This window comes from Borostomias antarcticus, assembly GCF_949987555.1.
Source record: "Borostomias antarcticus genome assembly, chromosome: 26".
Lineage (NCBI taxonomy): Eukaryota > Metazoa > Chordata > Actinopteri > Stomiiformes > Stomiidae > Borostomias > Borostomias antarcticus.
Window position 1 is genome coordinate 6,787,459 of NC_140259.1, and position 115,000 is coordinate 6,902,458.

General features: G+C 48.0%; 7 protein-coding genes across 9 annotated transcripts in view; 2 read left to right on the forward strand and 5 right to left on the reverse strand.

Moving 5' to 3' along the window:
• The window catches only part of hcn2b (hyperpolarization activated cyclic nucleotide-gated potassium channel 2b), a gene marked incomplete at both ends in the record, with an annotated part of 109,455 nt that extends 108,157 nt beyond the window's left edge, over positions 1-1,298 (reverse strand). The window contains one exon of the mRNA XM_084459026.1: positions 520-1,298. Coding sequence (XP_084315152.1) covers positions 520-1,298 — 779 coding nt within the window. The remainder of the gene's footprint in view (positions 1-519) is intronic.
• Positions 1,299-4,664: 3,366 nt separating this feature from the next.
• bsg (basigin) lies at positions 4,665-19,894 on the reverse strand. Its single transcript, XM_084459033.1, has 9 exons — positions 19,694-19,894; positions 14,827-15,177; positions 12,525-12,693; positions 9,567-9,655; positions 9,295-9,431; positions 8,872-9,148; positions 6,197-6,221; positions 6,020-6,088; positions 4,665-5,889 (listed from the first exon to the last, which is right to left on the reverse strand). The coding sequence occupies exons 1-8, from the start codon at positions 19,755-19,757 to the stop codon at positions 6,028-6,030; spliced, it is 1,173 nt and encodes a 390-aa protein (XP_084315159.1). The 5' UTR covers positions 19,758-19,894; the 3' UTR covers positions 4,665-5,889; positions 6,020-6,027.
• Positions 19,895-21,878: 1,984 nt separating this feature from the next.
• Positions 21,879-32,777, reverse strand: LOC311326177 (E3 ubiquitin-protein ligase RNF126-like). 2 transcript variants are annotated; one of them, XM_084459038.1, is made up of 9 exons: positions 32,692-32,777; positions 30,607-30,665; positions 29,709-29,769; positions 27,220-27,458; positions 26,726-26,794; positions 26,537-26,606; positions 25,638-25,731; positions 24,446-24,555; positions 21,879-23,718 (listed from the first exon to the last, which is right to left on the reverse strand). In XM_084459038.1, exons 1-9 carry the CDS (start codon positions 32,767-32,769, stop codon positions 23,542-23,544), a joined length of 957 nt encoding a protein of 318 aa, XP_084315164.1. In that variant the 5' UTR covers positions 32,770-32,777; the 3' UTR covers positions 21,879-23,541. The 2 variants fall into 2 exon arrangements, with proteins under 2 accessions (XP_084315164.1, XP_084315163.1); XM_084459037.1 differs by having other exon boundaries at positions 24,446-24,561.
• Positions 32,778-47,343: 14,566 nt separating this feature from the next.
• Positions 47,344-55,735, reverse strand: fstl3 (follistatin-like 3 (secreted glycoprotein); the record flags this gene model as incomplete). The annotated part of the gene is made up of 5 exons (XM_084459097.1): positions 47,344-47,396; positions 48,066-48,293; positions 50,535-50,750; positions 54,691-54,876; positions 55,660-55,735. The coding sequence occupies 5 exons, from the start codon at positions 55,733-55,735 to the stop codon at positions 47,344-47,346; spliced, it is 759 nt and encodes a 252-aa protein (XP_084315223.1).
• Positions 55,736-60,591: 4,856 nt separating this feature from the next.
• Positions 60,592-81,084, forward strand: LOC311326227 (serine/threonine-protein kinase STK11-like; the record flags this gene model as incomplete). The annotated part of the gene is made up of 9 exons (XM_084459098.1): positions 60,592-60,818; positions 62,025-62,108; positions 66,907-66,996; positions 67,627-67,759; positions 68,841-68,977; positions 69,326-69,453; positions 70,654-70,711; positions 75,920-76,095; positions 80,858-81,084. 9 exons carry the CDS (start codon positions 60,592-60,594, stop codon positions 81,082-81,084), a joined length of 1,260 nt encoding a protein of 419 aa, XP_084315224.1.
• A 9,049-nt stretch (positions 81,085-90,133) lies between these two features.
• On the reverse strand, positions 90,134-108,420 carry cbarpb (CACN subunit beta associated regulatory protein b; the record flags this gene model as incomplete). Its single annotated transcript, XM_084459099.1, has 12 exons — positions 90,134-90,382; positions 90,581-91,351; positions 91,421-91,471; positions 91,523-91,907; positions 94,666-94,852; positions 97,993-98,221; positions 98,674-98,823; positions 98,994-99,183; positions 101,295-101,460; positions 102,081-102,142; positions 106,758-106,906; positions 108,373-108,420. 12 exons carry the CDS (start codon positions 108,418-108,420, stop codon positions 90,134-90,136), a joined length of 2,637 nt encoding a protein of 878 aa, XP_084315225.1.
• A 4,953-nt stretch (positions 108,421-113,373) lies between these two features.
• Positions 113,374-115,000, forward strand: part of atp5f1d (ATP synthase F1 subunit delta) — a 4,721-nt gene continuing 3,094 nt past the window's right edge. For both annotated transcript variants that reach the window (XM_084459040.1, XM_084459039.1), the window contains exon 1: positions 113,374-113,593. In XM_084459040.1, coding sequence (XP_084315166.1) covers positions 113,477-113,593 — 117 coding nt within the window. In that variant the 5' untranslated portion in view covers positions 113,374-113,476. The remainder of the gene's footprint in view (positions 113,594-115,000) is intronic.

The following is a 115,000-nucleotide window of genomic DNA, read 5'->3' on the forward strand; positions in this document are numbered from 1 at the left end:
TTGGCCAATTTAACTCGAATAACTGAGCAATCACCGCCAACGAGTCAGTTGGGTAACTTTATGCACGACGCATCAAGGCAGAGATCCGGTGTCCCACTCATGCTTTGCGATTAAACATCGTCATGGCATCACAGAGCTTTCTCATCCAAAACCAACTTTGCAACGACCGGACATTTACAGTCAAATCCAATTAAGACATTTAGCCTAGAGTCAAATGCGTAATAGCGTAGAGCACTTGGTGAAGCTTTTTGTAGTTCTCACTCTAAACTTAACTTTGGTTAAGAGCCTGCATGCCTAGAGCTCAAAGTGGAATAATATATTGGCTGAAGGCAGTAGAATAACCTGACATTAACAGATAGCCTAATTGTGACTTTCATTCAGAAACACCTTAAGACAAACTGATGAATAACTCGCAGTTTGGTGTCTGGGTTGAGGTGGAACATCAAACACACACACACGGTACCCCCGCACGCGCCATGCCGCGGGGGTGACCTATAGCCTAGCCTACTTGACCCGTACCTGAAGTCGCTGTACGGATGAATAATCCAATTACCGGCCGATTTCACGCGCTCCTGTTCCTTTTCCACCGCTTTCTGACTCCCGAACATACGCAGGGAGAATTTATTAACTCCGGGCTGAAGCATGGAGCTGAACTGCCGTTGCATGTAGGTCCGGTTGTCCATTCCCCCCCCATCATCCGACACTATCTGTCCATCTTCCGATTTGAACGGGATAGAATTCCCGGACTGGTTCTGTCCAGGCCCGGGAGAAAACATCTGTTTGATGCTGGAGGCGTTCGAGAAAGAAACCTTAGGGTCGTTTTTCTCCGAGGCCGCCGTTGTGGCCCCTGCGCCTTCGGTCCCGGGGGCCTGCGCCACAGACCCAACCGAGGTGACGGAACCGTCCATGCTGGCGACTGAGGACTCGCGGACAGGTGGTCCCTTCCCGTTCTCGGCTCCAACTGTCCCACCTGTGCGCTTCTCCTGCCTAGTGATAGAAGACAGGCTCTCTGGGGTGTCGGGGTACCTTCTGCAATCTCCGTTGTTGTTGCATGTCATCCCGGTAGTCCCGTCACCTGTCGCGCCGGTGGTCAACTCGGTTACCGGTGTGGCTGAGCTCCCCCCGCCCCTGTAGCTCATGCCGCCGCGCCCGGGAGCATTTCCCTGGCACAGCGGGGTGCCGGCGGTAACGCGTGCTGGAGGGAAAGACGCGGACTCCTCGAACCACAGCTCATTGTTGTTGGAGTTCTTGCGCAAGGCTGCTGGCGCGGCGCCCCCTCCCGGCGTGCAACTCTTCATCTTGAAACACCCGTCGCTCACAACCGAGCCGGCTTGGCAGCAGTGCAGTCGAGGCTGCTGGAATTCCGACTCCCCTTCTCCGTCCTCCGCCTCGTCTGTGACGGACAGCATTGCCCGGACCGTGGCGCGGCAGGGAGGGGAAGTGAAGGCAGCCCCAGCCCCTGCCCCTGCCCCAGCCCCAGCCCCAGCCCCAGCCCCAGCCCCAGCCCCAGCCCCAGCCCCAGCCCCCTGGCTACTTCAGGACGAGGCTGTACCAGCGGCGTTGCCATGGCTGCAATCTGGCTGCTCCTTGTCTTTCGTCACACAGACACGAGGGGGGGGGGGGGGGGGGGGGGGTCTGACTATAGCCTAACCTCGCCTGATCAAAAGGCTACCGTGGCCTCCACGCATACGGAATCTATAGCCCTCATAACATAAAAAAGGAACGACTCTAAAGTAGGCTATAGCCTAGGTCTTCCGTGGTTTACCTATTTATCTTTATCTACAGAGCAGCCCTAGTCTGCCTATCTCAATAGGCTATGAGGACATCTTAAACCATATTGATTGAATTAGTCTAGTCGAACTCGAGGTCACTGGAGGGCAGGATGCATTTGCTTTTCTCTTTTGTTGTTGCTTTTACGCACGGATTATTGCGCACGGTCTATGAAAGCCTACGCGTTTTCTCCATGATTCTGAAATCACCAGCACACCAGTAGGCTATACTAGTGGACCACAACAATAATATTCATCCCGCGGGATAATCAGTCTGGGCATGATGCTGATCCATATTCCATACTACCTTCAGACCTGTCTTCGACGAGGCTCAGGGTGAGACAGTAGGCCTCCCTCTGGTGAATGGCGCCCTCTGGTGTCCTAACACGGATTTGGTCATGGTCGATGGTAACAGGAGCTCTGAACAACCTCTGAATCCCAAAGCTGCTTCTGAAGCCTTCTCGTCCCACTGTGCATCACGCCTTGTCCCAAACTAGCCCTGTACACTCTTCCACCAGCCCTCCACACTCCCCCAAACCCCCCCCCACACTCTCCCAGCTCTCTACACTATATCCTCCACACTTCCACCAGAACCTCCACACTATCCCTAGACCCTAAACACTACCCCCAGTCCTCCACACTGCCACAGCTGCCCCACACTACCCTCACACTATTACATGGTGGGTCCACGAGTTTCCCAAACACAGCCATTCACCTCCAATCATTTTTTGGACTAGGATTAGCATGGGCCATATTAGAACCCATGTTATTTTGGAGCAGATCCAAATCATAGGCAGATCCACAAATTAAAACAAAACTCAGCAACCCATTCACTTTCCCTTTTGGATTTAGGCTCAGGTCTTTGTCAATGTGGCTTCCGTTGCAGAATCACAGTGCCTTCTGGGAAAGCACAGAGATCCTTGATGAAAAACTGCTCCAGAGAGCTCTGGACCTCAGAGTGGGGAAAAGGTTTACCTTCCAACAGGACAACAACCCTAAGCACACAGCCAAGATGATTGATTGATTGATTTTATTTATTTTTAAGACAGGATAGATAAGATAACAACGGAGTGGCTTCGGGACAAGTCTGTGAATGTCCTTGAGTGGCCCAGACAGAACCCAGACTTGAACCCGATTGAACATCTCTGGAGATCTGAAAATGGCTGCGCACCGACGCTCCTCATCCAACCTGATGGAGCTTGAGAGGGTCTACAAAGAAGAATGGGAGAAACTGCCCAAAAATATGTGTGCCAAGCTGGTAGCATCATACTGAAGAGTTGTGGGTGGCTGTAATTGCTGCCAAAGGTGCTTCAACAAAGTATTGAGTAAAAGGTGTGAGTACATATGCACATGTGATATTTGAGTGTTTTATTTTTAATACATTTGAAAAAAATAAAAAACGTTTTCACTTTGTCATTATGGGTATTGCATGTAGAATTTTGAGAAAAAATAAATTTAATCAATTTTGGAATAAAATAACATAACAAAATGTGGAAAAAGTGAAGGCATATGAATACTTTCCGGATGCACTGTAGGCATAATGAATTTGGCACGGACGATTCAAAAAATTTAATAGTGACAATTATGATGACGAATGCTGTTTTCATGACAAATGCAGGGCTCTCTCTCTCTGTCCAATGATCAAGGGACGTTGACTTGACCTAATACTTATAGGTGTACATATATCTGTTATCTTTACCAATATTATACTGTACTTGACCACATGGATGCAGTGTGTGACAGTGGTGAGCAGAATGTAAAGGACAACCAAAGAAAGAGATTCACCCCAAGCAGAAGAATAGCCAGACTGCAAAGGACACTGTAGTAAGTCTAGTGTAGTGTTGATGCGGAAATAGTGATTGTGTAGTAGACTAGATGTTGAATATTATTCCATTTAATGTTTCATTGTATTTTCTTGTTAGTGAATAGTTTTTTGAATAGTTAGTAAATTATGTTTAGAGTTTAATGTGTTGATCTATTGTTGTTTTATTGTACCCTACGCCTACTAAATGCACTCTGATATCCTAGGGAAACACCTTGGTGCTTTCTTCTTTTCTGTTGCAGCCAGCACACTGTTCTTTGCCGCTTGCTGGGGAGGCAGCATCAAGTCTGGGGAGTCAAACAACTGAACAAGACACTGTTGTGGGGCAACAACTGGACAGCCTGGAGGCTGTGGTGGAGAGGATGAGGGACAAACTGAAGTCTATCCTAGAGGGACTGTTGCGACAACAGGACTGAAAAGGGCCAAGTGTCGTGGAGGTGTGTGTGTACATGTACAGTCTATAACTAGATATATCTATACAGCCTGGATGTATGTATATGTGTACTCCTAGACATATATTTAGACTGGATGTATGCATGTATATATTTTTTATTCTATACCGTCACATGCTGTACATATGGATGTATATAGTCCCTGTTCTTGCTCTTTATGCTACTACTCTATCTAGTTTTTTTTCCCCAACCTTGCTCTAATTCCACTGCTGAAACGTCCAATTCCCTCCTAGGTGGATCAATAATCAATCGCTGATTATTTTATCCACTTACATTCAGCACATGCTGATCTAACAGGTGTCAGAGCATCACTCCTCCTGCAACACTGGCATCACACCCAGGTCCTCATGATCACCTACCAGTACGCCACCGAAAAGCTACCAGTTACGCCACCGAAAAGCTTACTCTTCGATCATGCAAGTTTGCTTGTTACACATGGCAAATAAACTTTCTATTCTACTCTTGCTCGTATGACAAAATATATAATTATAAACGGCAATAAATTGAACTTGATGTGTTGGGCTGGTCTGGCAACAGGCCTGCCATGACACTACAACTCAGTAAGGAATGTTAAATAAAACCTACATTCAAAGTCCATCACCCACAAAGACAGTACACCTCTTAAAATCAAAATGTTTATTAAGATTGTGTAAGTGAGTACAGATGACGGTGTACAATCTACTTGGTTACTTGCTAGGCAAAATAATTTACACACTTCTAAGGTTTAATATATTCTTAACATACGTCTGAAACGGCACACATCCAGTCACGACACTAATCGGGTTGATGTGACATTATGGCTTCTGAGTTGATTACAAAGTGGAAAAAAATTAGACGCATGGTTGGCTAATTCTCAAAATCACATCTTAATTCTCTATATAGGCACTGAAGAAAACCCACCTCAACAAATTACCCTCAAGTTTTCTGGTTACAAGGTCAGTGCTGAATGGATGTCGGTCATATTCAATCATCAGAAGTAACATGTCACAGGTCTCCTATACTTGGTCCTAACACATGGAGTATTACTATGGATGTGACTATGGCAACAGAAGCGGAGGCAACTCAAAACTACACTTTAAAAACATCTTAAATCAATAAAATTAACTATAATAGAACGTCTTGAAATTAAACTTCCTTCCAAATTGAAACAGTGCATCGTTACACACAGCAGAAGCGGAGGACGCTGCACCTCGGTGTCCTCGCTGTGGTTATCAAGCGTTAAAACGGCAAGAAAGGCAGGGGAGGGAGAGAGAGAAGGTGGGAGGAGGAGGTGGATGGGTGTTAAGGCGATATTATTATAGAAGTCTGCGGGGGGAGGTGTCTGTGCGTGTGTCTGGGTGAGGACTAGTACTACTCCACAACCTGGGAATCCTGGGAATTGTAGGACTCATCAGCTGCTGGATAGAGGCTATGCAGACGGGAATACATACACCAAGCATTGTGAGGGGCAGGGAGGAGGAGGAGGAGGAGGAAGAGGAGGGGGGGGGGGTTGGTACAACAGCACAGAAGAACCACCAAGAGAGCATTCCCACAGTAACGACAGTTTCACTACAGACAAACACTTCTAGAACGGCAGGAAAAGTCATGCAATTGCCGACCTATGGCCTCGAGATTAAAAATGTTCCCTGGCTGCACAATATGGAGGCAGAGGAAGAGAGAGAGAGAGAGAGAGAGAGAGAGAGAGAGAGAGAGATAGAAGAAAGCGAGAGGAGACCAGTCCATTCAACATATTAACACTCAAGGAAAAAAAAAAGTTATTTAGGATTTTCGGTGCACTAGATTATGTGCCACACAGCAACTCATTGCTCATCTTCATCCTTCATCCAGGCAGTAGTGAGCAGGATCCCTGAAAGGGAGAGAGAGGGAGGGAGAGGGGGAGATGGAGGGAACAATAGATTAAGATCACTTCAGGAACAGTAAGAGTAAGACTAAATACTTTGATTTTGTGCTCAGAACAAACCAGCTCTCCTACTCACCTCTCCTCCTAGTTGGAGTTCCTTTGCCTGACGGTCTTGTCCTTGTGGTCGGTGGCAGAATTGCTCTTCCTGTGGGTGGGGGCGGTGACAGGAAGCGGTTACAACCAGACTACTGTACCATGCAGAAACAGATGCGTCATGTTGGCGTTGTCACACCAGACAGGGAGCTGTACTTACAGAGGAGCAGCGCCTGAGTCATCATCTATGGCCGGCAGCAGGGAGGAGGAGGAGGAGGAGGGGGTGGGGAGAACAGAAAGACACAGTCAAACAGATGTACGGGTGACCAGACACCAGAGTTCTAGGAGTCCAGAGAGACAGGTGGGTATGACACAGGCATGCTCTCCCGAGACTACAGGGGGGCAGGTGATAATGTTCCTAATACCAATCTGACATGTTATCCCCCCCCCCCACCATTTTTTTTTATTTTTTAAATGAAAGTCAACGACAACTCTGAAAACAAGCATGCCCATGCCTATCTGCGCTACGTGAGTTCTAACATCACCCCACGTACTAAGACGTCCTGATAGCTGACACTGCACAGAAGGTGACTTTTGACCAGACCTGGGTCAATTACATAGATTAAATACTTGAAACTATTTGAAAGTGACTGAGGCACATTTGCTCAATTTGCCTCGCAGTTGTTACGTTGATGGGACGGATCCATCGTTTCATTGAACTGGGCAAGTTAAACCAAGTGCGCCCCCAGCATTTGACTGTATTTGCCAATGGTAATAGACCCAGATCTACAACAGGAAGGACAGTGAGACGGATAGATAATGCAGGTCAGACGGGGCTGTAATGTCTCCGCGGGAGAGCTGGCTGAGGGTTCCTCTGGTTACGACAGAGGAGAGAGAGACGCACGAGACCTCCCTCGCCCCCAGGACGCGGATGAGACAACGAGAACCGACGCGGAGACCCGACAGCACCAGTCATGCATGGAGAACACGATGCAGCAGACATGCAAGGCTGAGTCACCACACACCCGGGCCTCTCCGCCTCCATCACTGCAAACCATCACACCACATCCACCGGTCAGGGGCCGCGCCGTGGACGGTCTGACTCTTTCACTGGCCGAGCAGCAGAGCACCACTGCTGGCCTGAGCCGATGGCCGCAGCTTTGCCCTGGTGTCTCAGCCATAGTTACACTGTAGAGTATGGAGGGGGGCTGCTTGGGCCAGTGAAAGAGTTTCACTTTCATGGATCAGATTAATTCCTTTATTTTGAAGTGGCGACTATGAAAGCAGTGCATTCCCACTCCCAGAACTGCTCTGCCTGGGCTCGGCTCAACCACTTCAGTCTCATGCAGTTTGGGTCACTTACCAAAACGCAAAAGCAGCAGAGAACGGAGAAAATAAAAGTAGAAATCATAAAAAAGAATGTTCGAACATAACTACTGTCACAAAGGTGGGCCTAAATGAAGAGTGAAAACTTAACTCATTATTAACTGTAAATCATAATGGTTAACCCGAGACAGACCTCTCACTGCTAGGATACATTGCTAACTAACTAGACTGGGCTACTTGTCAACCTCTAAACCAGGGGTACTCAAATACAAATTCTAAAGGTCCACAATTAATACAACCCCGCCCCCTCACCAACACCAGTTCACACACCCAACAAAGGGGAATCAAACCATTTCAAGCCGTCTCCTCTCCTATCCTGTCTCCTCTCCTCTTGTCTCCTCTCCTCCCTCCTGTCTCCTCTCGTCTCATTCCTCTCCTTCTGTCTCCTCTCCTCACGTCTCCATAGCATTTCAACAGAAAGGTTGCTCAGCAACTTCCAACGCGACCCAACTATACTACTTTGACCGTGCCATTTGAAAAGTTCCCTTGCGCTTCAGTTCACACGCCTCGTTTTTACCCGCCGCCATTTCAAAGACGTCTGACTGTCGTCAACGCCAAGCTAGCCTACTCGATTCTTGATTGGCCAATGACGAGTGCACAGGGAAGGGGGCTATGCCCGAGAGAACATTAGCTATGCTACGACGATGAAAAATAAAATAAAATTATTGGGGGGGTGAATTATAAAAATGACGTTTATTTTTACTACTATTTTACGACTTGCCCGACCAGGCAAGTGAGTTGCTTGATTTACTTGCCCGATGCGGCGTTTTACTTGCCCCGGGCAGGCGGGCAATCCTTATTGTTGGACCCTGACGATAGAAAGGGATTTCGGCAAACTTCGGCATGAAACTCCATCCATGTTTCACTTTTAATAGCTGAGCTTTCAGTCTTCTAGACCTTCATCAGAGCGTACATGTATGCCCTTCACCCTCCTGCATAACGGCCAACTTTGGACATGCCGTTTTAACTACACTAGAAATAACAGAGGCTAAAACTAACATCAGGCTAGCTACTAGCTAAGTGCAGACTGAACTAACGTTAGCTGCTCTGTCAACTCACATGACCCCAGTGTTGCCAGATTGGAACCATCCAATGTCATCAAAGGTAGCCAACATGGATGGAAAACCTCTCAATCTGGCAACACTGCCAACGCCAACCCCTCAAAGCATAGTTGCTCTGCTTGCAATGGAGAATTTAAAAGTAATACTATGAAAAATATCATTTACTCAGAGTCCGACACTGGAGACAGTTGTGGTTCGGCCTGGATACGGACCGGAGTCCGGACTTTGAGGATGGATGCTCTAAACCCTCACAGCTAGTAATGTCTGATTTGTGTACTGCGATGAGTTATGCAGATTCAGGTATCTAAGAAGGTAGGTAGGTACTAACTGAGGGCTGTATGTAGTAAGTTAGACCTCATCAGGCCGTCTTGTAAAGGTAGGTACTACCTGGGGGGGGGGGGGGGTAGTAGTAAGTGGATAATTAGGAAGGTAGTTAAACAGTACATACCGTCGGTGACCTCATCGGGCTTTCTTCTCTTCTCGTAGATGAAGATGATGGTGACCAGGACGATGACCTCGACCACAATGCCCAGGAAGGGCCAGAGGGCGGCCAGGCGTGAACGCACACGCAGGTGGATCTTGGCGGTGTCGGAGTTCAGCTCGTTAGTGCCCATGCACACGTAGTCCCCCATGTCCTGCTCCATGTCCAGGTCAAGGATGGACAGGATCGTCTTGTTGGGGGTGCTCTTGATCTCGTACTTGGGACCGGTGACGTTGGTGATGACCTGAGCAGAGGAAAGCAGGGGACACACACACACACACACACACACACACAGTTATATCTAAACGCACACACACAGTCTGCATTTCTCATTCATCCTGAGTGATTTACTGGTATCACCAGTGTAGATGGAGCCGAGGTGAGACGTACATATCTGTTGCCGTCCTGCACTTTGAACCACTTCCAGGAAGTGGGCAGTGGGTATCCATGGCCGTCACACACCAACACACCCTTGTCGTTCTCATTGCCGTGCTCAGAGGGCTTTTTGGCCTTAACATGTGGAGCGGCTGCAGATAGAACACACAGATGCACACGCGCGCACACACACACACACGATCATACACACACACGATCATCAAGCAGTGGAAAATAAGAAAAGTACTCCATATAACGAACAGCCACGTGGCAAGCGGGTTACTTACTCTTGACTTCGATGGTCCCCTCGGCCTGCGGCTCGGTGAGGAACACGCACACGTACTTCCCTCCGAGGTCGGCGTCGATCTTAGGCAGGCTGGAGAGGGAGGACGACGACGACAAACAACAACAACAACACAGCGATGTCTGAGTTGAGGAGAAAACATTTACAGCACTGGCTCCTCCAACCCCAACAACGGTTTCCAACTTGTTCCAGGACAATTGACCGGCAGTGCCACTTGTCCACGCCATGTCAGGTCATTGGTTTTATATTTTGTGGAGTCTTCGTGGGAGATTAGCAGGGCTGTCCCCTGAAAGTCGACGAATCGACTTAAGGGTCGCCGACTGACGGTTCTTGAAGTTGAGCAGCCGTTTTTTGCTCCACTGTCAAGTTACGCTGGTGGGCTCAGACAATTCACTTGCCTTGTGATTTAAAAAGGACAGGCCAATCACTAGTTTTAGACCTAGGCTGTTACTGTAGCTGTTAGTTGTGCAGTAAAAGGAGACTTAAGACTGATATAGTGGAGGGAGGAAGGCAGGGAATCCTCCCCTCCGCTGTGCGCCTAGCCTACTGTGCGCCAGCAATCACCTGCATTTCCCAAACGGAATATCACAACACAAAACTGCTGTCCTAGATCCATCTTGTATCTTGCAAGATATCCGATGGAAAAATATATATTTTTCCCATAGACAGATTGAGCCGCGAAAATGCTTCAGTGACGGCCCATTCGCGCACGCTTTCAAATGCGCAGTTGAGGAGACTTAAGCTGAATCCCAATCCGAGTGCGCAAACCACCCTTGCGGCGCCTCGCACTTGCGGCCTGAGCACTTAATTGGCGTCAGCTGGAAGGGCCAGAGGGTGCAGGGCCGTGATTTAAATGGGACAGCACTTCCAGCGGCGTGCCAACGATTCCCAAGCCAGTTTAGCTCAATGCCCCTCCCACTTCATTTTCATTGGCTGCCGCGTCCCTCCGATGCAGAGGCTGCTCTGACGTGCTCCTCAGCTCTCCGCTTGGCTCTGCAAATTGACAGACTGACGTCTGTTTTAATTTAATAATAATTAAAAAATGATGTTGGGTGGGATATGTTTGCAGCATGTGGATTTCAAGATAAATATTGTGTTATCGGCAAATGTCATCATTTGTGTGTGATGCACTCGGATCATGACTCGGATGCACTCAAGCACCGTCACGAGACGCGGTGGACTGTGGGAATTTTCTGCGAAATTGCGGACTTTCGGTAAGTGCGGTTAAAGTGCACAAAATGGCGGCGTGGCGCACTTGTGGACCTAGCGATTCCGTTTTGGGACTACCCTGAGCCCTTGTGAACGCGCATGTAAGGCCACAAGGCCGCGAGTGCTCTGCACTTTCGCCCAAGTGCGCGATTTGGGATTCAGTTTATATCTTCAAATCGCCCAACCCTAATGTACGCTATGGGAAACACTGCATAAAACATGGGGGTAGATGGACACTGTGGACTAGATGCTTCAGCAAGTCTTTTGTGCTGCATGCGAGTTTGATTCAGTTTGACAGCTGTCCCGACTCCCGCGGTCTCCCTCAGCCTAACGTTAGAAATATGGGGGGGAAAAGTTGGAACGAATCGTCGAATCTCTGGTTTGAATAGGTGAATCTGATTCGACTCATGAAATAGAGTCGGGACAGCCCTAGAAATTAGCGTGAATCCTGGCTTCGGCAGCCGGTTGGCGGATGCTGAGGGTCTTAGAAATAATCCAGGCCGCTGTCCCCCCTGTAACTAACGCTGCCACTTCCACGGGTTACAATCACACTTCTGATGGAAGCAACACGGCACTCCCTCCTTGCTAGGGAATTAAGGTCAGAGAGAGAGAGAGAGAGGGAGAGGGAAAGAGAGAGGGAGAGAGAGAGAGAGGGAAAGAGAGAGAGAGAGGGAGAGAGAGAGAGAGAGAGAGAGAGGGAAAGAGAGAGGGGAAAGAGAGAGAGAGAGAGAGGGAAAGAGAGAGGGAGAGGGAAAGAGAGAGAGAGAGAGAGAGAGGGAAAGAGAGAGAGAGAGAGGGAGAGGGAAAGAGAGAGAGAGAGAGAAGGGGGGAAGAGAGAGAAGGGGGGAAGAAAGAGAGAGGGAAAGAGGGAAAGAGAGAGAGAGGGAGAGAGGGAAAGAGAGAGAGAGAGAGGGAAAGAGAGAGAGAGAGAGGGAGAGAGAGAGAGGGAAAGAGAGAGAGGGAGAGGGAAAGAGAGAGAGAGAGGGAAAGAGAGAGGGAAAGAGAGAGAGGGAAAGAGAGAGAGAGAGAGAGAGAAGGGGGAAAGAAAGAGAGAGAGGGGGGAAACAAAGAGAAAGAGAGCACTACTGTATGTATCACTGCTGCCAAGGCTACAGGCAGAGAAGCACGACTGCACAGTCCTTCTGCCCACTAATGAACAGGACTGCAGGTCTGGGCGGCCTGGGGCTCGGGAGGGCTAATGGAGGGGGGGGGGGGGGGGGGGGTCTGTAGCAGAGGGCTCGCAGCTCCCATGTGACAGAGGGAGGACGGCTGAATGATTGCGAGTGAGAGACCTGAGAGAAAGAGAGAGGGGATCAGAGCTACTGGGCTGCTCCAGTGTCAGGCCACCAGTCCAACATGAACAAGCCCGCTGATACCGACATCTACCGCTCCGCTTACAACGGTGCTTTTCATCACTTCTGGGGGGAAGTCGAAAACAATTAGAAATCCGTTTTGGTTCTTCCCTTTTCTTTTCATCACAGGACTAGAGAGACCGTCGGGGTGTGTCTGTCACTAGTCTCACTAGGATAGACTCTGGGACTCCTTTTCAATTGCCCTACTACTCCTCAAAGGCAGGGAGGTTTCTTATATCAAGAATTGAAAATAAGACGCCCTTTTGCTCATTCTTATACCAAGATAAAAGGTTTGAAAGCAGAAACGTCGTGCTTCACTGAGCGACTAGAAGGTCTTTCAGAGTCTCGGCGGGGGTGGGGGCTGGTGGTTAGGCTCTTACCTCCACTCTGTGAACGGATCGCCGCTGGTCTTCCTGGAGTCCGGGATCTCCTTGTCGTTCCTCTTCCAGAAGCTGCCCTTGACGGAGGAGGAGGGGGTGGTCAGGTTGCAGGTGAGCACGGCCGACGTCTCGTTGGACACCACGGTGGGGTCGGTCACGATGACGGCCGCTGCGGACACACGAGGACATGTCGGGAGCGGCTCTCGGGTATGAGGGTCCGAAAGGCTTCGCCCAAATCCCCATCCTTACATTACATCAGAATACTATCATTGTCGTCTGCAAGTCCATACTTGTGTGTCTAGTGCTAGTGCAGTAGCAAGGGTTATCTAAGAGGAAGGATTTGGTGTGTGAGTATACAGGTCTAGAACATGGATTGTCACCCACGCTACAGGGAGAGTACGGGGTTCAGAGGTCATCACATACTGAGACCAGACCGGTCAGGGCTCAACATGACCTTTCAACTCCATACTGACAACACTTCATCTTAACTCGACCACTTCAACTCTCTAGCCAAGGACTACAGCAGCACAGGAGGCACAAAGGCTTGGAGAGACAGGACCGCGCTCTGTCGCAGAGAAGGAGGAGCACAAGGAGAGACTGGGAGATGATTCTAGGAGGAGGAGAGGAGAGAGACTGGGAGGTGACTCTAGGAGGAGAGGAGAGAGACTGGGAGGTGACTCTAGGAGGAGAGAGACCAGGAGGTGACTCTAGGAGGAGGAGAGAGACCAGGAGGTGACTCTAGGAGGAGGAGAGAGACCAGGAGGTGACTCTAGGAGGAGGAGAGGAGAGAGACTGGGAGGTGATTCTAGGAGGAGAGGAGAGAGACTGGGAGGTGATTCTAGGAGGAGAGGAGAGAGACTGGGAGGTGACTCTAGGAGGAGAGGAGAGAGACCGGGAGGTGACTCTAGGAGGAGGAGAGAGACCAGGAGGTGACTCTAGGAGGAGGAGGAGAGGAGAGAGACTGGGAGGTGATTCTAGGAGGAGAGGAGAGAGACTGGGAGGTGATTCTAGGAGGAGAGGAGAGAGACTGGGAGGTGATTCTAGGAGGAGAGGAGAGAGACTGGGAGGTGATTCTAGGAGGAGAGGAGAGAGACTGGGAGGTGACTCTAGGAGGAGAGGAGAGAGACTGGGAGGTGACTCTAGGAGGAGAGGAGAGAGACCGGGAGGTGACTCTAGGAGGAGAGGAGAGAGACCGGGAGGTGACTCTAGGAGGAGGAGAGGAGAGAGACTGGGAGGTGACTCTAGGAGGAGGAGAGGAGAGAGACCGGGAGGTGATTCTAGGAGGAGAGGAGAGAGACTGGGAGGTGACTCTAGGAGGAGGAGAGGAGAGAGACTGGGAGATGACTCTAGGAGGAGGAGAGGAGAGAGACCGGGAGGTGATTCGGAGGAGGAGAGAGAGAGACCGGGAGATGACTCTAGGAGGAGGAGAGAGAGAGACCTAGGAGGCCAGAGAGATACAATAGCCTATCAGCAGGCAGCTCATGCCACACTCAGGAACCAATAAGTGCAGCTGGTTTGGTTCAGGTGGGTGGTTGACCGATCATATTTTTATTTTAATTAACCAGGCCAGATATTAAAATAATATCTTATTGGCAATAGCAGTCCGAAATATAGATTTTAATAATAAAACATGATTTAGAATGCAGTTCTCGGTACGGAACAGACTAGAGGTGGTCTGGACTAACATGTTAGTTAGTAGCCTATATCCATTAGCAACGGTACTGCAGCAGGCATTGTTCTATTCATACCAGAATCTGACCCCTTTTATTGCCGTTATACTGTTTATTGCCGTTATACCGTTAATGGTAACAATGACATGAGTCAAATTGGTAAACTGTTAATGGTAACAATGTCATGAGATCAAATAATGAACATGTAGATGCAGATTTCAAACCTAATGGCCATTATTATCACATATTTCCTGTGTGATGATACAGGTTCAGAACTATATATACTGTAGCTCCTGATTTGAAGCATAAGGCCCATTCCCAGACCTGGCCGGGTTCCCTGGTCAAAAAAGGCATCAGATTGAGGCTAGCGCTACGGTAGCTCAGCTGGATAGGGCGTTACTAAGGAGAGGCAGCACCTCGGGGAAGTGGGTAGTAGGCTCTCCGCTATTGGTCACGGGGGGGGGGGGGTGTCTTGAGGAGTGGGAAGGGGACGGGGGTCGTCTTGGGTACAAGCAGGGCGGAGGTCAGGGGTCAGCTGAGGGATGACCGACGAGAGCTGGACCACTCCCCGTCTTCTCTACTGGGGGGGGGGGGGGGGGGGCTCCACCCCTGCCGCCACCTCCTCCACTCACGTTCGAGCACCAGAACGTTGGCCTGCGAGCGGATCCACTTGATCCTGGGGGGCTTCCTCAGCTCGTTGCGATCGGGGTCGTTAGAGGCGCGGCACTCGTAGGTGCCGGAGTCGTTGTGGGTGAGACGCTCGAGGACGAGCGTGCTGGTGGCGTGGTCGACGTACGTGGCGTTGATGCGGACGCGGTCGGCCCGCGCCCCATCGAACAGCTGGGTCACCGTCTCGTCGGGCTCCTCCCCCTCTACGAACCACCACTGCACCTCGGGGAGGGGGTGACCTATGACCTCACAGTGCAGCTCCACCCAGCCTTCCAGCAGCTTCATCTGGGACAGGGGTGACTTGATGAAGCCCGCTGGGGAAGCGCGAGCACCAGTACGGAGGCGGAGTACAGCCCGGCCCAGCCCAGCCAATCAGGCAGGCAGACAGGCCCGGGGTGACGGGGGGGTCATGGATTGGTATTGATTTGTTTGGGGGGGGAGGGGGTGTTGGTGGGCAGCACATCAGTCAAATTGATGAGGTGGTGACAAAGTGTGATGGAAAAGCAAGCCGGCAGAAGAGAAACAAGAAACAAAAGAGGTTAACAGATGAATGAGAGAAGAGCGAGAGAGAGAGAAGACATGGGCTGGAGCGTCATATTATTATTATTATTTACCATTTACCTTTTTTGGACAGATTAATCACACTCCAGCCCATTGAAACAAGACACATTGACATACATGCATCCCCTGGGGGGATTGGAAGCAAAAACCGACCCATATGAAGAATACATGCATCAAACATAAAGCAGCTGAAAATCTGAAGCACTCAATGCAGCTCAACAGAAATCAAGACAATAGGATGAAAACGAGTGCAAATATGAAAACAATCAGGCACTAAACAGATTAATGACTGGGATGAATTAATTCGGTAGGGTAGCGCCGCACAGGGACCACAGCGCGTCTCGCCTGCCAGGCCGTGGAGCTTAACCTTAAGTTCTCACCAGTGTGTGTGTGTGTGTGTGTGTGTGTGTGTGGTGTTGATGAGAGCCACTGAGGCGTGACGATGTGGGTCGGTTCTAGGTTTTACAGCACGGGAGGGGCGCTCTGGAGCAACACTGTTGAGGCCAGCCAACCAGGCGCTGCTGCTACACTCACCCCACAGGGAACCAGCTCCTTCACCTCCACAAGCAACCTTCAAACACAACCCTGAGAACAAAACCTGGATGGGAGGAGCAGCCCTGACCGGTAAGAAGAGAGAACCCAGGATGACGGGTCAAGATCAAGGAGCAGAACTCGGAGGGGGGCTTATAGAACACAATAAGCAGGTTTGTTGTTTTAGCTGAACAGGAGCCTCTCCCTCTGACCCGGATCAACAGAAATCCTGTTTAAACACACGAGGAAGATGAGAGGAGAGAGGAGGAGGGGGGAGGAGGAGGAGGCCGTTTTCTTCAAACGTTTAAACGTCTCACGTGGAGTCAGTTGCAAAACGTAGCCTACCCAGCTGCGGTTCCGGAGAAGATCCATGACGGAACTCCGCAAATGCACGTGTAGTTTGCTTTCAAATTAAAGTGAAATAAAATTTGCCGTTTTGGAACCAAACACTTAATTTCTGTTTCCCTGGCACAAAAGGGGGAATAAAAATAAAATAAAACAAACATCGGCCGGCCCGTGGCACAAAAGGGATAAAAATAAAATAAACATCGGCCATCGGCCGGATTGTTAGTTTAAACATCGGCATCAGCCCAGAATTTTGCAATCGATGCATCCCTAATAGATACTAGCGTAGGGCCGTGAACACTTCCAACATCACAGCCCTTGCGTCGGAGACCAATAGGCTAACTGGGTTGGTTGGTTCATGCTCTAGGCTAAAAGGTAACCAATAGTCTAGAATGGTGGGAAATTAAATTCATAAGCTGGGAATAGCTTGTGGGCAGGGAAGCCTGGTTTCTGAGACCCCAACCTAACCCTTCCTTACACAAACATATTTCTCTTCATGTCTCCCTCCATCCATGGGTTCTATATTCCAGAGGTTCTCGAATTTAAGAGGCTCTAGAACAGGTCAGGCTGGAGTACCCCTATGGCCTGACATGGAGGACAAACTCCACAACACAGGGCCAGGCTCATAAATCTATCTATCCATCGGTCTGTCGCCAGGCTCATAAATAAATATGTCCATCTAAAAACACTGCTCTGAATACAGCCTGTTGCGATGCTACTATCGTTTTATTGGGCCGTATGATTCTCTCCAATTTCAGCCATTTTCACAATTCACTTCATACTTTTTCTTTGATAATGATAACTTTCTGTGAAATAGTTTCATCTTATGTGACAGTGACACAGTGCAAACCTCTCTGTTCACCACTCAATTTAAGAGTAGAGATCTACGCTGGTACAAGTGTGGCCTAGGCGGGTCTAGAAGTGTAGAATACGCACGGTCGGGAGCAAGGCAGCGGAGAGCAATAACGCCGCCCGAGAATGGGCACATGATCAGAAAGGGACATTCCAGCAGCCTAAACCCTGAACACACATACTGTACCAACCAAGGAATCACCACACACCGCTATTACCAGCCATAAACATTTATCTGATGCGTCACCACACTTCATTTGACTCTAATGGGACATTGTGAACAGGGCCCGTCTCGTGTGAGGACAGGTGCAGCCATCTGCTGCTGCCTGCTACAAAATAATTTGCAAAAACACCTCAGAACTGGCTTTTCCTGCCCTCGTTCTACCAGAGGACTCTCGACCTCCTACACAACCCACTCACTGTATAGTGACCACTGCGGTGGCCCAGAGAGAGAGAGAGGGAGGGAGAGGGGGAGGGAGGGAGAGGGGGAGGGAGGGAGGGAGAGAGAGAGAGAAGCTGGAGCTCAATCTAATTTTACTCCTGATGTGAAACGGACATAGTGATCAAGGCCGGTTCTGTAAAGAGAGGTGCCCGTGCAGCCTGCCTGTCAGAGTACCATCTTCAGAGGCATTCCCATGGCACACCGGGCCGCCCCGGGTGAAGGGCAAATACAAAGTCCATGTTTTCCTCAGCAGTCTGACCTTGCTGGTGCTTATGAGAAAATGGTGGCACAATCATAATCATTACCCACAAATCACTGAATCATTTATGTAACTTTTGATTAATATGAAAACCAGATACTGGTCACGTGACTCAATCAAGACTACCACAGCAGGAGGACAAGAAGCAATTCAATTCTCCCTATGGCATGTTGTATTGTGTATTGGAGGACACTCACTGCTGCATTGTTCCTCAGCCCCACCCTGTAAAGAATATAAATATACAGAACAGGAGGCAGTGATGGCCCAGGGTAACAATGAGTGAATATGTGGAGGTGGAGCTGAATAAGGCCCTTTAGAACACATTAGAACACAGTTGCGTAACGTGTGGACGTGTGGACCGCCATGGCTGCAGGCTTACAAAGTCACAGCTCCCATTCTTAGACAACGCAGTGGTTGTGATGGACGGTTATAATAAGATTACCTTAATCTCGTACGCCTGCACTCTCCACTAAAACACAACAAGCCACGTCCTGTGTAACCAGCTCTCAACGACTCAAAGCAAACTATTATAGTATAATACCTGTTGAACAAAATGCAATTGTTTTAAGGCCAGCTTGGCGTTGCTATAGTTGAGGCAGCTATGTAACAGTCTGTGTGCTGCTGCTTGGGAATTGTATGAGGTTACACAAGGCACTTTCCAATAGCAAGCATCATTGGCATGCACCATTTCTTTATTTCATTATCTGCCCACCACAAGTATTGTGGAATGAAGATCTGACAGTGATTCGGTTCTTCGGTTAGGAGCGGTTTCAGTTCCTTAGGCTGGAGATCAAGCTGGCCATGGTTGCCAACAGACGTGTCATCAGGGAGCAACATGGAGGCCGGTTTATTCAGCAGCTGGGTCAGTATTCAAATACTGTAACTCAAACTGGTCTACACCGGTCTGAACACAGCAGGAAGCTAAGCAACCTACTAAGTTAAGATTACAGCTACCTTACTAAATTGTGCAATCTACTAAATAATAGACTGGAATGTCTGGTGTTGGTAAACCTGATTAACACAGAGATTAATTTCTTAATCTAGGAGACTGGCCTGCCAGGCAAACACTGCTCCACATTCCTGTACATTACCACAGGATACCACAGATACTAGAGGTCCATGTGGTCTCAATAGGCTCAACCTTCAACGAACGCACAATTAAATACGTTTACTAGCACAGTAAATATGGCTTAAATACGTTTACTACCACAGTAAATATGGCTTAAATACGTTTACTACCACAGTAAATATGGCTTAAATACGTTTACTACCACAGTAAGTATGTCTATGTTCGTTTGATATTAAAGGAGGTTACCTTTTTTAAAAGGTATGGTTGAATACTTAACTGTACTCTTAACAGTAGCCATTTGTATGGTTGAATGCTTAACTGTACTCTAACAGTAGCCATTCATCGTGAATTTGCTGACACTGTCATTATTATCTGTCAAATTCACATGATGAATCGTACTTATCAGTAAATCATCATTATCGTTCGTTAACTAACACAGCTGCACGATTTGTCGACCGTAGATCGTGATAGTAGATCAAACAACCTTGATGGTTAAAACCTATTCCTCTACATCCATGGTCATGGAGCTCGAACAGCTAATTTAATTTTTTAATTTTCCGATAAAAGGGCACGTCTGCTCAGCCCAACGGCAGCTTGTGTTTAGATGTGTTCTCTGAGCACGTCAACCTGATGAATTATATCATAAGAAAACATTTTAGACCAACATTACATCGAACCACACTAACCCGGGTTAACATGGTCCGAGAGAAAAGACCGTGGTGGATCATGTAAACGGTGCTAGCGGGCTAGCTAGTTAGCTTGAATCCTTACCTGTTGAGGCGTTGGCACGGCACAAGCACAGCAAAAGGGCACTTAAACCCCACAGGAGCTTCATGTTAACGTTTTAGTCTTGGTCTTCAAATGTACACTTGGGTTTTTAAACTATATATTTTGTTTTTTCTCGAATAAATAGCAGTTGGTGGCCGAGCTCCCAGACCGGAGTTGGCCGTCTGTCCTCTACTTGCTCCTCACGCGCTCACGTCCTGTACAGCACGCACGCACGCAACTGACGTCGTGGGGCGTGACGACGTGCTGTAACATGACAACACCAAAAGTGAATTCTATATTATTAATATTATTCTTCTCCTTGCTAAATTTCATATTCACAAATGTAAGTTCACTGGAAGAACTCCACTTTTTCTTGTGTTTATAAAAGAAGTGTCCTTGTACTTTGATTCGATTGAATTCTCCATGAACAAAAAGGCTTCCAAGTCCTTGTATCTCCGTAATGCTTTTGAGGTCTTTATGTAATGAGCTTTTCCCCTGGTGTATTGTGTTTTGTTCATGTGTATGTATGTATGTATATAGATATATATATATATTGTTATATTTTGTATACATTGCTTTGTATATTTCTGCATCTTTGAATTAAAAAAAAACAAAAAAAACATGACATAACACCATGGATGTATGTACACACATCACCACCCGCAGCACGTAGACACATGGAATAAATGTGCAATAGTAGTCTACAATTGTCTTTGTGTTCATATTTTGCGGGACAATGTTCCATTTTGCTGTGAATAGGCTGTTTAAGAAATCATATCAGGTTGATCTCAGGACAGACAAAAAAAATGAAACAGAAGGAAAAAACACGTAACCCAATGTGCACTAGCTAATTTATCGCAGCCTATATTCCATGTGGCATAAATACAGAAGTTCATAAACACTGTGTAGATTTCCATAAGAAATTGGTTTAATTAAAGTATCCGGTGGTGCATATATGTGATTATTAAACAATTAATGACATCCACAAAACGGTAAACCTAAGCAGAAGCAAAGACAAAATCGGAGTGCTGTAGGCTGGAGAACATCTTGGGGTTCAAGATGAAAAATGAAAATATGAACTGTTGTCAGTGTCAGCAGCAGTGCATGGGAGGGACAGAGGCTCCTACGGGATGTGATCAAACGTTTAATCAACAACTGAACTGTGCCTTCTAGCTCACCTCAACAACACAGGACAAAGGGAAAGTTATACACCTTCCTTGGGAAAAACAGCTGGTCTCCAGGGTTGCTGCTTGTTCTCGACGTCTCGGGACTAGAACCCCTGTTCTATAATACTGTACCTGGTTGTGCAGCCATCTCCTGGGGGTGCTGTGGTCTCCCCAGACCAGTGAGAGATGGGCTCACTGGGATCTCACTTCCTTCCTGAAGTCAAGGAGAGCTCTCCCATTATTTAGGACATCGGAGTTGTTTTACAACAGGATGGGGAAACCTTTTACACAATCATGCCGTGAACTGTGTTCAGTATAGTCTCAACTCTCTGACCAACAACCAAGAGGGAGCTAAACGAATCCCCAAGATTCAAACACTGAACCCTGAGCTATGCGAATAGGATTCAACCCAAATGATACCTCCTTGGTTCAGCAAAACAATTCTCTGCCCCAGGGCCGGCCCTAGCATTTCAGCAGCTCTAGGCGAGATTATGGAACACCTTCAGTGTCGTTTTGCTGACGGGGGGGGGGGGGGGTGCTGCTGCGCGATTTGTTGACGGGGGGTGCTGCTGCGCGATTTGTTGACGGGGGGACGGGGGGTGCTGCTGCGCGATTTGTTGACGGAGGAGGGGGGTGCTACTGCGCGATTTGTTGACGGGGGGGGGGGGGGGGGGGGGTGGTGTTGCTGCGCGATTTGTTGACGGGGGGGGGGGGGGGGGGGGGGGGTGCTGCTGCGCGATTTGTTAACGGGGGAGGCACCCGGCGCTGGGCGGAGGCGCCGCACCGCATTGCGAAGCGTAATAGAGACAGTAGGGATTACGGAATGAAAAATGAAATTATTTTAATAAAAATAAAAAATATTTTTTTTTTTTTTTTTTTTGGTGCTCCTTGGCCAGGCGCCCCTTGGACATTTGGCGCCCTAGGCGACCGCCTATTTCGCCTATGCCTCGGGCCGGCCCTGCTCTGCCCTACCGTCTCTGGAATCTATCCGTGCATAAACACACATTTAAAGACACCGACCCTTACATGATACTTGAGTTCTGTTGTAATAAGACTGTGCAACTATTTGTCAGTCAATACTAGGTGAAGTAAGTCTTTAGATGACTTTGTTAATCTGGATCAGTGACCCGTTATCACCAGAGTGGTTCTTTCACCCGACTACTGAGTGGTGGCACCCGCACTTCTTTATTCTCTCACCTGTCCTCTGTTCTGCAATTCAACATTTCACTTCAAATGTCTTGTTGGGCAGTTTACAAAAGCATCTCATTAACTTTGGAACAGGTTACAAAAACGACTGATGCAGGGAAACTTAATTATGTATGAAGATATTTGGAAGTCTGAGTTAAGACTGGTTCTGGGAGCAGGTCTGGCAGGCTGGTGTAGGTCTCCCTATGGCAGCCAGACTGGTGTAGGTCTCCCTTTGGCAAACAGACCGGTGTAGGTTTCCCTCAGGCAGTAAGTCAGTCAGTGTGGGCCAACCATGCCAGTGCGGTCAGTCTCTTCAAGCCAGGTGCAAACTGGACGTGTCACATCCATGTCAGTACGAATCGGTGGTCAGTTGATTACAATTCATAGGAAGGTATATTGTATGGAAGGTTGCTTTTTTCTCATTTGTAAGGGATGAAATGTTACAAATTTGCCATCCATTTTCAAACACTGAGGAAATAGATATTATGAAAGAATATTAAAGGGGTAGTTCGTCATTTTGAAAATAGACTCTTATTGGCGACTTAACCATTAAGTTATTGATCAATGGAGGTTGCATCCACTCCCAAACTCAGTGCACCCAAAGCAAATAAAATAAGATGACAGTCTATTGGGGTTCAATGGAGTGCTTATACCAGAAGAAGTCAAACTATCGTTGAATCTTTTATTTTGGGCGGACCGGTGTTCTCTGTGGAAATAGGGCGGCGGAGGGATACTTTATGTAGTGCCGGCTAGTTGTAGTTGTTGCTAGTAGTCGACCAGCGCTGGCACTACATTCGTAGGTAACGTAAAGTAACGCTAACGTAAGTTGTGTCCATCGATCAACATAATGGCCAAGCCGGCAATATGAATCCATGTCCAACATTTTGAACTAACCCTTTAAACTAAGATGCACATCCTAAACTCGGCTTTACTAAGTCGCTCTTAATTCCATTAAGAGTTTGTTAACTGAGCAGATATGAACGCTAGTTTACAAAAATACAGTATGTAACTGTACACATATTTCTCCTCTGTCCCCAATTACTGAGCGAACCAATCACGTCTGGATGAACGACAACTCAAGTCTTGTTGTGAAGAGAACCGGACAGAGGTCTTCTTCAGCCATTCGGACGCCGGATCCGCCGTCCCCTGCCGCCCGGCCCCGACACACCCCTCCCGAAGGCCCTCCCCTCCCGCTCCGCCGCCCCCGCCTCCCGCTGGGCAGCCGGCTGGGTCCCAGCCCCACCCTCGCCCAGGACGGGGGTCCCGGAGGCTGGGTTAGGTCTTTGGAGGAAGGAAACGCGCGGATCTCACGTGACCCGTGCTGCTCTGTCCCGTCGGCCTGCCTGCCCGGCGTGCGGCGGGGGGGTGAGAGGTGCCGGTCCAGGCCCTGCGCTGGCGGCCGGTCAGAGACGGGCCAGCCGGGGGGCGAGGGGTGAGGTGTCGGGGGAGAGGTGGTGGGGGTTATAACGGGGCAGAGGGGGGGGGGGGGGGAGGGTTCTAGGAGTGGTCAGCGGAGCTGTCCTGGCTGGTGGAGCTGGAGGATGGAGGTGTGGATGAAGAGGAGGAGGAGGAGGAGGAGGAGGTGGTGGTGAAGTTCATGCCTGACAGGCCGGGAGGGTTCAAGGCTGTGTTCTGTCCACTCAGGCTCTTCCTGCACACGGGGCATGTGTCATGCTGTAGAGAGAGAGAGGGAGAGGGGGAGAGGAAGAGAGACAGAGGGAGGGGGGAGAGAGAAGTAGAGAGAGAGAGAGAGGAAGAGGGACAGAGAAGGAGAGACAGAAAGAGGGGGAGAGAGGGAGAGAAAGGCGTATATATAGAGAGGTGTAGAGGAAGAGAGAGAGAGAGAGAGAGGTATTGAAAAAGAAAGAAAGAAAGAAAGAAAGAAAGAAAGAAAGAAAGAAAGAAAGAAAGAAAGAAAGAAAGAAAGAGAGAAAGAAAGAAAGAAAGAAAGAAAGAAAGAAAGAAAGAAAGAGAGAAGAAAGAAAGATGAAGAGAGAGAAAAATAGAGGGAGAGGAAACGTTAGAACGGGAGAGACAGGTAGAGAGAAATGTGTAGAGAAAGAGAGAGGAGGTAGAGAGAAAGATGGAGAGAGAGAGAGACAGAGAGGGGCATGTGGCATCAGTACAGTTTTCAGTAATCTCATAATGATGTTATGTAACACTCCCACTCCTCGTGGTCTGGCGGGTGCATGCAGGAGGGGGAGGAGGAGGAGGAGGAGGAGGAGGGGGAGGAGCAGGCCAGAGAGGAGAGGGAGGAGGGGGAGGAGGGGACAGGCCAGGGAGGGGGAGGGGACCGGCCAGGGAGGGGGAAGGGACAAGGCCAGGGAGGGGAAGGGAGCAGGCCAGGAAGGGGGAGAAGGGGACAGGCCAGGGAGGGGGAGGGAGGAGGAGGCGTCCCTACCTGCTCCAGCCAGGGGATGATACAGTCCTTATGGAACAGGTGATTACATGGGAGCTGCCTGACTGTCTCTCCAGTGCTGTAGTCCTCTTTACACACAGGACACTCCAGACCTGAGCCTGACACACACACACACACACACACACACACACACACAAAAACACACACACACACACACACACACACACACACACACACACACACACACAAACACAAACACACACGTTGTACTAAAGAGATAAACATGGTCTGTCTACTGTATCATCTACAGTGAGTGGGCCCTATAATCATGGTTGTCTGTGGGTGTGAACTCCATGTTACCAACATGTCCCAGGTGGGTCATCAGTGGCGTCTGGTGGGTCCTGGCACCCGGTATGCTAGAGCCAGCGAAGCATGCAGGCACAGCGTGGGCGTGAACCGCTTCTATCGCACGCGCTTTTTTTGCACGCCCTGACGGGGGGTTTCTAGGCACCAGAAGGGCCCTTGAGCAGTTACCCCAGCCAAAAAACAAACCACCCTCAAACCCGGAGGCCTTTGGATACGAGCGGAGCCACGTTTTGGCGCTAGAAATCCAGAGCTGCGTTCTAGTGTAACGGGCAGATCCGGAGGCTTTCGAAAAAAAACGATAGGAAAAGGGCTACACTGTAACGCTGTGTTCAATTCACATGATACAAATCAAGCGGGTGATTTACAGAGAGAGAGAGAGAACAGGGAGTTTTAGCTATAGGCTACAGTATAGTACAGTAGGTGTAAGAGCCAGACACGTTGCTGGGATAGCTGTGTGTGATTCACTGTGACAGTATCGGGTGGCCCTGTCACATTACCTGAGGCAGGTACAAAGGCAGCGCGTTCACTGTTGTTGTCAGGTGTTGACCCTGGAAGAGCAAACAGGTTGCCTACGAGACTAGCCTAGACCAGACCAGGCCAGGCCAGGCCAATGTAAATCAATCTCTACAGTTGACCAGGACAGACCAGGCTAGGTCCAACCAATCTAGACCAGGTCTGGCCCAGGCAGTGGGCTGCGCTGGGAGCTGTCCTGTTTGTGTGTGTGTGTGTGTGTGTGTGTGTGTGTGTGTGTAGGTGTGTAGGTGTGTAGGTGTGTGTGTGTAGGTCTGTGTGTGTGTGTGTGTGTGTGTGTGTGTGTGTGTGTGTGTGTGTGTGTGTGTGTGTGTGTGTGGTGTGCAGGGAGACTCACCAACATGCTCCTCAGTGATCTGGATGCAGGGCAGACTCTTGATCTTCTCTCTGTCGGCGGGTGGCGGCCCCGTGTTCTCAAACTGGTTCAGCAGCTACAGCAGAGAGACCAGACAGGGAGGGAGAGAGAGAGAGAGAGAGAGGGAGAGAGACCAGGCGGAGGGTGAGAGAGGGAGGAAGAAAGGGAAGGAGAGAGGGAGAGGGAGAGGGGGAGAGGGAGGGAGACCAGGCGGAGGGAGAGAGAGGGAGGAAGAAAGGGAAGGAGAGGGGGAGAGAGGGAGGAGAGAGAGAGGAGGGAGGGAGGGTGGGAGACGGCTTCAGGCGAGACGGGAAGTTACATACATGATGTACATGACTGCCTGTGTGATGGTTACAGTAGAGACTAGGGATGTGTGAGGAAGGATAGTCGTTTACTCGACTACTCAGCACTGCTTCTGCTAGTCAGGGTGGAAATACTAGTCGGTTGGACTATTTACATAATTAGCGAAGTCTTCTCACACACACCAGTCTTGCCTGGACTAAACCGGTAACAGGAAGCGCAGGAGTAACTACTGAATTGTTTACTAGTAGTCACACCTATCTGTATCACAGTCTGTGTGTGTGTGTGTGTGTGTGTGTGTGTGTGTGTGCAAGTGAGAGAGAGTTGAGAGGAGAGAGAGAGAGCAAGGTCCCTTGTCTACTACAGCATTATTCATTGATTAATTGTCTGCCTATTTAAGTGTGTGTGTGTGTGTGTGTGTGTGTGTGTGTGTGTGTGTGTGTGAGAGAAGGATAGAGAGTGAAGTCCCTTGTCTACTAGCGTAATTAATTGACAGACATAACTACCTGTATCACAATACAGATGTAAGTAAGTAAGTAAGTAAGTAAGTAACTATAGCAGCATTGTGAGACGGATCTGACCTGTGTGATGATGGCGTCTAGTCCGTTGGCCCCCCAGGCGTAGTCCATAGGGTTAGAATGCAGAACACCCCTGGGGAGGGACAACCACACGGTTCTCACTACGGGGCTTCCTCAAAGTGATGAATAACGCTACCGGGGTACTGTCAATGCTCTGGGTGGAAATATTAGCACCGTCTTAACAGCACTTACCACGGTCCCACGCCCATATTAGGCATGGTGGTGGGGGCGATGATTCCATTCACCAGCTGCTGAATGATTCTGCACAGGAAGACATTGGGTGGTTATGTGTGGCGACGCGTTACGTAGGCATAGCGTGAGAATGAAGATATGAAAGCCCTTCTCATGGGTATTGATCTTGGACAACAGGAGAACTCCTAGTTGTAAATATTACATACATATTGACTACATTGTGTAATTCGTCAAGAACAAAATGACTTAAGAACGGTCAATGGAAACCAAAATCATTAACACATTGAGGGCTGGATATGATGATTAAGTGTTCCCTTCATTTTTTTGAATGGTGTACTATGGAGCAGATTGCACAGTAAACCCGTAATTAACAAAAGTGTGTGTTTCTGTCAGACAGTTTGGGTAAAAGCTCCATATCTAGTTATATGAACTACTGCAGCAGTTATGACAGTAACCAGTTGTGAGGGGACTGAGAGAAGGGTCGCAGGTCGTACCCCTCTAACGTGGCCACACCCTCGTGCCTCCCCGCCAGCCTCCGGGAGCCATGGCGACCGCGTGGCTGCCTAGCGCCGTATCGTTGCCTTGACGCCATCTCCCTCTCCCGGCGGTTCTCCGCCTCGCGGTTGTCCTCCGGCGCCAGCCCCGCCCCGAAGTCGAAGGGGTCATCGAACACCCCCAGAGCGAACTGGCCGTACCCCGAGGGGAAGGAGAAGAGGTGCTGGGGGTCCACGGTCTGCGGCACGGGACACAAACACAGAGTCAGAAACACACAGGGGCAAGACCTCAACACAGAGTCAGAAACACACGGGGGCAAGACCTCAACACAAACACAGAGTCAGAAACACACAGGGGCAAGACCTCAACACAAACACAGAGTCAGAAACACACGGGGGCAAGACCTCAACACAAACACAGAGTCAGAAACACACAGGGGCAAGACCTCAACACAAACACAGAGTCAGAAACACACAGGGGCAAGACCTCAACACAAACACAGAGTCAGAAACACACAGGGGTAAGACCTCAACACAAACACAGAGTCAGAAACACACGGGGGCAAGACCTCAACACAAACACAGAGTCAGAAACACACAGGGGCAAGACCTCAACACAAACACAGAGTCAGAAACACACAGGGGCAAGACCTCAACACAAGCAAAGAGTCAGAAACACACAGGGGCAAGACCTCAACACAAACACAGAGTCAGAAACACACAGGGGCAAGACCTCAACACAAACACAGAGTCAGAAACACACAGGGGCAAGACCTCAACACAAACACAGAGTCAGAAACACACAGGGGCAAGAGCTCAACACAAACACAGAGTCAGAAACACACAGGGGCAAGACCTCAACACAAACACAGTCAGAAACACACGGGGGCAAGACCTCAACACAAACACAGAGTCAGAAAAACACAGGGGCAAGACCTCAACACAAACACAGAGTCAGAAACACACAGGGGCAAGACCTCAACACAAACACAGAGTCAGAAACACATGGGGGCAAGACCTCAACACAAACACAGAGTCAGAAACACACAGGGGCAAGACCTCAACACAAACACAGAGTCAGAAACACACGGGGGCAAGACCTCAACACAAACACAGAGTCAGAAACACACAGGGGCAAGACCTCAACACAAACACAGAGTCAGAAACACACAGGGGCAAGACCTCAACACAAACACAGAGTCAGAAACACACAGAGGCAAGACCTCAACACAAACACAGAGTCAGAAACACACAGGGGCAAGACCTCAACACAAACACAGAGTCAGAAACACACAGGGGCAAGACCTCAACACAAACACAGAGTCAGAAAGACACGGGGGCAAGACCTCAACACAAACAGAGTCAGAAACACACAGGGGCAAGACCTCAACACAAACACAGAGTCAGAAACACACAGGGGCAAGACCTCAACACAAACACAGAGTCAGAAACACACGGGGGCAAGACCTCAACACAAACACAGAGTCAGAAACACACGGGGGCAAGACCTCAACACAAACACAGAGTCAGAAACACACGGGGGCAAGACCTCAACACAAACACAGAGTCAGAAACACACGGGGGCAAGACCTCAACACAAACACAGTCAGAAACACACAGGGGCAAGACCTCAACGTCTAGAGGTTCACCCCCAAAATCTAAATGTCAAGGGCCAAACCACCCCCCCCCCCCATCCCCCCAAAAAAGCCTTCAAAATGCTTTGATGAAATTGCATTGTCTATGATTCTTCTTTACTACTGCTGATGAAGTCTGGCTTCAGCAGACACTTACAGTAGAACACACAAACAGGAAGCATAAAAGTAGCACAAGCACATTCTACCCGGTGGGGACTGAACTATAATTGGAGCCAAAGTGGGGCAAATCATTCTTTGAAGCAGCTTCCTGCGCTCTCATGACTAGACAAGTATGATATCTGGTGTGTTTTTTTTTCTACAACCAGTAAATAATCATTCGATCAGTAATTAGTGAAGTCTTTTTTGTACGTTCAGTTGTGGTTACTGCTTATGGTCAACAGACACAGGAGTGAATGTCAAAAGACAGGTCAGATGTCTGTGTTCCAGAATGCTCTGCTGTTTGTTGTGATAACGTTTATCTCCTGCTGCAGGTTTCACCACTAGCAGCCTTCCTTCCAGCACGCCGAGTCAGCTTTTCTCGTGTGTTTCTGGGTGTAGGGCAACACTGACACCGCCTGACGTAACTGTCTAGGACGGATGGAAATATATCCCAGACCAGACCTGGGTCGAAATACTATTTGAAAAAAGTTAAATTACTCATCGGTGCTCTGCTACAATGTAACCGATGGGCTGTTCCCCAAAAAATGGGCTGTCCCCAAACCCGACCCAGCTGCCACTCCGGGCAGACTCGAGCAAAATGCTAAATAATTGAAGGACTCCAAGTCTAGTATTTTGACCGAGATCTGGTCCTGGACATGAGAGGACAGTAGTACGATGGCAGAAAGGCTCACACACCTCAAACGTCTGTTGGTTCTGCTCTGCACTGGTGATGGTGGACGTGGATCCATTCTCAGCACTTTTCATAGAGACAAAACAAACAGAAACTGTTACAGCGTTTTCTCCAGTGTACTGATCTCAGTGGGTCAGCCCTCCTGTTCAGCCTAGGGTCAGAGGGTGAAGGGTCAGAGTTTAACCAATGGAATGAACAGAGTTGACATTGTTCACCGACTAGGTCAATAAAGACCTCACACTTTTATTGGACCTAGTTATAGCAGGAAATGCACACAAAGTGCAAGCTTCACTAGACCAAAAGATTATTACACCATTATAGTAGCCTGGTATGACCATCCCGATCTAGCGAGCTCACTGCTTCGCTCCGCAATATCGGTCTGGCCTTCGCCCCATAGAGAGCGATGACGTGGGCGGGGGTACTTGCCTTGACAGACAAACCCCTTCAGCCAATCAGCGTTCAGCCAACTTTTGCCAAATCCAGTCGGAAGAACGGCAAAAACGTCTTTTCCACCGTGAAACTCCGCTAGTGCATACTCTTGTTGTTGTTTAAGTGTTGTGATTAAGTCTATTTCTGCAATAACTGCACTTATAGCTGCGTGTATTATTCTAACGTTAATGTTACCACCATGGTTACCACTCGTTGCTTCGGGACCCGCCATGTTTGTTTAGCGAGCGGCAGGGACACGAACCAATCAGGGGCTGCTTTCCACTGTGGGGCGGGACAGCAGTTAAAACGCAGTCCCTGATTGGCCCGGTATGGTCTAGATTTTAGCATAATCGCTCTGGAGGAGGCGAAGGACAGACCGTTCTGCGTTAGTGAAGCAGAATGTGAGCTCGCGAGAACGGGATGATCGTACCAGGCTACCATTATAGAACTATGGATCAAGAGTTGAACACTGACCTCCTCTCCTCCAGCAGCTCCTCGATGAAGCCTGACTCACATCTGGGACACGTGTAGTCCTGCGACGGATGGAGAGCACACACGGGTCTAATCAGGTACTAAACACAGCAGTCAGGTTAGCACAGGAACCTCAACATCACAGCACTAACACATGACCAACAGCCACTATGAGAGAAGACAATAAACAGAGAAAAACAGAGACACGTGTGGACAGACATGACTTCAAAAACAAAGGACCATATTCATAATGATAAGCATCTCTTCAAGTCTAGTGTATGGCAGATGGTTTTTATTACAACCCTGTGTGGTATTCTACTGTGGGCAGAGCAGGGCAGGAGAGAGAATGCAACTGCGGCTGGCACTTCCAAGGAGTCTCAGTACTGGTACTGGTAACGTTACTGATGTTACCACTAGCTTAGCTAGCTAACGTTAGCTTGAGACATATTCCTACATCAGCCATGCTCAACCACCGTAGAGCGCCATCTAGTGGGCGGCGGAGGCAGTGGTAGCCTACTGCCAAATGGTTAGAAAAAAAATAAAGTTTGGTAATTTACAACGCTAGTTATTTTCATATCTAAACGTACTCAAGAATTCACATATAATAAAAAATAATAAAAAATAAAATCAAGTTAAAATTCATACTTTCAATGCCCAGTTTGAATATCACCACGCCAATCACATCACAGTGTGCTCAGCTAACGTAGCTTGCTAGAACATTACCTCGGATGCAAACTTTCCTTTCCTCGGATGAGAAAAGTGACGGACCATCATCTTTCTCATATATTTGGGAATGTGGTCCTCATAATGTTGTAAACAACCAAAAGGTTGAGAACCCCTGTCCTACAGGACGGTCTCTATAATCACACACCACGATCAATCATGACAGCCTATTCAAAACTGAGAAACGTACGTTATGGTGCGTTCGTTTGTGGTCGGAGGTGGCAAGTCGCAAGTGGCAAATACCTACCTCCGACCTGTGTGCATTCGAGCTATATACCATTATATCAGTTACCTAGTTATATCTATATACCATTATATCAGTTACCTAGTTATATCTATATACCATTATATCAGTTACCTAGTTATATCTATATACCATTATATCAGTTACCTAGTTATATCTATATACCATTATATCACAGTTACCTAGTTATATCTATATACCATTATATCACAGTTACCTAGTTATATCTATATACCATTATATCACAGTTACCTAGTTATATCTATATACCATTATATCACAGTTACCTAGTTATATCTATATACCATTATATCACAGTTACCTAGTTATATCTATATACCATTATATCACAGTTACCTAGTTATATCTATATACCATTATATCACAGTTACCTAGTTATATCTATATACCATTATATCACAGTTACCTAGTTATATCTAGTGCATTCGAGCAACTGGGGGCTGAGAAACATCCGAATTTGCGACGAGGAAGTGCGAGTTCATGCGGTGTTTTATTTAATCATTCCTAGCAAGTCGCAATTTCCCACCTCCCAGTTATAAACGAACGCACCCTAACTCCTATTGCAAAGCATATAACTGAGCCAGCTAGGGTTAACCTACCATCTGAGGGTCGCAATGATGGGGAGAAAGGGAACCATCCCATGAGAATCTAATCAAGCAATACTGTGGTGTACAACTGAAGATTGGGACAAGAAAACCTAGATATATGATGGCTAAATTAGCAGTATAGCTAGGTGGCTGGTTAGCTTAGTGCTAGGTAGCTTGCTATGCTAACGTTAGCTGTGTCAGAGGCAACCAGCAATCCACAACTCAACTGAGGCTGCTAGCAAGAGAAATAGCAACTAACGTTAGTTGGGAAACACATCTGAGAAACACACAACCATAACATAATCTGGCTGCTCCATTTAAGTCTATTCTAACTTAAATTATCTATACATTATTATCTATACATATATTCTAAGGAAAACCTGGTGCTAACAGTTAGCTAGCTGTTCTGTTGTTATAGTTACACAGCACTCAACGGTCACACCAACAATGTTATGGTTTAAATCCCATCCGTGTGTTTTTGGTGCCGTGGTGCTTCATGTCACGGGTACGTACGGGAAGACGGGGGCTGATCTCGGCGGAGCATCTGTGACAGAAGAACCGGCTGCTGGGCCACGGAGGAGCCTCCGCCATCTTTGCACCCGCTGGAGGAAAGTGACCGGACGGGGTGGGATGAGGGACAAAACGCATTCGTTCGAGAGTTTCTTTTAATATTTTTTATTGGATGTTATTTAAACATTTACATTTACATTACAAAAGCAATTACGTATATAAAGTAGTAACATATCGAAAAATATTCTGTATACTATCATAAAAATATATATGTGACATAATAAACCAAACTATATTAAATGAAAGAAGAGAAGCAAAATAAACAGCAATAAACTGTACCATGGAGACAAATTAATGAAAATAAAATAATCCAGCCAATTTGTTTTTATTAGAAATCATTTTTCCTATATTCGTTCAAAACTATGGCTCGCTCTGTCTCCGCTCTACCGAAGAACTGTCATATTTTTCCAATTTGTCAAGCATAACAGGAACAGCTTTTAACCCACGACCATCAGCCTTATCAACAAAGGTCCCCTCTGACTCTCTCCCCCGCCTCCTACAATTTTTGCACTAAACAAATGTCTGGTTGTCCCTTTGTCCGTGCCTCTGTCGGGTTGTTGACCTGCAGTTCTATGTTGCTACCACAAGAGGCAGTGTTTTTTTGTATATGGCTGTAAGCCAGCGCACCTACCACAAGAGGCAGTGTTTTTTTGTGCGTGGCTATAAGCCAGCGCACCTACCACAAGAGGCAGTGTTTTGTGGCTGTAAGCCAGTGCACCTACCACAAGAGGCAGTGTTTTTTGTGCATGGCTATAAGCCAGCGCACCTAGACAAGAGGCAGTGTTTTTTTGTGCATGGCTGTAAGCCGGCGCACCTAGAATAGCGTTTGTCCGGTTATCCCTCCCTCCCTCCGGTCAATGTTGACCTGCATTTCTCTGTTGCACCACAAGAGGCAGTAGTCCCAGCACACCAAAATAAAGAAGGCTTCAAAATCAACCTCCTGATCTCCACTGCACAAGTAGAGTAGCGGTGAAAGCATAGGACTCCTGCCTGGGAGACTGGGGTTCAAGGCCCCGGTGGGGATGACTTTATGGGACTATACCCCACATGTTCATCTTTTCACTCCAACCTTTACCCCTTGCCTTATAGGTCAGATCCTGTCCCAACCCCAACCCTTATTCTAACCCCAATCCACACTAGGGACTGGAAGAAGGACACCAAAACCAACCCACTGATCTCTGCTGCACAAGTAGAGTAGTGGTGAGAGCATAGGACTCCCACCCAGGGGTTCAAGGCCCCGGTGGGGAAGACTTTATGGGACTATACCCCAAACCTCCCCACGTTCATCCTTTCAGTCCAATCGTTTTATCCCTTACCTTTGTCCAGAAACAGAAGTTGAACCAATTGCAGCAAGATAGCTAACGTTACAGGAATCATCAGTGTAACTGCTTTAGCCACTGACCGCTACCATTCATGTTATGGAAGCTGCTGCTAGTTGCTGTGAGCTCATGAGCTAACTGGCTATCCTGCTCTTATTGTGCTGGATTAGCATTGAATCTTAATTTATCAGACATTATTTCATGTAATTTCAATTCACAGCTATTTCAGTGGCATGACTAGCTTCCGTCCTACCAGTCCTGAACAGAAACAAGCCAGCCACGCACATAAGCCAGGCTGGGCCTGGCCTGGTTGCAGTGTTTTTATCTTGCACTGTCCTGTCCTGTCTTTGCATTTGTCCATTGTTGTGTTGTTGTAAAGCACCATAGTGTCGCAAAAACTCCTATGTATGTATAGTACAAGTGGCAATAAACAATTCTGATTCTGGTTATGCAGTGATAACTGCATATTTTAATTGAAAAAGCATACCAGAAATGAAAGGTAATAGTATGCATGTGCATTAGTAGATGTAAATAAATTAAAAATACAGGAAAGTGATAAATACCACTTTCAAAACTCGCCGGGAATACTCTTGTTGTGCAAGGAGGTTCGAGGAGATTCCAATAGCCTACTAACTTCCATAGATGTAAGAACCGCAATACCGCAATAAATAAGTTTAACTGCTTTATCCAATATCGCCACTTGATGGTGCCTTTGTGTCGCTATTGGAGTTCACAGCACAGAGCAGAACTAGAGTTCAAAGTCATGGTGCTGAGCTGTGTGTGTTTACGGGCAGCTCAGTGAGGGGTCCATCGGTAGAATCATTTGACCATATTCAGAGGACTGTAAGTAGGCTATATGCTATAGTATCATATGATGTTTGTGATTGTACATTTCACAAATCAGAAATCATGTACAGTAGGCTATTGCGCATGTAGGTGCACAGTAGCCTACAGGTTGCATAGCCTACAGGTTGCGTGTTGCCTCCACGTATGAAAGGTGTTATATATACATTTGTGTGTGTGTGTGTGTGTGTGTGTGTGTGTGCGCGTGTGTGCAAACGTTTGATTTGATTTCATTCGATGGTTTCATTTGATTTTGACAGATCACCAGACATCGAGATGTCCCAGAATGCTCTGGACATGCGTCCAGTGGTGATGTCCAAGGACACAGTCCTTCCCGGTGGTCTCTCTGTGAGTTGAGGGGGATCTGGGAGACATGGGGCCACGATGCGAGAGGCTGGATTCACACGACCCAGTGGGACCCCGCGTCTGTTTCTTTATTCTGGAGAGGAGAAGAAGACAAATACCTCTCTTTTGATTTCGCTTCATAGGTAGCTCGCCGCTCCAGAGGGTCGTAACCCGAGCAGATTTATGGCGAGCGGAGTGGCAGGTTTGTCAGATAATCCTCCAGTACTCCGGGCTACGGGGTTCACTGTCCTGCCCTGCTACCTCTGAGACCAGTGCCTGCGGGACTTGGCACCACGTGCGGAGAGTGAAGTAGGAGTTTCCCGCCTGACTAAACCGCAGCCAATCACTGCGCTCCAGCCTGCTGGTCTGATTATGTTATTTCATATCGAATCAGACCCCGCAAACACACACAGCCCTCAGACGTTTTTTATCTGAGAGCCGAGTACAAACGGAGTAAAAACTTACTGTTTTTACTTATTGATATTACTGTATGCCGCCCAGTGTTCCTGTTTTCCCCATCCAAGTTATGTTACAGAGATATGGTCGATGACAGACGGAGCAGAGGAGGAGTAGAAGGAATGTTCCCATCAGACAGACAGACAGAGACCCATTGTGGCCCAGAGCTGCTCCAGACCAGGCTGGTGTTGTGTCTGCTGTTGTGTGGGAGCAGCAGGCCACGCCAGTCCCAGGGCCGGGATTGGAGAAGCCTAATAGAAGAGAGGTTGCTATGTCTGGCCTGTCTGAGGTGAGCTTTTGTTTGCCGGACCGCCGTGCGTCACGGCGGCCGGTCGATGTTCATTGTTGCGCTCGGATCTGGGCGGGACCCTGGGGGCAGGCGGGGGGGGTCAGAGACAGGTCATGTGAGCTGTGGAAAACAACCACGCAAGACTGGGCAGTTGTAGCGAAAACCACCGCGGCTCTGACCGTCTGGTGTGGGGATACTGACCTCGCGCACGCTGACAGAAACACAGAGCTCAGCTTTGTCAGTGTTTCCCTCGGCGATCTCAAATCTGAATCTGGATCAGGAAGATGTGTCCTGAAACCGAGCGGGCCTTAGTTTGGACTCGAGGGGCCGCCCAGACACAGAACAGGTATACTCTGCCACTGCGTGTAGTTCTGTTCTGTGGTTTGTCATGGTGAGTACAATGGTACGGCCGAATTACAGTCAGGCAACACAGGGGTCCCCTCAGGAACTGAATGCCCACGCCCTCCCTCCCTCCACACACACACACACACACACACACACACACACACACACACACATACACACCAGCCTATACCCCGCCCCCCATCCCCCCTGACGACCCAGACACACAGCAATAACAGCGGCCAGCTACTTCCTGGGCCTCTTAGTCATGCGTCACTTGTTCTCTCTCTCCCACCCACCGTGGGCCCTCGCTCCTACACAACACGCTCGCCAGGGTCACGCGTCGCCAGGGCCCCGTTGGTCTCCTGTCTGCGAGGCTCCCGGGAATGAGAAACAGAGCAGAACTGATTCCGGCGCAGATGGAGGCGGTTGACTTGTTAGGGAAAATAAAGAAAATCACTTCAGCGTTGAGGTTTTAAGTGCCGTTTAGATACGCGTTAAGTGCAGCGGGGCCCTCGGCCGAAGCGGCCCCCCGGTTGCATGGGGCCCCCCTGCTCTCTGTCTTTGGACCTCCGGCCTCCCTGGTGTTTTTCCACTTGGCCGGTGACTCAGCGGTGACTCTGTCGACTGTGTGACACACAGCAGCCCCCCCCCCCCCACTGCAAGACTTACAGATGACATCACTCAGCAGCCGGCGCGATGCGGCGCTAGTTGTAGGAACACATGTGGGTAATTAGCAGCAGAGTACAAGCCTCTTCGTCAGACTGTAGATACCCAATCAGTCTCTGCGCATTCTCATCTCCAGAGATCTAGATTTCATCAACATCGCGCGTCGTTCCCCGGCTGGTTGCTTCCCTGTGGTCTGACCTGAGCGTGCATCGGACCGGGGAGTCAACAAACAGCCTTCCTCCTCCCTCGTAACGAGCAAACAGTCTCACACTGCACCAGCGGAGTCCTGGCAACGTGTACGACTCCGGTGGGACTTATTTGCTTATTTGCTTCCCTCTGGAATATGTAGAGAGTGGGTCGTATGCCCACCTCCCTTGTTCTCTGTAAAGCGCATTGTGTTGCCTCTGGGTATGAAATGCGCTATACAAATAAAGCTTTGATTGATTGATTGATTGACTTATTATACCAGATCTGTGTCTGAATCTGGTCCTAATACGATGCCAGGACTGAGTCTGCCGGTCTAGAACCCTACATCACCAGCCGGTTCTCCAGTCTAGAACCCATCATCGCGACTCCTGTTCTCAAGACCCATCACCACTCTGTTCACCAGTTTAGAACGCATCACCAGTCTGTTCTCCAGTCTAGAACCCATAATCAGACTGTTCTCTACTCTAGAACCCATAATCAGACTGTTCTCTAGTCTAGAACCCATCACCAGTCTGTTATCCAGTCTAGAACGTATAATCACTGTTCTCTTGTCTAGAACCCATCACAAATCTGTTTTCTAGAACCTATTACACTGCAAAACACACTAGTTAAAATACAATAAATTATACTGCATTTGAGGAGAAATTACTTAATACTAGTGAAAGTATCTGTCCATGCAGCAAGATAATTTTACTTGAGAAATCTTAAAATAAGCTGGTTCGGGGCGCCCTGGTAGCTCACCGGGTAAGGTGTGCCCCATATGAAGGCTAGTCCTTTGTGCGACGGATTAGGGTTCGATGCTCGGGTCCTGTGCCGCATGTCCTCCTCTCTCTTTCCCACATTTCCTGTCTCTCTCAACTGTCCTGTCCATTAAAGCTGAAAAGCCCTAAAAAATATCTTTAAAAAAAAGAAGCTGGTTCAAGTCTAGGAATAATATAGAAACTAGTAAATAACTTTTGAAACAAGAGACTCAGTCTCATATTTCCGAATCTAGGATTTTAAACGCAGAACAATTTGCAGTGTATAGCCAGTCTGTTCTCCACTCTAATACCCATCATCAATCGTTCCTCATCTAGAACCCATCATCAGCCTGTTCTCCTATCTAGTACCATCATCTGTCCTCAGTCTGGAACCAATCACCTCTCTGTTTACCAGTCTAGAACTCAACACCTCCAACAACAAAACAACAAACATCTTTATTAGTCATGCGAGGCAGCACGGTATAGGTGGTGAAACACACGTACACACACACACACACACACACACACGCACACACACACACACACACACACACACACACACACACACACACACACACACACGCACGAAATGGCTGGACCATCCACCACTGCTCTCTCTCTCTTACACTAGTCATTTAGCTGACACGTTTATCCAAAGCAACTTACAATACAATTACAATTGTATTTAACGTAGTAAAAGCCAATGTACTACTACTTGCCAGAACTCACAAGTGCATCACCTTTCTAAAACAAGTGACTAGAGCATAATCTAGTGCTGAAGGCAAAGTGCTCCTATTGAGAACTCATATTCAGTGTGGTAAACAAATGTGTGTGGTTCTGCAGTCTGGGAAATGGGTTCTACACGGCCTCCTGGGTTCATTGGGGGTATGCGGCTCCCTGGGGGCGAGGCAACGAGTTCTTCAACGCAGAGCTGGCTCTGTGTGTCCTTGTGGTTAAGCTATTACGCTATTTTAAGTTGGCACCGTAGTAGTACACAACAGGAATGGAATATTCTCTAAGCCTGCTGATTCAGATTTTCGCTGAGTGTGAACTGTCAGAGACATTTCATGATAGCCAAGAAAATGAGTAAATACAAGCAGCTTTCCATAAACAGACAGGTATTTGGACCTCTGTTGAGCCAACTCACATTAAAGAGTAAGAGAGTCCTGTCTCTTAGCCATTAGACAAATATATTCCAGGAGCTTGCCCCAGGTTGCCTGTTTCAATATCTGTGTGGTCTGTATGGCTCTAGGTGCTACTAACCCTGCTCTGCCTTCCCTCTGCCTTCCCTCTCCCTAGTGCCTCTCTCTCTCCCTCCTATCTTCTAACCAGGTCCAGTGGATGCCCCACTGTCACCAGCAGACCTCCCAGAGTCCAATAGATACCCCTGTGTCTGCTGTGGATAATGTAGCATGTCCGTAGAATATTCTCTCTCCTATGATGCTTTTAGCCTCCCTCACTCTGAAATGTAATTTAATGCAATGTATTGCTTTATAAATGTTCTTAGCCGGTAGACAAACATACTCCTGGAGCTTGCTCGATCGCCTTGTTGAGAGGGGTCAGGGAAGAATTTTTACAGCTCACTTATCTGGCCCCCGGGTGATTACTGTTTTTTTGCTTCCCTCTGGAATATGTAGAGAGTGGGCCCACCTCCCTTGTTCTCTGTAAAGCGCATTGTGTTGCCTCTGGGTATGAAATGCGCTATACAAATAAAGCTTTGATTGATTGATTAATTGAAGAGAGTCCTGCCTCGTTCCACCAGAAAGTAGGGCGCTATGTATGGCAGTGTTGTGGGATTGGAACGGCACGGCACCGTGCTCACTGTAACCGGACTCCAATATGGAATGTTATGTTATCCTATGTTTTGATTTCTCCACAATACACTCACCCTGTGTGTGTGTGTGTGTGTGTGTGTGTGTGTGTGTGTGTGCGTGTGTGTGTGTGTGTTCTATCCAACCACTCGTCCCGCGCGCTCATTCCCCACACAGCCAATTAATGCTTGTGCAACTTCCTAAATCTGTTTATCTCACATCCTGATGTTCTCTTCGCCCCCTTAGACAGAACAGAGAACGCCACGCCCCCCTCCATCATCTGCCGGGGCCCTGGCGTTTAGAGAGATGGGGAGGTTCCCCTCCAAGTTATGTGATTGATGAGATTATCTACGTTTACTGTTGCGAGCGGGCTACGGGCTAGCCAGACGCACCTGGAAGACTGGAAACGCCGCAGGAGGAGGAGGGACTCATCCGAGGTCGACCCAGAGGCCTCCACACTCAGGACACTGGTCTGGCCTGCCGATGGATCACTGTGGGATATTTCAACAGACTTCCATAGAGAGATCCCATATATCCATTGCTAGCCTGTTGCTCTGGGCTGCTCAGGGTAGCTAGCCTGTTGCTCTGGGCTGCTCAGGGTAGCTGGCCTGTTGCTCTGGGCTGCTCAGGGTAGCTAGCCTGTTGCTCTGGGCTGCTCAGGGTAGCTAGCCTGTTGCTCTGGTCTGCTCAGGGCAGCTAGGGCCTCATATTTACAGTGTGGTGTGTCAGGAGAGATACATCTGCAGCCTGCAGGACTTGAAAGGATCCAGCATCCGGCCCTCGGCCTCCTAAGGTGACAGGCGATGGCGGTTCATCCTCTCAGTGGTGGGTAGAGGGGTGTCGGGTGGGCGTGGGGGCGTCGGCTGGGTGGAGGAGGTCATGTGGTAGGTGGTGTGATGGCTCTGCTATCTGTATTACTTTCAGCTGTGGGCACTGAGAAGGAAATAATGTGATCAGAGATGTGGGTGGTCTCTCCATCTCTGTCTTGCTCTCCCCATCTCTCTCTCTCTTTCTCTCCTTTTCCATTGGCTGCTCACCCCAGGAAGTCTTTCGCAGGGTCACAGACTGACAGTTACTGGAAGCTGTCAGCCCACACAGGAACTGATGCAACATTGTGATGTTATGGACAGAGATGAGGTAGATACTAAGGTTCTCTCGGTCACATTGTAATACCAAGAGGGATGTGTGTGTGTGTGTGTGTGTGTGTGTGTGTGTGTGTGTGTGTGTGTGTGTGTGTGTGTGTGTGTGTGTGCGTGTGTGTGTGTGTGTGTGCATGTGCGTGGGTGTGTGTGTTTATGCAGTGTTTGTTTGTTCTGAGTATGTTTGTGTGTGAAGGGAGTTTGGTGATTTAATGATTACAACAATGTGTTCTTGGAAACCCTGGATGGAGGAATGCCATTTCCGTGGTGACTAAGAGAAGGCATGCTGGAATAATAAAGCAACTATGCAGATGGAACTTCTTGAATGCAAATTACAGAGGGACCTCACATGTTTTGTCGTGTTGATGTGTATATTTAATTAGACATATAACCAAGCGGCAGTATATAATCTAGGTATAGTACTTATCCCGTGATCTGACATTATTAGACTGTCGTTTATTTTAAAGGTTGGTAGCCGAGAGGCCAGAGCCCGGATCCAACAGTGTTCCCCTCAGTGTACAGCTTAGAGATGAGAAACAAACATGCCGTTGTTATCACATTATTACATTATTATAAAATAACATATCAATTAGGGAGTGTTCCAGAACCTGACCTGAACCAGGCCAGAACCAGACCAGAACTGAACCAGAACCAGGATGGAACCAGACCAGAACCAGACCATATCCAGACCAGAACCAGGCTGGAACCAGACCTGGACCAAAACCAGACGAGAACCAGGCCGGAACCAGACCAGATCTGGACCAAAACCAGGCCAGAACCAGATCTGGAACAGTCGTAACCACTCCAAGCTGTGGTCCTGCTTTTTCCTTACTTTTTTGTATTCAAGGTGCATTTGATTCGCTTCAGAGTTTGCCCCTTCTGGGATTTTTCCATTAATTCCGTACTGGGTGGACCGAATCAAGCTCACCCCAGGTATTTGACCCAGCAGCCACCAGACCATCTTGCTGCCGACCAATCTCTGTGCCAGTAGCGTAGCGTGTCATATTCTCTCTGGTACAAATCAACAGAAAAATGGAACATTTTTTAGAGAAGGAAATCTAAGAAGCCCACAGTTGGATGGATCTGCTTTCAGAAAAACAACAGCTTTCCAATGGCATTGTTATTCCCCGCTTTGAGCAAACATCTAATTCCACTCCCAATGTAATAAAAGGCTGGATCAGAGTATAAACATGTGTAAAGTTGAAACAGATGCTGGTGCTGGGTAGGAGTGGCCCAGGAAGAGAGATAGAGAGGAGAGAGAGGAGAGAGAGAAAGGGAAAGAGGGAGAGACAGGGGAAAACAAGGGAGGTATTTCATACGGGGTGGCGTGTCAATCTCCACCATGAGGGGTTTCTCCAGAGGGACAGCAGGGGCAGCCGGCCGCTCCTCACCCACTCAACCTTCACTCTGTCACACGACCAGGAGACGGGACCAGAGACATCTACATACTGTACCTATCTATATAATCTACATACTGTACCTATCTATATAATCTACATACTGTCCCTACCTATATAATCTACACTGTACCTATCTATATAATCTACATACTGTACCTATCTATATAATATACATACTGCACCTATCTATATAATCTACATACTGTACCTATCTATATAATCTACATACTGTACCTATATATAATCTACATACTGTACCTATCTATATAATCTACATACTGTACCTACCTATATCATCTACATACTGTACCTATATATAATCTACATACTGTACCTATCTATACAATCTACATACTATACCTATCTATATAATATACATACTGCACCTATCTATATAATCTACATACTGTACCTATCTATATAATCTACATACTGTACCTACCTATATAATCTACACACTGTACCTATCTATATAATCTACATACTGTACCTATCTATATAATCTACATACTGTACCTACCTATATAATCTACATACTGTACCTATATATAATCTACATACTGTACCTATCTATATAATCTACATACTGTACCTATCTATATCATCTACATACTGTACCTGGCTATATAATCTACATACTGTACCTATCTATATAATATACATACTGTACCTATCTATATAATCTACATACTGTACCTACCTATATAATCTACATACTGTACCTACCTATATAATCTACATACTGTACCTATCTATATAATCTACATACTGTACCTACATATATAATCTACATACTGTACCTATCTATATAATCTACATACTGTACCTACATATATAATCTACATACTGTACCTATCTATATAATCTACATACTGTACCTATCTATATCATCTACATACTGTACCTATCTATATAATCTACATACTGTACCTACATATATAATCTACATACTGTACCTACCTATATAATCTACATACTGTACCTATCTATATAATCTACATACTGTACCTACATATATAATCTACATACTGTACCTATCTATATAATATACATACTGTACCTATCTATATAATCTACATACTGTACCTACCTATATAATATACATACTGTACCTATCTATATAATCTACATGCTGTACCTATCTATATAATCTACATACTGTACCTGCCTATATAATCTACATACTGTACCTATCGATATAATCTACATACTGTACCTGCCTATATAATATACATACTGTACCTATCTATATAATCTACATACTGTACCTATCTATATAATCTACATACTGTACCTACCTATATAATCTACATACTGTACCTATCTATATAATCTACATACTGTACCTATCTATATAATATACATACTGTACTTATCTATATAATCTACATACTGTACCTACCTATATAATCTACATACTGTACTTATCTATATAATCTACATACTGTACCTATCTATATAATATACATACTGTACTTATCTATATAATCTACATACTGTACCTATCTATATCATCTACATACTGTACCTACCTATATAATCTACATACTGTACCTATCTATATAATATACATACTGTACCTACCTATATAATCTACATACTGTACCTATCTATATAATATACATACTGTACCTATCTATATAATCTACATACTATACCTACCTATATAATCTACATACTGTACCTATCTATATAATCTACATACTGTGCCTATCTATATAATCTACATACTGTACCTATCTATATAATCTACATACTGTACCTACCTATATAATCTACATACTGTACCTATCTATATAATCTACATACTGTACCTACCTATATAATCTACATACTGTACCTATCTATATAATCTACATACTGCACCTATCTATATGATCTACATACTATACCTACCTATATAATCTACATACTGTACCTACCTATATAATCTACATACTGTACCTATCTATATCATCTACATACTGTACCTATCTATATAATCTACATACTCTACCTATCTATATAATCTACATACTGTACCTATCTATATCATCTACATACTGTACCTATCTATATAATCTACATACTGTACCTACCTATATAATCTACATACTGTACCTATCTATATCATCTACATACTGTACCTATCTATATAATCTACATACTGTACCTACCTATATCATCTACATACTGTACCTATCTATATAATCTTATATAATGGACGTCAATGCTATTTGGGGTGCTTGGGGTACTCTCAAACTGAAAAAAGGCAACTTAATATATGTACTTAATATATATAATACTAATGTATGATAGAGAAGCTAGTCTGATCTGGTGGTATTGATTATTGTCAAGACAGGACATGAAAGAGACATCATGACAAATATCATAGTTTATTAAGAGATAAAATGGCGGTACAAAAATACAAAAATAAGTCGATACATTTATCATTAAAATTTCACAGTAGGCACACAGGTACTCAAAAGTTTTATTTACAAGAAACTACTTCATTAAATGGTTCATACACTTTATGTTTAGTAAAATGACACAAAAGAATCTAGGAAACCAAACCATTAGAATGATCATGAAACCCTTTCAGGGTCATTCAGTTTGTCTGTCAGTCTGCCAGTCTGTCTGTCTGCCTGCCAGTCTGTCTGTCTGTCTGCCAGTCTGTCTGTCTGTCTGTCTGTCTGCCAGTCTGTCTGTCTGCCAGTCTGTCTGTCTGTCTGCCAGTCTGTCTGTCTGTCTGTCTGTCTGCCAGTCTGTCTGCTGTCTGTGTCCTCAGGTTGAGCCGATCCATCCAGCCACTTTGTCAGGAGGGTTTGGTGAGTTCACTCACGCTAAATCAAGCCCAGATTCCCAGACAGATTAGATTGTGGCTCCAATAAGATAAGTCTAAACGCATTTCTATATTAAGTCTCTTGCTATGAAGATGATGATTAATTTAGGGAATCAATGAACTCGTCTGACTCACGAACGGCCCTGGTAGGAAAACCCCGCGCTCCTGCGTCTGCTGCAACACTGGACATTTTGTTAGGGTTGAATCAGCCACTTTATAAAAATCCTGCCGACAGAACCACACTGTTCGTGTCACAGAACAGCAGGGGGCTCACAAGGTTGATTTGGCTCCAGCATAAACGTGTGTGTGTGTGTGTATGTGTGTGTGAGTTTGTGCGAGCCTGTTTGTGTGTGTTTCTGTGTGTGTGTGTGTGTGTATGTGTGTGTGTGCGTTTGTGCCTGCCTGTTTGTGTGTGTTTCTGTGTGTGTGTGTGTGTGTGTATGTGTGTGTGTGTGTGTGTGTATGTATGTGTGTGTGCGTTTGTGCCTGCCTGTTTGTGTGTGTTTCTGTGTGTGTGTGTGTGTGTTTCTGTGTGTGTGTGTGTGTGTGTGTATGTATGTGTGTGTGCGTTTGTGCCTGCCTGTTTCTGTGTGTTTCTGTGTGTGTGTGTGTGTGTGTGTGTGTATGTGTGTGTGTGCGTTTGCGCCTGCCTGTTTCTGTGTGTTTCTGTGTGTGTGTGTGTGTGTGTGTATGTATGTGTGTGTGTGTGTGTGTGTGTGTGTGTGTGTGTGTGTGCGTTTGTGCCTGCCTGTGTGTGTGTGTTTCTGTGTGTGTGTGTGTGTGTGTGTGTGTGTGTGTGTGTAACAGAGCAGGCAGGAGACATACTGTACAGTATTGTTTTGACTGGAGCTCTCCTTCGCCCCCTCTAAACACAGTTACCGAGTTATAGAAAGCAGTGGCCTGTTCTGCGCGCGGTCTATTGGAACCACATTGCCAGACTCACATTATGGTATCCAGTAACCAAACAAAGCAGTGCTCCTAACCATGACGCTTAAGCCGGGGATAAAGTAGTCCGTTTGTGTGTGTGTGTGTGTGTGTGTGGGGGGGGGGGGGGGGTGGTAAAAAAAAACATTAAACAATCCTAAACAACAATACAAGAATGCCAGTGACCGTTATTAGCATGATACATAAACGATAATAACAGTAAACACAATAAATACTGTTTGGTAACAGCTGATCAATGGATATAAAGGGGTTTGTATGAGGATAAAAACATAAATAAAACATATCTGATACCTTCTCCAATAAATAGTACTGGTATTTTATTTACAATATACACAGAAGTCCCGCCTACCGGAGCCCACTGTATGGTGAGTATCTGTATTTCAGAACATACCATGTTCTCATCTGTAGTACCACAGTCAAACCACGATCTCTAGGCCGCTTCACACACAACAGCTACGGCGAGACGCTAGATTTAGAACGTCTCATTGCGAGTCTTCCCCGTAAGATTCAATGTGTCCAATCTTGAGAAGATTTTGCAAAATTCTCAGTCACAAAACAATCAAATTTCATTCTGAAACGGCTCAGCTGTTGTGTGTGAACCCGGCTTTAACCCACACTCCGCATACACCAACAAATACATATCTTTGGTTTTCTTTGGGAAGATGGCAACGTCTTACAGATTACATTCAGGGGCGTGAATTTGCTGGAGCAACATCTGGACCAAAGTCAGAGCAAAGTTTACCGTAATACTCAGAATACTAGGCCTTGGAAGGCGCAGGATCACCAAATACTGTATACGATTTCATGACTCTCCTGGAGAGGTGATAATCGCATGAAGTTATGTAAACAAACAAACAAAAAATAAGTCATGGTATGGTTGACAGCAAATTCAGGCCCCTAATGTATAGTAGTTCCATGTCTTTGGGCAGGGGAGGGGGGGTAAAGGACTGTACCATATCTTTGGGCAGGGGAGGGAGGGGGTAAAGGACTGTACCATATCTTTGGGCAGGGGAGAGAGGGGGTAAAGGACTGTACCATATCTTTGGGCAGGGGAGGGAGGGGGTAAAGGACTGTACCATATCTTTGAGCAGGGGAGGGAGGGGTAAGTGACTGCATAAAAAAGAGGTCTTCAGCCAGAGTTTGAGGAGAAGAGGAGGAGAAGGAGTCGAGTGAAGGAAGGCGGAATAAGGACGCTTGTTCACCGACCCTTCTGAGGTGAAGGTCCTTTCCTCTCCAGCCTCTCCAGACAGACTGGAAACAGCTGCTTCTCTAGAGGGCGTTCTCCTCACTGCCTTCCGAAGCGTGGGACTTCCTAGGAGGGTCTGAGAGAGAGAAAGAGAGAGAGAGAGAAAGAGAGAGACAATGAGGATGACCGAAAGAGAGAGAGACGGTGGTAGAGCAATTATCAGACTTTCTCAAAAGTGCTAGTTTTGTCAACGTTTTGATCTGAACCATTGTATATGATCATAAGTAACCTTAAAACAGGGCTAAACATGATTTTCCCTTTACTACTCCTTTAACAGAGGATATAAAGAGAAGGAGGGAGAGAGGATATAGATAGAGAACGAGAGAGGGCGTAGAAAAAAAGAGAGAGGACATAGAAAGACAGAGGACAGACATTCAGAGAGAGGACACAGAGAAAGAGAGAGAGAGAGAGGACAGAGAACGAGAGAGGGCGTAGAAAAAAAGAGAGAGGACATAGAAAGACAGAGGACAGACATTCAGAGAGAGGACACAGAGAAAGAGAGAGAGAGAGAGAGGACAGAGAAAGAGAGAGAGAGAGAGGACAGAGAAAGAGAGAGAGAGAGAGGACGGAGAAAGAGAGAGGACAGACATTCAGAGAGAGGACATAGAGAAAGAGAGAGAGAGAGAGAGAGAGAGGACAGAGAAAGAGAGAGAGAGAGAAGACGTAGAAAGAGAGAGAGAGAGAGAGGACAGAGAAAGAGAGAGAGGTCGCAGAAAGAGAAAGGTGGAGAGGTCGCGGGTCTCACTGTTGCAGTGTCCCAGGTGTCGGGCTCCTATGGAGTGTCCCAGGAAGCAGGTGGCCCTGCGGAGGTGACAGGCGCTGGGGTAGGTCACGTTGTCGTTGCCGCAGATCGCCTGCTCCGTTGCCATGGGGATGGGGCAGGGGCTCGTGCGGCACACGACGCAGTGGGCGCTGTTGGTCTGGTCGGTCACACAGGTGTGCGTGCCTGGACACACTACGTTGAGGCACGACTCTGCCGAAGCACGTACACACACACACACACACACACACCGGGGATATTAGTATTGTGTGTCTAGCAGTGTGCTCTGTGTGTGTGTGTGTGTGTGTGTGTGTGTGCACCGCAAAGAACCTTTACCACAACGCATTTTGGACAGATGAGCTCTGTCAGTAGAGAGGTGAAGGATGGAGAATAGGAATGATTATAGCCAACAGTTGGTTTTAGAGCCCTTGAGCGATGAGTCTGTATACCAGGCCATATTTTTAGGCACAGGTTGCGACAAGATTATGCCTAAAACGGGCACTTACATGTGACTGTCTACCCTTAGTCACTTATTTAGAAAGGAGATGCACTTCTGGCGAGTGGTAGTACACTTGACTATCTTCGTTAAATGCAATTATTGTAATTCACTTTGGATTAAAGTGTCTGCTAAATGACTGTAATCTAATGTAATGTAAAAATACAACTTTTTCTGGGTTAAGAACACTTAACAAATACCCCTATTTACTGTATGAATCGAATTAAATGTTCAACGTGAATGTTCAATGGAACATGTAATGAGACGGAGGGTGATGGTATGTGACGCAGGGTGATATTCTGAGATTGAAGTGAGCAGATGGGAGAATATGGGTTCATTTACAGAGTGCAATCCCCTCCCCAATCCAAGATCTTCACCCAAAAACATTGACGACGGGAACACAAGCCTATTAACCCTTTTAACCCTGAAAATAAAGTGACAACATTTCGAATATTAATTGGATTTTCCCTATAATACTAGAAAGTTTCTTTTATGCAGTTTCTCAGCTTTCAGCAAGTGTTGGAGTGAGGAATTTTTGAGATTTGTTAGATATTTCTTTTTATATTATTAAATATTTGTTGGATTTTTTTTAAATGTTGCCGGTGACGTGGTCGTATTAAAACGGTTAATGCATGCGTAATTACCGTAAAAGGCTATTGTAATCAATTTACCTTTCAACGAAACATCCTTGCCTTACAAAAGCCTTATATCCAAAGCATAGCCTATATCAGTCTGCAGTTCTCCGTGCAGACCTCCAAGCGAAAGAAAACAATAGCCTACAACTTTTTCTATCTGTTTAAAAACGTATCTTGTCACGCTATGCTGCGCTGGTGCCTCAGATGGATGGCAGCCAGCCCAAGGCCTATTGTGCTACAAATAGTTTACGTGATGTCGGTTGGATGCAAAATACATCTGGAGGGGAATACAAAGAAGTGAAATGAAGAGTTGGCTTTGTAAAACAACCAATTTGATCTTTATTGATTTGATTGAATTGCCATGGTGCCTACTGTCTCTATATGCCGATTCAATTCAATCCCATGATCTGCTGCTCATCAAGCTCTAATCTGTGTTCATCACTGTCACTGTAATGGCCTGTGACAGTGGGAATTGTAGTTCAGGGCTTGTCACTGAATTTGTCGCAGTTAAGAGGGAACAGTTTGTTTGTGTGTGTGTGAGAAAGAGAGAGAGAGAGAGAAGAGAGAGAGAGAAGAGAGTGTGTGTGTGTATGTGAAAGAGAGAGAGAGAGAGTGTGTGTGTGTGTGTGCATGTGAGTGCATGTGAGAGAGAGAGTGCATGTGTGTGAGAGAGAGACTAAAGTGTGTGTGTGTGTGTATGAGAGTGTGTGTGTGTGTGTGTGAGAGAGAGAAAGAGACTAGAGAGTGTGAGTGTGTGTGCGCGTGTGAGAGAGAGAGAGAAAGAGACTAGAGTGTGAGTGTGTGTGCGCGCATGTGAGAGAGACTAGAGTGTGAGTGTGTGTGCGTGTGTGAGAGAGAGCGACTAGAGAGTGTGTGTGTGTGTGTGTGTGAGAGAGAGAGAGAGAGACTAGAGAGTGTGTATGTGTGTGTGTGTGTGAGAGAGAGAGAGACTAGAGAGTGTGTGTGTGTGTGTGTGTGTGTGAGAGAGAGAGAGACTAGAGAGTGTGTGTGTGTGTGTGTGTGTGTGTGTGTGTGTGTGAGAGAGAGCGACTAGAGAGTGTGAGTGTGTGTGTGTGAGAGAGAGAGTGACTAGAGAGTGTGTGTGTGTGTGTGTGTGTGTGTGTGTGTGTGTGTGTGTGTGTGAGAGAGAGAGAGCGACTAGAGAGTGTGTGTGCGTGTGTGTGAGAGAGAGAGACTAGAGAGTGTGTGTGCGTGTGTGTGTGAGAGAGAGAGCAACTAGAGAGTGTGTGTGTGTGTGTGTGTGTGTGTGTGTGTGTGTGTGTGTGTGTGTGTGTGTGTGTGTGCGCGTGCGTGTGCGCTCACTCTTGCACTCCCCCTGGTACATGACCTCCAGGTCGGGGTGGCCCATGCAGCGCGCCGTCAGCAGGGCGCACTCGTCCCGGTAGGAGTTCCCGTCGCTGCCACACACCGCGTGCTTCCGGCTGACCTGGGAGCAGTCCGGGGAACACACGCACTGAGGCCGGCCCATCTTCGTCTTACACACCTTCCCCGGCCCGCAGTTCACGCCCTCGCACGTTTCTGCAACACACACACACAGTCCCGCGGCGTGAGTATCACTGTTAAAATCGATGTCACTGATTGGCCGCCTGTAAGCTCCAGACGACCTGGAGATATTCTCTATGAAACTAGAGGAGGGGAGCTGTTTGTCGGTTCTCGTTCCGTAGCTGAGAGGGGCCGGTTCTCCTGGCAGGTGTTGACGGGGAACCCGGGGAGTGTTGACGGGGCTGAGGGAGAACGTCTGGCCTGGAGGAATGTGGGGCGGGGCTGTTTTTAGAGCAGCAGGATCGTACCGTACCCACGCCTGCTGCTGGCTACGCTCTCCTGCAGCCCTGCAGACGGGGGGTGGAGGGAGGGGTGGAGGAGGTGGAAGGAGAGGGGGAGGAGGTGGAGGAGGTGGATGGAGAGGTGGAGGAGGTGGATGGAGAGGTGGAGGAGGTGGATGGAGAGGTGGAGGAGAGGTGGAGGAGGTGGATGGAGAGGGGGAGGAGGTGGATGGAGAGGGGGAGGAGGTGGAGGAGGTGGATGGAGAGGTGGAGGAGGTGGATGGAGAGGTGGAGGTGGATGGAGAGGTGGAGGAGGTGGATGGAGAGGGGGAGGAGGTGGATGGAGAGGGGGAGGAGGTGGATGGAGAGGGGGAGGAGGTGGAGGAGGTGGATGGAGAGGTGGAGGAGGTGGATGGAGAGGTGGAGGTGAATGGAGAGGTGGAGGAGGTGGATGGAGAGGGGGAGGAGGTGGATGGAGAGGGGGAGGAGGTGGATGGAGAGGGGGAGGAGGTGGAGGAGGTGGATGGAGAGGTGGAGGAGGTGGATGGAGAGGGGGATGAGGTGGATGGAGAGGGGGAGGAGGTGGAGGAGGTGGATGGAGAGGTGGAGGAGGTGGATGGAGAGGTGGAGGTGGATGGAGAGGTGGAGGAGGTGGATGGAGAGGGGGAGGAGGTGGATGGAGAGGGGGAGGAGGTGGATGGAGAGGGGGAGGAGGTGGATGGAGAGGTGGAGGAGGTGGGCAGGCAGATTGATGTACGAAGGCCCGTCAATGGGGGTTTACAGGATGAGAGTAGTGTATAATGAGGAAACCCAGGCCCTGCCCACATCCTGGTCCACAGGAAGCTGTCGGGTGCTGCAGCGATACCGGGGAGGGGGGGGGGGGGCGTTTTCATTAAACCCGCTGGAACACCCCCCACATCTCATTGCAACCCTCCATCACATCTCTAACAACAGCAAGAACAACAAAAACAACAGCAACACGTCTCACCGCAGCCCTCCGACAATAACAACAACAACAACACACATCTCACTGCAGCCCTACAACAATGACAACAAAAACAACAACATCAGATATCACTGCCGTATTAAACAAAAATAAACAACAACAACAACAACGACCACAACAACAACAACAGCAGCAGATCTCCTCACCGCCCTGGAAAAGCTGCTTTCCTGGACCCGTTATATCCTGATTGGCTGCTGCCCAACGCTGCGCCAGACTGGGCTTTGCTGCCTCTTTCATCCTGTTATTCATATCCTTCTCACACGAGTATCAGATTCTCCCCCTCCCTCGCAGACCCCGCTCTGTCAGACTGTGTTTGGGTCAGGTCTGCTGACGGGCGGCCAGCTAGCGTGCGATTCATTCAGCTACCTGTTGGCAGCGCCACGCCGAGAGCCGTGGCGGGTTATTCGACGTTCTGGAATGCTTTGAAGCGTTCTAGAACCTAGGTAGGGCCCACATGGGGGGATGGACAGAGTGTGAGGTCCAGTCAGTCAAACAGCCCGGCCTGCCAGACATTCCAGAACTCTGTTGACTCTACTGTAACGTACTCAGCCCCCGTTTGGATTCTACAGAAACCGATCCCTCCTTTCTCCTCTCTACCGAGGTCATCTCTGACCTGGGGTGATTGGACAGGTGAAAACGTGCGCCCCTCTAGGCAGCTGTTACCAATCCGGGTCGTGTCAGATCTGCGATTTCTCCGAGGGAGGGAGGAAGGAAGGATTACAGAGGGTTTTCGAATGCGGCCACTAAAACGGAGAACGCGATCACGCAGCCGCGCTCCCGGCGGAACCCGGAGAACCAAACATCCCACATGATGAGGAGCAGACGTCTGTCGGAGCATGTGGCACCAGGCGCTCCTCTGGAAGATGGGAGGCATTCCTCCTCCTGCACTGCTCTGGGGGAGGAGGCCAACGGGCTGGCTTCTCAGCCCCAAGACGGGGCGGGGGGGGGGGGGGGGACATGCAAAGTGAATTATGGGATGGATAAAGGGAGGAAGGAGGAGGAAGACGGGTTGTTGGGTTAGGAGGAGGAGGAAGAAGAGGGGTTGTTGGGTTTTTCAGCCTGTTAGACTGGTGGAGATAAAAGGGTCACTAGCAGAGATGGGCCCTCCACTCAAACGTCGCAGTGGTCATGAGACTAAAACTGACACAAAGCAATTCTTGTTTCCGTTGTTAATTTCAAAGATAATTCGCAAAACTTTCCACTGGCATCCAAATGCTCCTTGTTGGCATTTGATGATATGATAACGATGGAGACATTAAGGGGTTAAATGTGTCGGTCAATCTTGAGGCAATAAAACTACTCCACACAGATGCAAACATGATCCACCAATTACAAGCCCTCTTTCTCCTGCCCATGTGACCTCACCAGGAACACCCTGGAGCCCAGACTTACTGGACAGACACACAAACAAGGAGCTAGATGTACCTAGTACCAAATCATACAGGGTTCTGTGCCTGGTCCTGTGGGAGAGGCACAGAACCCCCTTTGGTTGGGGTTAGACCCTTAGGGTTCTGGGTGGAACCATTTCACCAATAAATGTTGTAGGAACTTTGGTTTCTTAAAGTGTTTTTCAATGGGCTCTGTGACTGAAGGATCTCACAAAGACCCTTTATTTCTAAAAGAGGATAATACCCAGCCTAGTAGTAGATGAAGACAGTAAGGTTCTACTGGTGCCACACTGGCCTCAGAGCTCACCACTCTGACCGCTGATCGCACATACTAACTGTATTTTTAATCAAACGAAAACAAAATATATCCTGGAGTGAACCTGAATACCTCGCCGAGATGCCAACAGTGGAAACACACACACACACACACACTCACACGCCAACAGTGGAAGGAAGCATCTCAGAGAGCAGTTGGAGGGAGATAGATGGAACGTCTGGCCTAGCTCCATGGGTCTCAGTGAGGAGTGCTGGTCTGAGAGACTGCAGGTTGTACAGGACTTACGAGACGCTGTATAAACGCCTGGGTTAGACATGGCAGGGGGATCAACGTTGTCTCAACATGGAGATAGGACAGTGTGTTTACCTTTACAAGGGGTTGTGGGAGTTACAGTATAGTGTTTTTACCTTTAGAAGCGGTTGTGGTAGTTGGACTGTAGTGTATTTTACAAGGGGTTCTGGGAGTTGTAGTGTGTTTATCTTTACAAGGGGTTGTGGTAGTTGTAGAGTGTTTATCTTTACAAGGGGTTGTGGTAGTTGTAGTGTGTTTATCTTTACAAGGGGTTGTGGTAGTTGTAGTGTTTTTACCTTTACAAGAGGTTGTGGTAGTTGTGTATTTTACAAGGGGTTGTGGTAGTTGTAATGTGTTTATATTTACAAGGGGTTGTGGCAGTTGTGTTTTACCTTTTCAAGGGGTTGTGGGAGTTGTAGTGTGTTTACCTTTACAAGGGGCTGTGGTAGTTGTGTATTTTACAAGGGGTTGTGGTAGTTGTAGTGTGTTTACCTTTACAAGGGGTTGTGGGAGTTGTAGTGTGTTTACCTTTACAAGGGGTTGTGGTAGTTGTAGTGTTCACCTTTACAGGGGGTTGTGGTAGTTGTAGTGTTCACCTTTACAGGGGGTTGTGGGAGTTGTAGTGTGTTTACATTAAGAGGCTGTGGTAGTTGTAGTGTTCACCTTTACAAGGGGTTGTGGTAGTTGTAGTGTTCACCATTACAGGGGGTTGTGGGAGTTGTGGTGTGTTTACCTTTGCAGGGCTTGCAGGACACGATTCCCAGGAAACCCAGCAGGCTGACCTCGTTCATGGGCAGGCTGGTGTTGGACCAGGCGGTGTCCAGACGCCCCCCAGAGCAGCACTCCTCCCGGCTCACTCCACGCATCAGCACCATCTCACAGCGCTGGGCCGGGCTCTGCTGCAGCCAGCACATCCCCGCTGCACACACGCACGAAACAAGCACGCACAGATCATATATGTATCTCCACTGTACGTATGGACAAAACAAACACATACTGATATGGATGGATACAACACACACATTCACAGAGCTGCACAGAACACACAACTATAGAGCCTGCAAACAGTCCAATATCACTATTTTCCAGTACAATGAATTGATGAAACAATGAATATACAGTAGGCCTACTGTATCACAATATTGTTATGGCTCAATTGGCCGCTCCTCTGACCCACTACACTCTGACTGTACCAGTCCCACCTCCAGTACGTTCACCCATGGATACTACAGTGATATCTCTATAACATAAGAAATGTCCATCATACATCCACATCTGTTAGCACTTCAGGAGTACGCATGCCCGTCTGTATTCCTTGACTGGTAAAACACATAGGGGCCTAATACATTGGAGAATTACTTTGTAGATTATGCCAGATATATTTTAACACAGAACTAAATCCAAGTTCAAGTTTAGCCTAAGTGTATTTATCATACAAGAACTATAGAGGTAAGTTGCTATGATATTTGCGTTAGACAGTCAGAAAGACACGCATCTGCATTACGGGAATCACTTGGTAAGTTTTCAACCCCGTCTCCAAACGTTTTTAAACTTTTATCTCCAGTTCTACTTATTGATTTTACTTACTAAAACGCAATTGTCTTGGTAGGCTATACTGAGGCAGGTAACACAATCATGGAACATCAATATATATTTAAATATTATTCTTTACGACCATGTTTAAATAGTATTCTTTACTCACCTTTGGCAGGATTTCTTCCCAAAAGTTGACACAGAGTCACAAGTAGTACACCCTTGAAGGCGACCAGAAAGCCCATGTTGATATCTCACAAAAAGGTTATTGTCAAACTTTAATTTAAACGTTTTTCAAATAGATGCGAAAAGCAGGCGCCGTGGAAGGTCTCGATAGTAGTTCTCTGTTGCGTGAATGAATGTGTTGTAGTCTGAGTGATGTGGTCCCGTCTGTATAAATATTTAGCCCAGAGTGAATTATGCTGCTGGGATGGGCGAAGCGCTCAGCCAGTAACAGCGCAGGGACTGACGGGGTTCTGCGTCTGACTCAATTCCCACAGCAGGGAAATAATCCTTCCCCTAGGAGAACACAGAACTCCAGAACACAGAACTCCAGAACACAGAACTCCAGAACAGCGCAATGTGGGTGGGTGGGTGCGCGCGCTGGGTTCTGGAGTTCTGGGTTCTGCAAGGGGAAGGATCATTTCCCGGCAGTGGGAATTGAGTCACCCTGGAATATTGCTTCCCTCTGGAATATGTAGAGAGTGGGTCGTATGCCCACCTCCCTTGTTCTCTGTAAAGCGCATTGTGTTGCCACTGGGTATGAAATGCGCTATACAAATAAAGCTTTGATTGATTGATTGATTGATTGATTGATTGATTGACCTTCTCCAATGCGCCTTGGCGACATGGCCGAGTCGGTTTGTAGACGCGCTGACATGTTGCCCTTAATTTGACTTCTTGATGAATTTATCATCAATTAGCCTATTTATTCCACAAAACGACCTTGATTTGATTTGGTAGGCTAATAATCTCTGCAGCTGTAAACTATCTTACCTCATAGGGGATGCGTAGGCTATAGACATGACTTACCTACATGTAGGCCTAATCCTGAATGTACATTACATTACATTACAGTCATTTAGCAGACGCTTTTATCCAAAGCGACTAACAATAATTGCATTTAAAACAATAATTCACATTCAGAGGGTCTTTCGCTCCCAGTGAATCTAACAGTAGCCTACAGGCTACATACATTGCTGACATCTAGGGCTTGGATCTGGACATCATGGCTCCAAATGGTGGTGGTATATCACTGGCGCCTTTCTGGTGGCTCTTATTAAGTTCTGGTTCAACTCTCGCAGCCTAATTTTTTGAGTTGAAACAGACTGTGAGAGCAGCACTCGTCTTGATGATCTCACGAATGTTTTCCCACAGCCATGCAGGACTCAGTGGTGTGTCTGGGGTATCACTCCACATGTGGGGCCTAGGCTTCCCGCCCAATCAGGGAACACAGCTTCAGGCATCTTGAATCTTCCTCTCCCATCCCAACTTTCTTTCTCTGCGGTAGGCCATCCTTGCAAGACAAAGTTATATAGCCCAAGTTCATCTCCCAACTGTCTCTCTTTCATCTCTTTGATGGCGGGGAGAAATTGAGGTAGCATCTGCTGTTTCTGCACAGTCTCTGAGGTAGTTTTGGTGAATGATGGTGTAGCCTTCTGCTGCTGAATTGACCGGATCCCCAGGGCCCAGAGGAATGCTGGCTGGCTGGCTGGCCCAGAAAAGGGCTCTGTGGCTGGGTGGGCTAACATGCCCCCCCCCTACCCTCAGCCCTGGGTCACTGATGCTAAAACTAATATCAGCCCTGATTCACTGAGGCTAAAGCTAGCCTACCTTCAGCCCAGGGTCACTGTGTGAGGCTACCTTCAGACCTCGGTCACTGTCTGAGGATTCCTTCAGACCTTGGTCACTGTCTGAGGATTCCTTCAGCCTTGGGTCACTGTCTGAGTCTACCTTCAGACCTGGGTCACTGTCTGAGGCTACCTTCAGCCCAGGGTCACTGTCTGAGGCTACCTCAGCACCTTCAGCCCTGGGTCACGGAGCCTACTAGCAGACCTAGGTCACTGAGACTACAGCTTACCAGAGCAGCCCTGGGTCACTGAGGTTAGTTAGCCTACAGCTACAGCAGCCGTGGGTCACTGAGGTTAGTTAGCCTACAGCTACAGCAATCCTGGGTCACTGAGGCTTCAGTTATCACCTGGGTCACTGAGACTACATCAGTCTACACTGAGGTTAGCCTACCTACACCAACTACAGCAGCAGATTGCTAAGACTTTAAGCTGCAATCTTTATAACCTTTATAATATAATCTTTATAATATAATTTATATTCGCGTCATACAAAATGTGTTCACCACACTTGGGCTACATGTTAATAGGCTAACCTCTAACCTTGGGAAATTAATCCCATCCAATACATCGGGGATAAGTCTGTCTGGTCTTGTGTAAGCCATTTATCTGCTTGGTCCAAAAGCAAACCTATTATCATCAGCCAGTGCTGCCCTCCACTGGTGAGTAGGGTCCAACCAACCTTACACACAGCACATAGATTAGAAATCCCTGGCAGTGTGGTATGGACCATGGAATCTTACTCCTGCTAGGCTTAATACACCTTAGGATGAGTGAATATGTATGCCAGCTCGTGATATCTGTTAATGTGAGTGACCTATGTGAACAGTGTTTGCTGTGAGGTAGGCCTAACAAGTTTCCATAAACGCAGAGGTGGTTTAGGGTTAAGGTTAGGTTTAAGGTAAGGGTTATACTCAGGATTAAAGGAGTAGTAAAGGGAAAATGCATGTTTGGCCCTGTTTTAAGGTTACTTATGATCATATACAATGGTTCAGATCAAAACGTTGACAAAACTAGCACTTTTGAGAAAGTCTGATAATTGCTCTACCACCGTTTAGGTCATACAATGGATGGCACCTTGAAAAATCATTCAAAAATATTAAACTCTCGATTTCAAAGACAAGAAGCTCACCGAGGGAGTAATTGGTGTCCGTTGGTGTTCTGGCATCAAATTCGCCACAAAGTATGAATCCTGTAGGGTTTTATTGATCATTTTATGAAATCCATTCACTTGTATTGAAGCGACCGTTGTAGATCAATCCGCAGAGGGGATTCAGGAAGCGGAACTACTTACGGTAGCTATTGTTATTGTTTATGTTGCTAGGCTACCTAGTTTGCGGAAGTACATACGTATGTGCTGCGACTAAATAGTTCTATACTAAATATTTAAAAAAGCCTTTCCAGATGAATTAGAATCTTACTTTATGGTGAATTATATGTCAGAACGCCATATAACACCTTGTGAGTTTCTTGTCTTTGAAATTGAAAGTTTAACATGTTTTTTTGAATTATTTTTCACGGTGCCCACCCACATCCATTGTATGACCAATGGTAGAGCAATTATCAAACTTTCTTAAAAGTGCTAGTTTTGTCAACGTTTTGATCTGAACCATGATCAGTTCAATTTATGTTGAACCATGATCAGTTCAACAACTTATGATCATAAGTAAACTTAAAAGAGCGCTAAACATGCATTTTCCCTTTACTACTCCTTTAAGGTTAGGTTAAGGTTTAAGGCAGCGTGAAGTTTAGGCTGGGTTTATGGTTTGACGGTTTTGGGAACTAGCCACCCGTGCACGTTGCCTAGCCTAGAGTTAGTTCCAATCATGGATGTATTAATAGAACTGTTCCAATCCATGGTTCCAATGGACTCCAATAGTGTCAAACTACACCCATCCGGTCTGTGCGGGACTACAATACCCAGCTGTCAAATCCCATCTCACATATCCACGTGGTGCTGTGCTGTATGTAAACAAGATGGTGGCCTTCCTGACAGCCAGCAGCACCGGCGATGACACCGGCGGGACACCATAGCTAGACTAAAGGTAATGTCTTGTTAGTTAGCCAAATATATATCCAGGTAATAGCATAACTCGAGAAAGCGGTTTGTAAACTTGGAGGTTACTCTACCAGCTAGCTGATCATAGCCAGCTCTGGCTCATTCAATGTGGATTGTTGCAGCATAGAATGAGCTAATTTAGTTAGCTTATGACATGCAATTGCAAATACTACTTGTCCTGTCCAATAAATATCTTGAAATATCGTTAGCTAGCTAGCTTAGCGAATATAGGAGCCCTGTATTAGTATGGATGCACAAGCTGGCTAGACAGCTAGCACTAGCTATCTAGCCTATACATCACTCCTAACTATCTAAGGTTAGCTTGGGTGTATTGTAATGGTGATATTATAGTTGGAAGGTGTATAATTCTTATGATAATGCCCATTATGCATGTTTGTTTACCCTCACAGCAACGCCTATAGGCTGAGTGACAGACAGCCTGATGGTGACAGGCACTGGGCAGATGTGCTGCCTCAGCAATAATCCACCTGACCCCGGCAATATGGAGGATTACACACAGACGAGCTAGAGATCAAAGAGGACAGACAGCTGTGCCTAAAACCATACAGTACCTGCCGTACCCTTGAAATCACACCTGTACTGGAAACAAATATTTATCATGGAGTAGCCTATACTACACCTATGCAGTCGTGGGCATTCTGTAAATATGGTAGTATCAACCCAGAACCAGAAAAGAACGGGCAGGTCATTCTCCCAGCAGCCCTGGGGCGTCCGGGTGCTGCAGGACCATGGATGAGGTGCAGAGAGCAGGCTCGTCAACACCCGAGGTCACCTGACCACCACCCGAAGTCCAGCCTTCACCCGCTAGCTGAACCACTTCCCACTGACCCCTCGGCACTCAGGGCTGGGAACCTGCAGCATCGCCTGGCTAGCTCCCCGCACTGGGCGTCCAGCTCTGGTGCTGCCACCCTGCCAGCTAGCACAGTGTGGCTGAAAGACACTACAACGACAACATTGCTATCACAGACCTGTGGTCTAGTCTGACGAGGACATTCTGACGACAAGTCTCGCCTAGACCGTCCGAAAGCTTTCGAGTCGAGTGAGACCGCTGCGTCGGCCGTCTTCATACGTCTTGAGGAGGCGTCACTGACCAGACAGAATGAGCGAGGAAGAGGAGGAGAGGCCGAGGGCCCCGTGGCCTGGTGAGCACCAGTACGAGGGCCCTCTTCTGGGGATGGACACCTTCATCCACCGTATCGACTCGTGCGAGGTGCTGTACCGGCCCGGGCGGTCGCGCGCTAAGCTGCTGGGGCGCTACCTGATGGGTGACCTGCTGGGGGAGGGGTCCTACGGGAAGGTGAAGGAGCTGCTGGACTCTGAGACGCTCTGCCGGCTGGCCGTCAAGATCCTGAAGAAGAAGAAGCTGAGGAGGATCCCCAGCGGAGAGGCCAACGTGCAGAGGTGCGTACTAGAGTTCTAACCCTACAGAGGTGCGTACTAGAGTTCTAACCCTACAGAGGTGCGTACTAGAGTTCTAACCCTACAGAGGTGCGTACTAGAGTTCTAACCCCACAGAGGTGCGTACTAGAGTTCTAACCCTACAGAGGTGCGTACTAGAGTTCTAACCCTACAGAGGTGCGTACTAGAGTTCTAACCCTACAGAGGTGCGTACTAGAGTTCTAACCCCACAGAGGTGCGTACTAGAGTTCTAACCCTACAGAGATGCGTACTAGAGTTCTAACCCTACAGAGATGCGTACTAGGGCCAGGTTGTTCTAACTCTACACTCTACCAAAAAAGGTGGAACCATTTACAATAGAAGAAGTCTCAGGAAAAAGGTTCCATACAGAATCCCTTTGCATGCCGTAAAGTTCTATATAGAATCATTTTCAGGTCAGAAGGAACCATTTAGGCTTCCAAACAGCCCTTTACTGAGCTGAAAGGGGTTCTATAAAGCACCCTTTTTAGGGTAATGTTTCTCTGCAGAGGTACACAGGCCAAGGCCAGATCCTGACAGCATTGGTCTTCATCACTGTTGCGTTTTTCTTTTGGTTTGGAAGAGAAAGACCTTCGTCATTCAGAATGAGAACTTATTAATATTATTATTAGCATATGAGATAGCGGCTTCAGCAGGAGGCGCCCTGTCCTTGAGTGAGCCCGGTCCCTGGGTGGGAGAGAGATTAGTACCAGTGCTGATGAGGCAGGATTAGACTGAGCTCTTCCCAGTCACAGGGAAACATGTTCAGTTCTTGTGTTTGCCCCAAACGTTTGCAAAAATAAGTGAATTGTGTGAAAGTAGTTTGGTGAACTGGATTGATGGTTAGAACACACTCTGCTTAGGGAGAGGAGAGGGAGTAGCAGAGGGATAGAGGGAAGCACGCTGCCCCAGACTGACAGAGCAGCAAAGAGGGAGACAGACACACACACACACACACTGCCCCAACACACTGCCCTGACGCAACTCGGAAATACCGCTCATTCTTCAGAATGGGGTATTGTACCGTTTTTGACATTGACGTTTTTGTGTGTGTCTTTCCACCACTTTTCCACCCTCAGGCTGGCTAATGATGATGATGATGATGATGATGGTCTAGTGCTCTTGCCTAGTGTTGGAGTGGTGTTGAGTGGTGTTGGAATGTCGACATCTGTCCTTCTCCTTCTCCCCCAGGGAGATCCAGCTGCTACGAAGACTTCGCCACAAAAATGTCATCCAGCTGGTGGACGTGTTGTTCAACGAGGAGAAGCAGAAGATATATCCTTTACAGGTTCCCTTTAGCGCCCACCCTCGAAGGTATCTAAAACCAGAATGAACAAGAACATCCAGGAGATACGTCATCTCAGTTCTTAAAACAAAGACAATACACTAGAAATAAAAACCAGAAATAAAAACACGACACAATATGAACTGATGTTTGAGACGAGACATTAACAAACCTAAATAAATAAATGCACTTGGTGATGTTTGTATGTTCAGATGTACTGTGGGACTTTATATTAGTTGTTGTACCGGTTGAGTCTTTAAGTCCTCTCCAGTCTTGGAATGTTAGTGTGTGTCAGGGAGGTACCATAATGAAGCAATAACTCATGAAAGAGTGTGATATATGGCCAATATACCATGGGTTGTGCTGCGGTTATGCCGTCGACCAGCACAACCTGTGGTATATTGGCCATATACCACAACCTTCAAGTGAGTTATTGCTTTTATACAACAGTTACATCATCGGGGAATTTATGGGATAAATATCTATTGTTTCAGTGCCTTAATATCGATTTTAGTGTACTCCACCAAGAAAGGTAGTTCCTAGAACTATCACGCTGCTATGGAGGTTAAAAACGATGAACAATGAGCCCATAGCAACCAAAACTAATACTCCTGCCCAACCTAGCTAGCCAATAACGAAGTGTAGCCTACCTTTGCTCTGCAACTGCGAGTTGCAAAAGTGGTGAGATAAACCAGAGTGGTAGGTTACATTACAGATAGAACAACTCAAAATTTACATTGAATGTTTAAATTTTTCTTGAGGAGAAACTGTAATGTAACCAACAGACGGTTACGCAATGGAACTACCGTTTTTACAGGCAGTAATAATTGGTGGAGTAATATTCCACATGAAACGGTGAAGAGGCTTTGCCCGTGGTATATCCTGAATATACAACAACTCTTAACCAGTCTTACCCGTTGTATAATGCATCATTCATCATCTTCAGAGATCTTTGGGCGTAAGTCAGAATGAAATTGTGTTAATGCTTATAATAATGGGACACCCTGTTGTTGTAATGCTGTAATATTGCCACAGGGGGGCGCTATTGGTCTATCGTGGAAACCCCTCAACAGGGCAGGGAGATGGACACCTAATGAACCTACTTCGGCTTTCCCTTCATCTCTTCCTCATCCCTCCTTCGCTCCATCCCTCTCTCCCTGCCTCCCTCCATTCCTTCTTCCGGCCCTTCATCCTTCCCTCTGTCACTCCTTCTATCCACCCCGTCCCCTCTCTCTCTCTCTCTCTATCCCTCTCTCCCTCCATTCGTCTGTCTCCATCCCTCCTTGTTTCCCCCAGTCCCATCCTGTCTCCATTCATCTCTGGCTCTATACCCCCCCCCCCCCCAGTCCCCTAGTCTGGAGTAAAACCCAACAAAACAGGGGCGGAGCCAGTGCCTACCTTTCAAAACCTGCTGCATTTCAACATATGTTATTGGGAGCGTAATAGTCGCGATTAAACGAAGAAGTCATCCTGCCCACAAAAGAAAACTAGCTAACCAACTCCGTGATTTGAGTCCAAGTCGTCTAAATAACACTTTGTGCCAGATGTGTTACTGACGGCTCGCATGGATGCAGGACTCGTTAGCAATACTTGAAAAGTGTGAACCTGCGGTCAGTGACCAATCAGAGGCCAGATCAGCTTCCCTGCGCAGACTCTGGGCTGGCTTTAGTGTGCACAGAATTAGGGCTGGGTTTAAAAAATCGATTCTGAATCGATTCTGAATCAAATGATTCTGAATCGATTCACGAATCCCAAAATCGATCTTTTATTTAATGAATGAATGAATAAATGAAGGAATGAATAGTTCATTAATTCATTCAATGATTCATTCATTCATTCATTTTTGGAAATCAGTATCGATACCCAGCCCTAGTATCTATGTGTTGCATAACTTGGCAGTCATGTAATTAAGGTTACAGCTAAAAAAAAAAAAAAGTTTAGTAACACTAACCGAATCGATATCGAATCGAATCGTGATTCTGAACCTTGTGAATCGGAATCGAATCGATTCTTGAAATTCGAATCGATACCCAGCCCTACACAGAATCCAAGTCTTCCCATTGGTGTCCACGAATATCAGTGTTTTTGTCGCTGCAGTGAGAGCTTCCTGGTACTCAGTTTCCCAGTCCCCAGTTATTCTGCAGCAGATCTGTATACTACAGGAACACCCTCACTATCCCTCATGGGAGTTGTGCTGTGCAACTGCGAGATGATCTTTACACGCCTTTCCCCACTTGCTCCAGCACGCATGCGCACAGGCCAGCGCGCAGACTGGCTATTCTCCGGCTCACATTCTCTGCGCTACGATCGGATTGTTGCTGACGAATGACGACGACAATATTCTCGGCACCAACAACGATCGTAGCGCAGAGAATGTGAGCCGCGAGTGTTGAAATTGAATAGCCAGTCTGCGCGCTGGCCTGTGCGCATGCGTGCTGGAGCAAGTGGGGAAAGGCGTGTAAAGATCATATTACAGAGGCTAAAGACCCCGTATTTGAAAACCACAACAATGCCTCGCGTTGAGGAATCTCAACTGTCGATTCATCCAATCTGATTGATGAAAACAACCGTTTAGCGGCCGAAAATAGATTTTGAGAAACTGCATTCTCGGTGCCCCGATCACCGTCATTACATGGATATACTGGCTCGCGCTGGATTTTAAATTTCTTCTACAGGCCTCCGAACTACACAAAAGTGATCTCGGTGAGTCAAACTTCTTATAATATGTCGTAAATAAGGTCCAGGTTGTCAAAAACGCGCATTGCCCTTTAAAGAGCCCATCCATGCATGTGGAAAGTTTCCATTAGAATGAAGGGTGCTATACAGGGGACTGATTAACAAGCTCAGGTTGATGTTTTCTGACCTCACCTCTCACAGGTGAAACTGGTTTGTTCCACTCTGGTTTGTCCACCCTGTGAGTAATCCTTTGTTTTGATTGGTTGTGAGGTTGAACGCAGTTTTTTGGGACCTTATTAGGCCCATGAGCGCCAGAGAGTTTGAACTAGAGGTTGGAATTCTAGCTACTAGACTACGAGACTCACCTTTTAAGTGCGTGACTTATTCAGATGACGGTGATCAGCGTCAGGTGTTCAGGTGTGATGCATCTCAACTTACATTCAGAACAGGAAATGATGAGGCGGCCGTGTTGAGAGTACTAACACCATGAGACCACTTGACACCAGAGCTAGTTACGTGGTTACGTGGAATAGTTGACTCACAATCAGTCCAGTGTGGTGTACTTAGAAGTACAGACTAGGATCTTGCCTCGGTGTTCTAAAGAGAACCCAGGTCTATAGTACAGAGAACCCAGTTCTCCAGAGGAACCTGCCCTCCCGGCCTCAGCCTGTCCATTTAGTGCTAATGTGAGTTACTGATTGAGCTGGTGACGAGGGCCTTTTCCACCTTCTCCTCCCCCACTCTCCATCACTCTTCCACAACTGTGTTGTTCTGTGTGTGTGTGTGTGTCTGTGTGTGTGTGTCTGGTGGGTCATGTGTAATCCCTGCAGTGGGTAATTAATGGGCAGTATAATTGGAGATGCTGTGCTGCCCCTGCTGTGTGTGTGTGTGTGTGTGTGTGTGTGTGTGTGTGTGTGTGTGTGTGTGTGTGTGTGTGTGTGTGTGTGTGTGTGTGTGTGTGTGTGTGTGTGTGTGTGTGTGTGTGTGTGTGTGTGTGTGTGTGTGTGTGTGTGTGTGTGTGTGTGTGTGGAGATGAGAGTAGAGAGTGACGCAGGTGTGTGACAAATGCTGTGTTACACTTGCCTCGGGAACTCACTTAAGAAGTTCCCTGGTGGAAAAGTCAACTGAAAACGCCCCCTGAACTGGAATATCCGCCTCGGAAGCCTCACCTGACCCGACCGCAACTCCAACCTCAAAATCAAGATGGCCGCTCCACGCATCAACAATAAGTGAAAGTTGTAGTAATACTATTTATTAGCACTCCTGTCTTATTAAATTAGTCTACACAGTACTGTTTAACTTCTATCTGAGGACATGTTGCTACGCCACGTTGTTGTATGCGCAAAATACTGCATAGTGCATTATCATCAACTGGTACTGCTAACAATGGTTAAGTTCGTTAGAACCCTAGGTTGTCAGGATGTCATGTGAGCGTCATCCCATAGTGAAACATTGGAACGAATGCTGAAATAGAACTGGTACTGTATTACAAACAAAGATCAGGCTAGAGTGGGTTTTCCGACTTGTTTACTGGGACGTGGTCAACTCGGGTGTGATGTCATTCCCAGCTCCAAATTCAGACTTTCCAGGGCAAGTGGAACGTAGCATAAGGACCTCCCCATGCGCTTGTACATGCGTGTGTGTTAATGTGTCTACGTGTGTTATTCCTTGACTGTACTACAAACTGTATAGTGATGGAATACTGTGTAAACGAAGTGTTATTCCTTGACTATGTGGTGATGGAGTAGTGTGTGCGCGTGTGCGTGTGCGTGCGAGAGAGTGATTCCTTGACTGTGCCACACAGATGGTCATGGAGTACTGTGTGTGTGTATTTGTGTGTGTGTGTGTGTGTTATTCCTTGATCGTGTCACGTATATGGGGATGGAGTAGTGTGTGTGTGTGTGTGTGTGTGTGTGTATGTGTGTGTTATTCCTTGACCATGTCACGTATATGGTGATGGAGTACTGTGTGTGTGTGTGTGTGTGTGTGTGTGTGTGTGTGTGTGTGTGTGTGTGTGTGTGTTATTCCTTGACCGTGTCACGTATATGGTGATGGAGTACTGTGTGTGTGTGTGTGTGTGTGTGTGTGTGTGTTATTCCTTGACCGTGTCACGTATATGGTGATGGAGTACTGTGTGTGCGGGATGCAGGAGATGTTGGAGAGCGTTCCAGAGAAGCGTCTCCCCGTGTTCCAGGCCCACGGGTGGGTACACACAGACACACAAACATTCCACGTGTTCATAGATAAGATAAGATACTTTATTGATTCCCCCAGGGGGAAATTTGGCGTTTCACCAGCTGAAAATTACTGAGAAGGCTGGAAAGAAAAAGAAACAGTAGATGCAGAGTAACAAAAAGACACTAGTAACCCAGCAAACACGCAACGTCAGGGAGACGTTCAGATCATGTCTTAATAACGTCCGCCGGTCCTGAACCCCGTTTGTACGTCTGCTGGACCCCTCAATATTCAAACGTCTGGCTTGGACCCCTCTAAGATGGCTGTGGACGTGCAAAACGGGTTCAATATCTGAACGTTAAAAAAAAACATTCATTCTGGCTCCTAATTGGATGTCTTTGGACGTACGAAAAAGACAAAAAAGACATCTAAAAGACGTCTTTTAGACGTGTCTTTGCTCAGTGGGAAGGGGAGGTTAGCAGCAAAAAAGAGGGATATCAGGGACTAAAGTATATACACATCCATATGTACAGTAGCAGTGTAGTATAGAATACAATAGGATAAGGTATACATACCTACAGTACTGACGCTTGGCAGATGCTGGTGTGGTATGCTGAGAATTCAGTCCAGTGAGACCGCTGTTATTTCCCCGTCCAGCTACTTCATTCAGCTGCTGGACGGACTGGAGTATCTGCACGGCCAGGGGGTTGTCCACAAGGACATCAAACCTGGCAACCTGCTGCTCACCACCGACGGAGTGCTGAAGATCTCGGACCTGGGGGTGGCCGAGGTCAGTCCGACGTCACTCCAGCCACGGCAACAGATCTCACCTTTAAAACTCATTGTCTATATTTAGGGCAATGTAACATTTTCTGCCCAAAGCGTCCGTCCTGTCACTTCTCTCCACGCCTCAGCTGGCCAGCGCTTCTGAGGAGCCGGACGTACGGTAGCAGCAAACAGAGAGGAGTCGCTGGGAGACTCGACAATTTAAGCCTTTTATCGGAGTGTGTGAAGAATTCTCTCCGCAGAGCCGCACTTCCAATAAAAGGCTTTAACTGCCGAGTGCCCCGGCGACGACTCCTCCGTTTGCTGCTGCAGTACGTCCTGCTTCATTCTCAGACGGGGTGACCTGGGCTGCGTTCAGATTCAGCTAACACAGTGGTTCTCAACTGGTGGAGCCTGAGGACCCACATTTTTCCTTATCATGAAGTCGCGACCCAAAGTTATTCCACAGTACTCAAATTTATTCCACAAAATAGAAAAAAAAAATAGAAAAAGTCTGTGACACATAACACAACATTGGCACACGCTAAGGTTAGCCCACTTCCTGTCATGTCTCGTAAATAAATTATTGAAATGATTGAATTGAATTGAATTGTGTGTCCTGCAAAATAAAAACCCAACATTTTCTCTATAAATATCTCTATATTTTAAAATCCCTTAAAAAAAAAAGAAAAGAAAAGGGAAACCGCCCAACCGACCCAATCAAAACGGCTCCGCGACCCACCTTTGGGTCGCGACCCACCAGTTGAGAAACGCTGAGCTAACAGAGGCGAACGTTCGCCGCAAACATGTTTTCTCCAAACGGTCACATTTCAACGGCTTTTAATGAACGTTCCAAATAGTTCACATAAACCCAACAATCCCCATGGGAGCACATCTCCAGTAAGCCTGGGTCCATTGTGATCCTCGTTCCGTTATTGGCGAACTACCTCTCCAGTCTGTTAGCTTCTGTTAGCAAACGTTTGCGCCGAACACAAAGCTAACGGAAAAAATAGTTCGCAAACGTTCGCTAGGTTCGCCGAATTTGAACGCCCCCCCGGTGTCAGATTCTCAGATAGGATGACCTGCTTGTGGTTGGCTCTCCGCAGGCTCTGGCCATGTTCACGCAGGAGGACGTGTGTCGCAGCAGCAAGGGCTCGCCGGCCTTCCAGCCCCCGGAGATCGCCAGCGGCCAGGACAGCTTCTCGGGGTTCAAGGTGGACGTCTGGTCGGCAGGAGTCACGCTGTCAGTATCAGTACCGCCTCTCGGCTAAGGGCAGGAATTGAGATCGTAGAATGTTCCGGCGTGACGTGAACAATGAATGTTCCAGCGTCTCTCTCTCTCTCTCTCTCTCTCTCTCTCCCCCTCTCTCTCTCTCTCCCTCTCTCCCTCTCTCTCTCTCTCCCCCTCCCTCTCTCTCTCTCTCTCTCTCTCTCTCTCTCTCCCCCTCACTCTCTCTCTCTCTCCCTCTCTCCCTCTCTCTCTCTCTCCCCCTCCCTCTCCCCCTCTCTCTCTCTCCTCTCTCTCTCTCTCTCTCTCTCTCTCTCTCTCTCTCTCTCTCTCTCTCCCTCTCTCCCCCCCTCCCTCCTGCAGGTATAACATCACCACTGGCCTGTACCCCTTCGAGGGGGACAACATCTATCAGCTGTTTGAGAACATCAGCAGAGGAGACTACAGCATCCCTGACCACTGTGACACGCTACTGTCCGACCTGCTCAGAGGTGAGGCCCTGTCTCAATACTGACAGCTGCTCCCTCGTCCCTACCTATGGCCCTGTCTCAATACTGACAGCTGCTCCCTAGTCCCTACCTATGGCCCTGTCTCAATACTGACAGCTGCTCCCTAGTCCCTACCTATGGCCCTGTCTCAATATTGACAGCTGCTCCTTAGTCCCTACCTATGGCCCTGTCTCAATAATGCTCCCTAGTCCCTACATATGGCCCTGTCTCAATACTGACAGCTGCTCCCTAGTCCCTACCTATGGCCCTGTCTCAATACTGACAGCTGCTCCCTAGTCCCTACCTATGGCCCTGTCTCAATACTGACAGCTGCTCCCTAGTCCCTACCTATGGCCCTGTCTCAATACTGACAGCTGCTCCCTAGTCCCTACCTATGGCCCTGTCTCAATACTGACAGCTGCTCCCTAGTCCCTACCTATGGCCCTGTCTCAATACTGACAGCTGCTCCCTAGTCCCTACCTATGGCCCTGTCTCAATACTGACAGCTGCTCCCTAGTCCCTACCTACGGCCCTGTCTCAATACTGACAGCTGCTCCCTAGTCCCTACCTATGGCCCTGTCTCAATACTGACAGCTGCTCCCTAGTCCCTACCTATGGCCCTGTCTCAATACTGACAGCTGCTCCCTAGTCCCTACCTATGGCCCTGTCAATCCACACCTCTGCTCCCTACCGTACCTATGGCCCTGTCTCAATCATGATAGCGGCTCCCTACCAAACAGTCCAGTCTCAATCCACACCCCTGCCCCCTAGTCCCTACTCAACCCACACCCCTGCCCCCTAGTCCCTACTCAACCCACACCCCTGCCCCCTAGTCCCTACTCAACCCACACCCCTGCCCCCTAGTCCCTACTCAAACCACACCCCTGCCCCCTAGTCCCTACTCAAACCACACCCTGCCCCCTAGTCCCTACTCAACCCACACCCCTGCCTCCTAGTCCCTACTCAACCCACACCCCTGCTCCCTAGTCCCTACTCAACCCACACCCCTGCCCCCTAGTCCCTACTCAAACCACACCCCTGCCACACTCAATACACATCACAGCCCAGTCCAATAATACTGGTACACTACAGTATATCCCCTCATCATGGCCCAATGTTACTGTACTGCTCCCTACCATATCTCCCCTCATCACAACCCAGTCCAACGTTATGACAGACGTGTGGTTTCTGTGGCGTTCGCAGGTATGCTTCACTACGACCCCGCGAGGAGGTTCTCCATCCAGCACATCAGACTGCACAGGTGAGACATTACATTACATTACATTACAGTCATTTAGCAGACGCTTTTATCCAAAGCGACTAACAATAATTGCATTTAACGTAGGAAGAGCCAATGTACTACTACTTGCCAGAACTCACAAGTGCATCTTCTTTCTAAAACAAACAAGTGACTAAGAGCATAATCTAGTGCTGAAGGCAAAGTGCAAGAATCACAATCTAAAGTACAGTGCAATATAATATAATAAGTGCTTAGGTGGGAGGATTGTTGTAGTACTTCTTGAAGAGATGAGTTTTGAGCCTGCGACGAAAGATGGGCAGCGACTCTGCTGTCCTGACATCAGTGGGCAGCTCATTCCACCACTGCGGGGCCAGGACAGAGAAGAGCCGTGACCGTGTCGATCGACCGCAGGAGCCTCGGAGTGACGGGGCAACCAGTCGCCCTGAGGTAGCAGAGCGTAGTGGTCGGGAGGGGATGTAGGGTTTGACCATGGCCTGGAGGTAGGAGGGGGCTGTTCCTTTCATTGCCCTGTAGGTTAGCGCCAGAGTTTTAAACTGGATGTGAGCCGCTACAGGGAGCCAGTGTAGGGAACGGAGGAGGGAAGTTGTGTGGGAGAATTTGGGGTGGTTGAACACCAGGCGAGCAGCAGCTTTCTGGACAAGTTCCAGAGGTTTAATGGCTGACGCCGGTGCCCCCGCGAGGAGGGAGTTGCAGTAGTCCAGGCGGGAGATGACCAGGGCCTGGATGAGTACCTGCGCCGTTTCATTAGTGAGGAAAGGGCGAATCCTCCTGATGTTGTAGAGCATGAATCTGCAGGAACGTGTGACGGATGTGACATGTGAGGAAAATGACAGTTGGTCATCCAGGGTCACACCCAGATTCCTCGCAGTCCGAGTCGGGGTCACCACTGTGTCTTCAATGGTGATGGCCAGGTCCCGGTGCGGACAGCCCTTCCCCGGGAGGAACAGCAACTCAGTCTTGTCCAGATTGAGCTTGAGGTGATGTGTCGTCATCCACTCCGAAATGTCAGCCAAGCACCCAGCTATGCGTGTCTCCACTTCTGTATCAGAAGGGGGAAATGACAGAACCAGTTGGGTGTCATCGGCATAGCAGTGATAGGAGAAGCCATGCGAGCGAATGACAGAGCCCAGAGATGTAGTGTAGAGGGAAAACAGGAGAGGACCCAGGACAGACCCTTGTGGAACCCCCGTAGTCAGACTACGCGGTTCCGACGTCGACCCTCTCCATGTCACCTGGTAGGAGCGGCCCGTCAGGTAGGATGCAAACAGGGAGTGTGCAGAGCCATCGATGCCTTTCTCCTCGAGGGTGGAGAGGAGGATCTGGTGGTCTACCGTATCAAATGCAGCTGACAGGTCTAGGAGTATCAGGACAGAGGAGAGAGAGTTCGCTCTAGCGGCATGGGAGAGACCCCCCCACCCCCCCACCCGACCCCCCCCTCCCCGTCATACTGAGGCCCGCCGGTCTCTCTGTGAGGATGGTCAGATGTGGCGCTATCACGGTCAGGTGGTTTCATAACGTCTCTCCGTTGTGACCGTCCTCTCGTCAGCCTGCTGTGGAGAAAGGCTCCGTAACTCTGCATCACTCTCTCTCACACTCTCTCTCTCCGTCTCTCTCTCTCTCTCTATCACTCCATCACTCTCTCTCACACACTATCGTCTCTCTCTGTCTCTCTCACACACCCTCTCTATCTCTCCATCACTCTTTCTAACACCCCCTCCCTCTTTCTCTCCATCACTCTCTCTTTCACGCCCTTTCTATTGCTATCATCACTCTCTCTCTCACACTCTCTGTCTGTCTTTCTCACCCTCTCTTTCTCTATCACTCTCCCCTCTCTATTTCCCTCTGTATCTCTCTCTCTCACACATACACACACTCTCCCTCCCACACACACTCTCTGTCTCTCTCTCCCTCTCTCTCTCTCTCTCTCTCGCTCCCTGTCTTTCTCTCCTTCTCTCTCTCCCTCCATCTTTCTCACACCTCTCTGTCTGTCTCCCCTCTCTCTCTGTCTCTCTCTGTCTCCCCTCTCTCTCTCTCTCTCTCTCTCTCTCTCTCTCTCTCTGTCTCTCTCTGTCTCTCTTCCTCTCTCTCTGTCTCTCTCTCTTTGTTTCTCTCTCTCTCTTTTTGTCTCTGTCTCTTTGTCTTTCTCTCTCTGTCTGTCTCTCTCTCTGTCTCTCTCTCTCTCTGTCTCTCTCTGTCTCTCTCTCTTTTTGTCTCTTTGTCTGTCTCTCTCTGTCTGTCTCTCTATGTCTGTCTCTCTGTCTGTCTCTCTCTGTCCTAAGTTCTGATTCTCCTCTTCTCTTGACTAGAGCCGATGCACTGGCAAATGCTGACTCCAGTTACCATGGCAACAAATGACCGAAGCGTTTATGTGTGCTAGTGGGATGTTAAAGCTCTCGGAGAGAGAGAGAGAGAGAGGGAGAGGGAGAGAGGAGGAGGAATGTGGAGAGAGACCAGGCCAGGCCCAGCCTGGCTTATGTGCGTGGCTGGCTTGTTTCTGTTCAGGACTGGTAGGACGGAAGCTAGTCATGCTACTGAAATAGCTGTGAATTGAAATGACTTAAAATAATGTCTGATAAATTAAGATAGGTCATGTCACCTGGACACATCAGTTCCAATGCTTCCAATGCTAATCCAGCACAATAAGAGTGGGAAAGACAGTTAGCTCATGAGCTCACAACAACTTGCAGCAGCTTCCATAACATTAATGGTAGCGGTCAGTGGCTAAAGCAGTTCCCCACCGGGTCTTGAACCCCGGTCTCCTGGGTGGGAGTCCAATGCTCTCACCACTAATCTTCTTGTGCAGTGGAGATCGGCGGGTTGGTTTTGGTGTCCTTCTTCCAGTCCCTAGTGTGGGTTGGGGTTGGGACAGGATCTGACCTATAAGGCAAGAGGGTAAAGGTTGGAGTGAAAGGATGAACATGTGGATGTTTGGGGTATAGTCCCATAAAGGAGGGAGGGAAAACGTTTTCTTATCCTTGCTGGTTTAAAGTCATACTGTATTTGTTTGGGCTGCAGGCAGATAGACAGACAGGTACACAGACAGGAAGGCAGGCAGGCAGGCAGACAGACAGACAGGTACACAGACAGGAAGGCAGGCAGGCAGACAGACAGGAAGGCAGGCAGACAGACAGGCAGGCCGGGGAGTAAAGGAGTAAATAGGAGCCGAGAAATAGACGGTATAAATATTTAATCGAGAAAAAGGGCAGATGGGCCTTTTAAAATTAATTACCCTGCACTGTGCAAATATTAACATGGAGGGAATTCTACTGGCTAGAGACGCCACACGGGGGCCCATGCAGCTTTAATGGGTCTGATCCCGGGGTGCCTCTCCTCCATCCTCCTCTCCTCTCCTCCTCCATCTTCCATCTCCTCTCCCCCCCTCTCTGCCATCTTCTCCTTCTCCATCCTCTCCTACCATCTTAACTGGTGCACATTTGCGTCGTTGCCTGACAATTGAGGAGAGTCATTTGTGAATAGCACTTAAAACATTTCATATATTCATATATGAAAACATCACATTTCACCTTCATTACAACAAAGGACTATGCATCACAGTGCACTTGTTGAGTGTGGTTGACATCAAGTGATATGTACACACGCACACACTGCACATACACCCACACACACACACACACACACGCGCATGACATACAACCACCTCACTAGCACATGTCGTGCCCACACGCTAAGCCCACACACACCTGCAAATACACACACACCACTACTGATGTCACTATTGCTCTTACAGGTAGTTGTTATGGAACCAGAGGTCACGGCCTCCAGCGCCTCATCTCTACGTTACTCATCACTGTCAGAGTGGAATGGAAACTGCTTTTCTTATAGTCACTGGTGGACTGGAGCTCTGGACTGGTTTAGTTAGGGCGGGTTAGTTAGCTCAGACTGGGTTAGTTAGAGCAGGTTAGTTAGCTCAGACTGGGTTAGTTAGAGCAGGTTAGTTAGCTCAGACTGGGTTAGTTAGAGCAGGTTAGTTAGCTCAGACTGGGTTAGTTAGAGCAGGTTAGTTAGCTCAGACTGGGTTAGTTAGAGCAGGTTAGTTAGCTCAGACTGGGTTAGTTAGAGCAGGTTAGTTAGCTCAGACTGGGTTAGTTGGAGCAGGTTAGTTAGCTCAGACTGGGTTAGTTGGAGCAGGTTAGTTAACTCAGACTGGGTTAGTTGGAGCAGGTTAGTTAGCTCAGACTGGGTTAGTTGGAGCAGGTTAGTTAGCTCAGACTGGGTTAGTTAGAGCAGGTTAGTTAGCTCAGACTGGGTTAGTTAGAGCAGGTTAGTTAGCTCAGACTAGTGCAAAAACGTCTATGTAAACACACTTGAACTCTCAAGTCTCAACGAAGAGCTAATCCCTACAGTATCATGTTTTTTTATAGATGTGGTTTTTAATATAGATGATGATGTTGGTCTTTATACATGGCATACAGGTCCTGTATAGATCAATCATATAGATCTTTTCTAAAATGTATGCTGACAAAACGGTTTACTGCAGTAGCCTACGCCGCCGACAAGAGACAGCCGAAGCATATATACCGTTATATATTGTCAAAAGTAACATTACTAGTAAGACCTATGTAATTACCTCGTCGGTGGCCATCGTTTCAAAACACCCGGCTCAGGTAGCTAAGGTTTACGAGTGCGCGGGGAGGCTCCTGGGAAATGTGGTCTTTTTGGGCGGAAAACACTTCCGCTTCCCGAAACTCCTCGTAGGGCCTTTAATTGTGATTAATTGATTACTGATCATGTAATTAATTAGATTACTTTTTTAAATCGATTGACAGCCCTAATTTTGATCATACGTATTGAGCAACATAGTGAGATAGTATACAATGATGTTCAGTGATGTCATCATGACATTCACTATGACAAGGAGCTGTTACATTAATCTTTTTTCACAATAGCGTTAGCACAGCTAGCCTCTTTGAGCCAGCATATAAGCTAACGACCTGGCCGGCATCCATGTTGAATTGTTTTTCATAAAAACCAACACAGTGTTATTATCTGTCCCAGAGCTGCCTGTTCTCCAGTGATCCCATCTGCTGTGTCTGGTCTTTCATACAGGAGGGGATGGATGGTGCTTCTATGTATGAGTGTTTGTGGTGACTCATATAGCATCTGACCCTCACTCCTCTCTCTCTCTCTCTCTCTCTCTCTCTCTCTCCCTCTCTCTCTCTCTCTCACTCTCTCCCCCCAACCCCCAAGCTGGGTAAGGAAGAGCCACCCCGCCTGTGCCCCTCCGGTGCCCCTGCCCCCCAGGACTGACCCCTGGAGGAGCATGACTGTGGTGCCCTACCTGGAGCAGCTGCACCCCTCTCTGGAGGAGGAGGAGGAGGAGCTGTTCTACACGGAGGACCTGGTGTACGCTCAGACATACCCAGGTGAGAGCAGGATGGAGGAGAGAGGGGGTGGAGGCTGCGCGTGGAGGCTGCGCGTGGAGGCGGCGCGTGGTGAGGGGGAGGGAGGAGTGGAGGTGGAGGAACAGGAGATCGTGATGACTCAACATTGCGACGCGGAACGTTGTTTTTCTGCTACTCTTGACACCGGTGGGCAGCCGAAACGTTTCTGCTGAATGGTTTAGGGAAGGACAGGGGGCAGTGTGAACGAGGCCGTAGTCTCTCTGGTCCACGGTGACTAGTGTGTGAGTCAGACTAGCTGGCATATAAGGGTTGGCCTCTGTGACCTGTACTTAATCATGAGTCTGAACAGGCTCGCACCGGTAAACAAGTTTCCGGTAAATGACGGCTACTTAGCTTTGATTAGTTGGCAGCACACGCGCGCGCGCGCGCACACACACACACACACACACACACACACACACGGCCAGTTAGACTAGCAGAGGGGGTGGGAGGCAGAGATGATTAGAGTCTGTATTCTCTAGAGTCTGTTTCCTGGTTTAAATGGCCGCTCTCTGTGTCTGCGCGAGTGTGTGTGTGTGTGTGTCTGTGTGTCTGTGCGTGTGTGTGTGTAGACCGGAGGCTGGTACTGATGATTTGCACTATTTGATCTATGGTTTCCGCTGTCCACCAGCTATAGTAGCACAGAGGCCTGTGGGGGCCATGAGGAAAGTACACGGCCCAAGCACACTAGAAGAGATACCAGCAAACCAGGCTAATGGCTACTATTGACTTCCTGTAGAATGTTCGTTTTGGTATTATGTCTCTGTTTAATTATCGTTGGCCGAGAGAGAATCCACTGATGATGATGAAGAAACATTATGAAATGTAAAAAAAGACAGGCGTTAATTAGGGGTGGGAATCGGTAGTGATCTCACGATTTGATTGGGCACGATTTGATTTCAAATCGATTATCTGCGATTCGATTCCTGATTCGATTCGATTATGATAGAATTTTCAATGACGTTTCCACCATGTGACTGCAGTAACCCACAATATTGTGAAAACAGGATAAAATTAATACTATTATTATTATTATTATTATTTTTACATAGAAAAAAATAAAAGATTCCCTCCATTCCTGCACACACACACACACACACACACACACACACAGAGCCTAGCCTGCCCCATAGTACATCTATGCAGCCTACAGCCTCTCCCAGTGCAGATCAAACCAAATCAAGCTTTATTTATTATAGCGTGTTTCATACAAAAAGGCAACACCATGCGCCTTCCAGAGGCAATGAGTGCAGCGTTGCAGACGGCTAACCGGCCTGTCTGGGGTGATGGTTTACACAGGGAGAGTAGTAACTCCACCTCACCATGGCTCTGTGTGAAGAGTAACTCCACCTCACCGGCGGAGGTATAGCTCAGTTGGTAGAGCGGGTCGTTCTGTGATCGTAGGGTCGGTGGTTCGAATCCCAGCTCCTCCTGACTACCTGTCGAAGTGTCCTTGGGCAAGACACTGAACCCCAAATTGCTCCCAATGAGCAGGCAAGCGCCTTGCAGCTGCCGCCATTGGTGTGTGAATGGCGCTCCGGGCCAGTGTAACAACTGGATGGGGAGCGCGTTACAAATGCAGTACCTATACCTATACCATGGCTCTGTGTGAATAGTAACTCCCCCTCACCCTGGCTCTGTGTGAATGGTAACTCCACCTCACCCTGGCTCTGTGTGAATGGTACCTCCACCTCACCCTGGCTCTGTGTGAATGGTAACTCCACCTCACCCTGGCTCTGTGTGAATACTAACTCCACCTCACCATGGTGAATGGTATGTGAATGGTAACTCCACCTCACCCTGGCTCTGTGTGAATGGTAACTCACCCTGGCTCTGTGTGAATGGTAACTCCACCTCACCCTGGCTCTGTGTGAATGGTAACTCCACCTCACCCTGGCTCTGTGTGAATAGTAAGAGTGAGAGAGACCTTTCAAGAACCCCCCCCCCGACCATTCTGGTCTCCTCTAGCTGCCCGCCGTCACGATCGACCATTAGAGAGTGGCGAGTGTTTTAAGTTACCATGGCAACAGGGTGAGTCATCCTGCTGCAGTCAGTTTAGTCACACTTTTCACACTGTAATCTCTCTCTCTCTCTCTCTCTCTCTGTCACCTCACGCTCTCACATCTCTCTCTCTCCCTACATCCCTCGCTTTTTAGTCAAGTGTATTTTAGCTCTCAGTTATGCTAGGGGGGCGTGTTCACATCGTCCCCGAGCCCTGCTCCCCGAGGTCACCCGCAGTTAAGGGACGGCGGCTGTGGCTCAGGTAGAGCCGGTCGTCCAACGATCGTAGGGTCGGCGGTTCGAATTCCGGCTTCTCCTCTCCACATGTCGAAGTGTCCTTGAGCAAAGACACTGAGCCCCAAATTGCTCCCAATGAGCAGGCTGGCACCTCGCATGGCAGCTTGATTCAATTGGTGTGTGAATGTGTGTGTGAATGGGTGAATGAGAGGCCATTGTAAAGCGCTCTGTCCGTTAAGGTAGAAAGGCGCTATATAAGTGCGGTCCATTTACCATTTGGGGTGGGCGGGGGGTGGCGGGGGGGTGGCGGGGGGGTAGGTTGATGAGGGAACCGGAGTGACGCTTCTCAGCCTTTGATGACTTATTCATGGCCTGGGCTAATCAGTCCTGACTCCGCTGACGAGCACCCAGGGACCAGGATGTGGGGAGGGGAGGGAGGGGGAGGGGGCTCGATTCAACCGGTGCTTATTAAGCTCTGATGGGAGCTGCGAGCGCTCGTTGGAGATGAAAGCAACGCCCAGCCTGATTAGAGTCTGATGATGGAACGAGGCCTTAGCGAGCGTGGTTCTCTCCCCCGCGTCCTGCTTCCCGCCGTGCTCACAGACGCACCCGGACGGCAGCCCAGAGACGCCGACCTCCACCTCGGCTATGGGAGGTTTTCAGTGGCTGGACTCGAGCTGGAGGTGGAATGGCTGGTTGTCTGGATTACACTAATGAGTTTTTTCACGGCGACGTTTTCGAACGGGGAGACGCGAAATTAGATCTGTTCAAATCTCTCGTCATACTGACACGCCCAAAAACGCACATCACACCACCATTAAAGAGCATAATTAAACAGGAGATTTACAAGTTTGAGCTATAGCAATCCAGAGTTTATTTTTTCTTGGCTAGTAGCATGAAGTAGAATTTCAAATGCAGCTGTCCAACCAATGCCAACAGTCATCATCAAAACATTTCCATCCCGTTTGTGTTCCATGGCTGGTGTGCATTCCCTGCTTTTAAAGTAATCTCTTTTTTGTGATGATAGCCTTCTTTTATTTCAATCTCTTTCCATCTCAATCTGCGCCGCTGCGATAATATAATATTGTTATGACACTGAGGCATCCGTTTAAACATACAAGCATTGTGTATATGTTGTAAGAGATGAATGGGATGGTTATAACTCCATGAATTCAGCCAAGTATCTGTTGCAATTCGTTTAAATAGTTCCCATTCCTTCCCAACCACCATCTCATCTACTTCACGTTGCTGCATTTTTACTTTTATTCTTTCATGTTTTTAGAGCGGAATCCACTTTTACCAAGGGAGAAAAAATGAAGTCCATCCAGGGTCCAGCTTTGGTCCAGCTTAGTCCTGAGCATAGCGATCCCCAGGCCTATAGATAGCCCAGGCCTATAGATAGCCCAGGCTTGTAGATAATCCAGGCCTATAGATAGCCCAGGCCTATAGTTAGCCCAGGCTTGTAGATAGCCCAGGCCTATAGATAGCCCAGGCTTGTAGATAGCCCAGGCCTATAGATAGCCCAGGCCTATAGATAGCCCAGGCCTATAGATAGCCCAGGCTTGTAGATAGCCCAGGCCTATAGATAGCCCAGGCCTATAGATAGCCCAGTCCTATAGATAGCCCAGGCTTGTAGATAGCCCAGGCCTATAGATAGCCCAGGCCTATAGATAGCCCAGTCCTGTAGATAGCCCAGGCTTGTAGATAGCCCAGGCCTATAGATAGCCCAGGCCTGGATTACTCACGCATTTTTCATTTTAGGAATTATCCAATTCCTATTTTGACTTTTGCTCATTCACTCACACGAACAAACTTATTATATCGTTCAATGATTACAGATCCGATTTCAGAATATTATTCCTGATTAAACTGTAGGCTACAACATTATATGGGAGCTTTAATGCAAGAGAATGGTTGAAGGACTTAAAACGAACTGATAATAATGACTATAGAGAGCAATGATGGAGTTCCACACAGACAGACCAAGAGTTGTAGAGTCCCTTGATGTTCGTGAGAGAGGCGTTTACCAGAATGGCTTCTTTTCTGAAAGCTCTTGTCGTCTAGCTGTGACCTAGAACAGTCAGGGGGGATCTCAGGAATCATCATCACCATCATCATCATCATCTAGAACAGGAAGACCTTGTACACACCGCCATCTTAAAACATTCTAAAATGCATTTTCGCTCCTTACAACCCTCAAACCCACGCTGCCAGGGGTCGTCCAAATGTTTTACTTTGAAAACACCTCAGAGCACATATGGAGAGCTGCTCTGAGAACCGTTCTATGGTTCTAGTCATGAGTACGGTTGGTTCTAAACCCCTGTAGCACACGCATCAACTCTCACAAACTCTCATTCTACATGGAAACTCTAAACCTCTCCATCTCCAGAAAACATAACCAATGATCAGGTAACTCTCCTGTATGTTGTTAAGACATGCAAAAGGGTGAGCAGGCTGAACCCTGACCCCCTCCCTCTCCTCTGTGCCCCCCCCCCCCCCCCCCCAGGACGGGTGCGGGAGGCGGGGCCGGAGCAGGGCGTCGTCCCCGGAGCAGGGCGGGGCCCGGGGCCGAGGGGCCTGTGCGCGAACGGCGCGGAGGCGGAGTCGCTCCAGGCGAGCGGCGGCGGGCGGTCGCGGTCCGAACGTCTCTCCAGCTCCTCCTCCAACCCCTCCCACTGGGGCGGCTCCACCTACAGCCGTCTACGCAGGCTCTCCGCCTGCAAGCAGCAGTGACCGCGACTCTGGAACCCCCCCCACACACACACACACACACACCGGACAGGTGAGGACGCACACTCAGAACACACACACACGCAGACACACACGGCTCTATACGACAAACATTGATTTTCAGTGTTTCCATGTTTGTCCGTGTTCGACTTCAAACGGTGGTAAAAATAGCTAACGTAAGAATGTCGTTTGGGTGGAGGGGGAGTCAGAGGAGACCCTGATGACGCAGATGAGGGGGGGGGGGCGCGGGGGGGGGGGGGGCTGTCGTGCCTCCTACACACAGAGGAGGAGGAGGAGCGTGGGTGGACTCGGCTGGTCTGCAGCAGCGGCCTAATCAGCTTTCTAGTGTTCTCTCTCTCTCCCTCTCCCTCTCTTTTTATTCATGTGGGATCTCCCTCCATCGCTCTCTCTCCCTCTCTCTCCGTCTCCCCTTGTTTATCTTCCTCTTCTGTCTGTCATCTCTTGCCCGTCTCTATCCTCCCTCCCTCTCTCTCTCTCTCCCCGCGGATGACTCATCCCCGGTCCCCCGGCTGGGCCGTGCGACCTCCGTCTGTCCCCGTCTCTGACGAGCGTTCCTCCAGAGGGAACCACGCCGTCCCCCGTCCCCCCCCCTCCTCCTCGCGGCGTGGCGTCAGTTTGAATCCGTTCGAACCTCCGCACCCAGAGAACGGTCGGCCCCCTGCCCTAGCGGCCGTTGTTTTAAAGGAATCCGCGAGCGGAGAGGATGGCGTCACTTCACGCCGACCGGGCGCCGCCGGCGCCGTCGCGCGGCCCGCCCCAAAGATAACGGCGAAAAAAAACGCTTAGAGAGAGGAGGTGTGACGAAGGAGAGAGACGAGAGAGAGAGAGAGGTAGAGAGCCCTCTCTGAGTCATCGCTGGCATCTCCCACGCATTCTCCTGCTCTCTGGAATCACTAACGAGAGAGAGGGAGACGGAGGGAGAGAGGGAGATGGAGAGAGGGGGAGGGGGTGCCAGCGGAAGAGAGGAACAGAATGAGTGGGTGGAGAGGGAGAGGGGGAGGGAGGGGGAGAGAGGGAAGGAGGGAGGGAGGGAGAGAGGGGGAGGGGGAGATCATACACCTCCGCACCAGTCGTCCCCGACTACTGATGAGATTCACTCCTTCTGCCTTCCTCCTCTCCTCCGTCTACATCTGTCTGTCCTCTTTCCTCCTCTTCTTCCTCCTGCTAACCGTGTGTGTGTTCCCTAACCGTGTGTGTGTTCCCTAACCGTGTGTGTGTTCCCTAACCGTGTGTGTGTTCCCTAACCGTGTGTGTGTTCCCTAACCGTGTGTGTGTTCCCTGACCGTGTGTGTGTTCCCTAACCGTGTGTGTGTTCCCTGACCGTGTGTGTGTTCCCTAACCATGTGTGTGTTCCCTAACCATGTGTGTGTTCCCTAACCGTGTGTGTGTGTTCCCTGACCATGTGTGTTCCCTAACCGTGTGTGTGTTCCCTAACCGTGTGTGTGTTCCCTAACCGTGTGTGTGTTCCCTAACCGTGTGTGTGTTCCCTAACCGTGTGTGTGTTCCCTGACCGTGTGTGTGTTCCCTGACCGTGTGTGTGTTCCCTGACCGTGTGTGTGTTCCCTAACCGTGTGTGTGTTCCCTAACCGTGTGTGTGTTCCCTGACCGTGTGTGTGTTCCCTAACCGTGTGTGTGTTCCCTAACCGTGTATGTGTTCCCTAACCGCGTGTGTGTGTTCCCTAACCGTGTGTGTGTTCCCTAACCGTGTGTGTGTTCCCTGACCGTGTGTGTGTTCCCTAACCGTGTGTGTGTTCCCTGACCGTGTGTGTGTTCCCTGACCGTGTATGTGTTCCCTAACCGTGTGTGTGTTCCCTAACCGTGTGTGTGTTCCCTAACCGTGTGTGTGTTCCCTAACCGTGTGTGTGTTCCCTAACCGTGTGTGTGTTCCCTAACCGTGTGTGTGTTCCCTAACCGTGTGTGTGTTCCCTAGCCGTGTGTGTGTTCCCTAACTGTGTGTGTGTTCCCTAACTGTGTGTGTGTTCCCTAACCGTGTGTGTGTTCCCGGGCAGGTCCAGCGCTACACATCTGCCCAGGGGCATCTGCCCTGGCCGTGAGGTGAAGAGGAGAGGAAGGTCTGGACAGACGAGATGACGGACTGACCCAGAGGAGGATGGACTAGCAGGACCTGCACACACACACACACACACACACACACACACACTGATCTCTGACTTGACTCATGATGAAGATGACGCAAGACTAAAGCGTGTGGGAGAAACACAGGAGAGGCTCTCTGACCCCCCCCATCCCCCGAACACAGGAGAGGCTCTGTGACCCCCCCCCCCCCCCCGAACACAGGAGAGGCTCTCTGACCCCCACCCCCGAACATGTATCAGTCAGATCCTCCAGAAGCCCTCCCAGCCCTGCTCTCTCTCCTCACTGAAGGCCCTCTGTAGCTCGCTCTAGATTACAACACTGTTTATCCTACTCCACATGACACTGACGATCTCAATAACTACAGTATTTATAAATATCGAACGAACAAATATACGTTATATTTTAAGATGGATGGGACAGCATGACGATGTGAAGGGCGACCTCCGGCCCGGCCCACCCGGACGTCTGGGCCTGGTTCTGGCCCCCCCCTCCCCCCTTCAAGATATGGTTAGGATTATTATTTCTATAATAAACGCACTCCCAATCTCTCCAGCTGTGTGGTTTCTCTCTGGTGTGTGTGTGTGTGTGCGTGTGTGTGTTTACAGACTAGCTGTGAGATCAGAGAGAACGGGATGATGTGTTTGAGGTGTGATGTCGCCACGGTAATCCCTGTTGCCTTCCTCCGCTTCGTGGATCAGGATTGGACCACCTGGCCTTTGATGTATTATTCTGATTGGGCGGGGCGGCCAGGTGGCGCCTGTGCCAGCGCAGGCTTTGATCCGCTGGCGTGTCCCCTGCTGTGACAGGCAGAACCCGGCCTCTGTCTGAATCCTCAAACACGTATTCTTCCTTCCTACATGTACTTTCCCTCAGGGGATCTCTGATCTAACACAGTTGGATAGGTGAAAGGTGATCTAACACAGTTGGATAGGTGAAAGGTGATCTAACACAGTTGGATAGGTGAAAGGTGATCTAACACAGTTGGATAGGTGAAAGGTGATCTAACAGTTGGATAGGTGAAAGGTGATCTAACACAGTTGGATAGGTGAAAGGTGATGTAACAGTTGGATAGGTGAAAGGTGATCTAACACAGTTGGATAGGTGAAAGGTGATCTAACACAGTTGGATAGGTGAAAGGTGATCTAACACAGTTGGATAGGTGAAAGGTGATCTAACAGCTGGATAGGTGAAAGGTAATCTAACAGCTGGATAGGTGAATGGTGATCTAACACAGTTGGATAGGTGAAAGGTGATCTAACAGTTGGATAGGTGAAAGGTGATCCAACAGCTGGATAGGTGAAAGGTGATCTAACACAGCTGGATAGGTGAAAGGTGATCTAACACAGTTGGATAGGTGAATGGTGATCTAACACAGTTGGATAGGTGAATGGTGATCTAACACAGCTGGAAAGGTGAAAGGTGATCTAACAGCTGGATAGGTGAAAGGTGATCTAACAGTTGGATAGGTGAAAGGTGATCTAACACAGTTGGATAGGTGAAAGGTGATCTAACACAGCTGGATAGGTGAAAGGTGATCTAACACAGCTGGATAGGTGAAAGTAGATCTAACAGTTGGATAGGTGAAAGGTGATCTAACACAGTTGGATAGGTGAAAGGTGATCTAACACAGTTGGATAGGTGAAAGGTGATCTAATACAGGTGGATAGGTGAATGGTGATCTAACACAGTTGGATAGGTGAATGGTGATCTAACACAGTTGGATAGGTGAAAGGTGATGTAACAGTTGGATAGGTGAATGGTGATCTAACACAGCTGGATAGGTGAAAGTAGATCTAACAGTTGGATAGGTGAAAGGTGATCTAACACAGCTGGATAGGTGAATGGTGATCTAACACAGCTGGATAGGTGAAAGGTGATCTAACACAGCTGGATAGGTGAAAGGTGATCTAACACAGTTGGATAGGTGAATGGTGATCTAACATAGTTGGATAGGTGAAAGGTGATCCAACAGTTGGATAGGTGAAAGTAGATCTAACACAGTTGGATAGGTGAAAGGTGATCTAACACAGCTGGATAGGTGAAAGGTGATCTAACAAGCTGGATAGGTGAAAGGTGATCTAACACAGTTGGATAGGTGAATGGTGATCTAACACAGTTGGATAGGTGAAAGGTGATCTAACAAGCTGGATAGGTGAAAGGTGATCTAACACAGTTGGATAGGTGAAAGGTGATCTAACACAGTTGGATAGGTGAATGGTGATCTAACACAGTTGGATAGGTGAAAGGTGATCTAACACAGTTGGATAGGTGAAAGGTGATCTAACACAGTTGGATAGGTGAAAGGTGATTTAACACAGCTGGATAGGTGAAAGGTGATCTTTCACGGGTTGGCTATCCTTGGCCGCTAGGAGAACGCAGGACTGGCTCCTGTATGTTTATAAAGCGACCCAATTAGCTGACACACCTCGTTACAGGGCGTTCTAGTCGTTAGCAGACACGGTCTTGGGATTGGTTGGTTCTTGAGGTCAACGGTGAGTTGGGAAAACCTGCCTTTGGTTTCTGTGCTCCTAGAGGATGGGATGAGTTTCAAGAGGCTTTCAGTCTGGATGCCTTCGCCTCATTGGGCAATTTAAAACATGTGATGAATGAATTTGAAGTCAGGGGGGTCAGTGCACATTTTTTAATAATGTCGCCATAGCGTTGTCAGTTGAATGTGTAAAATGTATTGATGTATGATGACTTTGTGTAGTCTATGATTTTGAAATATAAATGCTTCGTAATCAGGACACCATCGCAAGCGAGACCTTGGTGTCAATGGGGTTTCCCCCTGGATAAATAAGGTAAAATTAATTTAAAAAAATACAGCTGTTACCAATCCAGTCATGTCAGATCAGGTAATTTCCAAGGAAGGATGGATGGTGAGAGAGATAGAGGAGTAAGGGAGGTCATGATCATCACCTTCCCCTGCGGGAATTAAAGGAGAATGCTCATTTTTGACAACCTGGACCTTATTTACGGCATATTATAAGACGTTTGACTCACCGAGATAACTTTGGTGTAATTCGGAGGCCTGTAGAAGAAATGTAAAATCCAGCGTGAGCCAAGTATATCCATGTAATGGCGGTGGACGGGGCACTGAGAATGCAGCTTCTAAAAAAATCTATTTTCTGCCGCGAAACGGTTGTTTTCATCAATCTGTCTTTATGAATCGCTAGTTGTGCTTACATAGAGCGTAGGCCTGTTGTGGTTTTTCACTTGCCTCTGTAATATGATCTTTAGAAACGTCTTTAGAAACGAAATAGCTTCCTCACTTGCTCCAGCACGCATGGCACAGCGCATAATATGCCGTAAATAAGGTCCAGGTTGTCAAAAACGAGCATTCTCCTTTAAAAAATTAGAAATAAGAGACACCACAGGGCAGTCAATGCTTCATTCATTTATTTACTGACTGGAAAGCAGCCCAAAAATAACATGTACATCTGGTTGGTCCTGTAGACTGGGCTCCTTCCACGTAGAAAGATCTGCTTGTTTCTTCGTAGAAATCAACCGTTTAAACTAACAAGCATGAATAGTGAAATATACTATCTTTTTATTAATGGAAATAAATCTCACAAAATCTCATCGGATATCGTAGCGTCATGACTCCTAAACAAAGATCATAAAATACAAAACCTCTAGGTGTACCGACACGCTAACGTCTACGTTCGTCTCTGACCGTGGAATTACTCATTTGGTTTCGTTACTCTGAGGAAACATGAAGATATGTACTATGTACTAGTACTATGTACTAGTACTATGTACTAAAACGGGTAAATGGCATGCAAACCTATGCACAGTAAAGCACCGTTAGCGCATTAAGACAGGCTACTGGTTAGTTGGACGGAGAAGGAGGTTTCCTGTGCTCTGCCTCGGGCGAGGTCCGCTCCTAGACACGCTCTAGTCTAGCGCCCTCTGGTGGAGCTTGTTCACGCCACTACGAACATCTCTGTACACAGGTCATGTCCACCTATCCACCTCTAGAACTCCGTCTGAGGCCCGGTATCAATCTAGATACTCTCCAACACTCCACGTCTCTCCATCTCCAGAGAGAGAGAGAGATGGAGGGAGGGCGTGGTTGTGTCTCTCCTCCGTGTCGAGGTAATGCGCATCGCCCCTCCCTCGTTCACCGAGGACGCTCGGCCCGGTCGCCGCCGCCGCCGCGCGCAGCGGTTTGGATTAACCCGGCTGTCGCCATGGTTACGGGACAGCGCGGGGATGTGGTGTGTGTGTGTGTATGTGTGTGTGTGTCTCTGGTCTCCCTCCGCTCCTCAGAGCTCTAACGACTCTTCATCTCTGCCATTGTGGCCCTAATGAGAGGAGCAGCCTTCAGCCAGGGGCCTCTTATAGCCGTCCTCCCAGCTGCCTCGGCCTGCTCACGGCTCCTCGCGCTGATCTGATAGTCTCCCCGAGAGAGTTCTCTCTCTCTCTCCTCCTCGCTCTACCTATCTGTCCATCTCTCTCTCCCCCTCTCTCTCCTTTTCGCTCTACCCATCTGTCCATATCTCTCTCTCCCCCTCTCTCTCTCTCTCCTTCTCGCTCCACCTATCTGTCCATCTCTCTCTCCCCCTCTCTCTCTCTCCTTCTCGCTCTACCTATCTGTCCATCTCTCTCCCCCTCTCTCTCTCTCTCCTTCTCGCTCTACCTATCTGTCCATCCCCGTCTCTCTCTCTCCCTCATTCACGGTCTTTCCCGCTCCAGTGCGGGGGAGCTGAGAGGGTGGAATGGAGAGGAGGGCTGTCCTCCTCCTGGAGGAGAAATACTCGGATCCTCCGTCTCCCCGGGGGGGAACAGCTGGAAGTCACCTCAGAACCTGGTCACGGTGAGCGCGCCTTTACGGCCGGCCGGCTGCTTTCTGCGGGCGTGAAGAGAGACGCTCGCGCTACACATACCACAGATCCCCCCCGTGCAAAATGGGTTTCTGGGTAATGTTGGAACAAGGCTTGTCATTTCCTGTCTCTCTTTGCCCCACGAGACCTAATCTGATAATGGAGACGGACTAGAATGGCACAGGGGAAGGCTCGGAGGAGACAGAGGAAGGAGGGATCCGGCTACAAATGACATCTTTGTTCCCGGTGGTTTTTGCGAGGGGTAGGGACGGCCGCTGGCGTTTGCTCAGGAAAAAGGAAATAGAGGAAGAATGTCAGCAAACAAATGAGGCCTGTTTGGCGTGCACCGCCGAGCGCATGCCTTTCTTAGAAAGAAATTCAATCAACACAAATGTCTGTGAAGGTCCGATTCAGAACCCTCACGCCACCGACGCCCAGAAACCAGGGACCGGTCCAGGCTGCTCAGAGAGGCTGGGGTCCAGGACCGATCTGTAGGCCTGTAGGAACCAGACCATAGGCCTAAAGGAACCAGACTAGACCTGATTGTAGGCCTGTAGGAACCAGACCAGACTAGATTGTAGGCCTGTAGGAACCAGGAACCAGACCGTAGGCCTGTAGGAACCAGACTAGACTAGATTGTAGGCCTGTAGGAACCAGGAACCAGACAGTAGGCCTGTAGGAGACAGACTAGACCTGATTGTAGGCCTGTAGGAACCAGACCGTAGGCCTGTAGGAACCAGGAACCAGACCGTAGGCCTGTAGGAACCAGGAACCAGACCGTAGGCCTGTAGGAACCAGACTAGACCTGATTGTAGGCCTGTAGGAACCAGACTAGACCTGATTGTAGGCCTGTAGGAACCAGACTAGACCAGACCGTAGGCCTGTAGGAACCAGACTAGACTAGATTGTAGGCTTGTAGGAACCAGACTAGACCTGATTGTAGGCCTGTAGGAACCAGGAACCAGACCGTAGGCCTGTAGGAACCAGACTAGACCTGATTGTAGGCCTGTAGGAACCAGACCGTAGGCCTGTCGGAACCAGGAACCAGACCGTAGGCCTGTAGGAACCAGACTAGACCTGATTGTAGGCCTGTAGGAACCAGACTAGACCTGATTGTAGGCCTGTAGGAACCAGACTAGACCTGATTGTAGGCCTGTAGGAACCAGACCGTAGGCTAGACTGTATGCCTGTACGTAGGCACCAGATTGTAGACCTGTAGGAACCAAACTAGGTTTCTATGGGACTAGGGGTCGTCTCCAAACTCACATCCCACTATCAGACTAACTGACTGTCTTTTTGGCACAAACAACTGCTCCTATTCGACCGCTCCCTGGACCAGACCACATCCAGAGTAACCAGAGTCCTCGTTAATCACTGCCACAAGCACCAAATAATACAAAACAGGACATTACAATGAACCAATCAATCAATAAATACATAAATCAAAACTTCCTTGCAGCCAGGTGTGCCATCTCCCCTCCAGAACTCACCCCCGACACTAAATGAGACAGGATATGCTTGTGTGTGTGTGTGTGTGTGTCGCTTCGATGCACAATGTGATCCATGTCTACTGCCATCCTGTTCCTTGTTTCCTGTCATGAGGGTTTATGATTGGCTGCGTGCGTAAATGGCATCACCTTCCAGATGGAAATCATTCATAACAACGAAATATTGAATCGGCTATTAAATCAGCTACGTTACTATTTAAGGAGTCATATCCGTTATAAGCGGGGTTAAGTTATTCAGCGAGACGTGGAGAACTGAAGATGTGAAGGATCGTAGAGAATCTCCCGGCCCAGTTAGATAAAGTCATGAGTAAATGGACTGCTAGGTACTGCAGAGGTCAACCTCAGGGTTTCCACCAGGAGGCATTCTTCGTTATCCTACTGGTCTAATAGCACCTGGGTTCACAGAGGGGTCGGGAATGAGATGAAGGGTCAGGGGGAATTGCTGTGAATTGGGGGGGGGGGGGGGGGGTAGTGTGTGTACTGACTGGATTCAAGCAATTGGTGCGTTTGGGGTCTGGGTCTGGTAGTGGACCATCAAGACTGAGACAACGTGAGAGCTTTTAGGAGGACGGGGAGTGGATGAGGAGGAGAGAGGCCCTGCTACACCGGGCTGTGGTCGGGGGAGGTGTGCGCGTGCCTGACGGCGACGGCGGCGGCGGCGGCTACGACCACCGCGCCCTCCGCCGCGTCCTGGGCCAGGCGCAGCCCGGCGTACAGCCTGTCCTCCAGGCCGGCCGCCAGCTTGTCGCTCAGCTCCGCCGACACCGTCTGGGGGCCGAAGCCCGAGTCCTGGGGCGGGGGCCGGGGGGACCAGCGCTCGTCCGCGGGGGGGGCGGCCTGCCTGCCGTCCTCCGGGGGGTCCGGGCCAGGGGGAGGATGAGGATGATGGTGAGGAGGAGGAAGAGGAGGGGAGCCGGCGTCGCCGCGCGGCTCCTCCTCGTCTCTGGTGGAGCTGCTGTCGTGGCTGCTGCCGAGGCTCTCCCTCCTCCTGTCCTCCTCCTCCTCTCTCGCCGACTCCTCCAACCCTCCTCCTCCGACCTCCCTCACCTCGGGGGTCTCGGGGCAGTCGCCGGCCGCCGCCTCCTCGTCCGGGGCGCTGGCGATGCGCGGGAGCGCGCCGTGGTAGCCGGTCTCCAGGGGGCAGTCCACGCTGTCGCCCCGCCTCAGCGGCGTGCGCTGCCGGTCGAAGGAGGAGGAGGCGTGGTAACGCACGCCCGGGTCGCTGTACTGCTTGTGGCGCTGCCACTGCTTGCGCAGGTGCACCCGCGACCGGTGGCGCCGAAGCGGGGACTCGGGCTGGTCCAGCCGGGGGTCGTGGCGCAGGAACTCGTGGAACAGGGCGTCGGTCTTCTCGTCGATGCTGTAGTCGCGTCGGCGGAAGGCCGGGGGGTGCGCCGGGGCGGGGGGGAGGAGCGAGAGGAGGGGGGAGTGGGCCTCCCGGGGGATGAACATTTGGCCGTAGGGAGACCAGCCCAGCGGACCGGCGCCGGTGTCCGGGGCGACCCCGCCGCCGCCGCTAGCCGCCGCCCACTCTTCCTCCTCCTCCTCCTCGGGCTGCTCCTCCTCCTGAAGCTGCCGGGCCTCGAAGCTTTCCCCCACCGTGCCGCTGCGTCCGGCGCTGGTGAAGTGGTGCCTCTTCTCCAGGGCGGTGCGCTCCTTCCCCCCTCCCCCGCCGCCGGGGAACAGCCGCGGGTCGTCGGAGGCGCGGGGCGGAGCCTCGATGGACGCGTAGCCGCTGTCCATCTGCAGCAGCTTCCGGTTGCCGGACTCCCCGTCGCTCGCTCCTCCTCGGCGCTCTGACTCCACGCTGTCCTGCTTTCCCTCCCTCCTCCTCCTCCTCTCCTCTCTCCACTCCTCCTTCCCATCCTCCTCATCCTCCCTCCGTCCCCTCCAGTCCTTCTCGTCCCTCTGCTTCTCCCCCAGCCCCTCCTCCTCCTCCCCCAGGGCCTCCTCCTCCTCCCCCAGCCGCTCCTCCTCCCCCTCCCCCAGCCCCTCCTCCTCCCCCAGGTCCTGGGAGGGGAAGCGGGGCGGCCCCCCGTGGCCCCCTGCGGAGCCCACGCTGCCGGCGTCGCTGGGGGCCGAGTCCCGGTCGTTGTTGCTGCTGCTGTGGTCGGAGACGCACCGCTCCAGGGAGGCGCGCAGCGTCCAGATGTCCCGGTACACGGCCTGGGGGTCCAGGGGGTCCGGGGCGTCCGGCGGAGACGCCTGGGGGTCCTGGAGGCCCGGAGGAGGTTCCGCGGGGGTGGCGGGGGAAGAGCTGTCCCGGTGGAAGCCCGGCGGACTCTGAGCCTCGGCCTGGGGCTCCGGGGTCAGGCCGATCACCCCGGGGCCCCCGGCGCTGCAGCAGGGCTCCACCACCGCCTCTACCTCTAACCTGTAACACACACACACACACACACACAACCCAAGAGTCAGTGAAGGAGTAGTCTCGCATTCTCCACACTTGGTTTCGAGCTATTTCAGCGCTGGAGAAGCGTCTGTCTGCACCCGATTATCATTCTGAGATAGAGGGAAAAAACGCTGTATTTCTGTAAACCAATCATAAACGTCTTTGGCGGCGATAAGCTTTTCTTTATCTTTTTTACGGCGCCCTTGCAAAATAATGTCCGGTTTGAATCTGATGGGTGCCAATTATCTGAAAAACCTACATCCATTGAGCCAGACTAGCGAAGGTCAAGGAGCAAGCATGACACGCACATGCAACTATGAGCATGTTAATAGTAGCCACTCTGCTAAGTGATTTCCATGACTGGCTATAGATTGGTGAGGTGTGATGTCACTTTGTAGGCTGAAAAGTTAGCATCGCTGCCATTAGGGTGAGTCCAAAATGAATTGGATTTGCACGTCTCTAGGACTCAGTCTTAAAGGGGGCATATGAACTGCATGAGGGGGCACAATTATTATTGACTATTTTTGATAATACGATATGCTATTGTATTTGTGCAGCACTGACACAAACTAATTATACTGAGCTCTCTCGTTCTCCCTCTAACTGATAGTAAAGTATGTTGAACTTGTGTTTGTGCAACATATTATGCTGATGCCCGAAGAATACGTTTCTAAGTGTTGAAAAGGATTTTTACATTACATTACAGTCATGTAGCTGACGCTTTTATCCAAACACAACGCTTTTTAACAATAATTGAAAAGCCAATGTACTACTACTTGCCAGAACTCACAAGTGCATCTCCTTTCTAAAACAAGTGACTAAGAGCATAATCTAGTGCTGAAGGAAAAGTGCAAGAAAAGCCATCTAAAATACAATAGGTGCTTAAGAGGGAGGATTGTTGTAGTACTTCTTGAAGAGGTGATTTTTGAGCCTGCGACAAAAGATGGGCAGCGACTCTACTGTCCTGACGTCAGTGGGCAGTTCGTTCCACCACTGCGGGGCCAGGACAGAGAAGAGCCGTGACCGTGTCGATCGACCACAGGGGCCTCAGAGTGACCGGGCAACCAGTCGCCCTGAGGTAGCAGAGCGTAGCGGTCGGGAGGGGGTATAGAGTTTGACCATGGCCTGGAGGTAGGAGGGAGCTGTTCGTATCATTGCCCTGTAGGCTAGTACCAGAGTTTTAAACTGGATGTGAGCTGCTACAGGGGGCCAGTGTAGGGAACCGAGAAGGGAAGTTGTGTGGGAGAACATGGGATGGTTGAACACCAGGCGAGCAGCAGCTTTCTGGACAAGTTCCAGGGGTTTAATGGCTGATGCTGGGGCCCCAGCTAAGAGAGAGTTGCAGTAGTCCAGGCGGGAGTTGACCAGGGCCTGGATGAGCACCTGCGCCATTTTATCAGTGAGGGAAGGGCGAATTTATAGGGAAGGGTGACGTTTTCATACTTTGCAGTAGATGTCCTCAAAGTTAGGCCAAGGTAGACCTATAAGCAGCGATGACAATCGGCATGGCCTGGAGTGCACAGCTCAGCTCGACTCCCCACAGAAATCACACGAGCGGTAGCCGCTACATGGGCGTAGCTTCCTTTTTCAGTATGGCAGCCGTCAAATGTTTGTTAATGTCTTCATTTATAAAGAATCTTAAGTTAGTATTTTTTCTGTTAAATTAAAAATACTATGTTTAATTTTAAAAAATCCTGTTATTAATTAATTTAACTATGGGTGCCAGTGGGGGGGGGGGGGACAAGCACTTTTGGGGTGGGCCAGGTACACTAAGGCCCGCTCATAGCGACGGCCATGCTACTAAATAATATATATTGTGGGGAGGTGGTGTGTGGTACCCTGATATCAGACAATGTCAGCTCGTTACACTCTTGAAATCCTCAAGAATCAGTCAACTTCGGTGGAGTGGGTCAATTTGTAAGTCTGGACCCATGCAAGGGGTAGGGGGTCCTTCAGGATTTTTCAAAATATGCCAGGGGTCCAGAGCTCAAAAAAGGTTGAGAACCACTGGACTAGAGGAAGTGAGATTACACAAACTGAATACGTCTACCCATCATCATCTCATCTCATTTCACCATTTGAGATTAAAACTGAATTAAGTTAGAACACTTCCATAGGAATGGGCTGGTTTGATAGCGTTTGATAGCTGAGCGGTAGATGGCACGGGAGAGGATGGTGTTGAGCTAGCACTCACTTGACCTTTGTCATAGCCCACCCTGTTTCATATAGTATGTAATGTAGTAGTAGTAAGTCTGACAGTGGTGTTCGGCGCTAACTAGCTAGTGATGACTACAGATTGGGCTGGCTAGCTAGCAATGCTAAGCAGAGCAGTGATGTTGTGCTAGCCAGCTGGCCAGATAACCGCAGGTTGTTAGCTGGTCAGCGATCAATGCTTACAGGTCAGATAATTTGTGATGACTGGCCAGCTGGCTAGTGATGAATGGGATCTGAATAGCGATGACTGCAGATTGGGCAAGCTAACTATCGAGATGATTGCAGATTGGGCTAGCTGCTGAATAGCGATGAATATGATTGTGGCTAGCAAAAGTGACAAATGCAGATCTAGCTAGCAATGACCTCAGATACTGTAGGCTAGGTAGTGATGAAGACTAGAACAAAGTGATGCTGGCTAGCGATGGTTGCAGATTGGGCTAGCTGGTTAGCAATGGCTGTAGAGCTGGCTACTGATGACAGAGCAGCGGTGTGGGCGGAGCAGGATGAATGGCGAGGGAATTAAAGCTACCTGCCGAGGGACGGGGGAGGGGTGGAGGGGGGGTTAAGGAGGCGGGGGGAGCGGCCAGGGTAGTAGGCCACGTCCTGGGTGCGTGCAATGTACTGGACGAGCTCGATGTGGTGAGCGTCGTGGTCGTCCTGGTCCATGCTCTCACTGGCCGCGCGCTGCCGCTGGAACTGCCGCCTCTTTGGGGATCCTGGCACGCACGCGCACACACACACACACACACACACACACACACAGAGGGCAGAAACTGCTAGAAACGGCTCACTCTTTTTTTCTCACCCACATGTACTCTCACACACTCTACTCGGACACAAACACACACACACACACAGACTGAGTGCTGGTGAGAAAATGAAAAGGTATAGCTACTGTATCGGATTTTCAAATCAATGGTATTGATGTCTCTCGAACCCACAGAAGTCTCAACACACTAGGATGCTAGTGAGATGTTTGTGGTGGAACAGCACGCCAGTGTGAATGCTGTCTGGCAGGACACAGCAGAAGACTGATCCCTGCCCTCTAAACACATCACAATGCTTCTTGGGAAATCCATACAGGTTTCGAGGTATGTGATGCGGCAGAGGGTCCTGTGTATTCTGTTGGTCCCTATGGATGTGTGTGCGTGTGCGTGTGTGTGTGAGACAGGAGGAACTTCCCAGAATGCCTTTTGACTGAACCCTGCATCACAGAGCCATCTGTCACAATGTGAGCAGCGCGGTGTATGTGTGTGCCGATCTTGGCAGTCTATGGTACAGTTTTACAGTGTACAACAACGTGACATGACAACACAAATACAAATCATGAAATACAAATTTGATTACAGCTGCTGCGCAGGACTGGATCAGGGACGGGCGTTTTGAGGAGGAAGGAGACAAATACACGAGGGCCTCTTCAAAACTTGACATGAAAACTTAAAAAAAAAAAATAACGTGTCTGAAATCCAAACAGTACAATGCCTGAGTATTGAATCTCGGGGATTAGCATGTTTATTCTGCATCGCCCGAGGCTTGAACTCACAGCCAGTCACCAAGGGAAGATCATGTTCTTGTTGAGCCAAGTGAAGTTGGCAGTTTGACCTAAAAAAAAAGTATCAATGTCAGAGCTAGATATTTACAGATATTTACGCCGTAGGAATCTTGCGTGAACATATTAGTAGGCCTACTCTACTGTGATGGGAATGAGTTGTGGGACTGTGTGGACTGAGCATGGATTGGCTGATTTCATTGTATTAAATACAGGTGGGACTGATTGAGATTGTAAGCAGATAAAAGACTGGTCAGATTACGAGATGGTAACAGCTACAAATTAAAAAATATTGTTAAAAATAATGTTACACAGCACAATGGAATATGTATTAGCATTCTCATTGAGCTCTTGTTGAGCTAGCTGCCATGTGAGAAGCCATAGATGGTTTCACACCGACTTAAACATCACAATTACAAGGGTTACATGTAAATGTCACAGGTGTAACATGGAGGTTTCTCCAGTTCTTTACAGAGAGCGGCAGGTTCACTAGAACTGTTGTAGAAGGAGACCTCATCATCGCAGTGAGAAAAAGCTCATTCAGCAAATCGGCCTTGGCCGGGTTTCCCGATGAAGAACCTTCTTAGGGAACCCTTCTTAAGCAATCCTTTGTATGGGAGTTAAGAAGTACTTTGGAGTTAAGTGCTTCTTAACTCGTTCGGGAAACAGGGCCCTTCTCTCTTCGAGCTGCTGAATCCTGGAACACCATCTCATTACACATCCGCAGTATTGATACGCACAAGTCATTTAAACACACACTCAAAACCTGGTTGTTAGATTATTAGGCATGTGACCACTAACCAGCCCTGTAACTGTGTATGTATGTATAAGATCACACCCTGCGCTTCCTGCCTTGAAAATGCATGTTTATCATAGTTTTTAGCAGAGGCCCATAGACCTCCATTATAAAGGGGGTGCGCGCACAGAGGAAAAAGGAGCTAGCTTACTACTGCACGGATGGGTTAAATGTTGGAGTGTACGGATCGGTTTCATTGAGGACAAAGTGACATTTGAGCTAAACTTGCTATAACAGCGGCGTTCCCCTTTAATGCATAATCAGGCATTGTGCTGTGTGACATGATTTTTTTAATGCTAATTTTTAATTTGTAGCTGTTACTGGTTCTTCATCTTGTTTGCATCTCCTCATCTGACCAGTCGTATGTCTGCTTACATCTCAATCAATCCCACCTGTGTTCAATCCAATCAATTCAGTCAATCAGTGAATCCATGCTCAGTCTGGAGTCCCACAACTCATTCCCATCACAGTATGTAGGCCTACTAATGTTCATGCACGTGTAAATATTTAGCTTTGACATTTATACTTTTTTAAAGGTCAAACTGGCCTTAAATTTGGCTCAACAAGAAGATGATTTTCCCTTGGTGTCTATGGTTGTGAGTTCAAGTCCTGGGTGATGCAGAATTAACATGCTAATGTCTACTCAGGCATTGTACTGTTTGGATTTCAGACAAATTATTTTAAAGATATTTTTTAATTCAAGAAGTTTTAAATAATTAGGGTCGGGGCAGAGACCCTCATGTATTTGTCATTTGTCTCCTTCCTCTTCCTCCTCAAAATGCCCGGCCTAATCAAGTGCTGCGCAACAGCTGTAATTCTCTGTTTTCTGTTGAGTTTGCAATGTTATATTTGTGTTTTAGGATTTCGGCCACCGTACTAGAGAGGCCTCTCTCTGCGTGTAGCTGGATCCCCTCTCTCTGGCATAGTTTTCCAGAGGGGAACCCAGTCATAAACAGACCATAATATAATAACCAAAACACGGCACATTTCACTCAGCGGTGAAAAAAGCATTAAGCACTGTGTTCTTCCTTCACTTCCTGTACTGTAAAAGGCACGCTGGATTGGCTGGGCAGTTAGTAATACTTCATGCGGTAGCCTATATAACGAGGAGCAGGGGTTGGCTTTGTAAATGAAAAATCTTACTTGGTTTAGTTTAGATTTCAAAGAACACGCTGAGTGGTCGGTCAAGCTGGTTTCAAACAAAGACAATAGTTTTATTCTGTTACGAGTCTGCAAATTCGGACTCGAGCACAGGAAGTGAATCTAGGCTGAGTGAGTCAGATGTGGACGAGGTCGATAGGTTCTAACGTGAAAAAGGAAGTGACATAGTTTCAGGACGAAGAGGACAGGGAAGTGAAGAATTTGTAGTTTTAACAGACTGATCTATGAGAACGAACTACAAAGTTAGAACAACAGTCGAGTAGGAAAACAAAACACTTTGGTGAGACTTGAATTTCATTCACAGCTTACTGTATGTGTCATCCTAGAGGGTGTGTGTTGGGGGTGTTTACCTCTAGTGTCCAGACTGGAGGCCCTCTGGCTGCTGTCTAGCTTCCACCTCTTGATCCTGAAGTAGGGGCTGGGTCCCTCCAGGCTGGCGTGGCGCCTCAGCCGGCTGAAGAACTGCAGCACGGGGCCCTGGCCACCGAGGGTGGCGGGGGGGCCCCCAGCGGCCCCGCCCTCGCAGACGCCAGAACCTCCGGGGCTGCCCCCGTTCCTAGAGTCGCCGCCCACCTCGATCTGGGGACGAGGGGAGGGGGGGGGAGTGGGAGAGAGAGAGAGGTTTCATGGTGAACTTCTGTGTTTCCCATCCTCAAAGTCCTAGATAGGCAGAGAGGGGGAGGGAGGGAGGGTGAAGGAGAGGAACTCACAGAGCTACATCCAATTGGCCTACATCCAATATACAAGTAGTATATATGTTGGATAAAATTGATGAGTAAAATTATGTTTTGGCTCCTCATCAACAAGATACAAGATATCCAATAATAAAAACAGTTCAATGCATTATAGTAGCAATGCAGTAATAATATGGTGTGTGCAAAGTGTATTAAGTGTAGAGTAAAGATAATAATTAATTAAATTAATGACAAATAATTCAAGAAAAAGACTGCTGGTATCGGATCGGTATCAGCAGATATCCAAATTCTGGTATTGGATCGTAACTGAAAGAAAGTGTATCGGTGCATCTCTACCTTGGAGCGGGCGGCGGGAGGGGTGAGGGGGGGCTTGCTGTCACCGAAGCTGCTGTCCACCATGGAGTTGAGGGTGTGACCGGGGAGGGCGGAGCTAGGGCTGACACTCAGGCTGGTCAGAGCGGTCTGAGGCAGGGGACACAATACCGGCTGGCCACACACACACACACACACACACATTAAGGATCAGGATCATGAAGAGGCCAGACTGACTGACAGACAGTGGGACAGAACCAGAACTAAAACTGAGTGGACCGACACCAGAACCGGCAGACTGGGCCGGCCTGAACCAGAACCAGAACCAGAACCCGGGCTGTCACCTGGAAGATGGAGAGGGCCGACTTGGCGGCGGGACGCTTTGCCATGGCGATGCTGCTGGACGACTCACACTCGTGGATGGTGAGGATGCGCAGGGTGGGGGAGGGCACCTGGAGGGAGGGGGGCGGGGCGTGGAAGTGGGTGAGACGAGCGTTCTTCAGGTGGTGGAAGTCTCCCTCCGTAAGAGTGTACCTGGAAAGAGAAGACAGGGCTGCTATAGCTTAGTCTGTATCTATACCTCTAGACAGGGTTGCTATAGCTTAGTCTGTATCTATACCTCTAGACAGGGCTGCTATAGCTTAGTCTGTATCTATACCTCTAGACAGGGCTGCTATAGCTTAGTCTGTATCTATACCTCTAGACAGGGTTGCTATAGCTTAGTCTGTATCTATACCTCTAGACAGGGTTGCTATAGGTTACCGTCTGTATCTATACCTCTAGACAGGGCTGCTATAGCTTAGTCTGTATCTATACCTCTAGACAGGGCTGCTATAGCTTAGTCTGTATCTATACCTCTAGACAGGGCTGCTATAGCTTAGTCTGTATCTATACCTCTAGACAGGGCTGCTATAGCTTAGTCTGTATCTATACCTCTAGACAGAGCTGCTATAGCTTAGTCTGTATCTATACCTCTAGACAGGGTTGCTATAGCTTAGTCTGTATCTATACCTCTAGACAGGGTTGCTATAGGTCTGTATCTATACCTCTAGACAGGGTTGCTATAGGTTAGTCTGTATCTATACCTCTAGACAGGGCTGCTATAGCTTAGTCTGTATCTATACCTCTAGACAGGGCTGCTATAGGTTAGTCTGTATCTATACCTCTAGACAGGGCTGCTATAGGTCTGTATCTATACCTCTAGACAGGGTTGCTATAGGTCTGTATCTATACCTCTAGACAGGGCTGCTATAGCTTAGTCTGTATCTATACCTCTAAACAGGGCTGCTATAGGTTAGTCTGTATCTATACCTCTAGACAGAGCTGCTATAGGTCTGTATCTATACCTCTAGACAGGGCTGCTATAGGTTACCGTCTGTATCTATACCTCTAGACAGGGCTGCTATAGCTTAGTCTGTATCTATACCTCTAGACAGGGTCGCTATAGCTTAGTCTGTATCTATACCTCTAGACAGGGCTGCTATAGGTCTGTATCTATACCTCTAGACAGGGCTGCTATAGGTTAGTCTGTATCTATACCTCTAGACAGGGCTGCTATAGGTTACCGTCTGTATCTATACCTCTAGACAGGGCTGCTATAGCTTAGTCTGTATCTATACCTCTAGACAGGGTCGCTATAGCTTAGTCTGTATCTATACCTCTAGACAGGGCTGCTATAGCTTAGTCTGTATCTATACCTCTAGACAGGGTTGCTATAGCTTAGTCTGTATCTATACCTCTAGACAGGGCTGCTATAGCTTAGTCTGTATCTATACCTCTAGACAGGGTTGCTATAGGTCTGTATCTATACCTCTAGACAGGGTTGCTATAGGTCTGTATCTATACCTCTAGACAGGGCTGCTATAGCTTAGTCTGTATCTATACCTCTAGACAGGGTTGCTATAGGTCTGTATCTATACCTCTAGACAGGGCTGCTATAGGTCTGTATCTATACCTCTAGACAGGGCTGCTATAGGTCTGTATCTATACCTCTAGACATGGCTGCTATAGGTTAGTCTGTATCTATACCTCTAGACAGGGCTGCTATAGCTTAGTCTGTATCTATACCTCTAGACAGGGCTGCTATAGCTTAGTCTGTATCTATACCTCTAGACAGGGTTGATATAGCTTAGTCTGTATCTATACCTCTAGACAGGGTTGCTATAGCTTAGTCTGTATCTATACCTCTAGACAGGGTTGCTATAGCTTAGTCTGTATCTATACCTCTAGACAGGGCTGCTATAGCTTAGTCTGTATCTATACCTCTAGACAGGGTTGCTATAGGTCTGTATCTATACCTCTAGACAGGGTTGCTATAGGTCTGTATCTATACCTCTAGACAGGGCTGCTATAGGTTACCGTCTGTATCTATACACAGGGTTGCTATAGGTTACCGTCTGTATACCTCTAGACAGGGTTGCCATCGGTTACTGTCTGTATACAGTATATACCTCTACACAGGGTTGCTATAGGTTACTGTCTGTATATACCTCTAGGGTTGCTTTCTATCTAAATTTGGTTAAGATACAGTATATTCACATACTGTAATAATATCAATCACTTTAAAGAGAGAGAGGGAGAGAAAGAGATAGAGAGGGAAAGAAAGAGAGAGCAAGAGAAAGATGGCCGCGGGGCTTCTGACTGACCTCCGACCTTTCTCCTGGGCCTTCTTCGTGTGGTCGAAGAGCGCCGCTTCGTTGAAGGAGACGCGGCGTCCAGTAGTGCCGGTGGACAGGAAGCGATCCGTCTCCAGGTCGTAAGTGGAGGAGGCCGACATGCAGTCCACCTCATCCACCCGGATGGTGATCTCTGCTGGGGAGAGGAGTAGAGGAGCCTGAGTAGGTTGCATGGCTGACTACAGTCTATACCAGGCATTCCCAAACTGTGAGGCGGGCCTCCCCTGGGGGGCCCCAAAGAAATTCAGGGGAGGCGCGGAGGGATGGTTAGGAAAAAAAAAAAAAAAACTTTTTTTTTATGTCTATGGTTTTTATTAATGAAAAGTGATTTTAAAGGTCAGAAAATCAAAATAAATAATGGGAGAGATGTATCCTAAATTTGTGGATAGTGCAGAGAGAGCCTCCCCCCGCAGGCATGAATGTATTGTGAGAAAACGTCATAACGTTAGCTAGCAACAGGTGCCACCGAGTTAACTTAGCTGTGTAACGTTATGGGCTAGCTAACGCTGCCTTGCAAAATGGACACATTTGGGGGGTTGGGGGGGCGCGGGTGTGTCACTGTTTTCAGAGGGGAGGCCCACATTGATGGAGTTTGGGAACCCATGGTCTATACACTGCGCAGACTACTACTTCGATACAAAGTGATCAACATCACTATCAAACACCTCCTACCCTGCGTCCCTCCCTCCTTCCTTTCCTCTCTACCTCCCCTCCTTCCCTCGCTCCCTCTCCTCTTCCCTTCTCTCCCTCCCTCACCATGTGGAGGCTGGGAGTCCTCCATGTAGGGGGTGGCAGTTTTCTCTGGGTCATCACTGGCCCTGTGGGACAGGTGAGGGGGGGTCAATATACAGTAGTGACATGATAAACCCACACATACATGCGCACACACACATGCACAGACAGGAAACACAACATCAGAGACACATCATCATCAACTGTTATCATCCTTACTGTTATCGTCCTGTTATCATCCTTAACTGACATCATCCTGTTATTGTCCTTAACTGGTGTCATCCGAACTGGTATCATCCTTAACTGGTATTGTATCATCCTATATGTTATCATCCTAACAGTTATCGTCCTCAACTGTTATCATCCTTAACTGGTATCATGCTAACTAGGGCTGTCAATTTAACATGTTAATTAGATAAATTAGTCATGCAAAAATTAACATATTAATTAAATTAATGAAAATTAAAATACAATTAAAATCATTCATCGATTTTTCCCAGCGGACCCCGTAGGCTACAGAGAGCAGGCAGCACAGAATGAGTAGGCTGATTCTACCTCAGACAAATTGACAACTCAACTCAGACAATTTTTCGCTTCCCAAGTCCAAAAAATTAGGGTGAAAGGCCAGCCATGTTTGGACGGCTGTTGGACTCGCCCCGTGATTCAGATCTGATAGTCTGGTAGTTTTTACTTTAATCCTGCTATCAAAAAAACGGCTTGTGGACCCACCCCGTGATTCGGATCTGCTGCAAAATGTAATGGGTTCTAAGTTGGCCCATGCCCTTCCACAGTTTCGTGAATCTCTCCCACTGTCAACATGACACTCTGGTCAGGCAGAGGAGCATAATCAGTAGCAGACTGATCCTCCCACGGTGCTCAACAGAGACCGTGACTGTTTCCTCATGCCTAGACCATTTCCTCATCCTCATGGTTGAAGCAAAACAATGGTCCTCATTCCTGAACGCAGTTAAGAAAATGTTAAGTTAAGAAACATGTAAACATGTTAAGATCCATGTAAGGATCAATTCTAGGGCCCTTACTCTTCAATCTGTATATGCTACCCCTACTGTATGTGACATCATTAGGAGGCACAATATTAGCTACCAGAGTTATACAGATGACACCCAACTCTATACAGTATTTCTGTGACACCCGATGCCTACAGCTCAGTTGACCACTTGGTAGAATGCATTGCTGATATAAATGCATGGATGTCACAGGTGGCACATGTTCAGTTAAACTAGGACGAAACAGATGTGTTGATCATTGGTGATAAAGTTGAAAGGGAGAGACTGTCTGGGCACTTAAAAACCCTGACACTGAACATCAAATGCTAAGTCAGAAACCTAGGTGTCATGTTTGATTCGGATCTTAATTTTGAGGCCCATATTAAAAATGTGACAAGGACATCTTTTTATCAGCTGAGAAACATTGCTATGGTGAAACCTTTTCTCTCCCAGGCCGACACTCAACGCTCTCCTATCTGGTCTACCAAAGAAAGCTATTAGTCAACTTCAGATGATACAAAATGCTGCAGACATGCCCTCACTAAGACCAGACGGAGGGCACACATCACACCAGTCTTACAATCACTACACTGGTTACTGGTCAGTTTTAGAATAGATTTTAAGATTATTTTATTAGTGTGTATATATAATCTCTCCATAGGCATGCACCTGAATACATGTCAGGCATGCTTTTACAGTATACACCAAGTACTGTAGGTCCCTGAGATCCTCTGAAGAAGGCCTCTGGCCGAAACGTTGTTTCATTTCAATGTTTCATTGACGCCAAAAATAAACCGGTGAAATAGAGGATCTGTCCATGTATCTTTTATTGGTGAGTGCTACAATGCATCTTTGATGTCCTTTTTTATCTTAAGACATAACTTTTTAATCTCGCTTTTATCACATAGTTTTACCTGTTTTAATAAAAAAATTATATCTTTTATACTCACTTTTTTTTTATTATTTTTTTTTATAAGAAATCTACTCTTTTTCCATAATATGATTTGTCCAGTTTTATTTTCTCATTTTTATCTACTATTTTAACTTTTTGTATGAACAGTGCTATATAAATAAAGTTGACTTTGACTCACCCCTTGATTCGGATCCACTCCACAATCTAATGGGTTGTTAATTGACCTATGCTACACCCCTCCACTGAGTTTTATAGTTTTTGTGTAATCCTGCTAATAGACGAACAAACCAAACACGCCATCGAAAGCATTACCCCTCGCCCTGCACTGTCACAGGGGCGGAGGTAATTACATCCTCCAATGCAGCTACAAACCAGCATCAACAGGCACATTCGTTTTGAAAATCCATGGATGTATTGGAAAATATGTTGCTCAGATTGGTTTGATTGATAGCTTCACATACGATATTGCAAATAATTAAAAAACAAAACAATATATTGACTACTAAAGCCACCTTTTGTTATGTCTATTCAATGCTTTACTCGTGTGCCACAATAATGTAATGTCTTTTAATTTAAATATCTTCATTTGGGGGGTTTTCCAAGCAAAAAATGATATGCAATTATTTACGATTAATTATAGTAATTACATGTGATGTAACAGACCTGCAAACTCAGAGTAGTGAAAAAGGTGACAAGACCGGAAACTAATGGTGCGTTCAAGACAACTCGGGAATTCCCGACCTCCAACTTGTGAAAAACGAATTGAACGTTCATCCAACTCGGGATAACAAGTCTGGAACTCGGGTATAATGGTGCATTGAAGACAACAATTCCCAATTTGGGAATCCCGACCCCCGATGTCATTGCATTCATGACGATTTTAAATCGGAAGAAAAAAGTAAGTAACATAACTAGCTAGCTAGCTAATTTCACTGGTAAAATAGCTGTTAAAGTCCACACATTGCTATAATCAGAGAGACATATAGAATAAACATATATTGCACAATTACACATCAAATTAGTTCAAGTTTGCAGATATTATGTAATTAATTAGATTTTTTTTTTTTTAATCGATTGACGGCCTTAATCCTAACTGGTATCATCCTTAACTGGTAACATCCTTTAATAACTGGTATCATCCATAACTAGTATCATCCATAACTAGTATCATCCTTAACTGGAATCATCCTTCACTGGTATCACCAGACCTGTTTTAGGAGCAATTTCCTATTCTGTAGAACTGAGGCAGAGGATCAGATTCCTTTGTGCTGTGTGTGTGTATGTGTGTGTGTGTGTGTGTGTGTGTGTGCGTGTGTATGAGAATGACTGGAGGGGTTTCTCCATCTACTCAGCTCTTTCATTTCCTCTGTGCCCTCTTCGCCTCTGCGTGTGTGTGTGTGTGTGTGTGTGTGTGTGTGTGTGTGTGTGTGTGTGTGTGTGTGTGTGTGTGTGTGTGTGTGTGTGTGCGTGTGTGTTTTTACAGGCTGCAGGAGCTTATAACTGGGTGAGACGTGTGATTAATCACCTCCGATGGCCGCTATGAAATCTCATTATACCCATCATTTGTACCAGTCTGCACTATTCTACTCTGCTCTGCACTCCCACAGCCTGTCTCTCTCAGCCCCAGCTAGCCTAGCCTCTCAACCCCAACTAGCCTAGCCTCTCATCCCCAACTAGCCTAGCCTATCATCCCCAACTAGCCTAGCCTATCTCAATCCCAGCTAGCCTAGCCTCTCATCCACAACTAGCCTAGCCTCTCACCCCCAACTAGCCTAGCCTATCTCAATCCCAGCTAGCCTAGCCTCTCATCCCCAACTAGCCTAGCCTATCTCAATCCCAGCTAACCTAGCCTCTCATCCCCAACTAGCCTAGCCTATCTCAATCCCAGCTAGCCTAGCCTCTCATCCCCAACTAGCCTAGCCTATCTCAATCCCAGCTAGCCTAGCCTCTAATCCCCAACTAGCCTAGCCTCTCATCCCCAACTAGCCTAGCCTCTCATCCCCAACTAGCCTAGCCTATCTCAATCCCAGCTAGCCTAGCCTCTCATCCCCAACTAGCCTAGCCTCTCAATCCCAGCTAGCCTAGCCTCTCTCCCTCATCCCAACTAGCCTAGGCTATTTCAATACCAGCTAGCATAGTCTCTCTCTCTCTCTCTCAGCACCAGCTAGCCTAGCCTCTCTCTGTCTCAGCCCCGGCTAGCCTAGCCTCTCTGATCCCCAGCTAGCCTAGCCTCTCTGTCTCTCAACCCCAGCTAGCACAGCCTCTCTCTGTCTCATCCCCAGCTAGCACAGCCTCTCTCTGTCTCTCAATCCCAGCTAGCATAGCCTCTCTCTTTCTCAGCACCTGCTCAGCCTGTCTCACTCTCTGCTCAGCCCCATCTCACCATCTCTCTCTCTCTCTCTCCCTCACACTCTCTCATGTGTTTCTCTTAGTTCCTATTTGTTGTTCTACAATAATATAACTACATAACAGGGATGAACATGACCTGAATGTCAAAACCAAACAGCAGTACTCTACTGTAGGTAGCTGTCTGCTATAGGCTATTTACTGTCCTCCCATCCCATTCCTATTATGGGCTAGTATGAGCAGTAGTTACATCATGCTCCTTCAGTGCTACAGTCAGCTTCGCTTTGAGCTCCGAGCACTGAACATGCTCTTCATATCAGAGGGCTGTGTGTGTGTGTGTGTGTGGGGGGGGGGGAGTGTGTGAGAGAGAGACAGAGTGTGTGTGTGTGCATGTGTGTGTATACCTGTGTGTGTCTGTGTGCATGCCTGTGTTACCTGGTGTAGCGCTGGACATGGCGGCGGCGGTGGCAGACTATGAGCAGCGCGGCCAGCAGGACCAGGCCTCCGCCCAGGGAGACCGACAGGAGCACCAGCAGCAGCAGAGACCCCTCCTGGGACTGGGGGTCTGGGTCCAATGGGACCCCCTGGAGGGAGGACAGAGAGGAGTTCATAATGGTAAATGGACTGCACTTATATAGCGCTTTTCCACCTTAGCGGCTCTCAAAGCGCTTTACAATGGCCTCTCATTCACCCATTCACACACACACACTCACACACCAATGGCGGTAGCTGCCATGCAAGGAACTAACCTGCTCATTGGGAGCAATTTGGGGTTAGGTGTCTTGCTCAAGGACACTTCGACATGTGGACAGACGAAGCTGGGATTCGAACCGCTGACCCTTCGATCATTGAACGACCCGCTCTACCAACTGAGCTACAGCTGCCCCAATAATGGCTTCTATTTGGAACTGTAAGGTTCTAAGTGGAACGTTTTGGGGAGGGTTCCTTTTGTTACAAACTGATACAGCTTCTTTTTAGAGTGTAACTAGAAGTGAAGTCTGTACAGAACACAGCACACTGTAAAATGTGAAGCTCTATATTATCTGTGCGTATGACAGGCATCTCTATTGTAGCGGATTAGGTCCCAACCTAGTGTTCTAAAGCCATTGTTGGTGACACCTACACTGGCTACACCTACACAAGACTGTCTGTGTGTCAGGCTGAGACTATGGAGACTGTAGGTGGTGGGGGAGAAGGAGTGGGGGGGGGGTGTTAGCAGGTGTTCTCATTGTTCAGAGGGTGAGACGTTGAGTGCATTGATCTCCAGAGAGAGAGAGGGCAGGAAAAGTAAGACCTGTGACAGACAGAGAGAGAGGGGGAGAGAGAGAGAGAGAGAGAGAGAGAGAGAGAGAGAGAGAGAGAGAGAGAGAGAGAGAGAGAGAGAGAGAGAGAGAGAGAACAACAGAGCCTCCTACATCAAAGCCTCTGTGAGCCACTTGAAGTGGGGCGTGCTGGCTGATTGTCTCGTTGTGGTCCAGGATGAGATGCAGGAGAAAAATCTGCCCGACGACAGCTCTGACTTTCACTTCTTCATATGTTATGTATATGTTATGTATAACAACTATGTTATTACACCACCTACACCTGTTATACCTGTTATTACATTGAATTCCCCTGTTATAACTACTACACATGTAAGTGTTATTTCCCCCTGAGTCTGGATCACGATGGAATGGTCACCACGTCGTTCACAGATCTAGTTCTGACAGTTCTAGTTCTACTGTTCTGGTTCTACAGTTCTGGCGGCTTATATTTCTGTACCAGACCACATTATCCCTGTAATGAGCAATGCGTTAACAAGAGCCGACACTGACGTCACCCTGTCATCTCTCGGACAGGGGAAATTAAACTTGAGATTAGATTAGATTAGATTAGATCACGGATTGAATTATTCCAGATACAGACAGGATGTTCTCCATTAGTCCGTCAGTCAGCCAGAAAAGAGCAGGAAAACTGGGGAAACTACAGTCCTGACACACACACACACACACACACACACACACACACACTCAAAGGAAGGAAGGAGTGGGCCTGGTGGTGACAGACTTACGGTGGAGTTGTCTGGTAGGGGTTTCCAGATGGAAGAGTCATTGCTCATGGTCCAAGCCAGCGTCAGTGTCCCCCTGAAACACACACACACACACACACACACACCAGAACACCACTTCCATTTAGCTTCTCACACAGATCAATCCTTTACATTCGTCCAGTGGAGCAAAATGGAATATTTTCCATAAGGTACTGTATTTAGCTCTTGGGTTGACAGTTGTACATGAATCATGAACCAAACCAGCTATCCTCCCAACACAACCCACACACCCTCACACCAAACCAGCTATCCTCCCACCACACACCCTCACACCAAACCAGCTATCCTCCCACCACACACCCTCACACCAAAACAGCTATCCTCCCAGCACAACCCACACACACTCACACCAAACCAGCTATCCTCCCAACACACACCCTCACACCAAACCAGCTATCCTCCCAACACAACCCACACACCCTCACACCAAACCAGCTATCCTCCCACCACACACCCTCACACCAAACCAGCTATCCTCCTACCACAACCCACACACCCTCACACCAAACCAGCTATCCTCCTACCACAACCCACACACCCTCACACCAAACACACAGGAGGGGGAGAGAGAGAGAGAGAGAGGGAGGGGAGAGAGAACAGAGAAAAATATAGATGAGAGAGAGGGGGGAGAGAGTGAGGAAGGGAGAGAAAGAGGAGGAGGGGGAGAGAGACAGAGAAAGAGGGTATAGAAAATAGAGTCAAGTAAGTATAAATAAGTCAAATTCCTAGTATATCTGAACCACATACACGGTTAATACAACAGATCTTGAATGAAACGGATTTTGAATCTTGAATGAAAAAAAGGGGTACAGAGAGAAAGAGCTCTATCTGACTGTGTTTCTATACTCCACCAGCTGAGCTCTATCTGACTGTGTTTCTATATTCCCCCAGCTGAGCTCTATCTGACTGTGTTTCTATAGTCCCCCAGCTGAGCTCTATCTGACTGTGTTTCTATAGTCCCCCAGCTGAGCTCTATCTGACTGTGTTTCTATACTCCCCCAGCTGAGCTCTATCTGACTGTGTTTCTATACTCCCCCAGCTGAGCTCTATCTGACTGTGTTTCTATACTCCCCCAGCTGAGCTCTATCTGACTGTGTTTCTATACTCCCCCAGCTGAGCTCTATCTGACTGTGTTTCTATATTCCCCCAGCTGAGCTTGGTCACACAGATCAGCTGGTAATTCGACTGCAGCCCCCCAACACACGGTGCACATAACCACACACTCACTCACACACTCACTCGCACGCGCACACACACACACACACACACACACACACACACACAGGGTGCACATACCCACGCACACACACACACACACACACACACACACAGGGTGCACATACCCACACACTCACATACACACACACACACAGGGGTGCATATACCCACACGCACACACACATGCACATGGACACACGGGCACACACAACACACACGCACACACACACAGGGTGCACATACCCACACACTCACACACACACACACACACACACACACACACACACACACACACACAAGGGTGCATATACCCACACGCACACACACATGCACATGGACACACAGGCACACACAAAACACACACACACACACACACACACACACAGGGTGCACATACTCACACACACAGGGTGCACATACCCACACACACACACACACACACACACACAGGGTGCACATACCCACACACTCACACACACACACACACACACACACACACACACACACACACACACAGGGGTGCATATACCCACACGCACACACACATGCACATGGACACACAGGCACGCACACACAACACACACACACACAAACGAAAACTTGCCTCCGTTGCAACTCTACTCGCCCAGCGGGGTGTAAGCAGCTTGCCAGCACCACTCAGCAGTCTCTTCCTGCCCCCCCCCCCTGAACACAGCGCTCTGCTCGCCAGCCTGCCTGTCTAACCACCTGCCTACCTGTCTGTCTGCCTGTCTGTCCCTCTGCCAGCATATCTGTCTAGAGTGTAATGGTCTTTCCCTGGGTCTTCACCAGCTCAGGCCTGCTCCTCACTAACACAACTCACTGGCTATCCGCTGACAGGTGTAGGCTACCAGGGATAGGACAGTCACTCGACCGGATGGGTTTGGTGTTTGGAAATAATGATTGATAGGCCGCAACTCTACCTGCTGCACTTGATTACTCATCCCCACGCTGCACCCCCGGGTCGGAAAACGGCGGCACCGCTACAGAAACCTGCACCCAAGCGATAGATCAACACGGAGAGAACTAGCTCCGGATCCGGCCGCTAACAGGCTACAGTGTGCATGCATAACTAGGCTATTATCGGCTACCGTTGAGCACATCTATATGGATGCTCAGTTGACTACAGAAGGCCGATCATGGTGGCACACTGAAACCGAATCTGCCTGTTAGATTCTGCATGATCTCAGCTGAGCATCATCTCAACCTGCATTCGTATGTTCAGAAAATGAATCTAAAATAAACTGATATAGGCCTACCATCATAGTGTTTCCCGTTGATCGCCTGTTCCAATAGCAGATCGCCTAATGTAGGCTATACGGTTAAGGTTAACGCATGCTTTATAATAGTCTACATTTGCATAGTCCGTAAAAACGATAAAAGTCTGATAACAAGCCTATTATAGCCTGCAAAACAACCCGGAGCGCTCCCGTGTCTGCGCAAGAGAAGTCTGGACAAGGAGCGCCTCTGTTCCTCTGTAATTATGGGCTTTACTTGTGCTCATCGAGGGCTGTTTTCCAGAGAACATCGATCCACCTCCTCACTGACAGCTGACTCCACGATGTGCGACTCCGTTTCCCAGGAATGCTCTCCATCACCGACATGACACATGATAGCCGCTACTCATACTTTCATGTTAGGCTAATAATCAAATCCCATAGCCTATACGTTTGCACAAAAGGTAGGCTATCTAAAAAACCCGGCCAATTTCACAATAGTGATTTTCAACGTTGAGCAGCGAGAGACGGAGAAGGAGGTGGGCTAAACCGGCAATCAAACATCCACGGCAGCGCAAACACTCACCCGATTAATTCATGCGGTCCATTTATGAACACGGGATCCAGGAACGCCCAGCCTCCGGTGAACACTTTAATTCCGATTTAAAAGCTCAAACGATTTATGAATGAATCCCTATCGCCGAAGACACACCTACCACCCGGTCAGAAGCGCCACCACGTGACGTAGGGAGTGAGGTAGAGCCGTGATTGAGGGTCCTGGAGGGGCCGCGGGACGAGGGGACATCGCGCTGCCGCTGCGGGGGACACGACGCTGTGAGAGGCTGCTGGGATAAACGCGATGCCATCTAGGGCACTCAGGGGCCGCTATGTCTCATTCCATCCATTATTGATTACATAGCCTATGTTGTAGTCAATCTATAGGAGTGTGTAGATATTTCCTGAATAGCCTGTTTTATAATCAATCTATAGGAGTGTGTAGATATTTCATGATTAGCTTATTTTATACTCAATCTATAGGAGTGTGTAGATGTTTCCTTTGTTATAAAATCTGCTTGCCTTGCTGTTTATTTCGTGTTTGTTTAATGAATTGTGTCTAAGGACCTGAATCATTGTTTTCCCGCCAGAACCACGTCCATGTCTAGCTGCTGGCGTGATGGGTTTTGCATTTAGCCTATAGGCCTATATTATGTAGCCTATAATTAGTCTCAGAATATAGTCTAACAAAGAAACTTAGAATAAGCTAAAGGTGCCAAAGTGGATTTATAACTAGGGAGCCGACCAGTGATCTCTCATCATGTTTTATTCTCACGGCGCCCTCCAATGGTGACACAGTGTGTAGGATAGAGGAGTTTGCCTGACTTCGAACAGAGCTCTACCAATGCTTTTTAAATGTATGAATATCAGTATAAAATGTAGACTATGCTTGCTTAGGCTACATGTGATTATTAACCTACATAAAAATTTAGGCCTATTGACGGTCAGAAATTCTTGGTGCGGGTCCTAGATCTAGGCCTATAGTAGCCTAGCCTAACATATTAGATTTTGTATTTTATTTCATCACACCGTAAGTTAACAAACACAGACACAGGCCATGGTAGGCTTCTTTATTGTATTATATTTTATTGAAAATATTTCAGAATTTACATTACCAAGTAGGCTATAGAAACATAGGCGTATTGAAAAATATTCAGTATACTATCTTTTCAAAATAGGCTATATTAAAGAAAATATGCATAATAAGCTTTGATATTTGCCAGTAAGACATGCAAACTTAAGAGCATTCGAGTGTATTACAAGACGTCTCATATTAGTGTCTTTTTTAAGCTTAGAAAGATCAGTAGTGCAACCCAGAACTATTGAGAGCAGTGGCATTCAAAGAATTGAGAAATACAGTTTCAGAATTAAATTTACATTCATACAGTGATTTTGCCGACGCTTTTATCCAAAGCGACTTAAAATAATTGCATTTAACGTAGGAAAAGTCAGTCCTACTACAAGCCGACTTGCCAGAACTTACAATCTACTTTCTAAAACAATTGACTAAGAGCATACACCAGTGCTGAAGGCAGTTACAAAAGGAACATAGATGAGAGATATCTAGGCTAATTTAAATGTATGTAATAATTTATTAGATGGGTAGCCTATTAATATTTCATTCATATGAACTTATTTTATTTTTTCGTATGAGGAATTTATAAGGGTCTGACCAAACATTCTCTACGTTGATTTCTGGATAGTCTCCATACAATAATCGATTTGGGAAAATAACTTTGATCTGAGGTCAACATTTTCCTGACATGGTGAATATTCCATCTCCCCCGACCAGGTAGGTCTTTCCTAATTAAAAGTTAGAGGACTTCTCCGTTCAACGGGTCATATAACTAATAATAATATACATTTTAACAAGAAACAGTAGAACACCACTTAGTGGAGCCAGTCACTACATTTCCCACAGTGCATTGCTCCTCCTTGATCATCCAACAGCCTTCTGGGTAGGTTACGAGTGTCCTTGTCCCATCAGGCGTACAGTGACCCTCCAGTGTTGGTGATCCTTCTTCGTTACTATCCCGAGTAACGTTTATCTCCCCAAAATGATGGCAGCCAGATTGTTCCGCCGGTCCCTCCCGGTGCTGAGGCTCGTCCGCTGCTACGCCGACGCTCCCGCGGGCTCGGCCCAGATGTCCTTCACCTTCGCCTCGCCCACGCAGGTACGCGAGTCCGTGGTCGGCTAGGGGCCTAGGCCGCTCATTCATTGATAACACGCTGTCTGCGTGATTGATGCTCGTCCATCACCATGTAGTTCATCTAACGAGCAAATGTTTGTGTTATTGTAACTGGTTCAGTCTCTTGTGCACACTTCTTGTGCACACTTCTGCTAACACTGCCTTAGCTGGCTAACGTTAGCTAACTAGCAAGTTCGCTAACAGGAGAGGAGCTGTCAACCTGGCTGACCCTAGGAGGGAGGCATGCATGGTGCATCTAGCAAGTTACTTCTCAAGTCTGTCTGGAGGACTAGTCTAGCTTTCAGTCTACTTGGGGAGTCTCTTTAGACGGGTTACCTATCGGTCATGCACTGTAGCTTAGCTAGCTTGTGGGCTAACTCATTGCTGGGCCACGGTACTGCTATTCAGTTATGTCACCTTGGGGGTGTGCTCGAAAGGAAGCTAGGATTATAGCTAGATACAAATGTCATTCTCCATGTCATTGGCACTTTATTTGGTAGACATTTGCTGTTAGATGGTGTGCTGACTATAGCATACAATTACACAACACATGGTCATGGCATGTTCAATGTTAGGAGAGCAACAGAACATCATGGTAGGACACCATCGTCCCCTAGAAATGACTAAAAATCCATGTTAACCAGGCAGATTCCAAGATTACACATTCAGTTTGCAAGTGCGTTCTTTCAGTTTGACCCATCTTAAGGGCTTGCCCAGGGTGGGATTCGAACTCATGCGCTTACGAGTCCCTTTGCTTGTGAGGCAAACATTTGCACCAATAGGGATACCCCTCGGAAGGACTATCAGCGCTCCTTTGATGAGTGAGTTTATAAATGTTCTTAGCCGGTAGACAAACATACTCCTGGAGCTTGCTCGATCGCCTTGTTGAGAGGGGTCAGGGAAGAATTTTTACAGCTCACTTATCTGGCCCCCGGGTGATTACTGTTTTTTTGCTTCCCTCTGGAATATGTAGAGAGTGGGTCGTATGCCCACCTCCCTTGTTCTCTGTAAAGCGCATTGTGTTGCCTCTGGGTATGAAATGCGCTATACAAATAAAGCTTTGATTGATTGATTGAGTTGCACAGCTACTCGCTACCACTACCTCAGACTCACTCCATGAGGGTTTATGAGGACTCACTATTCTCTTGGCTACACAAGTCAGTCAGTAGACCTTGATGTAGGCCAGGAATGGAAGAGGAGTCTGATTTCTCTGTCTCCCCTCCTTGTCATCATGGTCCTGTTATCATGGTAGCAGTAACACGTCTCTTATTGTCATGGTCACGTTGTTGTACTTCCACTGTTTGTACATCGTTTTGTGGACCAATGTTTGAATAAATTTGCCTTCGAAAAGTATCCTCTCTGACCTCCACGGTCTTTAATGTGAAAATCTAA

Excerpts from the sequence above, each read along its gene's own strand:
- bsg (XM_084459033.1), bottom strand. The coding sequence starts at position 19,757 with ATGAAGCTCCTGTGGGGTTTAAGTGCCCTTTTGCTGTGCTTGTGCCGT. Across the intron at positions 9,432-9,566 it reads GGGGACCATCGAAGTCAAGA|CCGCTCCACATGTTAAGGCC; the intron begins GTAAGTAACCCG and ends TTCTATCTGCAG. Across the intron at positions 6,222-8,871 it reads GCCCGATGAGGTCACCGACG|ATGATGACTCAGGCGCTGCT; the intron begins GTATGTACTGTT and ends TGCCGGCCATAG.
- LOC311326177 (XM_084459037.1), bottom strand. The coding sequence starts at position 32,769 with ATGGCGGAGGCTCCTCCGTGGCCCAGCAGCCGGTTCTTCTGTCACAGA. Across the intron at positions 29,770-30,606 it reads GAGCTGCTGGAGGAGAGGAG|TGCTGAGAATGGATCCACGT; the intron begins GTCAGTGTTCAA and ends CTCTATGAAAAG. Across the intron at positions 23,719-24,445 it reads TCATCCCCTGGCTGGAGCAG|CATGACACATGCCCCGTGTG; the intron begins GTAGGGACGCCT and ends CTCTCTCTACAG.